The sequence below is a fragment of the Lithobates pipiens genome, unplaced genomic scaffold (assembly GCF_037356315.1).
Source record: "Lithobates pipiens isolate NorthernLeopardFrog02 unplaced genomic scaffold, aLitPip1_a1.2 Scaffold_16, whole genome shotgun sequence".
Classification (NCBI taxonomy): Eukaryota; Metazoa; Chordata; class Amphibia; order Anura; family Ranidae; genus Lithobates; species Lithobates pipiens.
Window position 1 is genome coordinate 209187227 of NW_027507748.1, and position 124391 is coordinate 209311617.

Sequence of the window (124391 nt, forward strand, 5' to 3'; positions counted from 1 at the left end):
CGGCGTGCGGCGGTCGGCAACTGGTTAAGGAGAAAGGAAAGAATATGAAAGTGAAAGTTTTCTTGCAAGGTGACAATAATGAGGATGATGGGGAGGAATATGCTGTTGATGCCGCGCCCGAGAACAGGGGGAGAGGCAGGGGCAGGTATAGAGGAAGAGGTAGGAATGAAGGGAACAGAGAAGGCTGACATACAGTGGAATGAAGAAAGTGAGACAGCTTTTACTGAATTAAAAAGAACATTAACAAGCACCTCAGTGCTGGGACTACCCAACTATGAGAAACTGTTTAAGCAAACTGTAGATTCAAGAGATGGACACATGACATCAGTACTGACACAGACACATGGGGGTAAACAAAGACCAATCGCATATTACTACACTAAACTTGATAATGTGACAAGAGCACTTCCCCCATGTGTGCAGGCAGTGGTCGCAGCAGCAGAAGCAAATAAGTCTTCAGCCTCCATTGTACTGTATCACCCGCTCATATTAAAGGTCCCACATGCTGTATCAGTAATATTACTACAACAGAAAATTTCACACCTTAGCCCAACAAGACACTTATCCTGTATGACTGTGCTTTTGACACAACCGCATATAACCATCCAAAGGTGCACTACTTTAAACCCATCCACACTTCTGCCAATACCAACAGATGGTGAAAAACATGATTGTACGGCCGCTATTGCTGAGAAGGTATTACCTAGGAGTGACCTTAAAGACACCCCATTACCACATTCTGACATGACACTTTTTGTTGACGGATCAAGCAGAAAGAATCCTGATGGCACGAATGCTACTGGATATGCAGTCGTCACACAAACAGAGGTACTGGAAGCTGAAATGTTACCTAGTCATTACTCAGCACAAGTAGCAGAATTAATCGCTCTTACAAGAGCATGTACCCTAGCTGAAGGGAAAAGGGCCACCATCTATACAGACAGCCAGTACGCATTTTCTACAGTGCATGTATTTGCCCAGCAATGGAAAAACAGGGGAATGGTCACTTCTGGGGGCAAACCCATTTCACATACTGATTTCATTTTAGGATTACTCAATGCTATCCAGCTTCCAATGGAGCTGCCGATATGTAAATGTCAGGCCCATACAAAAGGCAAAGACCCAATATGTGAGGGGAATAAAAAAAGCAGACAAAGCTGCTAAACAAGCAGCTAATCAATCTACACAAATCTTAGTACAACAGGAAGATATACAATTAGATCACACAATTTTGAAGGATATGCAAAGTTGTGCACCCCCATCTGAAAAACAACTTTGGGTCACAAAAGGATGCACCCTCCAGGAGGACATATATATCTCTCCAGAGAACAAACCAGTCCCGCCAAAGATTTTATTTAAGTATGCAGCATTCTTGACCCATGGAGTAACACATGTGTCAAACAGGGGGATGAGTGAGATACTAAATAAAGTGGGAGCAGCCTATGGCTTTACAAACTACTCAAATACTTTTTGTTCTCAATGCATTATATGTGCAAGACACAATGCTCAGAGAGGCATAAGACCACGGAAAGGGACGTTCCCCACACCTCAATATCCATTCCAACACATTTGCATGGATTTTATTGAATTAGACAAATGTGAAAGGAATAAATATTGTTTGGTAATCATTGATGCATTGATCAAATGTGTAGAGATATTCCCCACAGGAAGTGCTGATACCTTAACCACTTGCCGCCCGCCCTATTACAAATTGACGGTGGCAAAGTGGTTTCATAATCCTGATCGGACGTCATATGACGTGATCAGGATTATGAGCCGCTGCGCGCCCCCAGGGGCTCGCATCGCGGCGATCGTTGTTGCGGGGTGTCAGTCTGACACCCTGCAACTACGATCTCGGTAAAGAGTCTCCGACGGAGACTCTTTTTTTTTTTTTTGAAACAGCACAAGTTTATTGAACAACTCAGTTATAACAAGATATTACAGTAGGTACAAACATTAGCCTCTTCATAGGTGACGGACAGAAATACATCGTACATTAAGAAAAATTCCTGACAATGATAATATATACTCCAATATAGCTCACTCCACACACGTATGCAGATTTTCCACCCACCTATCCCATATTTTGTGGTATTTGGCTGGACACCCACGATTTCTATACACCAGTTTAATCAAGGGTAGCTTATTATTAATGCCCATTACCCATTCCCGCATAGTAGGCATGGTTGGACGCATCCAGTATTTAGCCACAAGCTTTCGTGCGGTAAACAGCGTAGAGTGCAAAAATGTAGCCAAGTATTGATCAACAGAGGTATCAGGAAATATACTAAGTAGGCAACTCTTAGGGTCAAGTTGAAGGGGTGAACCCATGTGGTCATGTAGAAACCTGACAATCTGCCCCCAATACTCCTGGACCAATGGGCATTGCCAGAGAAGATGGTAGAAAGTACCAGTCATACAAGAGCAACAGGGACACTTCGGGTTATAGTCAGGATGATACTTAGCTATCCGGATAGGGGTGAGATAGGACCTGTGTATCACATAGTACTGCGAAGTCTGTTTAACGTTCTCAAGGGCATCCTCCCATTCCTCCCCATCAAAGGGACCTATGTCCTCTTCCCATCTCAACCTGGCCCGTTCAGTGGTTTGCGCCACCAAGCGGGCCCGGAGTAGGCCGTATAGAGTCGAGATCAATTTAGCCGGTTCGTCTCCCATAATTACATCTGTCAAAGCTAGCGTCTGTACATTCGGGAAGTCCTGAGCAAATTGCGCGCGGAGCGCGTGTCGCAATTGCAAGTAGCGAAAGTGCATATGAGGGGGTATGTTAAATTCCACTTGTAGGGAGGGAAAATCCCTTACGCCCATAGGAGTCACCACCTGATACAGAAAAAGTATCCCTCTAGAAGCCCACAAGTCTACATCTGGTAAGCCAGACAACTCACGAAGCAGGGGGTTGCGCCATAGCGGTGTATGTGAGTGGTAATAGTCAGCTCCCAGTAATCTAAGGGCTAGTTTCCAAATACTCCGGTGGTGTGGCAGGATCTGGGACTGGGCATCCCTAACCCCACCACCCTGAAAAATCATCTGAAGGGGAGTATCAACAAGGGATTCAGCCCTCCCGCCCACCAAGGCCTGAGATCTGTGACTATCCGCTCTATGGAGGTGATAAAAATGGGAGATCTGGGCTGCTATGTAGTATGTGTGGAAATCAGGGAGAGCCAGTCCCCCCATAGACGTCTGGTTTTTAAGTGTGTTCCATGCCAACTTATGTCTAGATGGGCCCCAGATAAAGGTGTTTAAGACACCGTCTAATGTTTTAAAGAACGCCACAGGGACCATGACAGGGGAATGCCAAAGTACATAAAGGAGTTTCGGCAGGAGGATCATTTTAGTAATATTGATCCATCCCATAACCCCAATGGGGAGACGGGACCATGCCTTAGTCTTCTCCCGCACATACAGAAGCAGTGGTTCAAGATTAAGATGAATATACTCCCCAGGTTCCCTCGTAAACCTGCACTCCCAAATACTGAATGGAGGATACCCTGGAGAGCGGGAGAGAAGCTGCATCCCGGTCCGGGGAGAACAAGTCAATGGGTAGAACCTGCGACTTGGTCCAATTAATACGCAGACCGGAATGACCACCAAACTCCTCTATGACCCCCAGAGCAGCCTCCAACGACCGACCCGAGTCCTCTAAATACAGTAAGGTATCATCCGCATACATACTTACCGATTCCACCAGAGAACCGCGTCGGAGGCCTACTACAGCCGGGTGTGCCCGAAGTGCAGCAGCCAACGGTTCTGCCGCCAAAGCATATAACATAGGAGAGAGCGGACAACCCTGACGTGTGCCATGGCCCAACTGAAAGGGGTCCGACACCCATCCGTTAACCGCTACTCTAGCCATTGGGCGATAGTATAGGAGAGTAATCCATTTAACAAAATTGGGGCCAAACCCAAATTTACCCAAGCATTCCCAAAGATAATTCCACTCAATGGAATCAAACGCCTTAGCGGCATCCAGTGACACCACCACCCTCGAACCCACTCTGTCATGCTCAGCCTGGATATTCATATATAACCGGCGGATATTAATGGCCGTGTTTTTCCCGGGCATAAATCCCGTTTGATCCGGGTGAACAAGTGATAGGATGACTCCACTCAGACGGGTGGCAAGTACTTTAGCCAAAATTTTAATATCTGCTTGGAGCAGCGAGATGGGGCGATAGGAATCCGGGGAGTGGGGATCCTTTCCTGGCTTGGGTATCACTATAATAACTGCCTGCCGTAGAGTATCAGGTAGGGACCTGGAGTCAAATATGTGTGTATATAATCTCAACAATTCTGGCACTAGTGTCTCAGAGTAGTTGGCATAGAAATCCAGAGGAATACCATCCAGTCCAGGGGCCTTAGCCGTTGCAAGGGATGCCACCGCTAGCCTAATCTGATCTGCCGATATCGGGGCCTCAAGAGACTCAACCTGAGCCTCAGACAGGTGGGGAAGAGAGATATCTCAGAGGTACGCCCCCGTCTCAGTTCTCGGCCTATGTACCTGCGACTCATAAAGGGCAGCATAGTAAGCACGAAACATGGTGGCCACTGTTGGTGGATCAGTCACCTCCTCACCCCATTGTCAGTCAACGAAACCACCACCGGGGGCTTGGAGTCCCGATGCGCCAAGTAGGCCAGCAACTTTCCCGCCCTCTCTCCTTGTTCAAACACCCGTTGCTTAACAAAAAACAACTTTTGCTTAGCCTGTTCAATGTGGAGGTGATCTACTAGCCTTGTGTGGTGACGTAATACCTGGGCCTTAGCAGGTGTGGGGTCAGTAGTGAAGTCAGTGGTCACCGAGTCCAGCTCCCGTAGGGCATTCGATAGCAAAGTCTTGGAGGTACGCTTCAACCGGTTAATCCGGTGTGTTAAAGTGGAGCGTACGTGCAGTTTAAAAGCCTCCCAGGTTCAGTCAACCGGAGCCGTCCCCTGATTAGTAGTAAAGAAAAACCCCCATTCGTCCCCTAAGTCTTCACTGTCACTCAAGGCGGTTAACCAGAAGGGGTGAAGCCGCCATGGTTTCGGTCCAGTAGGTCGGGTCAAGGAAAAAGTTGCCCAGCAAGGAGCGTGGTCTGACAATGATCTAGCATAATAGCCCGTGTCTACTAGCCTGGGTAACAACTAGGCGGACACAGCAATATAATCTATACGTGACATGGTGGAGTGAGTTGCAGAGAAACAGGAGTAAACACGTTTAGCCTGATATTTAAATCGCCACAGATCTGTAAGAGAGAATTCCTGAAACGTGCGACCTAGGCCAGTATCTCCCGGTAAATGATCCCCTCGGGTAGAGCTCATTCTATCCACCCCCGGATTCAAAACCATATTAAAATCACCCAGCCAAATTGCTGGGACATTAGGGTGTTGAGCCATAAAAGATAATCCCTCTGTAATTAGTCTATGATCGTAAGGCGGGGGTACATAATAGGCGAGAATAATGTACTGTTCGCCATGCAATAAGCAGTGTATAAATATATATCTGCCCTGCGGGTCTGTCTGCAAAGAAACCAAGGAAAACTGTGCCGTTTTAGATATCAATACAGACACCCCGCGAGAATAGGGCGTATGGGTGGCGTGGTAGGCCCATCCAATCCACGGGCGACGCAAAGCTATTTGCAATCTCCCAGTTACATGCGTCTCCACCAGAACTGTGATATCCACTCTATAAGTTTTGAGACACCCAAACACTACCGCCCTCTTAATTTTATCCCGAATCCCCCTGACATTCCACGTCAGCAACTTCAGGGTACCCATTGCGTGGTCTCAGCCAATATCACAAGGAGAAAAATAGTATCCAAACCACCCATCAAAACAGTATCCGTTCCCATATTCATCAGAGTATACATGAAAAAGAGACATTTGTCTGTTCCATAACCAAATAAAGCTTGTGCCATAAACTAAGCATAAAACATAACATACTATAACATAATAACTACAGCCCATCCCCACCCTCCCTGCTCTCAGCCACCCCAACTTGGCTGGAGCTCCCTTCCCAAAACAAACCATAGAACACTAGGCAATGTCAATAACAATAAGCCACGGGGGTGGACTTTGCCAGATATGGACTCAGTGACAAGACCAAGTCTTCTCCCGTCATAACCCGGCTTGTAGGCCGGAGCCGGACCATGCGTCCATTTCCCACCCCACTCCCATTGGTGCGGTGCCCAGTTCAGCAGCGGGACATAACAGTCCAAGAAAGGGCATGTATCAGGAGAAAGTCAAAGTTCTGCAGTCCCATGCAACAAGTCCAGATGACCCGCGTCCCCCCCACCCCCCCAGGGAAAGGGCCCAATAGAGCCCGCCAAGCAGGTCCCCCAAACTAAGAGGGAGGGGGAAGGGGTATTGTGTAGCGAACCAGGGGGATGCCCGCAGAGCGTGGCCATAGGCAGCAGTATATGTTCAGTCAACAAGAGCATCGGCCATCCATGTTAGAGAGGGGGAACAGAAGCATCAATTCAGGGACTGAGGATAGTGAACCACGCATAGGCAGTCCAACAGCAATCTGCTTGCACACGGGCAAATATAGAGAGGGGGGAGCAGATAGAGTACTCACAAATCTTCCAATGATTTTAGTCTCGAGGTGGCCGATTTCGAGCCGCGTCCCTCTGGTCCAACCAGGAAACCGCCATCTTAGGATCCTCAAAAAAGTAGGCCCTATCTTCCCCCACTACGCAAAGTCTGGCCGGGTACAACATGGCGTACTTGAGGTGATGTGCCCTGAGGCGCCTCTTGACTTCCACGAATCGGGAACGACGTTTTTGAACTTCTGCGGAGAAGTCAGGAAACACTGAGATATGTCCGTTCTGAAACGGGATGTTGCCTTTTTCACGAGTAAGGCAAAGGATGGCATCCCTATCCCGGTAATTTAACAGCTTAGCAATGCACGTGCGAGGAGGTGCCCCCTCCGACGGCGGGCGGGCAGGCATTCTGTGGGCCCTTTCAATAATAAATGAGGTAGAGAACGCTTCCCTACCGTAGGCCTTAATCAGAAGAGATTCCAAAAATGTCGCCGGGTCAGCCCCCTCGGAGCCCTCCGGCAGGCCGATAAAGCGGAGGTTAGATCTGCGGGCCCTATTCTCAAGGTCGTCCTGTTTCTGCGCCAGCTGCTGGAGCTGCCTTTGCACATCCTCTTGGGCATGCTGCAGAGGGAACAGGACATCTTCGCCTTGACTGATCCGGCTTTCAGTTTCCTTCACTCTGTCACGCAGTTTAGCCATGTCCTGTCGGATAAGTGAGACATCCACCTTAAGCTCCTCAAGTTTAGTTGTCAGTGTGGTCTGGCAGGTAGAAATTCGCCTCAAGCACCTTCGCCGTGTCTGAGGTAGCAGGTTCTGCAGCCGGGGGGTGGACTGTCCGCCATGTTGCCCCTCATGGTCCCGCCGGAACTTTTCAAGAGATGTCGCCGCTGCAGATTGCTTCTTCGTCGGAGACATCGTCCCAATGTATACACAAGAAGGTAGCGGGTATTACACCGGTAAAATCATAGGTAAAACAGTCAGTGGGCACCCAGGATCACTACAGGAGATCGCGGTAGGAGCGGAGCTCAGGTCACAAGCGTCCTACTCCATTGCTGTCCAGGCCCCGACGGAGACTCTTTACCACGTGATCAGCCGTGTCCAATCACGGCTGATCACAGTGTAAATAGGAAGAGCCGGTGATCGGCTTTTCCTCACTCGCGTCTGTCAGACGCGAGTAGAGAAGAGCCGATCGGCTGCTCCTCTGACAGGGGGGGCCTGTGCTGATCAATTATCAGCACAGCCCACCCGAGGATGCCCACATTGGACCACCAGGGACGCCACCAGACCCAGGATAAGGTATGCCACCCTAGACCACCAGGGATTCCAGTCAGTGCCACAATGGATGCCAATCAGTGCCCATAATGGATGCCAATCAGTGCCCACAATGGGCATCACTGATTGGCATGCATTATTGTTTGGCACTGATTGGCATCCATTAGTACAGTATATTATTATACAATGCCGCCTATCAGTTCCCATCCGTGCCGCCTATCAGTGCCCATCCATGCCATCTATCAGTGCCCATCCATGCCCACCTGTGCCGCCTACCCATGCCCAGCTGTGCTGCCTACCCATGCCCACCTGTGCCGACTACCCATACCCACCTGTGCCGCTTATCCATGCCCATCCATGCCGCCCATCCATGCCCACCCATGCCAGCTATCAGTGCCAATTTGTGCCACCTATCAGTGCCCATCCGTGTCGCCCATCAGTGCCACCCATCAGTGCCGCCTATCAGTGCCCATCAGTGCCGCCTATCAGTGCCACATATCAGTGTCCATCAATGCCACCTCATCAGTGCCACTTCATTGGTGCCACCTCATCGGTGCCCATCAGTGCCGCCTTATCATTGCCCATCAGTGTATCCCCATCAGTGCCCATCAGTGAAGGAGAAAATTTACTTATTTACAAAGTTTTGAAACTGAAACAAAAAAAACATTTTTTTTTTTTTTAAATTTTCGGTATTTTTTTATTTGTTTAGCAAAAAATAAAAACCGCAGAGGTGATCAAATACCACCAAAAGAAAGCTCTATTTGTGGGAAAAAAATGATAAAAATTTCATTTGGGTACAGTGTAGCATGACCGCGCAATTGTCATTCAAAGTGCGACAGCGCTGAAAGCTCAAAATTGGTCTGGGCAGGAAGGTGTTTAAGTGCCCGGTATTGAAGTGGTTAACAGTATCCAAAGCCTTACTAAAAGATATCATTCCACAATTTGGGATACCAGAGAAGATTTATAGTGATAATGGTCCACATTTTGTAAATCAGACCATAAAACACTTGACAGAAGTGATGGGTATAGAAGTAAAGAATCACTGTGCATATCACCCTCAGTCAGCAGGGCTCATAGAAAGACATAATGGGATATTAAAGAGCAAGCTAAAAAAGGCTATGGCAGAGACAGGGAAAAATTGGATGTACTGTCTCCCACTAGCTATTTTAAGCATGCACATCACCACAACTAAGGAGGGGCTGAGTCCATTTGAAATGATGTATGGTAGACCTCATAAAATACCTTTATTACCAAATCAAACCCACACAGAGGAAGTGGAGAGAACCTCAGCAGAATACATACTAAGATCATTAAAATAGTAATAAATTAACCAAGTGTGTTCCATTCCAGAAGGAGAGCCCATAGGAGAAGATAAAGTACAAATCAGAGACTGGGTCCTCATCAAGGTGATCAAAAAGAAGCACTGGCACTCGCCTAAGTGGGATGGTCCATATCAAGTACTCCTTACTACTCCCACCGCAGTAAGAATTGCTGAAAGGACTACCTGGATTCACCAATCCCACTGTAAAAAGGTAAACCTAGGCAGAATAGGGACAGAAAGACTGAAGGAGGGGGAAAGTCCAACTACAAAGGGAGGCAGATAAAAGGTCTGCTTGTCTCAACCTTGGCGAAGAAAAGGCCCTATTTAGGCCCCTCTCACTTCAGATATGATGGTAGGGATTTTGTTCCTCGTGGCAGCATTGGTGACTCTAGGAGAGGTCTCTATACGGGGAGGTAGGAGACACGGGAGGATAGTGGAACCAATCAATTGGGAAGAGACAGGAAGAGCATTGAACCTCACCTTTGTTGAGGGAACCACCAGTACTATACAGGTGGATTTCTGCCAGATGACATATTGTGGAGATAAGGTAGCGGATAAGCTGACCTGGGCAGACAAATACGTGTGCTACTTGACTGGAACTACCGGGTGTACTACTTGGGATTCAGTCATGTGGACAACTGCAGCCCAGGATTGGGGATATGAGATCCCAGCAGCAGGAGATTTAAAGAATAGATTAACCATAACTAAAGCGGCCCAATCTCCCTGTACAGAACCAAAGAATTGCAATATATTATTGATTTCCCTGAAGGACCCCAAACTAGAAGATCAGAGGTTATACCTTATAGGAGCTTGGATATCAGGAACTGAACCTTTGGGAAAATTCTTCCTTGAAGTCAAACTAAAGAATGAGACAAACAAGAAGAAAGATTTAGCTAATGAGGACCAACTTACAGTAGAGGTATTAGGACCCACAGTGAGATTCACCAATCTCACAGTGGAAGAAACTATAACATTAGAAACAGGATACCAGGATAAGAATGAATGGCTTGAATGGTTAATATATACTGCTAATACCCTTAAAAATAGAACTGCTTGGTCTGTGCAGGGGCCAGACCCCAGCTAGCTACAGTGCCTTTTCCCTTAAATAATAATACAGATCCAGATGGCTTAGGGTGTATGCTAAAGCTGTATCAAAAAACATACAAGCCTGACACCAACACTTCCTGTCACACATTAAGTTTGTTGTTTCCACAGGTTCAGAGACCTCAGATATCCCCAGCTGTCATGGCATACCCTGGCAACTTTACTTGTTTTGCACTTCCAGGGAATGAGAGTGGCACAGATTTGGGGTCTTTACTGGATTACTACTGCATGGAGAGGATTAACAAAATTATAAAGGGAGAGGGTGACGACTGGGTTGAGCACGACACCCAGAGGGCGGACGTCTGGTGCTTATGCGGAGATAAGAGGCCCAGAGCGAGAATCCCAGCCAATTCCCGAGGGGATTGTGCCCTGGTACAGCTGGCAATGCCTCTGCGCTTACTGTCAGAGTCCCCTTGGAAGAAAGGTCAACAGAGGAGCAGAGACCTCTCCTGCAGGGTCTTTTGACCCCCAGATCTACATGGATGAGATTGGGGTTCCACGTGGAGTGTCGAGCGAGTTTAAGGCTAGGAATCAAGTGGCAGCTGGATTTGAGTCTCTTCTTTGGTGGGTGACAGTAAACAAGAATGTTGACTGGATTAACTATACAGTGGTGTGAAAAAGTGTTTGCCCCCTTCCTCATTTCCTGTTCCTTTGCATGTTTGTCACACTTAAGTGTTTCGGAACATCAAACCAATTTAAACAATAGTCAAGGACAACACAAGTAAACACAAAATGCAATTTGTAAATGAAGGTGTTTATTATTAAAGGTGAAAAAAAATCCAAACCATCATGGCCCTGTGTGAAAAAGTGATTGCCCCACTTGTTAAAACATACTATAACTGTGGTTGTCCACACCTGAGTTCAATTTCTCTAGCCACACCCAGGCCTGATTATTGCCACACCTGTTCACAATCAAGGCATCACTTAAATAGGAGCTGCTTGACACTGTAAGGTCCACCAGAAGATCCTTAAAAGCTACACATCATGCCGAGACCCAAAGAAATTCAGGAACAATTGAGAAAGAAAGTAATTGAGATCTATCAGTCTGGAAAGGGTTATAAAGCCATTTCCAAAGCTTTGGGAATCCAGCGAACCACAGTGAGAGCCATTATCCACAAACGGCGAAGACATGGAACAGTGGTGAACCTTCCCAGGAGTGGCCGGCCGCCCAAAATTACCCCAAGAGCGCAGCGACGACTCATCCAAGAGGTCACAAAAGACCCCACAACAACGTCCAAGGAACTGCAGGCCTCACTTGCCTCAGTTAAGGTCAGCGTTCATGCCTCCACCATCAGGAAAAGACTGGGCAAAAATGGCCTGCATGGCAGAGTTCCAAGGAGAAAACCACTGCTGAGCAAAAAGAACATCAAAGCTCGTCTCAATTTCTCCACAACACATCTTGATGATCCCCAAGACTTTTGGGACAACATTCTGTGGACCGATGAGACAAAAGTGGAACTCTTTGGAAGGTGTGTGTCCAAGTATATCTGGCGTAGAAGGAACACTGCATTTCATAAAAAGAACATTATACCAACAGTAAAATATGGTGGTGGTAGTGTGATGGTCTGGGGCTGTTTTGCTGCTTCAGGACCTGGAAGACTTGCCGTGATAAAAGGAACTATGAATTCTGCTGTCTACCAAGAGATCCTGAAGGAGAATGTCCGACCATCTGTTCGTGTACTCAAGCTGAAACCAACTTGGGTTCTGCAGCAGGACAATGATCCTAAACACACCAGCAAGTCCACCACCGAATGGCTGAAGAAAAACAAAATGAAGACTTTGGAGTGGCCTAGCCAAAGTCCTGACCTGAATCCTATTGAGATGTTGTGGTATGACCTTAAAAAGGCCGTTCATGCTCGAAAACCCTCTAATGTAACTGAATTAGGACAATTCTGCAAAGATGAGTGGGCCAAAATTCCTCCAGGACGCTGTAAAAGCCTCATTGCACGTTATCGCAAACGCTTGGTTGCAGTTGTTGCTGCTAAGGGTGGCCCAACCAGTCATTAGGTTTAGGGGGCAATCACTTTTTCACACAGGGCCATGATGGTTTGGATTTTTTTTCACCTTTAATAATAAACACCTTCATTTACAAATTGCATTTTGTGTTTACTTGTGTTGTCCTTGACTATTGTTTAAATTGGTTTGATGTTCCGAAACACTTAAGTGTGACAAACATGCAAAGGAACAGGAAATGAGGAAGGGGGCAAACACTTTTTCACACCACTGTATATACACTATAGAGAAAAAAAAGAGAACTGCGCTAACCTCAAATGCCCAAAGTGAATGGGGTATGTGTATGTGCCAAACCCACGATGTGAGTCTTAGTGTCTTATTGTCTCTAAGACCACCTCAAAAATATAATGCATACTATTATATGTACAGATAAATGAAATTAAATACAAAAATGGGACACAAATACGTGTCAATAATGTGAATTACCCAAACGCAATACAGATTGTGTGAATCTCTGTGCATATACCTCTAAAGTGAAAAAATTATTTTGTTTTCAATTTTTATACATGAAATAAATTATCAAAAAATATGTATTCTGAGACACTCTATATAATGTCCATATAGTTGTGAACCAAAATATTATAAAATGTCCATATGGTAAATAACACCGGTGAAGAAAAACTTCATGTAAGAGCTGGATTAGAAGTACACAAATTAGAAATCTTCTCCAGAAATATAATGTGCTTTTCCCATCACCGAATGAATGAATTGGCTCCTTACCAGATCCAAGCGACCCCCCGTTACAGAGGGTCACCACAGGCAAAAACAATCAAAGGATGTCTGGGTAACGGTTCCCCCTCAGGCGATCCCGAATGTACGGGGGGCACAAGGTATCAAGAAAGGTTTTTCCTTTTCATTTAAAATGCCCCTCCGATGACCTCCTTCCACAATCCTACCCAGTTCCTTCTTGTACTTATCCACTGGGTCCCGATTAAGGACAGTGTATGTTTCACTATCCTCCAAAATGCGATACATCTCTTTCATGTAGTCGCATCGGTCTAGTACCACAATCCCCCCCCCTTTATCGGCCGGTCTGATGACAAGGACTTATTATTACACAAAGTATCTAAGCCCATCTCCAAGTCTCTACGCATTTTGACTTTCTTAACCCTGATATCCTCCAGGTCACGTAGTACCACATCCCTAAATGTGGTTTACCTTTTACAGTGCCCTTGTGGCCTCCAATATATAGGGCGGACCAAGAGGGCTCTTCGCGTCAGGCTGAATGAACACATAGGCAACATCAGACGTGGGTTTGACAAACACCCTGTGTCCAGGCATTATGACCAAACACATAAGAGAGATCCATCAGGTACCCTATTTGTCGGTTTAGACAAATATAGGCCCCACTGGAGGGGTGGGTCCTTGGTTAGGGAAATATCCAAGCTCGAAATGGCCTGGATCCACAAATTAAAGACATATGCTCCGTTTGGCCTCAATGTGGACACCGATGTAAATGCCTTTATTAATAATTCTTGAGGGGACCTTTTCTGATGCAATGTATGTTTACTGCAGTTTCTGTACCAGTTATTGTAAAATACTATTCTACTGTGTTTCTATTCTGTTGTTTTTTTGGTACATGTTATTGTAGAATTTATTCTTGTTTTTCTCCACTCTCTTTGGCCTCTATTGGTTGGTAGGCCTAGCTTTGGGTTAGGCGGCCCTCTGGATGCGGGGATTCACTTTTAGTTGTATTCCCCAACATTTGTTTGGGATGCCCAAGGCTAATTTCTGGGGCATATGTGGGGTAGTAAGGAATTGGAAATACATGTTTATGTTGCTCTATCTCTCAACTGAATTTGATGGACATGTGAATACACCAAGAAATACAAATTTTTTTTGGTGTATCTCTATACCAATTTGGGATACTTCACCCCATTTTATTCTTATTCTTATTATTCTTATTTTTTATTTTTATTCGATTATTATTTTATTGTATTCATTTCATTTTTATATTTTTTATTTTGGTTTATGCCCTATTTGGGACCTATACTCTGCCTTGTCTTTGTACACAGGAAAAATAAGAGTAACTTGCTATGTCTCTCTTCCAATATGGCCATCACCTGGAAGTGAGACTTGGTTCATAACCATATGACGTTCATTTGGGAACGAGGCTTGGTCCATAATTATAGGACGTTCGTTGGGAATATATATACACACATGACGTTCGTGGATCGAGAGTGAGGCTTGGCCCATGGTCATTGATTTCTAACGCTTACGTGACATCTAAGATGGCCGCTGACCCAAAGCGAGGCTTGGTTATGTTGTTGGTTATAAAAGGGGTGACGTCGCCCGCCGCCCGTGCCCCTGGACGACGTAAATTATTACGAAACGCGTAGGGCGGTGCGAACGTGTCGACGTCACCCCAGTCGTGTTCGTTCTTTTCAGACCAGGAAGGACGGGTTGGTCTCTGCGTTGGCGTGTGTCCGGCCGGTGCACGCCTCTGTTTTGAACCTGTTTTTAAAGTCTTTTATGTAAGTGTATACGTTCGTTTTTTGCAAATTAAAATCATTGGTTTTACACTATCTGGAGCCTATGTTTTTCCCTATGTGATACTACGTTGAATTGGGAGTGACATTTGGAGCAACAGCCACAGCCCTATTGCGTGAGGGATTCGGGATCGCCTGAGGGGGAACCGTTACCCAGACATCCTTTGATTGTTTTTGCCTGTGGTGACCCTCTGTAACGGGGGGTCGCTTGGATCTGGTAAGGAGCCAATTCATTAATTCGGTGATGGGAAAAGCACATTATATTTCTGGAGAAGATTTCTAATTTGTGTACTTCTAATCCAGCTCTTACATGAAGTTTTTCTTCACCGGTGTTATTTACCATATGGACATTTTATAATATTTTGGTTCACAACTATATGGACATTATATAGAGTGTCTCAGAATACATATTTTTTGATAATTTATTTCATGTATAAAAATTGAAAACAAAATAATTTTTTCACTTTAGGGGTATATGCACAGAGATTCACACAATCTGTATTGCGTTTGGGTAATTCACATTATTGACACGTATTTGTGTCCCATTTTTGTATTTAATTTCATTTATCTGTACATATAATAGTATGCATTATATTTTTGAGGTGGTCTTAGAGACAATAAGACACTAAGACTCACATCGTGGGTTTGGCACATACACATACCCCATTCACTTTAGGCATTTGAGGTTAGCGCAGTTCTCTTTTTTTCTCTTTTTGTTCAGTGTATTTTTGGTATACATTTGAATTGCTGCTTCCGACCAATATTATTCTTATTCCGTAGCGCAGTTTCTTCCTCTTTGCTTTTTTCTATATATACACTATAACCAACAAAGGTTTGTAAACTACACCAGGGATGCAGTTAAAGGATTAGCAGAGCAATTAGCCCCTACCTCTCTGATGGCATGGCAGAATAAGATGGCATTAGATATGATCCTAGCAGAAAGAGGAGGGGTCTGTAAAATGTTTGGCGGTATGTGTTGCACCTTTATTCCTAACAATACAGCTCCTGGAGGAACCGTGACTAGAGTCCTCGAAGGATTGACAGCTTTATCGAATGAATTCGCAGAAAACTCGGGTATTAATGATCCATTCACAAATTGGCTTAAAGGTTGGTTTGGGAAATGGACTGGACTTGTCACCTCATGTTTCATCTCTATCGCTGTGGTTTTACCCATCTTAGTCATTTGTAGATGTTGTATTCCCTGTATTCGAGGACTCTCTCAAAGATTAATTGAGACAGCCATGACCAGGACAATGTACCACACAGTTCCCCAAGGAGAAGATATCTATGATGATGAGAGTACTCCTCTGAATGAAGTAAGGTCTGAAAACCCAGTTGTGGAACGGACCTGCACTGAAATAATAAATTGAGGCAAATATAGATATCAGAGGAGGGAATAATAAGAAATATGCAAAGAATTACAGGTGATATCGATATTTGCCTTGTTCCTTATATGTACTTTGTGTAGCTAAAAAGGGCGCTGGCTTAATGTTTATGCAACTTTCTTAAGTCCTGACCAAGGCCTGGGGCAATACTTAAGAAACTAGCAGATGTTACATAATAGGAAACCTTGTAAAGACACTCTGGATTTGGCAATAAAGCTGATAATGCACCATGAGTCACCAGTTTGCCTTAGCCAATGGTAGGTTGCCAAATATTACTTTAAAGTAGTTGCTTACAGGTTTATATGTGTGATTTTGCTGTGGACCTTCTGCTGGAAGGGTCCCTCATCCGTTTGTACTGTACATCTGTAATAAATCTGTCTTCTAATCAACATTACCGGAGTTGACTGATCAGTAAGAGAATGGAATTTTACTGACACAAGCCTTAACGTAGTCTTTAACATCCGAGCGGAGATTAGGCCACCAGTAGTGACGACTGATGAGCAAGAAGGATCGGAGGAACCCAGCATGACCTGCCACCTTGGAATCATGTCCCCAACGAAGGATCTTAGCTCTTAACTTCGTGGGAACAAAGGTCTTGCCAGGAGGAATTTTTGATTCCAGGGTGGTAGAATGGGCAACAATGCATGAGGTAGGAATGATTGGCTCAGTATCAGGGGTGGACTCCTCGTCCAAAGTGTCAAATTACCTAGAGAGCGCATCAGCTCGACCTTTGCAGGAACCAGGTTTGTACGTAATAGTGAATTTAAAACGGGAAAAGAAGAGACTCCACCTGGCCTGTCTGGGGTTCAGAGTGAGTGAGGGGAACCTTCCAAGAGATGACGCCACTCCTCCAATGCCAATTTAATAGAAGTGAGAAGTTCCCGATCACCAATGGCATAATTTCTCTCTGCCTGCAAATTTTTTTTGGAGAAGAACACACATGGTTGATGTTTCTTCTGCAAGAACTGAAGAAGCACAGCTCCCCCCCCCCCCCCATCGAGGAAGCGTCTACTTCAATAAAAAATGGGTCCCCAGGATTTGGTCTCCTCAAGAGAGGTCGAGAGACAAAGGCCTGTTTCACATCATGAAACGCAGAGACAGACTCAGGAGGCCAGTCTTTGGCATTCACACCCTTCTTGGTCAAAGCGATAATAGGCATGGCAATGGAAGAGTAATTCCTTATGAACTGCCTATAATAATTTGTGAAGCCAAGAAAGCACTGTGTGGCCTTGAGGCTAGCGGGAAGGGGCCAGTTGGTAATGGCTGAGACCTTTCTGGGATCCATGCGAAGACCCGCACTAGAAACAAAACATTCCAGAAACAGGACCTCAGAACATTCAAAGGAACATTTCTCCATCTTGGCATAGAGATTGTTCTCTCAAAGGCGCTGAAGTACGGTGCGTACATGGTTTCTGTGAGCAGGCAGATTTTCGGAAAAGATGAGAATATCATCCATATAGATGACAACAAACTGGTACAGTAGATCCCTGAATATTTCATTGACAAAGTTCTGGAACACAGCTGGAGCATTGCACAAACCAAAAGGCATTCGTAATGCCCGTCCCTAGTGTTAAACGCAGTCTTCCATTCGTCACCTTCCCGTATTCGAATGAGATTGTATGCACCTCTGAAATCCAACTTAGTGAAAATGGAAGCCCCCTTCAACCTGTCGAATAGCTCAGATATTAGAGGTAAGGGGTATCGGTTTTTAATAGTCACTGCGTTTAAACCTCTATAGTCGATGCAGGGTCTGAGGGTACCATCCTTTTTGGCAACAAAAAAAGTTAGGATGAGGACACAATACTACCTTATCCTTGTCAATAATCAAATATGGCTCTTTAAAAGAAAGAGCAGCCAACTCTGATACCTTTCTTACAGAAGATATGGCTACCAGAAAATTAGTTTCCTTGTCAAAGGACCAAGGGAATATGCTGTATCGGTTCAAAAAGGCTGTTTCAGCAATGCTGACAGAACTAAATTCAAGTCCCAAGGGTTCAGGGGTGACTTAACTGGAGGATTAAGCCGTTACCCCCTGAATAAGCTATGAACCAAAGAATGCGAAGCAAGTGGTTGTTGAAATAATACGAAAAAGGCTGAAACCTGGCCTTTGATAGTACACAAGGCCAGCTTCATTTCTAACCCCATCTACAGAAGTCAAGAATTCTACCTATGGCATACCTCATGGGGTGACAATCCCTGGATTCACACCAGGAGACATATGCTTTCCAGACTCTATAAGCTATGATTCTGGAAGCCAGCTTCTCTGCATTAACCAAGGTAAATACCACTGGACCTGACAGCCCACGCTTCTTCAGAATGTGGGTCTCAATAGCCAAACCATTAAATTTAGCGTTTGTAAGGTAGGATGGAATACCGGACCTTGCGAGATGAGGTCTGGACGTGGTGGTAGGGTCCATGAGTCCCCTACCGCCATCTTTAGGATCTCTGCATACCAAGATCTTCTGGGCCACAAGAATCACCGATTTCCCTTCCTGCTTGATCCTGTGAAGCAGTTGTGGAAGCAGCAGAATAGGAGGAAATGCATAAATCAGTGAGAATTGATTTCCCGGGAATACTAAGGCATCTGTTCCGCATGCTAGTGGATCCCTTGTTCTTGACACAAAGTTGTTGATTTTCATGCTGAATCTGGATGCAAACAGATCTACATCTGGGATCCCCCATCTTTGGTGCATTGCCAGGAAGATATCGGGGTGAAGGGAACATTCTCCCGGGAACAACTGCTGGCAACTCAAGTAGTCCGTCTGCCAATTTTTTATTCCCAGAATGAAGAGGACAATTCCGTAACCTGAATGTCCAGGCCCTCAGGGCCAAGCGTGCTGCCTGGATCTCTAGAACGTTGATTAGCAAGGTCACTGTAACCGCTAGGAAGGATTTTCCCTTCTGCAGATTCTTGGTTATCAACCACCAACTGAGGCTTCAGCGCACTCTGGAGACAGATACATTGGGAAATCTAGAGCTTGGATCTTCTTGTTCCAGGCCGATAAGGTACTGTTTTTCAGCAGCCTCATATGAAACTGATCATAAGGAATGGCCTCGAATGAAGCCAACATCTTTCCCAACAACCTCATCCAAAGTAAAATAGAAGGATTCTTGTTTGCCTAGACCACCTGAATCAGTTCCTTTATGGCCCTGATCTTCGCTTGGGGCAAGAATGCCCTTTTTTGGGCTGTATCAATAATCAGACCCAGGTATTTTAATCTCCTTGATAGTTTCTTTAAGGAGGATTTCTCTAGGTTGAATATCCAACCTAGGTTATCCAGGTAGTTGACTGTGGATCATACTTTGGTCTAAGCAGGCTACTGACTGGTCTATCAAGAGTAGATTGTCTAGGTAAGCTATAATCGTTATACCTTGGGCCCTTAATCCGGCTACAGGAGGGGCTGGGACCTTTGTAAATACTCGAGGTGCAGTAGCAAGACCGAAAGGCAGAGCTACAAATTGAAAATGAAGATTTTCTACCTCGAAACTTAGATATTTCTGGTGAATGAGAAATATAGGTACATTGAGGTATGCCTCCCTGATGTCTATTGACCCCAGAAGTTCCCCACCTTGTAGGATGGAGACCACTGATCAGATCGACTCCATGTGAAAACAGCAGATATTCAGAAACCAATTTAGATCTTTGAGATCTAGAATGGGTCTAACATAACCATTTGGTTTTGGTACCATGAAAAGGTTTAAATAAAACCCCAATCCCTGCTCTTGCATGGGAACCACTAAGATCAATTTTTTGAGACAAACGATGGTCCAATGCTTGAAAAGAGAGACTTCTCTGGAATTTGAGAAAATGAGGAGACGGGCACTTTCGTAATTCAAGTTTTTACCCTAGGGTTATTGAGGAAGTCACCCATCTGCAGCCTACAGCACCTGGTATCCCCAGGTGGTCCCCCATCCAGGTACTGCCCAGGCCCAACCCTGCTTAGCCTGTGAGATCAGACAAGATTGGGTGCTTTCAGGGTGATGTGGCCGTAGGCAACCAACACACTTCCTACCAGACCCGTGAGAACTGCAGAAGTCTCCCCCCCTCTCGAGTGAGCGGGGGCACCCCCTCATAAGGAGGCTCCAGTTCCCCTCTTGAACTTGATGGCGGAGGCCATCGTGACTGCCTGGAGGGAGATGTTCCTGGCACTGGAGAAGGAGCTTGTTTAAATGAAATAAGATTACTCCTCTTCCTAACTAGCAAAAGGGTACTTTTTCCACTAGAAATTTTTTGGATGTATTTATCCAAATCGTCCCCAAACACCTGATCACCGAAAAGGAAAACCAGCCTGGAGCTTTGCGTGAGGCTTCGACTGCACCAATTGCTGCTAGCACAGTTTGAGTCATCAGAGAAAAAGTTTTTTTTTATAATAGGAATTCCAACTTCTTATCCGTTAGATCTGTCAGAAACCATGAACCAGACCGAGACAGAAGAACAATGAAATCACACTTGTTTATTAATAAAAAAATAAAACGGTAAATAGAATAAGCGTAGTCAAAGCATAGCCAGAGTCCAGTAACCGGATCGAGTAGTCAGCCAGGCCAGAGTTCAATAACCAGGTCAGGTAATCAGCCAGGCCAGATGTCAGGGATCCAAGTGGAGGAACAGCAAGCAGGATAAGGAGCCAGCAGGGATGTCAGCAAGCCAATCTTTAAACAGGAATGCAGGAAATGGTTTCTTGTGATGTGACCAAGGCGAAGGCAGAGATGAAGTGAGCTGGACAGCTTTAAGTAGGCAGGTCAGACGAGCAGGATCGGGAACAGCTGGGTAACTGTGGAGAGAGATGAGAACTGCCAATTAGCTGACAGCTCAGCAGCCAGCCCAGAGAAGGAAGGGCTAAGCCAGCCCTGACAGGATCTCTAAGCAAAAACTTATGGCTGAAAAAACCAAAAGCACTGGATCCCAGGGTCCAGTTCTCTAGAAAGAAAAGCGTTATGGGCTAAAACTCGTTTCTTCCACCACGAGGCCTGGATATCATACAATTTGGCCTAAAAAGACACTTTGAACGGATCTGGCTGCATAGCTAGCTCCTGTAAGGCTTGCTCCAGTGGAGCTCAGCACAGCACATCTTTACTTGTGACCAACACCTTAGACACTGGCGAAAAAACTACTGGGGTATTCCCAGTAGTGCCAGGGGTTATATAGGGAGTGGATTTCCTGTCTTAGGGTGTGCCAGTGTCTATCACCTGAAGGTGGCCTATAACCCACATACTATTTACTATAGCTCTGTGTCCCGTGATGTATGATTAAGAATGCTTTAAATCATTTTAGTTGGTTACCTACATCTCTTACTGCTGGGCCCTGTGTACACAGAAGCTGCTGACTGATATGCACTTATCTAAGCTCTCATGAAATTAAGGCAGGCAAATCATTATTAATGTGCAGAAGTTTAGTTGGACTGTAACTTCTTGGCCTAGTTACTGTTGGAAGAGCAACAGCAAGTAGCTTTCCATACTGTGAATTATATACTGTATGCATTATATCCATCTATCCAGCAGGTGGCAATGCAGTGTTATAGTGTGTTATCTATGGTAATGTAATGAGAGGAAGTGTTTGCTTTACTCACTGTTCTCTTGTATGCTTCTTGTTCCTGTTCCTGTCACCATGCTGAAAAGATATTTTATGATATTTTTCCATTTTAACAAATTAAAGCTATTGCTGCAAAACGAGAAACTTCCAGCGCATTATTTTAATACTCTACACCAGTGGTCCCCAACCTTTTTGGCCCCGGGGACCGGATGCGTGGAAGAAAATTGTGCCAAGGCCCGGCGAGGGACTGGGGGTGATGTACGCACACACGTGGGGGGGGTAAGCAAATTTTGCCGGCAATTTATCGGGCAATAGCTGGTGTTCGGCTGTTGGTACTTCAGTCATCCTGGCACCATGGTTGGTATGGTATGGTGTCAGAATGATTGAAGCGCATTATTTCTTATATTACATTGTAATATAAATGAAATAGTTCAACTCACCATAATGCAGAATCAGTGGGAGCCCTGAGTGTGTCACTTTCCAAGTCGCCTGCCACCAGATGAGAAATGCCACTTGTCACGCTGCCTGCCACCAGTTGAGGAATGCCACTTGCCATGCTGCCTGCCACCAGTTGAGGAATGCCATTTGCCACATCACCTGCCTGTGCGACCAGATGAGGAATGCCACTTGCCACGTCACCTGCCTGTGCCACCAGATGATGAATGCCACTTGCCGTGCTGCCTGCCACCAGTTGAGGAATGCCACTTGCCACGCTGCCTGCCACCAGTTGAGGAATGCCACTTGCCACTCTGCCTGCCACCAGTTGAGGAATGCCACTTGCCACGCTGCCTGCCACCAGTTGAGGAATGCCACTTGCCACATCACCTGCCTGTCACCAGTTGAGGAATGCCACTTGCCACATCACCCGCCAGTGCCACCAGATGAGGATTGTCACTGCATTGGTGACACTGGTTCAGTGGTCTTTGTTATATGAGGGCAGGAGAGCAGAGATGCGGGGAGAGCAGTGAGAGATGATGTCATCTCTCTGCTCCCCGCCGCACCTCCGACATTCTGTATGCTGTGAGGGCGGAAGACCGGTGATGCTAGGCGGGCAGGGAGAGATGATGTCATCTCTCTGCTCCCCGCCGCACCGCCGTCATTCCACACGTTGTGAGGGCGGAAGAGCTGAGAGCGGGGATGCTAGGCGGGCGGAGAGAGATGTCATCTCTGCTCGCCAGCCCGCTGCTCTTATTCACCCGCCCGCTTTCCTCTCAATCCACCGGTGTCTTAGAGTCTGCCGCGGCCCAGCTGCAAAGACGCTACGGCCCGGTAGTGGGCCGCGGACCGGGGGTTGATGACCCCTACTCTACACAACAGTTACACTTTTCATATAATTTATACCCTTTACATCATAACCAGGAGCCAGAGAAGCCAGCTTTTGTATTTAACACCCTGAACAGAACCCAGTTTTAATGAGGAAAAACTGCAGTGTCTGCATCCCTTTAGAAAAGCATAGGCCTTAAGAGGTATCTCAGCAAACTCAATATTGAATGGAAGCAACAATTTCTAGTTTCAGAAATTTACAGAAATTGTAGATTGCTTTTTAATAATATTACATTACAAAATTGCTTATTACATTTTGACATCCATTAAAAGGATAATGCAAATAGGGGACTTTTGTGAATGGAAGCCATTTATATACTTTGGAATACTAAATAAATTACATCCTACCTTCAGACCAAACTTAAATATTCGGTCCCTCCCTTACCACCGATGATGTTCAAGATATCCTATAAAAACAGGGACATGGTTAAAGGTTATTTTTTTTTCAATTCTATATAATCTTTTAATGGATCCACATCACAAGCTTTGGCATCACATTAGACTCGCAGGATATACTGTAGCCAATGACATAACCAAACTATCTACAGTATTAATATAATCCTAATTGAATCCAATTGCAAAACAGTACTACGATGGTATCTAGTACACATTCCCAGATTACCAGGAATTACTCTTTTCCAGAAACTGGATACTGACCTTTCTAAAAGGGCTAAAAGATTAATCTCTCACATAGTACTGGCAGTAGAAATCGCAATATTTTGGAACCAGCCAAAGGTGGTATTCGATTATGTTAAACGAAAATTGAATTGGATTATGATCAATGACAAACTCATATACACCCTCCAACATAATCAGACCAGGTTCGATAGGACATGGGATCCTTGAATCTAATACATGTTGGTGAACTAAATTAAAAAGGGGGGGTGTGTGCGCGAACTTTTAAAACCAAAAAACAGAAGAAATAACAAACAATGTCCTAAATAGCAGCCAAGTGTAAATATATGTAGAATATGTGGACCAACACAGGCAATTAAAAAATAAATAAATAAGTGGACATATACGTAGAATATGTGAACCAACACAGGCAATTAAAAATAAAAAGTGACTAAGTGCAAAATTTAGATGAAAATTGCTGCATACATGAAAAACGCATAAATCATGTGTATAAAATATTCAAATAAAATCAAATAGGTGAATTATAGCAGCAAACAGTGGAATATAATGTGATACGGACCATATACGTGAAATACAGTGATATCAGTGCATCAGACTAAAGTGTCCCAAATAGGATGCAAACATGCAACTCAAAAAATCGCAGCAGAGAAAATAACAGCAGAAAAAATAAATAAATTTAAAGTGCAATGTGCCAAAAGAGGGACGATCCTCCGGTGGTGATCCGTGCTAGCGCTAGGTAATTACCTCCCCGCTGCAAGATAAGCAGCGAAAAATCACACAGGGCAACCAGGTAACAGAGGATGATCCAGGGGATGGCTGTACAGCAGAGTCTTGGGAATAACACAAATGTCTCCAATTTCCTCGTTAGTGGTATATGGTCACCAGGCTCAGAAGGATAAACCAAAAAATACTGCCATAGTGTAGTAGTTTAAAACACAATTTTATTATAAGTAAAATATCTACTCACAAGGAAATGTAAACACTAGCACAGCAGACCGCCGAGCGTCTTGCCCGGATGTAGACGTCACTTCCGGTTCCTGAGTGAGTAGATATTTTACTTATAATAAAATTGTGTTTTAAACTACTACACTATGGCGGTATTTTTTGGTTTATCCTTCTTTTTAATTGCCTGTGTTGGTTCACATATTCTACGTATATCTACACTTGGCTGCTATTTAGGACATTGTTTGTTATTTCTTCTGATTTTTGGTTTTAAAAGTTAGCGCACACACCCCCCCTTTTTAATTTAGTCTATACATTGAGAGTTCACTCATACAGTGATTGCTGCTGCTTTTGATTTACCTTTCCCAATTTTTCATAGAGCGCGGAAGCTCACAGATATACATGTTGGTGAACTAGCAATGTTTAGAGAGCACCCTCTACAGATTTGGTAAATTTCTCCTTTTGCTAAATTTTTTTTGTTAACTCATTTGTTTTCCCTCTTATTTCTTCTTTATCTTAATTTTTGTGAAGGATTTACCATTTCTGGGCCATTACATTATCACAGAGATCAAATATCTCCTATACTGATTAGACTAGCCATCTAAAGCGATACACACTTGTTCAGAGCCCAAGTTTGTCTTTTGGTCAGATTTGGGGGTAGATCTGACCATTGTTGCCTCTTGAGGGACTTAATCGAGTCATGTAAAAAGCCCACACAGCTGGACAGGTCATTAGATTCCGGAAGTTGTGAGATTTGAGTTTAAATTTCCTGCAGTTCTCTCCAAGGAAAAGAGGATTATCTGCAGTGGCACCACCTCATACAAAAGCATAAGGTCATGAAGGACTAAATTCCTACATTGAGAAGTGTTTAGTTCTTTTTGTTTTTTGTGTAGTAAAATCTATATACAGCTCACTGCAGAAGTTATTTTTCTTCATTCTGTAGCCCAGTGGTTTAAAACCTTTTTTAACTAACTGCCGTCCATAGGGTGCCATTTGATTTCTGTGAGTTGAAGCAGTTACAGTGGCGAAAATGATTGTAAATAGTAAATAGATGGTGTTGCGCTCCACATAAAATAAATTAAGTCTAATAACACAATTAATAAATAATCTCATAAAATCTTGAAAACGCACTCATGTGATTAAAATTAAAATCACTAAATAATCGCATAAAATCTTGAAAATGTGCTCATGCGATTAAAAATTCCATTAATTCTAAAATAAATACCAAGTGAATAATACAGTGCTTGAAATAAAGCTATTTCCTACTAATATTCATAAAATGAAGAAGCTAAAATAATCTATATACTGGTGATAAAGTGACAAGAAAAAAATCGCAAATCTTAAAATTATCAAAAGAATCGTGACATCAAACAAATCTGTGTCAGTCCATGAAAGTGCATACAAGTGCCAACATATGTGCAAAAAAAAGAGTATATATAAAAATATACAATAAAAAATATAAAAACCGGTGTATGAAAAAAATTATTATCACAAAATACAAGAGATAATAGTCCAGCAAACGTGATAAAAAATGTCTCTAAATAAGTGTACAAAGGCTAAATCATAAAGTTCATGCAGAAGATGAAATGAATCCACGCTGTGCTATGTGAAGAAATGAATCCTATGAACAACCCCGGGATGATTCCACCAGTGATTTTGCAGCTCCTTAAACGTGGGTGCTCACACACTGAGTGCAGTGGGTACCTTACCTCACTGCTGTCAGTAAGACAGCAAAATACTCCAGTGCAGCAGTTGTATCCTCAAATGGGGTGTATATCCTCAATAGGTGTAGGGGAACTTCAACACTTTGCGGTGTATATCCTAAATGTAGTATGGGCGCCCCCAAAAACTTTTTCCTCCAGATATTCCGCAAGGGATCGCAAATCAGACCCAAGAAAGAAAGAGGGGGGCTCCAATAGTGAAGTACGTTCACACAAATACTTTATTATAAAAAGGAACTAAGTCCTGGGTCATATAACATCTTGCCTGTTACTGTACTCTACAATGATATACTGAAAGGGGTGTGTTTGGAACTCTGGACTTCATTTCCGGTATCCATCCCCCAAATCGCATATATATGCGTCCTTTTGATATCTTGATCATCGCTTAAAGTGTCGGGAGCATTTTTAATTTTATTTTATCTTAATATGAAAAATATCATGTCACACTATTCTAGATATTTTGCTTACTAACCAGTACCAATATTTTAATAATTTATAGGAAAGATTTAGAGTCAATATGTTTTTTACCAATTAAAGAATATCTAATAATTCACACATTACCCTCCATCTCAAGCCATTTTTTATAATTTTATAATAATTATTTATGAATTTTCTATTTTCTTATTACAATACTAGTTCAATTTTAAATTTAATTTTAAACCAGCTCACGAACGAACTGCGGTCCCGTCGTTCCAATAGCAAGTGAATGTGTTTACATTGCCACTGACATTAAGAATGCTATTAGGGAGATCCCGGGTTATTGTTTGAATAAACATAACCACCAAATGTCCCAATTAGGCTTGAAGCCAGGTAAGCGGACACAGATCTACCTAATACACGAATAGACTATTTCTGTATTTATAGAAAATACGACCGTGAAGCGCACAGAACCGGTCGAGAAGGTAGTCTATCACAAAATGGCCGTCTAACTAGAGTCGTGCCTGCGAATAGTATTAAATAGGATTGACTACAGGAAAATGGCTGCCCATTACAAAGACTATTTAAACGTTCGTCCACCTCCTATGCATTAGTCCCTGATGAAGTCACGTGATCAATGACGATACGCTTAGGATTGGCCTAGGAGGATACCGGAAGTGACGTCCGGGGTACGAACGAGGAAGCCGTTCGTTGTTTGTTAGTGAAAAAACCGCTTGATTTTTACTGTATAAGTGTGAGTACCCAGGACTTAGTTCCTTTTTATAATAAAGTATTTGTGTGAACGTACTTCACTATTGGAGCCCCCCTCTTTCTTTCTTGGGTCTGATTTGCGATCCCTTGCGGAATATCTGGAGGAAAAAGTTTTTGGGGGCGCCCATACTACATTTAGGATATACACCGCAAAGTGTTGAAGTTCCCCTACACCTATTGAGGATATACACCCCATTTGAGGATACAACTGCTGCACTGGAGTATTTTGCTGTCTTACTGACAGCAGTGAGGTAAGGTACCCACTGCACTCAGTGTGTGAGCACCCACGTTTAAGGAGCTGCAAAATCACTGGTGGAATCATCCCGGGGTTGTTCATAGGATTCATTTCTTCACATAGCACAGCGTGGATTCATTTCATCTTCTGCATGAACTTTATGATTTAGCCTTTGTACACTTATTTAGAGACATTTTTTATCACGTTTGCTGGACTATTATCTCTTGTATTTTGTGATAATAATTTTTTTCATACACCGGTTTTTATATTTTTTATTGTATATTTTTATATATACTCTTTTTTTTGCACATATGTTGGCACTTGTATGCACTTTCATGGACTGACACAGATTTGTTTGATGTCACGATTCTTTTGATAATTTTAAGATTTGCGATTTTTTTCTTGTCACTTTATCACCAGTATATAGATTATTTTAGCTTCTTCATTTTATGAATATTAGTAGGAAATAGCTTTATTTCAAGCACTGTATTATTCACTTGGTATTTATTTTAGAATTAATGGAATTTTTAATCGCATGAGCACATTTTCAAGATTTTATGCGATTATTTAGTGATTTTAATTTTAATCACATGAGTGCGTTTTCAAGATTTTATGAGATTATTTATTAATTGTGTTATTAGACTTAATTTATTTTATGTGGAGCGCAACACCATCTATTTACTATTTACTGTCACTTTGAGGGGAGGGTTTGCACCTCTGTCGGTGTTTTTTGCTGCAACCACACCAACCTGCTCTAACTTTACCACTATAGCGCGAGGATAACCTACCATTACTACTGGCGAAAATGATTGTTTGATCCCCTGCAGATTTTGTACCTTTTCCCACTTGCAAAGGAATGAATGGTCTATTTTTAAAATGTCGATCCATTGTCAATCACCATGCCTGCCGCACCAATGAACTGAAGAAGAAGAAAAAGGGCTGGGTAATGTCACAAGGGGGCGGTGCAACCAGGTGATTTCGCCAGGTGGCCCCATCCTTACCTATATAAAAATTGTCAAACGGCAAGCCAGCTATTTGTTCGTTTTTCTTTTTTTGGGTCAGCGGTGCAGCGGGCGTCGTGATTGATGGATCTACATTGGGGGACACGGTTTTTTAATAAATCGTTTTTATTTATTTTGACACTTGTTTGGTGAATGGGTAGGGGTACCCCATACTCATTCACATGGGGGAGGGGCAGGATGTGGTCAGATTCTGATAAGCCCTCCGCCCTAGACTCCCACAACTACAGCACAGGGTTATAGGGAAGAGACCATTGTCCCCATCAACACGGGGACAAAGCACCCCCTTTATAGAGAGTGTGTGTACTGGTATGGTTCAGGCGGAGGGGGGGCAATCGCTTGTCCCCCCCTTTCCTAGCCCCTTTTCCTTTCCTATTTTTACCGGCAAATATTTTTTTTCTTGTTTATTCATCTGTTAGTGGGGAAGCCCATTGCTAGCTGATGACTCATCCATTGTTAAGGACGCCGCGGCCAGAACAAAAAGTACAAAGGGAGATACTGGAGTCAAAGAGGGAGAGGACGAAAGCAGTACAAGGAAAGATTAGAAATAAAGAGACACTCCACCACAGCTATGAGGTACAGTAGTTGTGACTGATTCGCCTTCGGCCCAAGAGATAAAGTCCGTGGAGTAACGAAACATGGACCATGACGTATAGGTGATAGTGAACTGCTCCTCTTTTCTGTTTTTCCTGGGCCAACAGACATTCCAGATCTCTGATACGATCCATTTCTATAGCCCAATCCCCAAAGAGAAGGAACGTCAATCAATCTCCAGTGACGGGGAATCACCACCCTAGCCGTGGCTAGAAAATGTTGCAGTATATCTTTTTTTATCGACTTGAGGGGGCCCGGAATCATAGACTACCTCTTGTGAGGATTTGATAGAGGTCGCCATCAGCTTGCAGTACAGGTCGAAGATAGCTTGCCAGAATTTTCTTATAGGAGGGCAATCCCACCAAATGTGGAGCATGGTGCCTCTAGAGGATAGGCATTGCAAACAGGTGCCCAGACGAAGATGGGCTAAAATGTTGTATAGGTGAAGGGCATCTGTACCATCTAGTCACCAACTTGAACCCCTTTTCTTTGGTCTTAGTTGCTATAGAAATTTGTGTGTCAGAATGCAGTATTTTTGCCAGTCCATAGGTGAATTAGAGTGCCGCAGCTCTGATTCCCAGGTCTGTGTGTATGATGGGAGGTCAGGAGAAGAGGCATTGAGCAACAAGGAGTAAAGTTGGGAAACCACATGTGTCAGGGGATCAGCTTGTAGAAGCATATCTTCAAATCGCCACTGTTCAGATAGGATATCTGACAAAGAGGAGAAGTTACGAATGTAGGAAATGACTTGGCATCTCTGAAGCCACATGGTGGAGTTTCTGGAGGCTGACCAGAAAGGAGTGCCTGTCCTTTAGGACGGGTCTGCATGAAGGACCTCAGCCAGATGCCTATGATCCTCCCTCTTCAAATGACAAAATCTCATCCCATGAACAGCCGGCAGAAAGGCTGTGGTCCCTAAACAGAGAGTCATAGGTCCCTGCGGTTTAGATATAGTACTAGATGAGATCAGGCGGTCCCATATTCGAATTGTCTGATGAGTAATATCAGTATAAAAGAGGTATCCCTACGGTGAGCCCTAAGGCTGGGTTCACACCACTGCGGGTGGGAGACCCGGATGTGATTCGCACCGCACTGCAGTGCAAATCACATCCGATCTCTGTAGCGATGCGAGTTCAGCCATACAGATAGTATGGCTGAATTCGCATCGCACCCACCGCAAACTCGCACAGGACCCTTTTTTTGGTCCGCAGCAGAATCGGATCGCATGGGTGTTCACACCATGCGATCCGATTCCTGTTCGAGTGTGCAGATCGCACTGCGATATGCGGACGGATCTGGGGGTGTCATTAAGATTTCATTGACACTCCCAGCAGTCCGCATAGGGCAGTGTGAACTGCCGGCGGGAGGCATGCGATGCGGGAAAACGCCGCTGATTCGCGGCGTTCCCGCATCGCTACGGTGTGAACCTAGCCTCAGGGTCCATGATAGAGCATAGAGATCAGTCTAATTCAAGTGGCTTTCCAGTTGGACCCAGAGTTTGGATGAAGGATGCTGAAACCAATATATGATACGAGTGAGTACATAAGACAAGTTAAGGCGCAAATCAAAATGATAATATTATATCCCCACAAGGAGAAAAAGAGTCTATGAAAGTACATACAATAATAAGTGTAGAATAATTCTGCACTACTTAATCAAGTCCGGGGGAGTGATTGAATAGTCTTAGTTCATTTGTGGGGAGGATCCGCATGCAGGGCTGCCACCTTAAGAGAGCTGAAACCAAGCTCCTGGATTGCTAAAGATATGAAAAGAAGAAAGAGAGGGGCGCCTCTGGGTGCAGATTTTTTCCAAAACTTTATATACAGTGTTACAGTAGTAAAATTTGCACTCACATTTTGAAGGTTAAAAGTAGGCATGTAGCACAAGAGGGGTCATCTGATGTATCTGATGGGGTTCGTCAGCCAGTGATCCGGTCCACATCTATCGTCCTTCCTGTTCCTCCCAGCGTTGTCCACTACTCAGGTGTTAAAGAGATGCCGGCTTGTGGTGGACGCAGGGTATGTGTACTCAAAACGAGGCTTGGGAAGCAAAGACGAGCAGGGCGCGGGGCTGTGACGTCATGAATGTGTGACGCGTTTCTTGAGCGTGCGGGTCGAGATGCCAAGACGACCGCGCTCTTTCTCAGGGGAATAAAGGGCAGCCCTGTTGCGTTTCATTATGAATATTAAACATAGGGGATAACGAGTCATTTATTCTGATCCTGGCAGATGGAGAAGAATAAAGGGACATTTTTCTTGAGATCAGGACAGGTGGCAACTAGGCTTTGGGATAAGAGAGATATGATCTTTAAGTGTTTGTGGAGGGATTACTGAGCCTTCTGAAAGGGAGTTAAACACTTTAGTTAAGAAGGGAATAAAGTGGAGGGCAAATGGTTTGTAGAATTGAGGAGTCAAGGGCCAGGCTCTTGCCAGATGGGGTAGCAGCTATGGCTCTAGCAACTTCATCTTCCGAAATGAATGTTTCAAGATCCTTAAAAGTCGTCATCCAAAGTAGGTTATGCGGTTTGTGCAATATAAGATGCTTTGTCTTTTTCCAAGGTGAAGGGTTTGCAGCCGGTATATTATACAGAGATTGATACAAATCCTTGAAAGTTTGAGCTATTTTAGAAGGTGAGGAGATCGATTCCCCAGATTTGTCCTGGATGTGAGATATAAACGTGGAGGATTGTTTAGTGTGTAAGGAGCGGGCTGGTGCTTTGCCACAGCAATACCCTAAGCTGTGACCGGTCAGCGGAAACATCTTATGATGCGTACACACAATCGTAATTCCGGCCAGAAAAAGCCTGATGAGAGCTTTTCATCGGAAAATTTGACCGTGTGTATGCTCCATCGGAATTTAGTTGTCCGAATTCCTGCCAGCCAAAAATTGATAGCATGTTCTCAATTTTCCCAACAGAAAAACTTTCTATCAGTAATTCCGATCGTGTGTATGCAATTCTGAAACGCATGCTCAGATTCAACTACGAGACAGAAGCTATTGGCTACTGGCTATTAAACTTCCTTTTTCTAGTCACGTCGTACGTATTATACATCACCGCGTTATAAACGATCTGAATTTGGTGTGACCGTAAGTAAGCAAGACAGCTTGAGCCGAATTCCATAGGAATTCCGTCGGGAAAACCATCAGAGCTTTTTCCCGAAGAGAATTCCGATCGTGTGTACACGGCATTAGTGTTTCTACCGTTGGAGCACATTTGCAGGATCCTAAGCTTTTGAACCGCGGCTACTATGATAGCTGAGCGTTTTTTCTGCAATTGTGTTATTTCTGCGCTGATAAACAATCAGCCGATCAGCTCTTCTCTACTCCCGTAGTGGGCCAGATACCCCGTGTTACACAATTCCCTTTTCGACCTCCACCCTCCCCCGCCTTTTTTATTTTGCTTTCTTCTCCTCTTTCTCTTATCTGGAAGGCATAAGCCAAGGAAGGGGCTGAGAGCAGAATTTTTGTGCATAGAGCATGGAAACCCCCTTACTCACCTAAGCATACAATGCAATAAATCCTACTGCCATGACCACTAATACAGACGGGATGGGGGTTTTTGTTCACTGCCACGACCACTAATGCGGGAAGTGGTTAACTTTCTTTGCCATTCTCTGACTAATGGCTATTATAGCATTCACTGACACCAATGTTGAGGGTTATTATTGCATGCACTGGCAAAGATGTTGGGGGTTATATTGGATCCACTGAGACCAGTGTTAAGGGCTAGTATTGCATCTATTGATACCACTGCTGGAGGTTATTTTTTCACTTACTGACACAAATGCTGGGGGGTTATTTAATGTGCATTGTGTGATACGCTGAAAAAGAAATACAGTAGTATACGTTTTTGGGCATGGAGCTGCAAAAATGCGCTGTTGTTATATAGCCCATTGGAAGCATTAAGGGCCACACTCAAAGCCATCTATTATTTTCAAGTTCACCACCACTGCTCCACATAGATGGTTTTCATGGGATCCAAAGCCCACTTTTTTTTTTTTTTCTTTACAAAGTGCTTAAATGAGTGACCTTCTCAGGGTTCTTCCAGTCTCCATAGGAGGACGACAGGAACAATACGGGCACTGGAAAAGTCTTGTCAGGCTTAGGGCCCCAGAAAATTTCTAATTTTAAAGTGGCTCGAACTGGAAACCTATATTACGTCAACAATTAAAACTATTTTTACATAAGGACTGGGGGAATTCATTGGACATGCTTTTAAGATATCAATCTGGGTAAAATAAAGATTTCTACCCTATACAGTTTCTACCAACAGCCCCTGGACTACATCTCCGCAATGGTTGGTGAGAGGCACGCAGCAACTTATATAGGGACATCACCGGATGATGTCCCCGCCCATTATAATGTCACAGTCCCAGCATCCTCTGGGACTGTGACATCATAATGAGCGGGGACATCATCCAGTGATGTCCCTATACAAGTCGCTGCACGCCTGTCATTGTGACCGGAGACAGCGACGAGGCAACATCTCCAGAAGAGAAGAACAGAAGACGGCAACAGAAGACAGGGCCGCCACTTGCAAAAGAGCTAGAAGAAGGCGCAGTAGCCCGGCAAGAAGAAACAAAGAGGGGAACAAGATCCCTGAAGTCGGAAGAAAAGGGCGGCGAAGAAGAAAGCCGGGCTCCTCCACTAGTGAAAGAGCTAGCAAAAGAGCAGAAGATAGCGGAGGAGTCCGGCGAGAAGACCCCCAGGGCTGTGCAATATACTATTTTAACCCTTGTGTGTTGTGTTTTATTTTTACTTTTTTTCCACAGGTGCATGGGTAGGGGTACACTGTACCCCATACTCATTCACATAGGGTGGGGGGCTGGGATCCGGGGGCCCCCTTATTAAAGGGGGCTCACGGATTCCGATAAGCCCCCCGCCTGCAGACTCCGTCAACCAACGGCCAGGGTTGTCGGGAAGAGGCCCTTGTCCTCATCAACATGGGGACAAGGTACCCCCCCCCCCCCATGTTGAGGGCACACGGATTGGTAAGGCTCAGAAAGGGGGCGCTTGCTCATCCCCACCTCCTTTCCTGGCCGGCCCGGTAGCGTGCTCGGATAAGGGTCTGATATGGACCTGGGGGGGACCCCCACGCCGATTTTTCGGCATAGGGATTCCCCTTTAAGTCCATACCAGGTGACGGGGCCAGTGACGCCTCCTTCGCTGGCCCCAGGCTACCTGGAGACGCGCTCAAAATGAGCGCACTTTCCTCCGTGTGTGTGTGGGCGAGTCCGTTCTTTTTAAAAGTACAGCGGACTTAGTACGCCGCAAAAGTACCATGTGTGGGCAGGTAGCTCATTCGGAAAGTCCGCCGGATAGTCTGCTACGTGTGTATGGGGCTTTTCAGTTTCTGACTCATTGTCATAACTTATAGCACAGAAAACATCCTACAGTCAATGCCAAAAATATTGGCACACCTGCATTTCTGTCAGATAATGCACCATTTCACCCAGAAAATTGTTGCAATCACAAATGTTTGGCACTTATTTTTGTATTAGGATGACACAAAAAAATAAGCATAAGAATGCTTCCACTCCCAGGATTAGCGACTTCTGAACCTTCAGCCTTCAATACTCTGTTAGATGCTGGGCCTCTTTAGTCCCTAAAAGGATAACACCACACCTGAGGAATTTATTCTTAATTAGAGAATGCGACAAATGCGAATGTAACAAAAAAATAAAAAAAAAAAAAAAAAAAAGGAAGAGTGGCCGCAACATTTGGCCTGCGAGGCAAAATAAAAGTGGCATAGCAGTACTTGGTCTAAAAGTGGTCATTAAAAAGCAGTTGCATGGTTGGTGGCTGGATTTTCAAATGGTGCCCAGCACAAAAATAGCTCCTGGTGCTCAGCCCACATGGCCCCTTCAAAGTGAGTCTTTGGCAATAAGGTCACACCTCAAAAAACTTTGCCACTGCTCTGGATCCAGAAAGTACTTTGTGGCAAATTAGCACAGTTTGGTCAGGTCTAAACAGTGCCACAATGCAGGGCCCAGTGCTCAAAGGTCTCATTCAAGGCTAACCCCACACACATCCAAATCCAAGTCTTGCCACAATGCTCAAAGCTAGTGGGGGAGGAGCTGCCAATATCGATAGCTGCTTATAAAGACTAGTTCGGCAGCTTGCAGAGAAATTTTGATTGAAAAAAAAATAAAATGCTAGCTTAAAAAAATAAAAATAAAAATTTGCTTGTGTTGATGTTTTTATTCTCTTTTCTCCCTTTGGAAAATGCTTGGATGCCTTGACTAATACGTTTGTATAAATATCTAAAAAAAAAAAAATATACTAAAGGCATGCTGGTAGTAGGAAGGTAGACCAGGCTGTTTTTTTTTCCCCCCGCCAGTTTGTTTGACAGTGATCAAATCCTGTTGGAGGTAGTAGTATAAACCAACAGTCTTAATTCCTGTATCCAACAATGGATTTTAAGACAAAAACAAAAATAGCATTTAGCATACAGCCAGTAACATGTCAGGGCATCTAACATTCACCTACTCATTCCAGGTCAGCAAATAACCAAGGGGGTGAAAGTACAACTCAACAGTCTGAATTTGCATCTAGAAATCCTATCTACAGAATATTTGCATGGTTGAAAATGTATCATTGCCCTATCCAAAACAAAAAAAAAATATATAATATATTGCAGCTTACCAATCATTAGATGCAAGTGTTCTTTTTAGGCTTTATTCCCCTGTTTTGACCTGGCTATCTGGCCAGTAATAGACCTTCTGTATTAGAGTGTTCCCACTCTGGATGAAGGAGCACAGGGGAACCTTTGGACAGCAGCATTGTTAATCTGGAGGGGGGAGGGGAGAGGGGAGAGTTTAGATACACTAACAAAGTGAATTCAAACTCCAGGACAGCTTGTTCTGTTGTTTTTCAACAGACTTACTAGCTGGATAACCAGGTGAAAATAAAATAAAGCGGGAGGTTTTCCAGCTGTCAGAATACAATGTTGGCTGCGGCAGCTATAGCTGCTGGTAGTGATTGTATTGAAGTGGATCGATAGACTTTTATGCATGAAGGAAAACAAAAAACACACCCTTACCTGAGCCCCATCTTGATCCAGCAATGTGCGTGAGAGCCTCAGCTTTCACGTCTCTCCCTCCTCATTGGCTGAGACAGCAGCAGTAGCCAGTGGCTCCCACTACAGTCGATCACAGCCAGTTAGTGAATGAGGAGAGAACAAGGGGAAGCTTGTTGCTTACTATGGGGGGCAATAGGCAAGTAGGTGGAGGGGCCTGGAGCGCAGGGGAGAAGAGGAGAACTAAAGCTACTCTGCGCAAAACCATTGCCCAGTAGTATAACAACTAAGTTCATTCATTGCGCTGCGCTCCTCCCACTGCTGTAAACATGATATTCAGGGATCAGACTTTTGTACATGAGCCATGGTGATATTTAATTGCAAAGTTGTAGCTGGCTGTGTCCTATGTTGCAGAGTCCCACCACTGAATGTGCTCCTGTTTACTGACTTGCTGGCCCCCAAGTGTGAACTTGTCTGCAGTGAACACTATAAACTCACTCATGAGAAAAAATTCCGTGGTGGAATACTTTGCAACACAGGACCCAGTTGGCTGTGGATCGTGTACAAAAGTCTAGGACGCCTTTATATCACGTTTTCAGCATAGTTTTTAAATTTGAATAATTTTTTTACATTTCTTCTGATTTATTTACAACTAAAGCTCAAAGTACGTAGCATAGTGATCAACTGTCAATAGAAAAAAAGTATATAAAGACACACCATATCAGTTCACATAACTGTATTAAAAACTTTTCATACAAAATAAAAAAAAAAATTAAAAAGTTGGATACCTATGTGAACACTATTAACATTGGCTGACCCCAAGAAATGACATAGCATAGTACCCAGCAACTGGGCATATCTATTTACATGGGGATGATGACTTATAGATGGCTCAAAAAGAATCATGATGCCTTAGTTTCTACTAAGATCAGAGTGTTCCAAGTACAAAATGATAAGCAAATATATGAAGACAAATAAGAACAAACAATGAACACACACTCTTTTAAAACAGTCCTCTGGGTCAGTTTATACAAAGGGAACAGTACGCTAATGGATCTGTGAATTGCTGCTTGATCATTGGATTTCTCCCATATATAGTCTTTTATCACTGGAAGCAGATAAAACTGTAAAGTAAAAGAAAAAAAAAAAAAAAAGTCAAACAATTGTGCAATGTTAATTAAAGCTGGTCTTCATAACAGTACACAGTCATAGAAGGAAAAATAAATCACAGCCCAACCCTCCCCTTAAACTACCAACTTGAACCTAATGAGTTTTTTTTTTTTGTAATGCCTGACAAAGGAACTTTTGAATAGCTTGGCTATTTAGTGAGAACAATTGATATCTGGGCTTCAACAATAAGCTAGTGTCCTTTATCATTATGTCCTATATTTTCTGCTAGATAGGGTGACAGGACAAAATTCACACAACATTCTGGGGAATCGCTAGACAATAGGATGGGTGTAATTTTCTTAAAAACCTTAGAGAGTTATCAGCATTTTTTCACATTATTAAAGTTACCAGATGGGACAAAAATGTACATACATACATATATATCTATGTCTATATCTCTCTCTCTCTCTCTCTCTCACACACACACACACACACACAATATTTCAATTCTTTAAAGTGGTGTTCTCATCTAAAAAAAAAAAAAAAAAAAATAATGAAGTCAGCAGCTACAAATACTGCAGCTGCTGACTTTTAATAATCAGACACTTACCTGTCCCAGGGACCAGCGATGCGAGGATCAAATCGCCGCTCGTCAGCCACTCCGTTCGGCACCCACTGTGCATGTGCGAGTGGTGCCGTGATTGGCCGAGCAATCATCTGGGACCTGTCACATGCCCCAGATGATTGACAAGGGGGGGGGGGTGTAGAGGCAGACTACAAGGGACCCCCTAGCAACAGCCATTGGGGGAGGTGAGAATTTATAATTTATATATATTATACACACACACACCTTTAAGGCTGAAAAGTCCTATAAGCATTTCACTATTGTGTGTTGTCCAAAACTTCATGCTGAGACATTTCACCTTTCCTGGAAAAGCACTGGTTTTCTAAACCAATTTTTGTTTGAAAATTTTGTGGATATGTGCATGTGGAGCCATTTTTTTTTTTTAAGGTTGCACATTGTATATATAAACACTTTTCAGCCATTACAAAGTAAAAAAGGGGAAAAGGCTTAATGAACTCATAATTGATAAAAAAAAAAAAAAAAAATATAAAGCCCACTTTTCCTCCCTTCGTAATCTCTTGGTTTCAATAATTTAAGTAGTATTACTAGTGATACAAGCAACACTTTTCTGTACCTACCAAAAACAAAACAGTAAATAATGTTAATCTAATAGCTGGTGTGGTTAGATAGTCCTTCCCTTTTGCTGACTTTGCATGCATGGTCAGGGAGAAACAACTAGACTATGTTTCCTAGCCATGCTTGTACAGTGAGTGGGCCGCCCTATTTTTTTTTTTAGTGCACAGCAGTGTTGTATGTCCTCTTATACAGTATGTGCCTATGCAGGTATAACACTGTGCCTCCCCAGTACTCCGTAGGAGTATGGGCTGTGAGATAATCATTTACCATTTTTTGAATCATAAGATGGTTAAAATGTGGAAGGCAAACAATGCTGTGGACAGCTTTAAAAGCTCCAACAAGAGTTAGCAAAGACAATATTAACATGTTCAAATATTATGGTAGTTGGGTAGAAAGTTCACATGTGTGTATTTCAGCCAAATTGTTCCCACCAAAACTTTTAATTTGGTGTCCATTTACTGACTGTTGGGTAAAAAAGTAAAAATAAAAAATAAAATAATAAAACCCACACACAAAACTTACCAATGGACTCTTCAGGATGGAACGCAATTTCGTTGATAGAGCCTGCATGGCCTGGAAGCTTATATATAATCCTGCGGGATGTGGTGTCCCAAACATACACAAACCTTCACAAAAGCAAAAAAGGAAAGGGTGATTGGTACCAAGGAGAGCAAAGTCATTAAAGACAAAAGCAGTGGTACACAAGTCCTTTACCTGTCTGCTGATCCAGCTGCTATTTTGCTGCCATCTGAAGACCAGGAACAACGCAACAGATTCTAATTAAAAAAAATAAAAGTCAGTCATACATTTGTCACACCACAGAAGGGTAAATGAAGCAATGAAAGTCACTAACCTTTTCAAAATTATGCACATTTCCTTGAAAAATTTTTACACATCTTTCTTTTGGGGCGAATGGGCGAACATCCCATATGCGAACTAAAAAAAAAAAAAAAAAAAAAAAAAAAAAAAAAAATTATTTATAAATAATATACACAAAAGTTCACTTTCAAGTCACATGTGTGTCCTATGCACTCTTCAAGGAGTCTAACTAGCCTTCCTAAATTCTCTAGCTCCAATTGTACTCCAAAACATCCCCCCCCCCCCCCCCATGTTGTGGAGAGGAGGTGACAGTGAGAAACTTAATAGCAAAAGACAACTGGGCAGGTCTCACCACTTTTCTGTCACTGACCACCAGAACATAAAATCTCTGCATTTTACTTTTTTCAGCAAAAGCCTAGTAGGAAACAAAAATATTCTGACTGTGCAGGTAATTTTTCAAGTTTATTAAAATAAAATAGCAAATACAGTTCGAACTTTGAGAATCCAGTGTATTTCAGCTAAGTAATGGTGATGATAGATATGACCGATGCATGCCGATTTTTATTTATTTATTTTTTTAAGTAAAAAAAAAAAAAAAAAAAGTGGGGGGGGGGGGACATGCCTTTGTCAGATGCTACTAATGCATGTTGAATAAGAGCACTAGTTTTAGTGGGCACTTTTGACCCCACTAGTGGCCGAGGAAAGGGTTAAACCCGCCTGCAAAGTGTCCCGGCTGAAGTGATTTGGCAGCGCTGCCCACTGATGTCAATGGCAGGGGCGGTTTATACAGAGCTCCTGCACCACCCCAAAGACGCTGCTCGCAGGAATTTTTTCTCCCCCTGGTCCTGCAAGCACACCGCCCCAGTGTGAAACTTGACAGGCGCTTTACAGGTGCTATTTTTAGTGCTTAAACAGCTGAAAAGCGCCTTCAGTGTGAAAAGGGTCCAAGACTACCAGGCAGTGGCGATGGCAGCTCCTATTGTTGCTAAACTAGATACTGGAAGTGTGCATTTTGACTACTCCATTTTAATAAATCTGTAAATGATCTGCATAATCATGCTTTTGGAACATTAGCTCAGGATTTGATGCTCTGGTGAGGGGAGAGACCTGGAACATCATTCATTTTTCTCTACAATTGCTGTAATAAGAAGTAGATATAGTTGACAAAATTGAAGTGGTGGGCACGGAGATCTGGAAACCTTGAGTGGCTTACGATAGGTGTATATAGATCTCTTTATTTGGAGGTCAGACTATCCCTTAAGTTCCTGAATTTACTTCAGAGAGAGTGTGGTACAACTGGACTACTTTAAAGAGGAAGTAAACCCCTTCAAACCACTTTGACCTACAGGTAAGCCTAGATTAAGGCTTACCTGTAGGTCCAAGCAATATCTCCTAAACCTATATGGTTTAGGAGATATTTGGCCGAAAATGGGCACCAATGTCTACGGCGCATGCGCCGTAGACAGCGGCGCGCAGGCGCACTAAATGCGGCAAGTCCAAGAATGGATTTGCCTAATTTGTCGACTCCCGTGCGCATGCGCGGGAGTGACGTCATCGCGGCTTCGCCGAATGGCAGCGGCGGAGCTGCGAGACGCGACTCCCGTGCGCATGCGCAGGAGTGACGTCATCGCGGCTTCGCCGCTGTCATTGGTCAGAGCTGCGAGACGCCACCAGCAAGATGGATGCGGCGGACTACAGGGATCAGTTGCGACTTCGCTGGCTCCTGTGTCAGGTAAGTGACACATAATGAGCTACTATGCGATGCATAGTAGTCCATTATGCTTTACCTTTGCAGGGAAAAAAAGAGGAAGTAAACCCATCAGGGTTTACTTCCTCTTTAAGAAGCTTCTCTTATTTTGGCTACACTCACTGGCTACTTTATTAGTTACACCTCGCTAGTACCAGGTTAGACCCCCTTTTGCCCTCAGAGCTACCTTAATTTGTGGTATAGATTCAACAAGGTGTTGAAAACATTCCTCAGAGATTTTGGTCCATATTGACATGATAGCATCATGCAGTTGCTGCAGATTTGTCAGCTGCACATCCATAATTCAAACCTCCCATTTCACCACATCCTAAAGTCGCTCTATTGGATTGAGATCTGGTGACTGTGGAGTCCATTGGGAGTACAGTGCACTCACTGTCATGTTCAAGAAACCAGTTTGAGATGATTTGAGCTTTGTGACATTACCCTGCTAAAGTATCCATCAGAAGATGGGTACACTGTAGCCATAAAGGGATGGACGTGGTTAGCAATAATACTCAGGTAGGCCACGGCATTAAAAATGCCAATTGGTACTAAGGGGCCCAAAGTGTGCCAATAAAATATTCCCCACACAATTACACCACCAGCCTGAACCATTGATACAAGGCATGCCTTCATGTTGTTTAGACCAAATTCCGACCCTGCCCTCGAAATGTTGCAGCTGAAAGCGACACTCAGACCAGGCAACGTTTCTCCAATCTATTGTCCAGTTTTCCTGTGCAAATTGTAGCCTCAGTTTCCTGTTCTTAGCTGACAGGAGTGGCACCCGCTGTGGTCTGCTGCTGTAGCCCATCTGTTTCAAGGTTCGACGTGTTGTGCATTCAGAGATAGCATACTTTGGCTGTAACGAGTGGTTATTTGGGAGGTACTGTTCCCTTTCTATCATCTCAAACCGGTCATTCGCCTCTGAAAATCAACAAGGCATTTCGTTCACACATCTGCTGCTCACTGGATATTTTCTTTTTTGGACCTTTCTCTGTAAACCCCAGAGATAGTTGTGTGTGAAAATCCCAGTAGATCAGCAATTTTTGAAATACTCAGACCAGCCCATCCGGCACCAACAACCATGCCACGTTCAAAGTCACTTAAATCCCTTCTTTGCCATTTTGAGACTTGGTTTACACTTCAGCAAGTAGTCTTCACCGTGTCTAGATGCCTAATTGCATTGAGTTGCTGCCATGCGATTGGCTGATTAGCAATTAGTGTTACCAAGCAATTGAACAGGTGTACCAAATAAAGTGGCCGGTGAGTGGCTGTTGCTTGTATAAAAGATTTCTTTTGGCTACACATAAATGCTGCCAATACTGAAACATTACCTTAACCACTTGGTGCCCACACTACGTCTATTGACGTCATGGGCTTTCAGTGGTTATATCTAAATAATGCCTGAGGCCACAGACTTCAGATATTGCCGTTTTTCAGCCGGCGATTCCCTGCACCATAAGAACGATCATAGCGGACGCCCCCCCCCCCCCCTCCTGCCGCCCTCCGGTGCTTCTACCGACTCACCGTTTCCATCGGTGAGTCGGTCACAGGATCCGCCGGCCCCAGCAAGTTACCATAGAGATTTCCGGCGGACTAGATCGTCCCCGGAGTTTCTATGACCGTTCGGAGGCCGGGCGCGATGTTAAGACGTCACGCCCGGCCTCTGTATTCAAATTAATTTTTTTTTTTTTTTTTATTTTTATTCTTCCCAGCCTAGAGGTGAGATATGGGGTTTTATTGACCCCATATCTCACTGTAAATATGTCCGATCATGCCATATTCGTATTACAAGGGATGTTTACATTCCTTGTAATAGGAATAAAAGTAAATTTTTTTAAGTGTAAAACTAAAAAAAAAATTAAAACAAAAAATTAAAAATCGCCCCTGTCCCCGTGAGCTCGCACACAGAAGCGAACGCATACGTGAGTCCCGCCCACATATGAAAACGGTGTTCAAACCACACATGTGAGGTATCGCCGCGAACGTTAGAGCGAGAGCAATAATTCTAGCCCTAGACCTCCTCTGTAACCCAAAATATGTAACCAGTAAAAAAAATTTTAAGCGTCGCCTATGGGGATTTTTGAATTTTGAAGCATGACATGTTGGGTATCTATTTACTTGGCATATCCTCCTCTTTCACATTATGCAAAAAAATTGGGCTAACTTTACTGTTTTTTTTTTAATAAGCATGAAACATTCGAAAAATTGCTGCGCAAATACCGTGCAAGATAAAAAGTTGTAACGAGCGCCATTGTATTCTCTAGGGCCTTTGCTAAAAAACACATATATAATGTTTGGGGGTTCTATGTAATTTACTAGCAAAAAAGTTAGGAATTTTACATGTAGGAGAGAAATGTCAGAATTGGCCTGGATGCGAGTGGTTAAGTGAGAAAAATATGACCAAGCCTCCTCATTACTACCAAGTAAAAGCAAATATTGCTTGTAGCTTATGTTGTAAGCTGCCTAAGAAGCAATTAAATGGTGCCCTGATTAATTCTAGATTTATATCAGCAATAGGAGGAGGGTGTCTGCCCTTTCCTGATGATTTTCCTATATTGAATAAACCAAACTGGAAAGCAATCGGACTTGCTTATCAGTTGCTCTCCAAAGAAGTCTCACTGGTAGATTTAAAAGTATACGGCTTATACCACACATTAATTATCCAGCATTGCCCTTGTCAACATCCCTCCATATTTTAAAGTTTGTAATACCTGTATTATCCATTGCATTTGAGAGCAAGTAAGAACCTTCAGAACTAAGACTTAGGCCTGTCACAGAATCACCATGACCTCTCATTGTATACATCAGCTTGTTCTGTCTTAGATCCCAAACCTAGAAAAAAAATTTGAAAATAAATAAATCAACCAACCATCTTACAGCATGGAAGGTTGTTCAATTAAATATGTCCCTTAGCACACCAAACTAAAATCAGATGTGTGAAGCGTTAACTCTCATATAAAATCAGCTACACAGGTGGCATGGTGTGGCAGCATATTGGAAAAGTATTTGTGGCAGCAACTCTAAATATTCCTTCTCAATGGCTGATCTCAGAAAAGACAGAAGACTTTACAAAGTCTTTGGCTCTGCTGTAAAATTAGCCAGCTCTGCACTATAGCTCATAGAATAATAATAAAAAAATTTAATTAAAAAATAAATTACTTGCTGGAGATTACCACCATTATTTGAGTAACCGATAGAATGATCCTTACCTTTATGTCATTATCTATGCCTCCTGAGATAATCTGGTCACTTGTGTCATTGAAAGTAACAGCTAATACTTGATATGTATTTTGGAAAGTCTGCACTGCTGCCTTTTTCCTGAAGTCCCAAAGCTGTAATAAAGAACATTAAACCATGAAAACAAAACAAAAAAAAAACAAGATAAATCTGAAAAATTATTTATATTTTAGAGTTCTTTCTCCCATCCTAAACGCAAGGATGTCATTTTCTATTGACAAACATCCAGGCCTTAGGTTCACAACTTTATTTGGTTACCTTATGCTGCGTAAACACGACCAGACTTTCCGGCAGACTAGGTTCGGTGGACTTCTGATGGACTTTCCGAACGAACGGACTTGGACACACACACAATCACGCCAAAGTCCAACGGATTCGACCATGATGCCGTACGACCGGACTAGAATAAGGAAGTTCATAGCCAATAGCTGCCCTAGCGTCGGTTTTCGTCCGTCGGCCTAGCATACAGACGAACTGAATTTTCGACTGGACGCGAGTCAGTTGGAAAAATTTGAAACTTGTTCTAAATCTAAAGTCCATCCGATTTTGAGACAGCAAAGGTCCGATGAAGCCCACACACGGTCGAATTATCCGACGGATTTTTTCCATCGGACCTTTGCTGTCGAAAAGTCCAGCCGTGTTTACACGGCACAAGACTTCTATCCACCTGTTACATTTGTCCAGTATTTTGCCTTCACTGATTTAAGTTCACACAGGCCTTTGTTCCATTTGTATTTATTAACCACTTTTTGGTTACAAGTTTAAAATCAGTATTTTCTGCTAGAAGAAAAAAACAAAAAAAAACACCCACACTCGTGAATGGTGACAAACTATACTTAAAAATCTTTACAGTTTACCTGTTTAGAGTTACAGAGGAGGTTTAGTGCTAGAATTATTGCTCTTGCTCTAACGCTCACAGCGATATCCCACATGTGTGATGCGAACACAGTTTACATATGCAGGTGCAACTAACGTATGTGTCCGCTTCTGCACAGGAGCATGGAGGGATGGGGGGTGCTTTCATTTTATTTTTACAATGTCCCTAATTTTTGATCAATTTTATTCCCATTACAAAAGGAAGGTAAACATCCCTTGTAATATTAATAAGGGTGACAGGTCCTCTTTATGGAGAGAGCTGGAGTCAAAAAGACCCCCAAATCTGTCCTTTACCTATAAAAGCTAAACAGGGGGGGGGGGGGGGGGGAACGGACAGACATTCAGGCCGACATCTCTCCAGTCCTCCAAGGCCAATCAGAGAGGATCTCCTTTTTGATCGCCTACGGGAGCAGCTGGCCACATCGCCCGAGAAACACCAGCAAGTGACAGGATGGGATGGGGGACATCCCCTACCGCTGCATCTGAAAGCATTCCAGCAGCTCAAGAGACGATACTGATATCCTAAGCCATAATACCGGTAAGCCACTTGCAACCTGCAATGTATATACATATTGCGGTCAGCAAGTGGTAATGTAAACCTTGTACTGATAATTAGGAGTTGGTGATTTCAGACCCCTCTTTAAAAATGCTAGTTGCTTTGTTGTCATGCCTTTTAGAGGCACTGCCTTGGTAGAAGCAGAATAAAAAGAAATGTGCAGCCATAAACATAAGGATTGGTCACACAAATAAAAAAAAAAAAAAAAAAAAAGGAAAGGAATGCAAACACAAAGAACACTAAATATAGTAAACTACAGCCTACAAACAAACTTGCATCTTCTGAAAAGAAAAAAAAAAAAAAAAAAAAAAAAAAAAAAAAAAAAAAAAAAAAAAAAAAAAAATAGATAAAATAAACCCCCCCCCCCCCCCCACACACACACACACACACACACACACACACACACACACACTTTCAGGGGTTCCGACTTCATGCTGACTCTCTCATCCATGCACTTGTTCAAGGACAGCGACACAAATGAATACAGCAAAAGACAGCCAGGTAAGTAGTATTCTTAGGAGGTTAGTAAAAGGTGCACCTAGGGGTTCTAACTATACCAAGGTCAAAACGTGTTTGGTGAAGACTCTCTGCATTATACAGTTAGACATTGAGGTGTTTAATAACAGGTTCCAACATGCAGAATACATGTTTAGAACACACAAGAATAAAAAAAAATAAAAAAAATAATATATTTATATATATATATTTTACAATGACTTTGGCCCTAGCAATAAAAGTTGTGTGCAGCTGCATTCACCTTCACTGTCCCATCATCACTGCCCGTACAAATGAGCTGTGGACCTCTCCTGGCAGGATAACAGGAATTCACAAATGACGTGTGTCCTTTTAGCCTTTTCACTCGCTCTCCCGTTTCACAGTCCCAAATTGCAACGGTTTTGTCAGTTGATGCAGAGAACAGCAAGCTGTGCAGAGAAACAGAAAAAAATAATCAATAGATAAAATATTGGTTAAAATGATTCTGTTCAGAGAGAAAAGTGATGATATAACCGACTATTCATGCATTAGGTGCATGCAAGGGCTTTTCGGTCCTTCCTTTTCCACCATCTGAAGGAGGCCATTTTATACTGTGAACTTACAAAACATCCAACTTTATATCAAGACAGGGAAATGGAACCGTTACATCAGGGGTAGTGAATTAAAATTCATAGGGATCCGGTCAGAATATTTTTCTTTTAGCAGAGGTCCAAGTGTCATATTGGTGCTATGACTCCACATGATATCCTCCACATTAGAGCCTCCCGTGCACATCACAGGCCCCTCATCTCAGGAACCCCCTCCCCCAAATCATAGATTGCCCCCTCCCTCGATAGTAGATTCTTGTCCTGCACAGAACGCCCCCCTCCCCACAGAGCCCTACCTTATTCATACAAGACAAAAAGCATGGCAGCCCTGAACAGACAGGACTTTTCACATTTAAAAGGTGAGCGATTGCTGCATAGCAACTAATCACCCACTTAACTTAAAAAGTCCTGCCCGTTGTCCAGAGCGGCAGCGCTTCTCATCTTGTGTAAATTAGACAGGCAGTGTGAGGAGGGGGCAGTGAAGTGATCCTATTGAAGGGTCAGATCCGTGCATGCCTGCCATGCTGTAAACATAGCAGCAGCAGCCGGCGGCAGGGATGCAACTATTTGGTGAGGCAGCGGTCCGGGTAGTATGGCTAATAGGGCCAGAACCGGACCACGATTTAGTGATGCCTGTAGAACATTCTTGCTTTTGAGGGTGCAGCTTTTGTGGTTACCCTCGTTTACCTTTTGCCAAATCACTGATCAAGAAAAAGGTATGTGCATATGACTCCAGATTAGACTGGGCAAGTAATGAACAAAGGATATGAATGGACAGACTTGGAACATGGGCATTCAAAAACAAATTGGCACCTTCATCAATCAACTAACTGTCATTGCCAGTCACATAGATAAAAAAATAAAAAAGGGAAATCCCTTGTGTCTCCTACCCTAGCTCTGTTCAAGAGATGCGGTCTCTGTCGGACTCTTCAGCATTCAGCACTTCTAGGAATGTCAGAAGCCTGTGTTCTGCAACACATGCTGTGGTTCCATTCTCTGGCCCCTACGTCGGAATTCATCATAACATTGGGGTCAGAGAAAGGAACCACAGTGTATGGCTGCATACAGCCTCATCACAGCCAGATGGACATCATATCCTCTGTTACAATTAAGGAACATGGTGTCATCTCTCCAACCCCAGCCTGCTGCTTGGCCAGTAAAAGCAGCATGGTGACAAGGCTATGTCTCTTACTCTGCTTTCTCATCCCGTCAAGATATTCGTTGTCTGCATATTTGCAAACATCTCACTTGATGGTCTTCCAGTACTGTCCCTCTTGCTCCTAGTGAGAGAGTGTTGCTTTACAGGCAGATTGCAAGAGACTACAAAGTCAAATTCAGGTACATACATTAGAGGTTTATAAAGAAATACATTATTTTTTTTTTTTTTTTATATAGAATATATAATAATATTTGAGCTGCACGATTCTGGCTAAAATGAAAATCAATCTTTTTTGCTTAGAAGATAGATCACGATTCTGCCGCATAACATCATCTTTCACAAAAAAAAAAAAAAAAAAAAAAAAAAAAAAAAAAAAAAAAAAAATAGGGCTAACTACTTTTTTTTTTTTTTTTTTTATTTTAACTGAAGTGTATTTTCCCTCGCAAAAAAATGCGTTTGAAAGACTGCTGGGCAAATAGTGTGACATAAAATATTGCAGCAATTGCCATTTTATTCCCTAGGGTCTCTGCTAGCTAAATTATATATATACATTTTTTTATGTTTGGGGGTTCCAAGTAATTTTCGAGCAAAAACAAAAATGATTTTAACTTAAGAAAGAAGTGTCAGAAAAAGATTTAGAATTTAACAGAGGGAGGCCACCTTAATATAAAAATAAAAAAATAATACTAAAAACCAGCAGCTACAAATACTGCAGCTGCTGGCTTTTAATCGCTCGGCTCTCGGCTGCTGCTCCCGCCCCGCCATCCGAGGTGAGGGAATCAGAAGCGAATGGGTGCGACTCCTGTGGGAGTCTATTCCCGGAAGTGGGTGCAGATAGATACCTGTATTATACAGGTATCTACACCCCCATCCCCCTGAAAAGGTTCCAATTGTGGCACCGGGGGGGGGGGGGGGGGGGGGGGGGGGGAACGGGAGGAATCAGATGAGTAGAAGTTGTGGTTAAACTTCCTGCATTTACATGTTGAAAACTTGCCAGACTGCCTGGATTTTTCTCTTCATACAGAAGTGTACCCCCCTTGATCTAAGAAGCAAGAGCTAATTAGTTACAATGTTTCATATTAAAAACTTGGCAGACTGCCTGATGTTTTCTTTTCACAACTGAGTGAGCAGATAAGTTTCTCCACTTGTTAAATGAAAGAATTGGCAAATTCTCTGCAATAGAGATCATATGGGGGGGGGGGGGGGGGGGGTTGAATCGAGATCACAATTTTTTTAATGATTAATTGTGCAGCTCTAAATATATATATTATATTGCATTCATTTGTGTTCTGTATATCTACCTGAAGTTCAGCATTAACAAAAGTTACAATTATAATGAAATCAGGGAACTATTCCATATCGGCTTACTCTTCCACAGAGAATATAGAACACCACTACTTTCGGTATTGTAAATTCAAACTACCAAGCATAAAGCAAACTTGATTCAAGATGGTCTGAACTCAATGATGATTTACAGAAGAGAGGAGGAGGAGAGGTTGAAGACTGAAGAACAGAAATAGACCTTCTGTATAGAGTCCAACACTTTCACCATTTTTCTTTGAGACGATGTGGATTGTCAAGATAGATCTTCTACAAGCCAGCAAATTATCTCGTTACTTTAGCAGTTTACCTATAGCTTCTGTACACCCAGCAATGGAGTTTAAAATGAAACTTTATTTATGCACCAAAGTAGCTAAGAACAGCAACAGCTGCTTTTCTAAAATTTCCAATAATAATAATATATATATATATATATAATTGCAAGGCTATGTTGGTTGTCTAAAATAAACGATACAGCAACTGAAAATAAAAAACATTGATACCAATCTCTGCCATAGCATTCCTTATAGCAAAACATTATGAGTGATGCGAGTATAGCTGACTTACCTGCCATCTGTATTGTAATGCAATTCCATCACAGCTCCACTATGACCTTTAGTGTTGCATAATTGTCACATTCGCCATACACATTCCACAGAACTGCAAGAAAATTAAACATTTTTCAAAATGTCTTTTTTCTGGTTGGCTCAAACAATTATCACTTAAGCATTGCAGTCGTTTCTGGAGGCAACCGTATGTCATGTCAACATCCCTATATAGTAAACGCTTTCAGTAATCAGCCTGTAAGATTTCCAATCCTCCCATCGCAACTTCAGCAGCTTGCTTTTCTACAATAATGTTGGCTCTTTCTACAGTATGTAATTTCTAAAAAACTTTTTTTTTTTTTTTTTTTAGTTACTCTCTGACCCCATTATGCTACTGTCCATTTAATATATAAAAATTTGTAATAGTTAAAAAAAAAAAAAAAAAAAAAAAAAAAAAAACGCTTTAGGTTTTGGAAAAAAGAACAGTCACTATTTTTGCTTACGGATTAATCGGTCGAATCCTGCCGAAGCCAGTGTGAGCCCATTGGGATGAAATTTGCAGCAATAAACTTCCCCTTCGTGTCCTGACAACAGCATAATAGGTGCTTGGAGACTGGATGATCTTGGTGGTCCCTGAAAAAAAAAAGGGAGTTGGAAATGGGCACTTAATTGACAAAAATGGAAATGGTTTCTTATACTTAATGTAAAGTTCCTTTCCTGGTGCCAATCCATGGCAGCATACTAACCACATGTATGCTGCTATGTTGGCGCCAGGAAAACAGAAAATGCTATCAAATATTTTACGCAATTTTTCTTTCCTAGCACCAATCCATGGCATGGTATCCTGCCATGTTGGCACCAGGAAAAGTTTAACTTACCTTTGCCAAAAATAAATAATTAGGATGGCTTTTCTGAAGAGGTTAGTTGCCAGAATGTCAAGCCGTCCCCACTGTGAGAAGACAATGATTATCGCTAGCGTTGGTATAGCCGCTAGCTATAATGGCAATTAAAATCAAGCGGGCTGGTTGTGCCCAAGTTGATCGATCAACTTGGTACATCCAGCTTGCTCATACATGGTTTGATTCGAACTGTGTATGGCCTGCCTTAAACTGGTTGTAAATCCTTTTTTGGGACTTCTACCTATAGGTAAGCCTTATTCTAGGCTTACCTATAGGTAGTGGAAACGTCGCACGTTTAGGAGATTTCACTTGTAGTCCGCCGATAAAGTGAACAGCACATGCGTGGGCAAGAAACGAAACTCTGCGCCGTTTCTTCCCTAGCGTGCACAGTTACTGTGCGCATGCGTGGGAGTGATGTCACGCGGCTCCGTCGAATCACAGAGCTGGAGGCCGTGGCCCAGAAGGAAATATGTGATGCGTACTAGCCCATTATGCTAGTAATTTGCAGGCTATACGGGGAGCAAAAAGAGGACGTAAAACCCATCAGGGTTTACTTCCTCTTTAAGAACTTGACTCCCAGGCCAGTTCTGTCATACATGTAAAAATCGTTTTTCTTGCTAAAAGAAAAATGACTTACATTATATATGTTTTAAGCAGAGGCCCTAGAGAATAAAATGGTGAGCGTTGCAATTTTTTTTGTCACACTGTATTTGTGCAGCGTTTTTTCAACACAAATTGTTTGGAGAGAGTTTTAGTGCACACAATACAATACACATTGGTTTGGTTAATAATAAAAGATGACACCAGAACATTTCAGACATTTGAACCCTTCACCAGTCTCCTAAAAATGTGGTTTGTCTCTGTCACTCTTGCCCCGAGAGAAAACGTTGGGGTAGCTAACCCACACGGCCAAGACAATCTTGACATAGGCTATAATCCTTCTCCTTTCTGTTTAAAAAAAAGGGGTTAAAGTATAAGCAAGGTTTTGTTCACACGGGACATACTAAAGCGTACACCTGTGGAGGGCCAAATTTTCCTGCGCAGGGATACACACATGTAGTGGCCTCCACCCTTGCTAGGCGGCCTTGATTTGTTGGGCTTACCAGATACCTTCTCTCAGCCTGCTCTTCCACATCTAGGGGTTCCCAGGGTTGATACCCAACCACTTGAACACTGACACAGATGAAGTCTTTTAACAAAGGTTTTATTTTGCAGTAATAACATCCAATAACACAGTGTCTTGTGGGAACAAAGGGCACAGGTGAAGAACTCAGGCACCTTGAACTGCAGGTCTAGAAAAGTCTCCAATTCCACCCAGAGAGTAGCCACTTGCAGCTGGGTACCTCAAGGCTGAACAGATCTCTAGCCAGAGATCATGGCAGTCAACGATTGACTCAAAACTTGAGACAGTCCTGTGAACGTGGACGAGTTGTAGCTAAAGGTGAACAGGAACCTTTTCCTCAGTACCTGGAACGTTTCTCGTCTCCTCAATGGTACTGGAAAATTGTGAATTCCTCAATGTCCTTCCCAACTCAGTAACCAGGCACTTCCCAGGATGCCACTTGCCAGCCCTCCTACGAAGAGTCCTCCCCCGGTCACTTCCACAAGCTGTGGTGCCTCTCCAAGCCAAAAGCACACCCAGACACCTTGAATCCTCCCTCAGTTACTGCTCCTCGGACCAGCCGGGTCTGAGACTCAGGAACAGACGGATCCCTACCCCAGACCAGGTAGGTCTATCAGGGGCCACTAACAGGAACATGTTGCAGGGTGTCGAACACCCATGACCGGGACCCCTCACGGGGCTACCCCGGTCCTGGAACCAGAACAAACCACACGTGTCTCTCGAACTCCTCCCCCCTAAACATGTGACCCACACCTCTTGGGTACCCCTTCCCAGACTCCTCAGCGGGCCCCGGCACTCCCACTGATTGGTTCTGAGAAGGCTGAAACCTAAACATCCAACCAGGCCTGGTTCTGGCCTGTCATGTGCACCTCACCATTCACATGACCAGGCAGAATACAGCCTGGCCAGACTGATGTTAAGGCCAACCTATGTAATCAACCCTCAGAACCCCTACTGTTCTGAGGCAAAAACTACATTTACATGCGTATGACATTTTGTCCAAAATGTCATCCGCTACACACAGTTTGCATTCAGGGCCGTTCAACCGCATGGATGTCAGATTGGGGATATGCAGCCGCTGTGTTCCAAATGACATGAATGGGACTGCCTGCATGGGGATGCACAAAACACTTGTGTATCCCTGTGTGGAAAAAACACGGCCCTCTGTGGGCATATGTTATACACCCTGCGTGAGAGAAGGAGACAGATTAGACCCACTGTTGGATTTTTATTGCTGTCTGTGCTCTTGTCAGGGAGATTAACTCTACCCATCTGTCCTAGGTGACCATTATTGCAGAGAGTGAAAGAAAATCTCAAATTCTGATTTGTTCCCAGAACAAGACTAGGAGTGGAAATCCTCCAGTGGGGATAATAGTTCCTTAACTACTTGTCGACCATGCTATAGCTGAAAGACATCCTGCTGTGGCGCACATCAGCACACTCTGTGACCACTGTGGCCTTCAGACACAGCTGATCACAGATCGGGGTAAAGGGCCAATCTTAGCGGCCCTTTACCATGTGATCAGCTGTGTCCAATCACATGTAAACAGACTTGCCGGTTATCTGCATTTCTTTCCTCCCACGCTGTGCCTTCAGGCGGAAAGAAAAGTCGTTAATCAGCAATCCTGTCAAGACACTGTTTTCACAGATAATCCCCCCCACCGATTATCAGCACCTACTAATCAGTGCAGGCCCATCAGATAAGAGTGTAGTTTGGGTACACTGTTGCATGACTAATTGTCATTAAAAGTGACAGTGTTGAAAGCTCAAAATTGACCTGGGTAGGAAGGGGGCAAAAGTGTCTGGTAGGCAAGTGGTTAAATTCCCTCACTTTGAAGGGATTTACTTTCACTTCTTGCTTTGGTTACTTCACAGGAAGTGAGAGGAAATTTACCCCAATGGGGACACAGGTGGCAAAAAAAAAAAACCCTGTAGAGCTTCTAACCCTTCCTTTCGCTATTCAAAGTGAAAACAGTTTTGCCTCTAGTTCTACCTTAATGATCTGCAGCCTCGCTCACCAACACCATAAAGGTTCTCTATAGAGAGCTCGCCATTCATCCCGCTCACCAACTCACCGATACCACCAGCTCAGTCCTCGGCTTTTTTAGCCGCCGCAACGACCAGCTCCATCCCTTTCCTCTTGTTCTGTTCGATCATTTTCCCGTCTGTCTCACAATACACCGGTGGATAAACAAATGAAGGAAAAACCACAGGTGCTCTACATACAACCGAAGCACACTTTTCCGGCGCCTAGTTTTTACGTCATCAAACTCCGACTGCTGTGTTCCTGCCACTGCTGTAACGTGGTACGCGAACCTGAGAACACATGGGAGGTGAGAGCGGGGTGTGTTTGTTATTGGTGGTGAACCCGGAAATGGGCGGGGTTATAACTCTCCGGTGGCTGGTTGTGAGTGTGGCAAGGGCTTGTAGCTGGTGGGAGGAGACGGGCATGGCGGCGTGTACAAGGTAAGGAAGTTATGGAAAGATTATTGGTTTTCGCAGTGGAGTGCAGGGAGGTTTACTACTGGTATCGGGTCCTAGCATTAGAATGTATTGTGCATGTAAACACAGCCACCATGCGGTATAACCCTGAAGCTGATTACATATAGATGTGCCTTTATTTTTTTTGTACACGGACAGCCATGCATGTGCAGCTCAGTGTACTCCCAGCATTCTAGAGAAGTTGTGATTGTAAGTGCCATGCATTGTGACACTACGAGCAGTGCTAGTTGTGTTATTCTTGCCAGTGAAGATGGCTGAATACACTTCAGCTCTACAAGATTTACCCCCCCCCCCCTCCCCCCGACCAGGCCATTTATTGCGATACAGTGCTGTGTTACTGTAACTGACAATTGTGCGGTCCTGCGGCACTGTATGCAAATCAAATTGTTCCCTTTTCCACAAATAGAACTTTTTTTTGGTGCTATTTGATCACCTCTGTGGGTTTTCTTTTGTGCTGTAAACAAAAAAAAGCTGACAGTTTTGAAAAGGAACCCCAATTTTTTATTTTTATTTATTTTTTTTATTTTATTTTTTTACTTCTGTAAAACCTATCCAATAAAAAAAAATCGAATTGCTTCATCTATTTAGGCCAATATGTATTCTGCTACATATTTTGGGTAGAAAACAAACCCCAATAAGCATATATTGATTGGTTTGTGCAAAAGTTATAGCGTCTACAAACTATATGATAATTATGGCAAAATATACACACACACCACCCCCCCCCCCCCCCCCCCCCCCCCACACACATTTTTCTAAATATTTTCTTCTATCCATTCATTTGACTACTACTACTGATTACTGTATTGCCGCAGATTCCGAAAAAAAAGTGTCAGGTGTCTGATTTGTTTGCTGCATTATCGCAGTCCTGCAATAATTTGCTGATTGCCACCATTACTAAAAAAAAAAATTTTTTTTTTTCCAAAGAATTAAAGTAAATTTACAGTATCTCACAAGAGTACACCCATCACATTTTTGTAAAAATATTATATATTTTCATGTGACAACACTGAAGAAATGACACTTTGCTACAATGTAAAGTAGTGAGTGTACAGCTTGTATAACAGTGTAAATTTGCTGTCCCCTCAAAATAACTCAACACACAGCCATTAATGTCTAAACTGCTGGCAACAAAAGTGAGTACACCCCTAAGTGAAATTGTCCAAATTGGGCCCAATTAGCCATTTTACCTGTCCGGTGTCATGTGACTCGTTAGTGGTACAAGTTCTCAGGTGTGAATGGGGAAAAGGTGTGTTTAAATTTGGTGTTAATGCTCTCACTCTCTCATACTGGTCACTGGAAATTCAACATGACCCCTCATGGCAAAGAAATCTCTGAAGATATGAAAAAAATAATTAATTGTTGCTCTACATAAAGAAGGCCTAGGCCAGTGATGGCGAACCTTGGCACCCCAGATGTTTTGAAACTACATTTCCCATGATGCTCATGCACTATGCAGTGTGGTTGAGCATCATGGGAAATGTAGTTCCAAAACATCTGGAGTGCCGAGGTTCACCATCACTGGCCTAGGCTATAAGAAGATTGACAAGACCCTGAAACTGAGGGGTAGCATGGTGGCCGAGGTCATACAGCGGTTTAACAGAACAGGTTCCACTCAGAACAGGCCTCGCCATGGTTGACCAAAGAAGTTGAGTGCACGTAATCGGCATCATATCCAGAGGTTGTCTTTGGGAAATAGATGCATGAGTGCTGCCGGCATTGGTGCAGAGGTTGAAGGGGTGGGGGGTCAGCTTGTCAGTGCTCAAACCATACGCTGCATCAAATTTGTTCTGCATGGCTGTCGTCCCAAAAGGAATCCTCTTCAAAAGATGATGCACAAGAAAGCCTGCAAATAGTTTGAAGAGAAGCAGAGTAAGGACATGGATTACTGGAACTATGTCCTGTGGTCTGAGACCAAGATAACACCTTCAGCAGTTGATTTACAGTGCCTTGCGAAAGTATTCGGCCCCCTTGAACTTTTCAACCTTTTGCCACATTCCAGGCTTCAAACATAAAGATATAAAATTTTAATTTTTTGTGAAGAATCACCAACAAGTGGGACACAATTGTGAAGTGGAACGAAATCTATTGGATAATTTTAAACTTTTTTAGCAAATAAAAAACTGAAAAGTGGTGCGTGCAAAATTATTCTGCCCCTTTACTTTCAGTGCAGCAAACTCACTCCAGAAGTTCAGCGAGGATCTCTGAATGATCCAATGTTGTCCTAAATGACTGATGGTGATAAATAGAATCCACCTGTGTGTAATCAAGTCTCTGTATAAATGCACCTGCTCTGTGATAGTCTCAGGGTTCTGTTGAAAGCGCAGAGAGCATCATGAAGACCAAGGAACACACCAGGCAGGTCCGTAATACTGTTGTGGAGAAGTTTAAAGTCGGATTTGGATACAAAAAGATTTGCCAAGCTTTAAACATCCCAAGGAGCACTGTGCATTTTGAAATGGAAGGAGTATCAGACCACTGCAAATCTACCAAGACCTGGCCGTCCCTCTAAACTTTCAGCTCAGACAAGGAGAAGACTGATCAGAGATGCAGCCAAGAGGCCCATGATCACTCTGGATGAACTGCAGAGAACTACAGCTGAGGTGGGAGAGTCTGTCCATAGGACAACAATCAGTCGTACACTGCACAAATCTGGCCTTTATGGAAGAGTGGCAAGAAGAAATCCATTTCTCAAAGATATCCATAAAAAGTCTCCTCTAAAGTTTGCCACAAGCCACCTGGGAGACACACCAAACATGCGGAAGAAGGTGCTCTGGTCAGATGAAACCAAAATCAAACTTTTTGCCCACAATGCAAAACGATATGTTTGGCGTAAAAGCAACACAGCTCATCACCCTCAACACACCATCCCCACTGTCAAACATGGTGGTGGCAGCATCATGGTTTGGGCCTGCTTTTCTTCAGCAGGGACAGGGAAGATGGTTAAAATTGAGGGGAAGATGGATGCAGCCAAATACAGGACCATTCTGGATGAAAACCTGTTGGACTCTGCAAAAGACCTGAAACTGGGACGGAGATTTATCTTCCAACAAGACAATGATCTCAAACATACAGCAAAATCTACAAAGGAATGGTTCACAAATAAACGTATCCAGGTGTTAGAATGGCCAAGTCAAAGTCCAGACCTGAATCCAATCGAGAATCTGTGGAAAGAGCTGAAAACTGCTGTTCACAAACGCTCTCCATCCAACTTCACTGAGCTCGAGCTGTTTTGCAAGGAAGAATGGTCAAGAATTTCAGTCTCTCGATGTGCAAAACTGATAGAGACATACCCCAAGCGACTTGCAGCTGTAATCGCAGCAAAAGGTGACTCTACAAAGTATTAACACAAGGGGGCCGAATAATTTTCAAAAATCCAATAGATTTCGTTCCACTTCACAATTGTGTCCCACTTGTTGGTGATTCTTCACACAAAATAAAATTTTTATATCTTTATGTTTGAAGCCTGAAATGTGGCAAAAGGTTGAAAAGTTCAAGGGGGCCAAATACTTTCGCAAGGCACTGTATTTACTAAAGCTGGATGTACATTGTAAAGTTTTTGCTCAATTTCCTTTTAGATTTACTTTTTTAAGTTATGTAGTGCAAGAGCCTGATTGCAATTCACTAACTGGTTATCCCTTGCCTCAACTACTGCACTGCAACTCCTCTCTTCATTGGATTACCTTTACATAGACTATCCCCCCCCCCGCTTCAGTCCATGATTGCTGCTGCCAGACTCATCCACCTTACCAACTGTTCAGTGTTCTTCACACCTCTCTCCCAATCCCTCTATTGTCTTCCACTCGCCCAATGAATAAAACTCAAAGTACTAACAGCTTACAAAGCAACTCTACCCCCAGCTACATCACTAACCTAGTCTCAAAATGCCAACCAAGCCGCTCTCTTCGGTCCTCCCAAGACCTCCTGCTCTCTAGCTCCCTTGTCACCTCCTCCCATGCTTGTTTCCCAGGATTTCTCCAGAGCTTCTCCCATCCTTTGGAACTCCCTACCCCAACCTGTCTGACTATCTCCTAATCTATCCATTTTTAGACGATCCCTGAAAACCCTTCTCATTAAAGAAGTCTATCCTGCTTCTAATTATAGTGGTTGTATAAAGGCAGGAGGTTTTCTATCTCGCATTGAAAAGACACATATAAGAGAGGTATTGAGACTGCACACCCTGGAACAAGCAATATAGGAAAGTTCCCCCCAAGGGGCTTTACAGCAGCAGTATAGGCGGATTCAAAAGGGATTGTATTAAAATACTTTAAGAAAATAGAGTCAACAACATGTTGAAGTTAAAATATAAGCCCCGGTTAGGGCATAACAAGAACATTCCATGATACAAGAAATGCAGCATCATATGTTGTGATAATTCCCGACGCGTTTTGACTCACGTGGTCTTCTTCAGGGTTTGGTTTGCGCTAGAGAGATATATTTAACATCTCAAATGTCAAAAAGTGTGTATAATATTTATTATTATTAATAATAATATTTACCACTAGAAGGGGAAATGGGATCTCCTGGCCAGAATTTTTTATAAAACCGATGGATGATCCCGGAGGTTCCATACCTACTCGTGTCCCAAGGGTGGAAAGAGTTCGAACCAATAAGGCTTGCAAGGAGTCATGCTTAGGACACCCTCAGAGGGTAAAGGAGGCAAACGCCTGCAGAAAATTCCCAATGATATCATTATATCAGGAGAGCATTCTAATTTTAGTCCTCACATATTACAAGATATGGGATGGATTTCAAATGTTTCTCAATGTGTATCTACGTTTATAGTAGTATCCGCAAATGTTTGTCATTGGTACCAATTAGGTTCCAAATGTTTAATGTTTTATTAAAAATACCATGCTGCGTGAGGATCCAAGATATGATCCCATGCATCTCTGAGCTAATGGTTACCTTATACAAATGGTCTATGCAAGTACTGTACACAATTATAACACCGCTGTTACCTTTTTTATCAATTGACCCTCCCTCTGAGATTTGTAATTTAGTGGACAGGCCCCCTGATTCCTCTTGTACCAAATTGTATTGTAACTGTATGTCTGTCTTCATTTTGTAAAGCGCTGCACCAACTGTTGGTGCTATATAAATCCTGTATAATAACAATACAATTTGGTTAGGTTTGCAGTAATTATTTTTATTTTTTTATGTCACAAGGTATTTGTGCAGTACACAGTTTTTTTGGAAAAAATAAAACATTTTTGAATTGTAATGCAAAAATACACAAGCCTAACCCAGTTCGTGAATAAAATATAATAGATAACGTTAGGCTGAGTAAATAGATACCAAACTTGTAACGCTTTAAAATTGCACATGCTCGTGCAATGGCAACAAATTGCGTAATTTTACTATTATTTCTATTTTTTTTTTACACTGTTGCTTGTGGGGTGTGTTTTTTTTTTTTTTTTTGAAAATGGCGTGAATGTCCCCTCCCGCTGCTTGTAAAAGCAATCCAGCAGCTAGTTGGCCACTAGAAATGCTTATACAAGAGAGCACCAACCATCAACTCTTAAAAAGTAAAAACGGTACCAGAATGGTATACAGGTATGTCGCTGGTTGGCAATGGTTAAATCAGAAGGATGCATTAAGGTGAAATAAATCTTTTTGACTTTGTTAATTTTTGAATTAGATTCCAATCAAGGGCTACAGTACATTAAAACCATCTGTCTCTGTCTCTCTCTGTCTCTCTCTCGTGCACCTGTCAGTAAATTGAGAATGATTTCAGATGTGACAAACTGTTTAATTTTTTTATCTTGCAGATGATTACACCATCATTCTTTTAAACCATTTGGAGCCATCAGTTTTGTACACCACTCAAAAAAGCAATGGATAATGTGCCAGAGTTATATGAAATCTTCAAAGGAGAGGTAAGCATATTAAAGTTGCCAAGATAATTTAAAGTGATTTTTTTTTATATATAACATGTCCTAGGCCAGTGATGGCGAACCTCGGCATTCCAGATGTTTTGGAACTACATTTCCCATGATGCTCAACCACACTGCAAAATGCGATCATTTTGTTTTGTGATTCGCTATATTGGTATGCGGTCTTTAACTCTAACGAGTCACAAGTGGTTAATACAGGCTACACATGATGCTACAGGGGGATTTAGTAAAACTGGTGCACACAGAATCTGGTATGGCTGTGTGTGATAACCAATCCGCTTCTTCATTCAATTGTCAATCTTAATTGAACAAGCTGAGGTAAAAGCTGGTTACTATGCACAGTGGCACCAGATTCTGTGTGTACTTGTTTTAGAAAATCTCCCCATATGGGTTTTCTAACTAGAGCACAAGTTTTAGAGACTCTGCCTTTTATTGAAACACTGGCCATAGCTAATGGGAGTGTGATGGAATGATACGCACCATTACCCTGACTCCATCCCATATGTTTGTGTAACTTCAGCTTGAGCTGTTGAGGTCTATAAGCAAACTTATTTTTATTTTTTTAAGCAGGGGATTGGCAAAACTGTAAAACATGTAAATGGGATATATATATATATATATATATATATATTCTATGCAATATTTCATAATTATTCTATGTTGATAGTTTTAATGTAGTTAAACCAATCTCTTCTCTGTAGGTTGCAAATGTCACAGATTATGGAGCGTTTATTAAAATTCCAGGTTGCACAAAGCAAGGTGAGGCCCACTGCTGAGAGAGCATTTTTAAAGCATAAATATGTACAAATAAACAATTTTATTTATTTTTTTGCTCGCTTACCAGGGCTTGTCCACAGGACACACATGTCATCTTCTCATGTTGACCGTCCTTCAGAAGTAGTAGACGTTGGTGAGAAAGTGTGGGTGAAGGTTATTGGTAACGAGGTACTACATTTACATTTTTTGCATTCTCTGTTACTATAAATATTCATGGTCTCACAAAATTAATAATAAACAAGCATATAGTTTACCATAATGACAGGACAGGCTGATGGCCTCCTAAAATGTTTGCCATCCTAGGCTGAACTTTTAAACCTTCAGATCTGACTACAGGAAATATTATCCATTTATTTTTTTTTATTTTTGTTTGGTAGCTTACATTTGAACATAGAGTGCATCTGTGTGTTCTAACTGCAATAAATTTAGATCAGTCTCTCTATGAAATTTACCTTTTGCCATTTTTAGCAAAGTGACTAAGTGAGAATCTCTCAATATGACCCTGGGAGGTTGATTTAGCTTCACCTTTGGCACAATTATGTTGCTTGGCAGTTGAGAACATACAGGTGGTTAGACCCATTAAGGTTTCAGGAATGCCCGTAGGACCACATCTGATTTTTAACAAATTTGAAGAGTATCTTAACAGGGGCCTCACAGTAAATGGTCCTGAGGATCTATCCATGTAACCAACTCATCCATGACTATGCCCAATGGATTCTTTTTTTTTTTAAATCAACAACAGGTTTTATTTTGTTTACAGTGCATACATGCTACAGTTTACATTTTCAGATAATGGTACATATCATACATAGCTTCAAATAACAGTTGTGTCTACATCTCAGATCTTTATCATCACATCATGACATATCCATGAAATACATGGAATAAATACGTACATGGTTTTAGTATTTTGTGACTTGCTTTGTTACCCATGGGCTTGGTGATCCACATGCCATCAACTTTCCCGTGCGTAGTGCAAAGGTCAGGTTATGAGCAAGTGTCGGACTCCTGCAGCCACCTGTCCAAATTTTATAGTATTTCTCAGGACATCCTCTATTGGTGTATATACATTTTTTATACGCTCTCTGTCTTGTCTATGTGATACAGTTGGGATAATTGGGATGCAATATAAGTCGAAATCAGTCAACGCCATACCTCCCAGGTCAGTAGGGTTTTTAAGTGCCTGCCACACCAGTTTGTGTCTCTTAGGACCCCATACAAACGGTTTAAGGAGGGCTTCTAGAGTCTTAAAATATTTCAAAGGTAGGTATGTTGGGGAGTGCCATATCGCATATAAAATTTTGGAAAGTAGGATCATCTTAATTAAGTTTATTTGCCCCCATACCCCCAGTGGCAGACGAGCCCAAATCCTGAGCTTAGTTTGCACATAGGATATAAGGGGTTCAATAATTAGATGTATATAGTCTGTTGATATTCTGGACACCTGCACCCCAAGGTATTTAATGGTACTAACTCTTTGGAGAGGTAACATGGCTTGTGACTCGGTTGGTGTGAAACTGTCTTGGTGGGATCTGAGATTTTTCCCAATTAATTTTTAAACCAGAAAAGGTCCCAAATTGTTCAATTGTGTGTAGTGCCACACGCAGGGAAGGACCTGGGTCGGGTAGGTACAACAAGGTGTCATCCGCGTACATACTGATTTTCTCAATCGGATTACCGGAGCCTCGTCCCTTAATTTCTGGATTATCCCGGGTGGATATGGCCAACGGCTCAGCTTCCAGGGCATACAACAACGGCGAAAGGGGCCAAACTGCTCAGAGGGCCATCCGTTCGCCATCCCCCTGGCTGTGGGTCACTGGTATAGAAGTTGCAACCATTTAATACATTTAGGGCCAAAGCCATACCACTCGAGACATTTCCATAAGTACCCCCATTCCACGGAGTCAAAGGCTTTTGCGGTGTCTAAGGTTACTACTACACGAGATACTGCCTGCGACTTGCAGGTTAATAAACAACTTGCGTAAGTTGAAGGATGTATTACGACCCGGCATAAATCCCGCCTGGTCGACATTTATTAGAGAGAGGATAATTTTGTTCAATCTCAGTGACAGTAACTTAGCAAGGATTTTAATGCCTGCTTGGAGTAGGTATATGGGGCGATATGATTCCGGATATCCCGGATCCTTCCCTTGTTTGGGAATGAGTACTATTACTGCCTCTCTCATGGACAGTGGCAAGGAAAAGGTCTCAAAGATGGTTATATAGCATGAGTAACTTTGGAGTAAGAAATTCACTGAACTGGGAGTAAAACCCGTCCGAGCCAGTGGATTTGGATCTGGCAAAACTGGCAATAGCTGCGGCTATTTCATCTTTGGTGAGGGGAGCCTCAAGAAGGTCAAACTGGTCAGTTGGGGAATAGTAATACTATGAAGGAAGGTCGTTCTCTGGTCAGTGGGGTCTGTTGTAGTTGTTTTGTACAGATCTGCAAAGAAGTCTCTAAATCTAGCTGTTACACTACGCAGATCCGTGATCTGTTGTCCCCACCCCCCCCCCCCCGGTCCATGCAGGGTGATGACCACTGGGGGTCTCTCTTCACTGTGGACCAGATATGCCAGCAGCTTACTCGCCTTTTCACCATGCTCAAAAAATGTTTGCTTTGTGAAAAACAGCTTTTGCCTGGCCTTTGTAAACTGAAGTTGGGTTGCTACTCTGGATTGCAATTTGAGTCGGGCTGCTATCTCTGGGGTAGGGTTAGTGGCATATTCCCTTTCTGTGGAGGTTAGTTCCGCTACCGCCCTATCAAAGACATCTGCGGATTTCGTCTTAATTGCATTTATGTGAGAGGCGAGGGTCATGCGTGCGTATATTTTGCAAAAGTCCCAAACCACTGAAATAGAGGCAGTTTGTTTGTTTTTCTGCAAAGTATAGCTTCCGTAGGTTCAGGAGCTCATCATCGTCCGGCAATAGGGACAGTCAGAATGGGTTCAAGCGCCAAGGCTTTGGGGGCTTACCGATGGGAATACTCAATGATATCCAATATGGGCTGTGATCAGATAACAGTCTTGGGCAAAAGGCCATTTCTTATATCCGCGGCGTTAGGGTTCTGGATACAAGAATAAAATCAATGCGGGACATGGAGTTGTGGGAAGGCGAAAAGCAGGAGTAAGTCTTTGTAAGGGGGAATTTGTAGCACCAAGTGTCTATTAAGTGGAGAGTGGAGATTAGCTTAGAAAATGTTGTCTCCCTGGTATCCGTGTCTGTCCCCTGTGAAATCTGTAATCTATCTAATGCTGGCCGCAGGGTGGTGTTAAAGTCTCCCATCCAGATCGCTGGTATTGTGGGGTGGCGGGTCATAAGGGCTAGTCCCTCTATAATCATGGTCATACTAAATGGGGGAGGTATGTAAAAAGCCAGGAGGAGAAACTGTTCACCATATAGTTTGGCATGGAGAAACACATCTGCCCTGTGGGTCGGTAATTACTTCACATAACTCGAAGTGTACCGATCTGGCTATTAAAAGTGAAACACCTCTGGCGTGAGTAGTATGAGTGGAATGATATGCCCACTCCACCCAAGGGTGGCGGAGGGCCATCTGAAGCCTCCCTTCTGTATGCGTCTCTACCAATGCCACTACATCTGCTCTCTGCCTCTTTAGGAATGAAAGGGCTGCCGAGCGTTTAATTTTCTCACACAGGCCCCTCACATTCCACGTTAGGAATTTTATAGATGTCATTGTAGAGCATATGAAAAATAACCCCTCGCTAGGATGTCCCCTTTAGGATCACCCGCTAGAGATTCATGTAGTACCAATAACATAAGTAGTATTAGAACCTGCCATAGAGCTAGCCATGTATAAGTTAACCAATTAAGACATGTACCTGTTACAATCTCCTCTTGTAATAACACTCGTGCACTTAAATTTTGAGAAAATACCTGTAAAACATTCCCCACCTCCCACCCCAACCTGTGCGGGCATTATCCTTCAACAGTTGTGAACTACCACCCCAGAGTCCTATCTCTTGAAAACATGTGAAAAAAAAGAGCAACAAAAAGGGGGTAAAATAGAAAGGATAAAAAAGAGGAAGAAGCTGCAAAAATGCAGCCCCTGTGTACAGCTAAGGCCTCTGGTCATGCGTATACATGCTAAGTGGTCAATAGTCGCATGGCTGTGAAAGTTGTTAGGAGGAGCCAGTGCCAGGTCCCAGTTCCTTCTGTAGCTGTGGCAAGGCCTAGCTCCAAGGATTAGAGCTGAGGTACGTTAAACACATTGTGAGGCACCTACTTCAGCCAATGCACATTTTACCATAGTCTGTTCCGAGGACACAATATGCACAATGAAAAATTGCAACAACAACTGTTGAACAACCCCCCTCCCCGCCTTACACCCACCTCAACTTGTGCAGGCATAATCCCTTAACAACTCTGAACTTCCATCTGGGAAAAAAGGAAGCTGCATGTATAAGGAATGAGGAACAGTTTTAGCCACTGGGTCATATAGTGGTTCCGAGCCAGCCGTGGCGTAAGATAATGAGAATGGGGTCTAGCTGAGCACCCCTGCGTGTTGGTATGAAAAATAGGCAGCACAACCCAATTCCTGTTCGTCTTTACAGTAGTGGTTCGCAGTGGTTGGTGGGGCGTAAATTCGCCGCACTATGCATGTAGCTTGTAGGACCAGCACACTTCCACAGCTACATGTGACGGATAAATGTAGGAGTAGTAAAAAAAAAAAAAGGGCTCCCATAAGGGGAGCAATGATATAAATGAAGTCCACTCCAAGTATCCAAACGAATGAAGAGAAGAGAATTTGCGGCAGTGGGGTCAGTAGAGGTGTAGGGTTACACCTGTCTCTCCAGACCGATGGGATATACGGAAGTGAAGTCGCCAATGTGTGATACAGGTCAAGGTGGTAATGTGGCAGAAGTAGTTAGGACAGGCCGAGTAATGGCAGAAAAATTAAGCAAGAGGATCTCGCCACGTGGCTCACCCAGAGTGCGGCCAGTTGCCCCTGCCATGAGCAGGCCCACGCTCCAGCCAGGAGATGACCTCGCGAGGGTCCTCAAAAAACAACACCCGGCCATCATGTTCCACCCTCAGACGTGCAGGGAAGAGCATGGAGTACTTCAGGTAACGGTCACGAAGTCTGCGCTTGGCCTCCATAAAGCTCTGTCGATGTTTCTGTATTTCGGCCAAGAAGTCAGGAAATATTGCCACTTTGATGTTTCCTACTGGGATGTTACCCCTCTCTCTCTCGCCAGCCTCAGCACATCATCTGTCTCTGTAGTTTAAAAGTTTTGCGATTAAGGTACGGGGGGGGCCCTGAGGAGGAGGTCTAGCGGGCATCCTATGAGCCATCTCCACTGCCAACATGGGGGAGAAGGCCTCCCAACCGTACATGGTTACCAGTAGTTGTTCCAGGAATACCGTTGGGGTCCTTAACCTCCGCTCCCTCTGGGAGACCGATGAAACGGAGGTTACACCTCCTCAGTATGTGTGTATGTATGTATGTGTGTGTGTGTGTGTGTGTGTATATGTGTATATATATATATATATATATATATATATATATATATGTGTGTATAATATAAATATATATACACACATATATATATAAATATATATAAATATATAAATATATAGCAGCTGGTTAATCTGCCTCTGCATGTGTTCAGATCCAGTCTGTAATGGCACCGTACTGATGCGGGTTTCCGTCTCTGTGACCTGTTCGAATTTTCTGGAAGTCCTGTCTAATCAGAGACATATCCATCTTGACCCCCTCAATCTGAGCAGTGAGGGATGTCCTGCAAAGTGTGATCACTTCCAACAGTTTATCCGTGTCTCCCTGTCCACGCTCCCCTCCTGTCCGCTCAGCACCGCCATCCTCCCCCGCCTCCTCTACCCCAGTCCGGCAGAATTGTGCCAGCTTTGCCGTGTGGATTTTTGGCTCTTTGGGGGGGGGGGGGGGGGGCATGATAGTAGGCACAGGTTCAGCACTTGGAGCCCGTCAGGGTAAATCAGGAAGGATGTGGAGGAAATCAAAGGGACAGGGCCTGCTGCTGGCCTGAGGGTCGGGTGTACCAAGATGGCCGCTGACCTCCATGTACAGGCCGGAGCCACGGACTTTCCTGAGGGCAATTTCTCATAAAAGGCTCACCTTTCTGCTCAGCCAGTGGGTGGATGAAGCCCAGAAGGGATAGGAGGAAGACTGTCCACAGGGCCCATCGCTAACTCCGAGGGAGGGTGTCCAAAGATGGTCGCGGACCTCCGCAAGTAGGCTGAAGCCGGGTATTTGCCTAAATGCAGCCACCGCGCAGCCCGATCGGACAACAGAGACCAGGAAGCAGGAGAGGCGTGAAGAGGGTCCCCAGAGGAGCTGGCCACCCGTGCAGTATGCCTATTGGAGTGGAGGATTAGCTTGTAAAAGGATTAATGGGCGGAGCTCTGGGCATGCAGGACCTACTCCATGCTCCGTCAAGCCACGCCCTATGCCCGATGGATTCTTAGGTGAAACTGAGAAGTGAGAGTATTGAGTATTGGGGTTAGGGGTTAAAGAAGGAACTGAGATTAGTGAAGAGGGGGGAGAAAAAGGGAGAGGTAGGTCCTCGTGGTGGGGCGCAAGAGCGCATTAAATCCTAAGAAGGGTGGTGTCAAATCTAGTGGGTTTAGTATACTCGACCCATGGTCGCCATACCCTTAAGAACTTATCGTGAGTGTCCGAAAGGACAGCTGTCAGCTTTTCTTTAACCATTATCTCGTCCGTGCGTTTTTTTTAACCACCTCAAAACTTAGTACTGGTGTCTTCCATGCCCTTGCTATCGTTGGTTTGTTTGCAGTAAAGAGGTGCAGAGCCAGTTGGCGCTCAGGGCGAAGCAGTTCTGTGATTGCTTTGCACAGAAGTGCTTCATATGGGTCTTTTTTGAGGTCAGCATGAAGTATGTTTCGGAGGAGGGAGTAAACTCTGATCCATAACCTGAAAACCCACCAGATGTGCGTCATAGTGACTTGCACGATTTCATTCTTGCACTCTGTGTGAACCTAGGCTAAATGTTTGTTATAAATTAAACCGACAGATTGGCATGCTAGTTATCCATATACTGGTCTAATTTGTTATATACTAATTTGACAGAATCCAAAAAAGGAATCTCAGATTTAAACATTATTTCGGGAAGTTGCTCATGGACACCTATATGATTATTTATTCATTTAGACTGTTGCTAACTGTTTCCAGGCAATTTTTGGGTTAGAATTACTTGATTTTTAATGGTTGTAGTTGACGGCTGGATAAATCTTACTGTTCTTATTTCAGGTAAAAGATGGAAAGCAGAAAATCTCCTTATCCATGAAGGTTGTCAACCAGGGAACAGGGAACGATATAGATCCAAACAATGTGGTGTTGGAGTAAGTGAGTGAATTGTTCAACAGAAATTGATTTACTGAAATGGAAGGCATTTGCTACATTCTTCTGTTTCTGTTAGACAGGACGCACGAAAGAAACGAGAGTTTAAGGACTACAGCAAGCAGAAAATAACGCTGGAGGCTGTACTGAACACCGTGTGTAAAAAGTGTGGCTGTAAAGGTTGGTTGTTTCAAGCTCTCATTATCTACTATAAATTTATATATATATATATATATATATATATAGATAGATAGATAGATACTTTTTTTTTTTTTATATATATATAACGAGCTTCATCCATGTGGGCAAATGCATTTTTCAGCTTAAAAGCGGTGGTGGGCCATCCTAGCGCCGGACGCATGACTTCCAATGGGGATTATTTATTTAAACTTTTTTCGAAGCACATGATTACAGCAAGAGGCTCTAAATTGGCTTTAAAAAGTGGTTACAACTAGAGGTTTTTGCTTACCTGGTAGACCTAGCCTGCTCCCAAACTTCTGTGTGATTTTGGTAATATTAAGAGGCATTGAAATCTCAATAGCCTTTTTCTCACATATGTGTTTATTCTCAAGAACATGGACACTGAAAATCTACATTGGCAAACCTAAGTATGTTTGTTTTTCTTGCTTTTTACACAACTTAATTTAAATATTTCAATTTGCGTTAAATTCAATACTTCTGCTTCATGTGCCAAACCCCTTTTTAATATTTCAGTATAGTAATATATATATTATTTCACCTATTTGCTCACCAACTAAAAATGTTCAAGCTCCTTCAAAAAAGTGGCAGTGAAGTTGAAATGTGAAGCTGCAGAGCTTGGTAAAAAGAAGGGGTATGTTGGAAACGCTACTCCATGTTACTAAACAAAGTTCAGAATGGCTGGGAAAAAAAAACAGAACTGCAAATAGTAAATCTAAAAAAAAAAAATAAAAAAAAAAATTCATATGCAAGATTTCATATTTGTCTGGTATAATTAAACCTATTTTAAAGAGGAAGTAAACTTCCTCTGCAAACTTTTACCTATAGGTAAGCCTTATCTCCTAAACCTGTACAGTTTAGGAGATATTTCCACTGCATGCAACCGGTGACATCACTGCCGCATGCACTCTGAAGGAACGGCCCACATGTGCCGTTCCTTTCAAACCTGTGCCGTGAACGGTGGCTCCCCCACGTATGCGCGTGAGTGATGTCTTTGCGGCTCTGGCCAATCGTAGAGCTGGAGCCGCAAACCCGAATGAAGCTCCGGGAAAGATGTCCGCGGGGACTGCTGCAACAGCTTTGTTATAAGGTAAATATTCTATAATGATCTAGTATGGGAAGCATACTAGCTCTATTATGGGGTGCATACTTATGCCTTTTGTCTTGCAAGTGTGTGGTGTGGGTTGTTTTTATTTATTTATTGTGCAATCCCTGTAAAATTACTTATTCACAGTGGGGAGGAGGGCAGTGACTGGATGAGGATTTTAGTGGTGGGCCGTAGCTGGAGATAATCAGAGGCTGATAGCTGATTACTCGTCTGAGGGTGGTAAACAGTAAAGCAGTGGCTCCCTGGCATGGAAAAGGGAGGAAGTTTGGGAGTTTGACGATCCGGGGGAATCGAGAGAAATACAGCAGTCATGGCACTTTAGCATGGAGAGATGCTGAGACACTGTATCCTGCACTCCTCTGATCATACTAACTCCTCTCCGGCAGGCAGTGTCTCTTCCATCTCTTACGTGATAGCAATAGTCACAGCTGTGACAGTTACAAACCAGGGTACTAACCTGTTCTGTCCTGCTGCTTTGCCTCCTGGGCTCCTGGTCTCTGCTGCAGTCTAGTTTGTCCTGTGTTGCCTGCTGGCTATAAGCAGACTATTAGCTGATCATCAACTGCAGGCAGACTACTAGTTCCTGCTGTTGCTTACTGCTGTGGAGCAAATATATTCCTTTCTATGTTCTTCTTTGGTGAACAAACAGCTGAAGATCCAGACTTGGTGGGGTACACAGCAGTGTGAGCAGTGGCTGTCTTGCTGCACCCAGAGGCATGCCTATGCACTTTTTTAATATTAATATTTGATTTACTGGAGTATTGGAAAATATCAGCTATGGAAGAGTTTCTGAACTATTGTGTGTGTGTGTGTGTGTGTGTGTGTTTGTTTTTGTTTTTGTCCCCCCCCCCCCCCCCCCCTCTTTTGGATTAGGATTTTGCAATTAAAGATACAATTGATAATAGGTATTTGTGCTGTGCTGTGGCCTCTGACTTAGGCTTGCTACACCCATTTGATTATATAACTCGTACTGTTAGAGACAGACTGTTAAAAGGGAAAAGGAATGCAAATGCTTGGATGTGGATTTCTCCCATCTCCTTTACTTTTAGCTAACCTCAGTTAACTTTAACTATATACCAAATACTGATTATATACCCTGGGAGAATAAATAGGGTCTCTTTTGGCTGGAGATGGATGTCTCAGCCTCAGACTCATTCATCGACATTAAACAAGTTAGTGACATCAAGCTTCAGTTTGTGCCTCTGCGTCAGCGATTTTTTTTATTTTTTTTCCCCCCCCTAATCGTCTTTCAGGACAGCCACCTGAGACCTTGGCTCCTCCCCTCTGTAGGAAACACCTGCGCCAGCTTTCTATAAATTTCCTCCTCCCCTGCTACTCCTCAGTTATTTGTGTTCCCTACAGGAGGGGAATCACCAAGGAAACCAAGCCAGGAGAGTCGGGAGGCTCAGGCAAATGTCCCTTGAAAGTAGCAGAGGCTGCTTGGGCAAACTAAAAAAAAACGGACTGACCTGTAATGCCGCCCCCGCATCCCTGAGTGCAGATGGAGGTCAGAGGGGCTCCTGTTCAGCTCAGAGTGCGGAGCAAGGAGGTGCATGGCCGGCCGTCTCATACCCCCAGCAGCATATGGCACTCAACAGTGCAAACCATGCTGGGTATTGGGATCGGTGGCGGGTGACGTCCGGCGAAGGGGGCGTGCACTTCTGGGTTAGCGGCTTCCAGTTTCCATCAGCGAAACATGAAGAGGAGTCGGGCATGAGCTCGAGAGGAGCCGCATATGCTGTAGAGACAGCGGAGGCTCCGGTGGTGACACCAGTATGTCACAAGCCCTCTCACAACTCAAAAAGGAGGTGTCCTTCTTGTAAAAATAAACTTAAAGATTCCTTGGGGAAAGCATTGTGTAAGGAATGTATTAACAAACTAATGCAAGAACATTCCACTGAGCAGGGCAGTGATTTAGTGCCACCTGTTAAGGAACTATCCAGTACCTTTGAGTCATTCAAAACCTTTTTTGAAGGATTTCAGATCCCTACAGACTGCTCCTCCTTCAGTACAATCGGCACTACCAAAGACTCAAGCACTACCCTCCACTAGTGCAAATCCTTCAGTAGGCCCTAGAGAGGAGGCAGAGGATGAGCCTGACAGCGCAGCGTCTGGCTCCCAAGAATCAGAAGGTGAGGCACTGGAAGGGGATTCCAGACAACCCTCCTGATAAAAGCTCTCATTAGAGGTAGATCAGCTTTTGGGAGCCATTCATACCACATTGGGTATACAAACTGAAAATAAACCTTTATCCCTACATGATCAAATGTATGAGGGTTTAGGAGAACAGGAAAATAAGAATTTTCCTGTTCATGAGGTCCTAATAGAGGCAATTAAAAAAGAATGGTTGGAACCAGAAAGAGAGAAACTTTTTTTTTTTTTTTTTAATTTTTTTTATTTATTTTTTTCTAAGGCCTCAAAGAGACGGTTTCCATTTACAAATGATGAATCATCAGTATGGAACAAAACTCCAAAGCTAGATGCAGTCTACTCGCAAGTTTCCCAGCACACAGATTTAGCTTTTGAGGATATGGGGGTCTTATCGGAAGCAATGGATAAGAGAATGGACTCTATTAAAGAAGTCATGGGACTCCACAGTGGGGAACCTAAAGCCAGCAATGGCAGTCATGGTGGTGGTCAGAAATGTAGGGTTTTGGTTAAACCGTATTCAGGCACATATCGAGGAAGGAACTGCAAAGGAACAGATTTTATCCTCCTTTTTTTTTTTTTTTTTCCCCCACTCTTCTTCGCGGCATCGCATATATCGCAGATGCATCGGCAGAGCTGGTACGCATTGCAGCCAGATCTTCGGCACTAGCCAATTCTACCAGACGGGCCCTATGGCTAAAGACATGACAGGTGGACTGTGCGCAGGGGCAGACTGACCAGTCGGTCACTCGGGCACCGCCCGAGGACATTAGGGGCCCGGACTCGGCCACATGAGAGGCCACTTGCAGCGGCTGAATTACATGCCGCAATGCCGATAATAACACTAACTGTGCACTGCTCCCCGCCGGCCCCTCCTTCCCTCCCGTCCGTCCCAGGTGCTTGTACTGTATGTGTCGTGACATCACCTGGGATGGACGAGAAGAGTGGAGGGGCTGTCGGGGAGCAGCGCACTGTTAGAAGTACTATTAGCGGCATCCAGTGACTCGTGAGTGAAGCCGAGACACCAGGGCCGCTACACGTGATGGGGGGGGGGGGGGGGGAGTGTACAGATGTAAGGGCCCCCGGGTCCCCCCCACCCCACAGTGTCGTCCTGGCTGTGTGTGTGTGTCCCTAATTGCATGTCCTCCTGTGCTGTGTGTGTGTGTGCGCGCGTTTTCCCTCCAGTGTCCCCCTGTGTGTGTGTGTGTGTGTGCGCGTTTTCCCTCCAGTGTGTGTGTGCGTGCGCGCGCGCGTTCTCCCTCCAGTGTCCCTCTGTGCAGGTGTAGCTTGAGTGTTGGGATCAAGAGGGCCCCATGATCTTCTATTGCCCGGTAGCCCCATGAGTTGTCAGTCTGCCCCTGACGGTGCGGGATCCCGTTTACAGGGGACCTGCTGTTCGGGCCAGGATTAGAGAAGGTGCTGGACCGTAAAGCGTTTTTTTTTAATTTTTTTTATTTTTTTCCCTCCTTCGTCATGAGCAAACCCATAATAAACAATGAAGTAGTCTCAGTGGGAGGAAGACTGGGAAAACATCTCACAATGTGAAAAATATCCTCCAATCAGTTTATTTTAAGGACAATAAGAGAAGGGTATTTTCTAGAGTTCTCAAAATCACCCCTAAACAGACTTTATACCACCAAACTGCTAAAAAACAGAGAAAAAGCCAAAGGGTGGATGAGGTCCATAAAGGATCTCAGGAAACAAGGTTTAATCATCAAGGTACCAAAAGAAGAAAGAGGACAAGGCTTCTACTCCCACATAATTGGAGTACAGAAACCGTCAGGAAAGGTCAGGCCAATCCTCAACCTCAAACCCTTAAATCTATCCATAACTTACAAACGATTCAGAAGGGATTCCATATATTCAGTAAAGGCTCTGTTAGCCCCAAACTGTTATGGCTTTACTAGATTTTAAAGGATGCGTACCTACACATACCGATACATCAAAGTTGTCGGAAGTTTCTAAGGTTAGCAATAGAAACAGGAAAGGAGACCATACACCTTAAATTCCAGGCTCTACCCTTCCGCCTATCATCTTTGCCCAGAATTTTTACAAAGATTCTAGCGGAAGCTCTGGCACCATTGCGACTAAAGGGCATATCCATCATTGTCTATTTAGACGACCTTCTCCTTTTTGCAAAAACTCCCAGGAGGTTATTAGAAAACCTCAAATACACACAGACATTGTTAGAAAGTCTAGGTTGGTTGGTAAATGTAGAAAAATCAAACCTACAACCCACGCAACAAATAAACTATTTGGGATATATAATAGACTCAGTCCAGCAAAGTTTTTTTACCCAAGGAAAAAATAGGAAAAATTCAAAAAGAAATAAGAGCAATGCAGGCCAATCTACCATGTCCAATAAGAAAAATAATGTCAACACTGGGTTTGCGAACATCTGCAATCCCAGCGGTACAATGGGCAAGTCTACATTTTTTGGCCACTACAGATGTTCTTATTAAAAATATGGGATCACAGGCAGGAGTCACTGGATACGCAGGTGTTAGTACCAGCAAAGGTAAAAAAAGACCCTATGGTGGTGGAAAAGGGCAGAAAACCTAATATGGATTCTACCCATTTCCCGAATTCTAACCACAGATGCAAGTGGCAGCACAGGCTGGGGAGCACATTTATACTCCCAAATAACACAAGGGATTTTGGGGGGGGGGGGGAGCGCACAAAGTCGTCCAACTGGAAGGAGTTGAGGGCAGTATGGTTTGCACTTCAGTCCTTCCAGAAAGAGTTGAGAGGACATCATGTACAGATCAGATCAGATAACTCGTCGGTAGTAGCCTTTATAAGCAAACAAGGGGGAACCAGAAGTGGAGCTCTGTGGTCTTTAGAAGAAGAAATCTTAAAATGGGGACAGAAGAACATACTCTCTTTTTAAGCAGTCCACTTAAAAGGGGATTTAAACAAGTGGCAGATTTCCTCAGCAGGAAGAAAGTAAGCGAAGCAGATTGGGTACTAAAACAGGAGGTATTCAACCAGATTACAAAAAAATTGGGAATACCTCAGGTAGACTTATTTGCTTCAAAGGAAAGCAAGAAAGTTTGAGCATTCTTCTCCCTGAGAAGAGAGGAAGGAGCGCTCAGAATAGATGCATTAGCACAGGCATTCAGCAGATGTTATGCCTTTCCCCCACCAGTGCTACTACCAGCAGTAATAAGAAAATTACGTACAGAAAACGCATCATTAATTCTCATAGCACCTCACTGGCCCAGCAGACCGTGGTTCTCTATGCTCAAAGAACTCGCCATAGAGCCCCCTTGGTTGCTACCAGTCCAGGAGGACCTACTATCCCAGGGTCCAGTGTACTGTCAGGTGGAAAGGTGGAAATTAGCCGCCTGGTATCTGGGGAGCAGCTGCTAAAAGCAAAAGGGTTCTCAAGCCGTTTGATAGAAACACTGCTGAAAAGCAGGAAGGTTGAGACACGTAATATCTACCAGAAAGTATGGAAATGTTTTAGCAGATGGTGCACAGAGAACAACTTCAAAACACAGAGCTCAGTAGCAGTCTTAGAATTTCTACAGAGTGGTGTAGACAAAGGTCTAAGCCTAAATACGTTAGAGTCAAGTGTGAGCACTATCGGTTTACCAGGAAAGAAGTTTAGCTTCAAATCCATGGATAATCAGACTCTTTAAATCAGTAAGCAGACAGAGGCCGATAAAAGGTACAGCCTTTCCAAAGTGGGACCTGTCATTAATGTTGCAAACTATGACAGCAGACCCCTTTGATCCACTAAAGGATTGCAGCCTGAAGATTCTGACCCTTCTTGGTTGCAATTACTACAGCCAAAAGGGTCTGCGAGATAGAAGCACTATCAATCAGACCCCCCCCCTTTTGCCAGATTTTCACGGACCGCATAGTCTTTAAAATGGACACAGGATTTCTGCCTAAAGTGGCCTCAAGATTTCATAGAGGCCAAGAAATTGTGTTACCATCATTTTGTCCAAATCCTTCTCAGGAAAAAAGTAAAATTCCATAATTTAGATGTCGGAGATGCATCTTACATTATTTAGAAACAACAAAGACAATTAGAAAGACGGAGTCTTTATTTTATTTTCTGGAGCTAGGCAAGGGCACAAAGCTTCAAAAAGCACAGTAGCCATGATGGCTAAGAGAAGCCATAGAACAGGCTTGCAAGATAGGAGGTATGCAGATTCCAGAGGGAATCGGGGCATACTCCACAAGGGACAATGGCAGCGTCAGAGACGGAAAGAGCGGAAGCAACGCCGGAACAGATTTGTAACGCGGCAACATGGTCCAGCTTTACCACTTTTGTAAAACACTATAGAGTGGACTTATGGTCAGCTAAAGATCAGACCTTTGAACACAAGGTCTTGCAATCTCTGGTCCCGCCCTAAGGGTAAGTGCTCTGCTATCCTCTCAGGTGGCTGTTCTGAAAGACGATTAAGGGAACAACGAAGTTGCTTACCGGTAACGTTCTTTCCCGGAGTCTTTCAGGACAGCCAGGTACCCACCCAGATGTATATCAAGACATAAAGATTTCCTTACAGGAAATGTGATCTAATTGATTATGTGTATCCTATGTTCTTGTGTCTCCCCAGCAAACTGGAGGTGCTCTTTAAAGAACTGAGGAGCAGCAAGGTAGGAGGAAATGTATAGAAAGCTGGCGCAGGTGTTTCCTACAGAGGGGAGGAGCCAATGTCTCTCAGGTGGCTGTCCTGAAAGACTCCGGGAAAGAACATTACTGATAAGTAACTTTGTTTTTTTTTTCCCTAAGAAGAAAACAAAGACCACAAAAGCAAGAATGACTGCTATTTGTTAACCACCTCCTTGCAGGATTCCTCTTCAGCTGCCGCCATTTTGGAAGCTATTATGGAGTGCAAAGGGATCTTATAGCCTCAGATGTTTCTCGGATCCACCAGGACCTAGATGGGTTCAAAACCAGGGTCTCTGAGGTAGAAAGTAGGGTCTCTGCTTTGGAAGACTCTACACCATCGGATTCTAAAGATCTTCGGGCTCTGCAGTTACAGGTCAGACTGTTGCAGGAAAGGGCTATTGATACTGAAAAACGTCTTTGATGGAATAATGTCGCATCCTGGGTCTACCGGAAAGGGCTTAGGGGACTAAACTAACAGCATTTGCTGAGCAATTATTTATTCGAGTTTTGGGCTTGGGTAGTGTGCCCACCCATCTTTTGTGGTGGAGTGGACACATAGGTTTCCACCAATACCACCTAAACCTGGGCCCCCCCTAGGCCTTTCCTGCTACAGTTATTGAGATAGAGTTCTGGCAGCTGCCTGGGCCAAACCAAAACAATAAAAATGATTTGAGCAGGGAGATCGCAATGGTCGCTTTTTGGACATAATGGCTAAACAAATTAGTATTCCGATTTCGGAAATGCGCACCTTCTCTGTTGATATGGCCTTTTACAAAGCCTAAAATTCTGGAGACTTTCCAGCAATTTTATCAGACATTGTATACATATCATTTGCCTTCTGATTTTCCAGCCAACTGAATTGGTGGCTTGGCTGGATTCAGTTGCACTGGCTTGGTTACGGATGGTATGAGGGAGACGCTAGTGCGTCCTATAACTTCGGAGGAAGTACTTTCAGCCATCGGTTCTTTTCCATTGGGTAAGTCACCAGGGTCGGATGGCCTTCCTATTGACTTTTATAGGGCTCATGGAGAGCTTTTAGCTCCTGTATTGGCTTACTCTGTCTGAAAGAGGGAGCTTTGCTGGACTCAATGAGTCGTGTTCATATAGTTTTAATTCATAAGCACCCAAAAGATCCATCCTTTTGTGCCTCATACAGGCCTATTGCTCTTTTGAATGTAGCCTTTAAAATTTTGACCAAGTTCAGCTACAACCTACAACCTATGATGCCTAATATTGATTCAGATCAGACGGGGTTCATGCCTGGTAGACTACTGATGTGAATTTGAGGTGATTATATACTAATATTTTATACTTCACATCTTAATATAGAATTTAGGGTCATTGCTTCCCTAGATATTGAAGGCTTTTGTTACCTTGAAGGGGCCCTTTCTGTGGGAGGTACTCCGCAGAATGGGCTTTCCAGTGGTATTTATAAAATGGCTACAGGTCTTGTATAGAAATCCCACAGCTGCAATGAAAATGGGGGGGGGGGGGGGGGGGGGTGTCATCTCTTTTGTTATTCTGTGGAACTCGGCAGAGCTGCCCTCTCTCTCTGACCCACTTTGCTATTGCTATGGAGCTGTGGCGGAGGCTTTGCGCACTTCCCCCAATATTAAGGGATTGCGGAATGGTTGGTTAGAGGAGAGGGTAACCTCGTATGCAGATGGCCTTTTAATATTTTTTTAATGATGCTGGACCCTCACTCCAAGGGGCCTTAGAGATGCTGGATTATTTTTCAATTGTTACAGGGTTGAAGGGAAATTGGACTAAGTTCCTGTTGTTCCCAATTGATGTGGAAGCCTATAGTATGGCTTCAAATGATATTCCATTGCAGTGGGTAGAGAATTTCAAGTATTTAGGAGCTGTGATTTCCAGCCAAGCTTCTGAATTTATTTCCCTGAATTTGACTCCGATTCAAGGAGACATCGTATGCCAATATGTATACCAAACAAACCACCAATGTGGCTCCTAACCTATAGGTAGCAGATTTAAGCTCTTCAAGATCAGAACATGCTTCTGCAGGAAAATGAGTCCCTAGATTGCATGTGGGAGGATGATCTGGACAGTGAGGAAAATTAGGAGGAGATGAATGACAATCGGTCAAGAAATTTAAGAGGAAATCACAGATTTCCTCCTTTTAAATCAAAATCCAGCTATAGTGCTGTTCGTAAGACCACTTACTAAGGGGATGGAGGCATTGACAAATTATACCACCAGCCAAAATCCAGAGTCCTGAACATCAACAGGCACTCAGATCCTTAAAAAATAACGCCAATATAACCATTAAGGCATCAGATAAGGGGGCCAATATTGTCCTAATGGACAATGAAAAATATGAAAATGTTTCAAAATTCTAAACAATACTAAATGTTATTGCAAAATCTCTTCATGTTTGTTTGATTGATTCAATCAGGAATTGTGTTCTCTCATGGATGAAGCTCTTAATGAGGGATTTATCATGAGAGAGATATGTGGGAATTTATTCAAACTAAACATCCCAATTTACCCACACTATATGCACTACCCAAAGTGCGTAAGGATATACATAATCCACCCGGTAATGGATGTATCTCAGAGGCAAGCAGCCAGATCATAGACCAACATCTTAGGCCACGTGATGGGATTGCCATCTCACACCAAAGATACCATTCACTTATTGCAGATCCTATAAAATTTGGAGATCCCTAATTCAGCCATATTGGTAACAATTAATGTTGAATCATTATACAACAGCATTCCACATGATTTGGGTGTTGCAGCTATTGGACGAATACTTTGACAGAGGGAAACGCAGGAATGGAAGTTCAACCAGTTTGTTCTACAAATGTTGGACTTCATCCTGAGACAAAATGTCTTCCCTTTTTTTTTTTTTTTTTTTCCCCCTCAAAGGCTCCCACTACTTCCAAGTAGGACTGCAACTAACGATTATTTTCATAATCGATTAGTTGGCCGATTTATTGTTTCGGTTAATAACCTTAAAAAAGTGTGTGTATAATTTAGTTAATATGTAAAGTTTAAAAAAAAAAGGCAATTTTATTCTTAAATATTTCTATGCTGGGGTAAATATAAATAACCAACTATATGGTTAGGGAGCAAAATATCTAACCCACTCTGAGAATAACAGACAGAAGAGATATACTGTATTTATTAAAGGTAATATATACTGTATAGACTATTAGAGGCGATATACTTTATATACCGGTACTATTAGAAGAGATATACTGTATATACTATTAGAGGCTATATACTATTAGAGGAAAGATATACTGCATATACTATTAGAGGAGAGATATACTGCATATACTATTAGTATATACAGTATATCTCTCCTCTAATAGTATATACAGTACATCTCTCCTCTAATAGTATATACAGTATATCTCTCCTCTAATAGTATATGCAGTATATCTTGCCTCTAATAGTATATACAGTGTATCTCCTCTAATAGTATATACAGTGTATCTCCTCTAATAGTATATACAGTGTATCTCCTCTAATAGTATATACAGTGTATCTCCTCTAATAGTATATACAGTGTATCTCCTCTAATAGTATATACAGTGTATCTCCTCTAATAGTATATACAGTATATCTCTCCTCTAATAGTATATACAGTGTATCTCCTCTAATAGTATATACAGTATATCTCTCCTCTAATAGTATATGCAGTATATATCCCCTCTAATAGTATATACAGTATATATCTCCTATTAGAGGGGATATATACTGCATATACTATTTGAGGAATGATATCGTGTATATACTATTAGAGGAGAGATATATACTATTAAAGGGTCAATCTGGTAAATATCATCAGACTCATTAACTTTAACCCCATTTTGTTACTGGCCGATTAATCGATTATGAAAATAGTAATCAATTAATTTCATAATCGATTAGTTGTCGATTAATAGATTAGTTGTTTCAGCCCTACTTCCAAGTACAGGTTGTGCCCCCTCATATGCCAATCTGTACATGGAAGAAAGACTACCTGTCGTTAAAACAATCGTCTATGTTCATTTGCTGTATTTTAATGTGCCAGAGGTACATAGACGATATATATGGTGTGTGTTTTTTTTTTTTTGTTTTTTTTGGTATGGTCCAGAAAATGGGCTGAGAGATTGCCTTAATTTGTTGAACCAGAACAATTTCAACTTGTTCTGTACAAGGATTTATAATTCATGTAGAGTCGACTTTTTGGATATCAGTATCCTCAAGAATCAAAGTGTCGTTTTTTTAGAAAGGAAACTGCAGGCAATACATTATTGCAAGTAGATAGTTTTCATCCTGAACCTCTGAAAAAATTGTTACCGTTGAGTCAATTTCCATGTATAAAACACAAAATTGTACTACAGCTGAAGATTTTCAAAGGGAATCTGATGAGCTCACCACTAAATTGACAAGAGGGTACACCAAGTCTGCTCTAAAAAAAAAAAAAAAAAAAAAAAAAAAAAAAAGCATTTAATCGTTTTAACCACTTCAGCCCCGGACCAATAAACACCTTAAGGACCAGAGGTCTTTTTGCAATTTCGCACTGCGCTGCTTTAACTGGTAATTGCGCGGTCATGCAATATTGCACCCAAACGAAATTTGCGTCCTTTTCTTCCCACAAATAGAGCTTTCTTTTGATGGTATTTGATTGCCTCTGCGATTTTTTTTTTTTTTTTGCGATATAAATGGAAAAAGAGCGAAAATTTTGAAAAAAAAAAAGATATTTTCTTCTTTTTGTTATAAGAAAAATCGAATAAACTAAATTTTAGTCATACATTGAGGGCAAAATTTATTCAGCCACATGTCTTTAGTAAAAAAAATGTCAATAAGCGTATATTTTTTGGTTTGCGCAAAAGTTATAGCGTCTACAAACTAGAGTACATTTTCTGGAATTTACACAGCTTTTAATTTATGACTGCCGATCTCATTTCTTGAGGTGCTAAAATGGCAGGGCAGTACAAATCCCCCCCAAATGACCCCATTTTGGAAAGTAGACACCCCAAGGAAATTGCTGATGGGTATGTTGAGCCCATTGAATATTTATTTTTTTTGTCCTAAGGGATTGAATAATGACAAAAAAAAAAAAAAAAAAATTTTTTTACAAAAAGTTGTCACTAAATGATATATTGCTCACACATGCCATAGTTATATGTGGAATTGCACCCCAAAATATATTCCGCTACTTCTCCCGAGTATGGGGATACCACATGTGTGGGACTTTTTGGGAGTCTAGTCGCGCACGGCACCCCGAAAACCAATCACCACCTTCAGGATTTCTAAGGGTGCAAATTTTTGATTTAACTCCTCACTACCTATCACAGTTTCGAAGGCCATAAAATGCCAAAATAGCACAAAACCCCCCAAAATGACCCCATTTTGGAAAGTAGACACCCCAAGCTATTTACTGAGAGGCATGTTGAGTCCATGGAATATTTTATATTTTGCCACAAGTTGCGGGAATATTACAAACTTTTTTTTTTTTGCACAAATTTGTCACTAAATGATATATTGCTCACACATGCTATGGGCAGAAGTCAAATTACACCCCAAAATAAATTCTGCTGCTTCTCCCGAGTACAGGGATACCACATGTGGGGGACTTTTTGGGAGCCTAGCCACGTACGGGACCCCGAAAACCAAGCACTGCCTTCCGGATTTAAATATAAAATGCTACCAAAAAACCTGTTAGCGATGGCAGGGATCAGGCCTGACTCTGCGATCGCTGCAGTTATGTGTTTAGTGTTTTGTAAGTGACAGTGATCGATCGATACTGCACTTGGGTGGGCTGGGCAGAGGGGCAAAACGCAGGTGCTAGCAGGTATCTGGGCTGATCCCGCTAACAATGCGTTTTTTTGGAACCCTAAACTGCTGGGGACGCTAGTATAGATCTGATCAGATCAGATATTGATCTGTTCAGATTCTATAGCACTACGGGAGGTGTATGCTTTGCGTGTGGGTGTTAGCGGTACTGGCACTAACCTAGCGCTGCCTGGGGCGACGCAGACCCTGACCCTAAAACCTAATTGATATCACCCGCTGGGTGATCAGGGGGTTAAACCTTTATTGGGTAATAAATGGTGGGTGCCCTCATGCTATAAAAAACAAACTAACCAGAGTCACCCGTAACACTTATACGGTGATCAGTGGTGAAAGGGTTAACTAGGGGCAATCAGGGGGTTCAAATTTTTATTCGGTAGTATATGGGGGTCCCTGGCGCTATATAAAAACCTGACGGGGAACCTAAATAACTAACTGGCTAACCAGCGTCACCAGTGACACTTATACTGTGATCGCTGGTGAAAGGGGGTGAAAGGGTTAACTAGCAGCAATCAAGGGGTTAAAACCATTATTGGGTAGTATATCGGGGTACCTAGCGCTATAACAACCTGGCGGTGAACCTAAAAAAATAACTAGCTACCTAGCGACACTAGCGACACTGATGCAGTGATCAGAAAAATGATCGCTTGGTGACACTGGCAAAAGGGGGTGAAAGGGTTAACTAGCGGCAATCAGGGGGTTAAAACCATTATTGGGTAGTATATCGGGGTACCTAGCGCTATAAAAACCTGGCGGTGAACCTAAAAAAATAACTAGCTACCTAGCGACACATGCAGCGATCAGAAAAATGATCGCTTAGTGACACTGGCAAAAGGGGGTGAAAGGGTTAACTCTAGGGGCAATCAGGGGGTTAAATCTTTATTGGGGGGTGATAGGGGGCTACCCTGGACCTAACACTAACTGTCCTGACAGTTTTTACTGTCACAACTGACACTGAATGCATTGATCAGTAAAGAAATGATCAATGCAATCAGTGACACTGTGACTGGGGCGATCGGGGGGGGTTTGTGTGCCTGTGTGTACCTACATGTCAGTGTAGTGTTGGTGCACACTTACTTTTACTCTTCTCCTCGTAGTCCGGTCAAAAAGACCGCCCCGAGGAGAATGACATCACTTCCTCCTTCCTGTGTAAACAATACACAGTGGGAGGAAGCTTCTCATTGGCCAGGAGCGATCCAGAGGGGGTGGCCGAAAACGAACGGCCATCCCCTCATCACGGAGCGCTCCTGGAGGGAACCGGACCGTCGTATCCAACGGGAGGGGGTCCGATTGGACCCCCCACCTGCTGGAAGGCAATCACGTACATCTACGTGATTGTGCCTGCCTGTGCCATTGTGCTGACGTACATTGGCAATACGGCGGTCCTGAAGTGGTTAAGGACACCAAAAGACAGGATCTCATCTTTCAATCCAAAGGCAAGAAAAAGAAGGAGAATACTACTATTATTCTTTTGAGATATTCCAATGAATATAATCAAGGGAGGAAAATCCTCACAAAATATTGGTCTATTTTGACTGAAGATCCAATACTGGGAAATTTAGTGACTAAAATTCCACAAGTAACATAGAATGCTAACACAAAGTGAAGATAAAGGTAACTCAAGGATGGACCCCTGCAAAACTTTGGGTACTTATCCTTGCAGATCCTGTTCGTAATGTGCAGTTATTGGCAAGAGGACCTCATTTACACTGCCTAATGGGGAACGTTTCTGCCTTAAACATTTTGCGAATTGCAAAACACAGGGTGTGATTTACCTTATGCAGTGTCAATGTGGTGTCTTCTATGTGGGTAAGACACAGCAGGAATTGGGCAAAAGCATTGACAAACACATGCACAGTATGCAAATAGGCAATCTGTACTTGCCTCTGGGCAGACACATTGCCAGGAGACATAATTACTGACTGCCTAATGTTAATTTTGCGGTTTTGGACAATACGTATTCCTACCAGAGGAGGTGACTGGAACAAGATTCTGTTCCAGTGCGAAATGCGGTGAATCAGATATCTTAAGGCTACAACTCCTCCAGGCCTCAATGAGGCAGAGAGCTTTAGGCCCTTTCTGGATGGATCATGTTCCCCCACACATATCTAAATATATTTTAGTTCCCAAGTGAGGGGTGTTGTTCACAAATAGGTGGTCCCTTCACTTTTTCAATTCTAATCTAAGTCCATTCTTCCCCATGGATTGGATTTCTGTAGATAATATTTGGAGGTGGCTTATCTTCCTCCTAGCTCCGTAGTGGGATTTCCTCGCCCTTATACTTTGAGAGCTGAAATATTGATGGTTTTTACCTTTTTTGGGTTTCTTTTCTTTTTTGAACACCCCCCCCCCCCTTTATTTTATTTTTCTTCTTCTTATCACACCTGTACCCGGAGCATGCAGGCCCTTATATTCTATATCGGGCCATTAATTCCAATCATCACCAGAGGATGCTTTTGTGTCGGCTGCGTTTTGTCTCCAATATGGTCACCAATGCGGTCTCTGGATGTTCTCATCCGACAGAACAGATGGGACGCGGCGGTGTGCTTGTGACATTATTGCGGCGTGCCTGCGCAGTATACGAAGACCCCAGGGACTGCAACTGGCGCCATTCCTCTCCTCCTAGATGATATCTGTAGGAGTCAAAACCGGTGGAGCTGCGCCAATACAGGAAACACTCTGGAAACCTTGGATTTCATAAGCAAACTGTCCCTAAGAATAAGTACCACCCTCTTAAGTTTAGGGTTTGCTAACCTGCTCCCCTGAGAGATGTTTTTACACCCAAATAGATGGAACTGTAGTGTGGGTAATGTATGTATATACATATCGCCCATTTGGACTTTTCTCCTTATTGGTCTTGAAATATCCTACGGTGTCCCTCTCTGCTTTAAGTGCCATATTTTTGGATCACAACCAGCAGTCCTGTACAAGGTGAATGGCCAGCCTTAAATGATCTAGCAGGACTTGATCTTTTCACTAAAGTTCCACTTTAAATACATGTTTGACCCCTTTAACAGCCACTGGGATTTTAAAGGTCTGAATGTTGCAGATTTCTCCTGCAGCACCCCAGGTAGTGAAATGTAGGTTTAACTCTTGTCAGAAATATTAACATTTACTTCAAGGTTGTAGAACTCCAATTCACAAGCTGCATAATCATTCCATGGTACAGAAGCACCTATAGCAGTTGGTTCCAGTCTGTGGCCCGGGGCCAGATGCAGCTCCTTGCTTGCCTTTATCTGGCCCTTGGGCACCATTCCTTCTCCTGACGCCAATGATGGGCACCATTCTTTCCCCTGATATCAACAATGTGCACTATTCTTTTCCTCCTAATACAATTGCCTATTCCCCAGATTGACATCAACAGTGCAGCACCATTCTTCCCACTTAAACCAATGATAGGGCATTGATCCCTCCCCCTGATAACAACCATTGGTATATTTCTCATACTAATACCAATGATGAAGCATTGTATACTATTGACGCCAAAGTATTTTCTACTCACTCTGGCCACATTCCGGCCCACAGAGTCTGAACGACAGTAAACTGGCCCTTCGTTTAGAAAGTTTGGAGACCCCTGACCTGTAGCATCAGACTGTGATGCATCCAAAAACGCGGGCGTTAGTTTGATGACAGATGTGGATTTATATACTTCCCGTAATTTTTCTTTTTTTTTTTTTTTTTTTTTTTTTAAATGGCTGATTTTATATACCTGCAATTGAATCATTTAAAAATAATGGTGTGCTTTCTATTTTAGGGCACTTTGCAAATGACTGCTTCATGCAACCGGGTGGAACAAAATACAGTTTAGTACCAGAAGAGGATGAAGATAAAACAAAATCTGAGAAGACTGCCAAGAAGAAAAAGAAGGTAGATGTTCAAAATTGGTACTGAACTTTTAAGAAGACTAACCTCTAAAATAAATTCATAATGTAAGGGTTCTTTCACAGACTTTACAGGTCTGGCTAACCTTATTGTAGGCGGACCTGATCTTAAGCTCCATGCAAGTCTATAGGAGGTGGGTGTGAACAGATGTGTATTCGTTTACATCCAGCTGCCTCAGCGTTCATTCAGGTCCATGCAAGTCTATAGGCAGGTGGGTGTGAACAGATGTGTATTCGTTTACATCCAGCTACCTCAGAGTTCATTCAGGTTCAGCAAAACAGGATGGATTTTAGATGGCTTGATGTAAAGAGACATAAGTTAATTTATATCTGGCAGCCCATAACTCCAAATAAGACAAACAACCGCTGTCTAAATTCAGACCAAAAACCGAAAGGGCATGGCTGGCTCTAGAGGAGAGAAGGGACAGCCAACAACTAATGCTCCATAGCAAGCCTATGGGTGATGTCATTGCACAGGCATTTCAGCTGTTGTCAGCAATCCCCTCTTTCCCTAAAGCCAGCCACTGGAGATCACATGACTGGAATAGGTAAGTTACACGTGTTCCTTTCACAGGGTAGTTAGAATAGGAGTTATAATGCATGTGGGAACAGGTTTAAGTCTTAGCGCTGACCATACGCACGTGCGTTCTTGGCTTTAAGGGGCAGTCGGCTCTTCAGGGGTAACAACTGATGTGGCTAAAAGCCACTTGGCTTTTATCCCGAAGGAGCGAGAGGGGATGTCCTTGGCTTCTGATGCTTTTCCCGTCCCACCGGGAGACCCTATCCGACACTTCTGCTGTCTAGAGCGAGACTTTGAAGGAATCCGGAAACTGCTTTGTTTCAGTCGTCTTTCTGTAAACACAGAAGCAAAATCGCTTCCAGTTTACGCGGCTGCCAATGGCACGTTTAAAAGTATTCAGAATCGCTGTTTTTGAATATTTTGAAGTGCAAAGGAGGGATTTGGAGTCTTTTAGACCCCTGATCCCTCCATAAAGAGTACCTGTCGCAACCTATTACTGTCATAAGGGATGTTTACACTCCTTGTGACAACAATAAAGGTGATCAATTATTTATTTATTTTTTTAAGTGACAATGTAAACTAAAAATAAGAAAAAACTTTTTTTTTTAAAGCACCCCGTCCATGCGAGCTCACGCTTCAAACGCACATGTAAGTCGTGCCTGCATATGTAAACGTGTTCAAATCACACGTGAGGCATCGCCACAATCGTCATAGCGAGAGCAATAATTCTAGCACTAGACCTCCTCTGTAACGCCGCCTATGGAGATTTTTTAGGTACCGTAGTTTGTCGCCATTCCACGAGTATGCGCACTTTAAAAGTATGACATGTTTGATATCTATTTACTCGGCGTAACATCATCTTTCATAAAATTATACAAAATTGGGCTATTGTTACTGATATATATATATATATATATATATATATATATATCTCTATCTCTATCTATCTATCTCTCTCTCTTCTAAGCCACAAATGTCAGAAAGAGGCTTGGGCATGAAAAGGGTTAAGTATAGTTCAGAAAAGCCTGGACTTTACATTAAGGGGTAGAAGCTGTTTTCCATTTTGATGCTATTGCTTCCAGCTACTACAATGCTGATTTCAATACTAGACACTTCTTCCACTTACAAAGCAGCCTCATATGTGGAGTTAAAAAGCTCAGGTTATTTTGTTTCCAAAGTCCTGTACAAAGGTAATAATGTTTCATAGTCTCTATAGTTCACAATGTTTCTCTATTAGGCCTCGTTCATATCATGTGTAGAGATGTGAGTTGTTCTGCACGTGTTCTGCACGTGTTCTGCACGTGTTCTGCACGGGTACAAAGAAAACCATTGTGCAAATTTGTGGAAATCTGCAACGTGCATGCAGTTTTCAGCACAAAAAAAGATGTGACATCAACATTATGGTGTGAGCAGGACACATGGAGAACATTTTTTGTTTTGTGCCATAAAAATTTACATTTCTGCTGCTTTTATTTTTAAGATATTGGCAATTTTGTTTTTTCCAGACTATGACATCACCTAGCCGCCCTACAACAGCCAAATGGCACGAAACTGGTCTCGTTGGTTAGTGCTACGTTTGTGCTGCTAAAATTTCCATTCTATCTTTTATCGTTTTTGCGCTATTTAATGATTTATTAAAGGTCACCAAAGGTCATTCAGCCCTCCTACAATGCCCAAATGACCCGAAACTGGTCTCGTTGGTTAGTGCTACATTTGTGCTGGTTTGTGCTACTAAAATTTTTATTTGCGCTGTTATGGTTCTTTAGTTATAACGGTTTTTTCTCAAACCACACTTACTTTGCCCACCCTACAATCAGCACAAATAAAAACTCAAATGTGTTTCTTTAGTGCTACGTTTGTGCTGTTTTAAATTTCCTTTCTGACTTTTATCATTTTTGTGTTATTAATTATTTATTTATTAAAGGTCACCAAAGATTACTCAGCCCCCCTACAACACCCAAATGACACAAAACTAGTCTCGTTGCTTAGTGCTACGTTTAAGCTGTGTGAAGTTGGCACCCCATGTTTGTAAAACCTGAATAAAAACATACCATTCATTTGTGCTGCAAAAATGAACGTTTGTGTCGGTTCGGTTTCTGAGATATTAAACATTCAATTTAACGTAAGTCACTTTGCACACCATGTTGCTGAATTTTAAAATCAAACACGCCATTCATTTGTGCTGGTTTGTGCTGCAAAAATAAAGTTTTGTGACACTTTGGTTATACTATAATGTATAGATATTGTGTTTTATAGTTGCTGAAACTAGAGGTCGACCGATATATCGGCCGGCCGATATTTGCTGTTTTTTAAATAATCGGCATCGGCCGATTTGTGCTGATAAAAAGCCGATTTAGAACTACAGCGGGACTTTGAAATGACTTCTGTATAGAAGTCAGTCTAAGTTGACTGAGTCGTCATAGCAACCCTTTCCTCCTCTCTGGGCAGGCTGCCAAGAAAAGAACAGAAAGATACAATGTTTACACTTGAATGAATGAAGTCATCTCTGTGTGTAGAAGTTCTCAGTTTAACCATTTAAAGACTAAATCTTTTCTGACACTTGTTGCTTACAAGTAAAAATCCTGTATTTTCTGCCAGAAAATCACTTAGACCCCCCAAAAATGATATATATTTTTTTTAGCAGAGATCCTAGGGAATAAAATAGCGGTTGTTGCAATATTTTATGTCACACGGCATTTGCACAGAGGTCTTTCAAATGCATTTTTTTGGGAAAAAAATACACCATTTAAAAAATAAAAATAAAATAAAAATGGTAAAGTTAGCCCTTTTTTTTTTTTTTGTCCAAAAGTTTTGACTACCTGTTTTTATTTTTTTTATATATATATATATATATATATATATATATATATATATATATATATATATATATATATATATATATATATATATTATTATTTTTTTTTTTTATCTAAATCATACATACAAGTAAACTGATTGGAGGTTTGTTTTGTTTAATAAATGTTTAAGTGTAAGAAATTTTCTGTATCACTTATGAAGGCCGCTTTCACACTGGAGCGGGCAGGCGTTGATGGTAAAACGCAAGTTTTAGCGGCTCTTTACCATCATTTTAGCGGTGCTATTTGGCTGCTAGTGGGGCACATATAACCCAGCTAGCGGCCAAGGAAGAGGTTAAATGCGCCCATGAAGCACCGCTGCCAAATCGCATTGCATGCGCTTCGGCAGTGGTGCCCATTCATATCAATGGGCAGGAGTGGTGGAGGAGCGGTATACACCACTCCAAACGTGCTGCTTGCAGGACTTTTTTTTTAAGATCCTGCCAGCGCATCGCCTCAGTGTGAAAGCACTCTGTCTTTCACACAGACTGCAGGGGAGCCATTTTACAGGCGCTATTTTTAGCCCAAAAGCGCCTTAAAACGCCCCAGTGGGAAAGGTGTGTTAGATCAAGGGGGATTAAAAATAAATAAATAAAATAAAATCGGCCTAACATATCGGCCCAAAAAAATCGGCATCATATATCGGCTATCGGCCGCCATGATTTCTAAATATCGGCATCGGCCAGAGAAAAACCCATATCGGTCGACCTCTAGCTGAAACCCAGCGTCCAGAGGATCTCACAGCGCAGGTAGCAACTTGGATCCCCTCGCGGTTGCTGGATGAGATGGCAGACAGACTGCTTTCCCAGCTCAGGGTGGAGAGGAGTGGAGTGGCTGCAGGAGCAGCTCTCATCTGTCCTGCGAGATCGAGCCTCCGGGTCAGGGACAGGGGAGCAGGAGTCTGTACGAGCTCTGCCCCTGGATCGCTTCTCTCCAGTCTCCTCCCCCAGAGCTCGGTGCCACATTGGGAGTCCCATGTGGGCCCCTTCAGGACTACCTGCAAAGCGATCGGCTGCGCCCACGGGTGGTGCTCCTGGAAGGAGTCCCCTTCATCGTCAGGGGCAGGGCTTCCGGGGGTGTCTGTGTCTCTCCCTGGCCCGCCCGGCATCAGGATCAGGAACAGTCGGGCTCCTCGCCCGGCGATGAGTCAGCAGGGGCAGAGCCTCGGTGGGGAAATCGTGCTGATATGGCCCCCAGGCCCTTTACCTCCGTGGCCGGTGGCTCTCCCAGGACCAACCAGCACCAGGTGATGTCAGAGGTGCGGTGGTGTGAGACCAGCGGTAAGGTGACCCAGAAATCGGGTGGAGCCACTGCAAGTAGGCGGGACCAGCAGCTGCATGGATCCTCAGCATCCAGGGCCACTACTCCTGGGTTGCTGCCAGAGAGAGGAGATGTGGAGATAGTTGAGAGATCAGAGGGCAAGTTGTCCACTTCAGAGGGGGAGGAGTTGCACAGACGCCCTGCATTGATGGAGTTGGGACCTACGGCTGGTGGGATCCTTCCTAGGCAGCCTGGTAAAGTCTACTAACATGTCTGTTTTCTGCTGTTGCTGATAATGTGTGTCTGGGGGGGGGGGCCCTGTCCTGCACAGAGTTGGCGGCTCTGATTTGCCTACACTTTCTGCCCCTCCTAGTGCGGGCCGTGGTCATGCCACATCTAGGTCAGATGAGGTGTTGCAGGGGTTCCTTTTGGGTATGAGGGAGCCAGCCATTTGAACCAGCTAGTGCCCAGGCCATGCCATCATTGGTGTGGATCCCGCCGGTGAGTCAGAGGTAACAAGGCTGGCTTTGTTGTCCAGGGTTGATCCCCCTGTGGCGCCAAGCCAGTTTGTGGCGGGGCACAAGTTGGTGTTGAGGGACATGGCTGAGTCATCGGGGGAGGCTGTTGCCAAACAGGATTCAGTCTAGAGGTCGACCGATATTTGGCGTTTTTAATTAATCGGCATCGGCTGATTGTGCTGTTAAAAAAGTCAGATTATATATTCAGCACAACTTGCAAATGACTTCAGTAATAGAAGTCAGTGTAAGTTGCCTAGAGACTTGAGTGAAGCAACTTGTTTCCTCTCTGGGCAGTCTGCCAAGAAAAGATCAAAAAGATACAATGTTTACACTTGAATGAATGAACTCATCTCAGTGTGTAGAGTTCTCAGTTTAACCATTTAAAGACTAAATCTTTTTTGACACTTGATGCTTACAAATAAAAATCCTGTATTTTCTGCTAGAAATTCACTTAGAACCCCCAAAACATATATATATATATATATAGAATAATATGATAACCAGGGTAATTGGCGCTACCTATAAGTAAAACTCCTTATATGTATGTATATCAGTATATAATTCCGAATATATCATATATTCATCTAGAAGAATATATATATAATAGAAGGAGGCATAACCCCAAAGGACTATCAATCTGCGATTTAAGATTTACAAACTACTCAAAAGTCCCAAAAAACAACAAAGTTCCTACTAGAGATTAGTTCCTAGGATTAACAAATAATTCCAATGAGCAAAAGAAAAGGAAAGAACGAAAATCAAACAACAAACTAGAAACCAAAAGAATTTTTTGTGTCTGTATCGCTAAGAGACAGTATTCCCTAAAATCGCATTAATGCCAAAGTGTGGTTTGAGTAGGCAAATTCCCAGTAAGAGGCGTATGTAAATGTGCTAGTGAACTTATTAACCCAAATATATAAACTGTAAGTGTAAAACGCTAATATAGATACATATGAAAGAATTTTTTGCCTAAAGTCGCATAATCGCCAAGATGTGCAAAGAAACAAGTAGAAGGTGTATGTAAATGTGCTTAATGAGATTAAAAATCAAAATGCAAAAATTCAAATTATACAACCTATACACGCAATGTGCTAATATAAGCATATATATATGAAAAAACAAAAATATTAATAATAATATATAGAAATTATGTCAAAAATATATATCAAAAAAGTGCAGGTGAAAAAAACAAAGGACAAAAAAATGTGTACAAAAAAGAAAAAAGGATGTATATATAAAAAATATATATATATAAAAAAGCAAAGGGTCTCTTAAATAAACAAAATAACAAAAAATACAAAAATAGTGTCCAAATTTCCAAAAAATCTCTTCAACAGTGCAATTACAGAAAGTTCAAAAAATGTGACTAAAGTGCTTCTCGTGCAATCTCCAACGTGACTTCTGTGTTCCCCCACAAGGTCCCCCACTCACCAGAAGAATACACCCCTGCAGGGGTAATTCGCCTTGGAAACAAAGTCTACCGGTAACCAGCTCTTCATTCGCATCCAGAGAGAGTTTTTTCAGTCCCTGCTGATGTCCAGCTCCTCAATCGCAACCAAGGGGGAGATTTCCTCATAGGAAAAAAATTGTAGTCTCCATAGTGTGATTTGTATAAAAAATCAATTTATTGCCACAAAAATATAAACAAATAAAAACATAAAAAATAATAAAACGGAAAAAACAATTCTCATATGTTGAGACAAGATGTGGGACCACAGTCCATTAAAAAAACCTTTCAGCCTCCATATATAAATGATAACGTTCCAGGAAAAAAGAAAAAAATCCTAGAACAGGGCTAAAAGAAAGGTAATAACCATACGCTAATGGCACTTTATCCCAGATAACACAAAGGACTAGACACCAAAAAAATAATAATGGTAATGTCCCAGGATATAACCTGTTTGTCTGGAGTCACTCCAGTGTTTGTAAGTCCCCCAGGGATAGAGCCCTTCTAGCGCGGAAAAAATATAATAATCCGAACGTGGAAACCGCCCGGTGGACACGCAGCTACGGCTTGCACTCCAACTGCGCTCCAACGAACGGAACTGACGTAATAGGCGTAACTCCGTAGTTTGTTTTTTCATATATATATGCTTATATTAGCACATTGCGTGTATAGGTTGTATAATTTGAATTTTTGCATTTTGATTTTTAATCTCATTAAGCACATTTACATACACCTTCTACTTGTTTCTTTGCACATCTTGGCGATAATGCGACTTTAGGCAAAAAATTCTTTCATATGTATCTATATTAGCGTTTTACACTTACAGTTTATATATTTGGGTTAATAAGTTCACTAGCACATTTACATACGCCTCTTACTGGGAGTTTGCCTACTCAAACCACACTTTGGCATTAATGCGATTTTAGGGAATACTGTCTCTTAGCGATACAGACACAAAAAATTCTTTTGGTTTCTAGTTTGTTGTTTGATTTTCGTTCTTTCCTTTTCTTTTGCTCATTGGAATTATTTGTTAATCCTAGGAACTAATCTCTAGTAGGAACTTTGTTGTTTTTTGGGACTTTTGAGTAGTTTGTAAATCTTAAATCGCAGATTGATAGTCCTTTGGGGTTATGCCTCCTTCTATTATATATATATATTCTTCTAGATGAATATATGATATATTCGGAATTATATACTGATATACATACATATAAGGAGTTTTACTTATAGGTAGCGCCAATTACCCTGGTTATCATATTATTCTATTTCTTGGAGGAAACACCTTTTGGAGTTTCTTTCTTTTGTGGGTGGCAGCAACCTAATGATATAATTAGTATTTAGCCGTAACTACTGTTATTACTATCCTCTCTTACTTCCCACCATTGTCGAGCGCGGTTTTTCCCTTTATTTTTATATATATATATATATATATATATATATATATATATATATATATATATATATATATATATATATATTCTATTATATTTTTAGCAGAGATCCTAGGGAATAAAATAGCGGTTGTTGCAATATTTTATGTCACACGGTATTTGCACAGCGGTCTTTCAAACTCAATTTTTTTTTGGAAAAAATACCCAGATTTAAAAAAAAAAAACGGTAAAGTTAGCCCATTTTTTTCAGCCAAAAGTTTATATTACCTGTTGTTTTTGTGTAAAATATATGTGTGTGTGTGTGTGTGTGTGTGTATATATGTATATTTAACATTTTTCATTCTAAATTATACATACAAGTGAACTGTTTGGATGTTTGTTTTGTTTAATAAATGTAAGAAATTTTCTGTATCACTTAAGGCTGCTTTCACACTGGAGCGAGCAGGCGTTGACGGTAAAACGCTGCCGGTTTTAGCGGTGCTTTACCGTCATTTTAGCGGGGCACTTATAATCCAGCTAGCAGCCCAGGAAGGGGTTCAATGTGCCCGTGAAGCGCCGCTGCCAAATCGCATTGCGGGTGCTTCGGCAGTGGTGCCCATTCATTTCAATGGGCAGGAGTGGTGGAGGAGCGGTATACACCACTCGAAAGATGCTGCTTGCAGGACTTTTTTTTTTTAACGTCCTGGCAGCGCATCTCCCCAGTGTGAAAGCACTCGGGGCTTCCACACAGACTGCAGGGGAGCCGTTTTGCAGGCACTTTACAGGCGCTATTTTAAAGCGCCTGAAAAACGCCCCAGTGTCTGTTAATTTTTTCCCCTTCATCTCATAAAATCTATCGGCCCAAAAAAATCGGCATCATATATCGGCCATGGCGATTTCTAAATATGGGCATCGGCCAGAGAAAAACCCATATCGGTCGACCTCTAATTCAGTCAGATTGGCTGTCTCTGTGAAATGTGAGGTTTATGTTTGTTTGGAGGGGCCTCTGGGTACGCACCGAAATTCCGCAAACAAATTTGGAAGGGTGAGTATGTGGGGATATTCTCTCTGCTACCCCTGGAAAAATCTGGATAGGGTCAAGCCAGAGGAGAGCAAAAAGGAGGATGAAGAAAAACTGCTGTACAGGCTGATCCCATGGACTTTACCTAATTGGCTGCAGGCTTTTGCCATTATGGCAAGTGTAGTTGGGGAGAAGAATCCGGAACACTGTTCAGCGCTCTTCTGTTATCTTGACGCCATCAGGGAGGCCTACAGGGTCTATGGGGTATCCGCATGGTTGAGGTAAGACTAGCAGTTCTGGCAGCAGACCTCCTCTCTGTCCATCCTTGCAGTGGGACCACAAAGAAATTAGTTTGACTTATGACCTCAGCGCAGGCCCCTAATCAGTTTTTTCCAGGGCAGGCCGGTGGCCCCCGGACAACCAGCTGCAAAGAAAAGAGGTGTCTGCTGGCAGTATAATGAGGGCTCCTGCAAGTTTGGGGGGCTTGCCGTTGCCAGCACAAGTGCTCCGGCTGCGGAGGTTTGCATCCCTTGTCCCGCTGCTTCAAGCAGGGGAAGGGCCGTGCTGGCGAGCCTATTAACAAAAGGGATGATGTTGGTGAGGGTGGAAAGGATGCGGATCCAGATTAGAAGGCCTCTCGGTTTTTAGGGGTGGGTTTTTCTGAAGGCTTTTGCATACCTTGTTCCCTGGCCTCTCTTCCAACAGTGTCCCAGAACTCGCGTTCGGCCTTGCAACATCCTGTAATGGTTTCTGAGAAATTGTGGAAGGAACTTGCGTTGGGCAGCATGGGTGGCCCTTTTCCCTCGCAGCCTTTAGCGGATTCGGTGCATGTCACCCCTGAGGCTCGTGCCTAAAGAAGGATCTTAAAGTGTGTTTTCATGGTGACAGTCTTGGGGTGGTACAGGTCATCAACCGTGTCACAGCCTCGTCGCTACCCGTGATCCGACTTATTCAGCACCTAGTGTTACGTTGTCTGCAGTTAAATGTTTTTCTTTATGCTGTTTACCTCCCAGGAGTTGAGAACGGCTTAGCTGATGCATTGTCTCGCTTCAGTGGGGCAGGTTCCAAGAGATGGCAGTGGAGCAACGCAGGGTCCCTTGTCCCAAATGATTGTGGAGGATTGCCTTGGGGTCGTCTCCGGATGGATCAGATGGTCCTTGTGTAACATGACGTGGGCAGCCTATAATAAATTATGGCAAGAGAGGTTGACTTTGCTGCAGCAGGCTGAGGTGGAGCAAGAGGGCCCAGAGGTGAGGTTGCTGGTCCTTTACTTTGTTTCATGGAACCTTGAGGAGGGGGTGTTGGTGTCAGTCGTGAAGCGGAAATTGGCAGGATTAGCATTTTTCTTGAAATTGCAGGGCTGTCGTGATTTCACAAAAGAGTTTTGGGTCCGACAGGGTCTAAAGGGGTATTATAGGTCTCAGAAGTGCAGGGATTCCAGGCGCCCTGTTTCATTTGATATTCTGCAAAATGTTTTAGCCCAGTTGGTTTCCCTGTGTTCCTCAGCCTACAAGGTCTCTTTGTTTAAATTGACCTCCTCTCTGACTTTTTTGTAGCTTTTCGGATTGGCGAACTAGTGGGCCCTTCCAAGAGGGTCCATGGGGGTATGTTGGATCGGGAGGTCATCTGTGTGGAGGACAGGGTATCCCTGCTTTTGCGATGGTCCAAAACGGATCAGGCTGGTAGGGGCAGAAGGGTTCCGATTTTTGCTGTGCCGGCTTTGCCCTTGTGTCTGGTGCTGTCAGAGAGTTTTTCACAGTGCACCCGGATTTGGCTGGGCCCTTTTTGTTACATGCAGATGGGTCTCCCTTGTCCAGATTTCAATTCATATCTATTTTCCGTAAATGTTTAAGGGCATTGGGTTTGGAGGAGGAAGAATTCATTTCGCACTCATTCCAAATTGGGGCAGCCAACAGAAGCCGCCAGGTGTGGGTTGGATGATGAAGTGGCCAAGTGTATTGGTAGGTGGGGATTGAAGAGGTTCCAGCTATATGTTCACCCTCATCTGTTGTCTGATTAGGGGGGGCTAGTTCATTTTGTGCGTGTTCTGTGTTGGTAAGCCTGTGCTTGCGTGCTGGTTTGGTGTAATTTGTTGTGTTTCTTCTTTCAGGTGGCGTGATGGGCCTTGTCTGGATACTGGGCCACTCCTATGTGTTTTGGGTGGCCAGGCGAGCAGACGTTAGGCACAATGGTAGGCAACCAGGCATTTCTAGGCAGGAAACTTGTGTCCGCTCGTTGGGGGTACCGGGCATGCTGTGGAGCAGAGTGGTGCCGGAAGTGCATTGCTTCGCACGAGTGGATAGACCGCCGAATGTTCTTGTGTTACATGTCGGCGGCAATGATTTAGGACTGAGGTCCATGTTGGACATCATTTGTGATGTCAAGTTTAATTTCCTCTGGTGCCTCATGGCCTTCCCGGATATGCTCATCATGTGCTCAGACGACTTGGCATTTGGCTAAGTTGGTGGAGCGGCTCAATAAGGCCCACAGGAAGGTCAACAGGGAGGTAGGCAGATTTGTACTTAGGAATGGGGGTCTGGTTATTTGGTAGTTTGAACTAGAAACGGATACTTGGGGATACCTTTTGGGGTGATGGGGTACACCTCCAATGTAGTGGGAATCAATTTGTGGGCCCTGGGGTTGCAGAATGGTATTCAGGTGTCCTTTTATGAAGCAGTGAAATCTATTCACTGCTTCATTCTCCGGCATTCACAGAGGAGATCTTTCTCCTCTGTATGCCACTTTATGAAGCGGAGTAGATCGCTTCACCCTTGGAGGAATGAAGCGATCTACAAACGCTTCTAACACTGGAGAACGGCCCCTAATACTGCAATCTCGTGAGACTTTAGGAGATTACAGTACTAGAAATTCACCGATACACAGAGATGTCAATTTATTAAGCAGTGATAAATTATCACAGCTCAATACACTGACACACGGTGTGATTAATGTTAGTGAAATAAAGATATATACATATATATAATGTATATGTATACACATAAATATGACAGGGGGACATGGTTACAGTGTTGGGGGGTCTGAACGAGGCATAAGGAAGTTAATCATCTTCCTCTTTCCTCCTCAGATCCCCCCAGATTCTTTCTTCACTCCCCGGTTCTCCACCTCTGAGCTGGTGAATCGGGGAGTGTGAATTCTGACACAGATCACCAGTGAAGCGCTGAGATCGCAGCTTCATAAAGTGACCCTTACTGTGTCATTCTATGAGGATTCTCAGTGTGTGGAGATAATCGGCGGGAGAACAAGTTCAAACACTTCTCCCCTGATTATCTCTGGTTTATAAACTGTTTATGGGCTGTGATCAGCGGCGATCCTCTGGATCTCCACTGATCACTGCTTCATAAACGGACACCTCAGAGAGCTTTGAGGGTGTGGAGGGGCACGCAAGGGTAAGGTCTTCCCCTTGTGCGCTGTGGCAGAGGTTGGTCTTTGCTGGCGAATGAAGAAACCTCGGATAAGGAAGAATTCGGGACCCATCGGTGGTATAAGTCCCTCTGGTGTATTCCAGGTAATGTGGTTTAGCTGGAATTGGTTAATGGGTACACTGCGGTTAGTGTGTTATCTCAAAGCCAGTATGTCAGCTGGAGGCCTAGTATAGTAAAAGGTACCGCAGTTCATTCTTGAACATACGATAGTTTGGGGTTCCTGCAAAGACCAACGATTAGTGACTGATGGGTTTTTGGTTTAATAAATGTTTTTTTACAGTTCATGTTCATTTACGTTTATTTGTTAATAAAGAGGCTCCTACAGCCAATGTTTTACTCCATTTATGGTGTGGTCTCCATTAATGGGATTTAATGGTATAGATGGGATGGAGTATGGGGTTGGTCTGGCAGTTATTGGCTAAGGATGAAACGTCTGTTCTACAATGGTCATGCCTTTTCCAAGTTATAGTATGAAGTGCAGTGCCGTTACAGTGGGAGGAGCATTACATTAAGGAAACCCAAGCTGAGTATAGGTTATGTAAGTTCTGTATGCAAGATTTAATAACGAGGTGTAAAATCAGTGTGGTTTGGCAACATATAATGCACAATATCTCTGAAACCAAAGCAGCACAAAAGTTTATTTTTATGGCACAAATGAATGACGTGTTTGTTTTTAAAATTCAGCAACATGGGGTGCAAAGTGGGTGGTGTTTCGGCAACTATAACACGCAATGGGGGTTATTTACGAAAGGCAAATCTACTTTGCACTACAGGTGCACTTGGAAGTGCAGTCGCTGTAAATCTAAGGGGTAGATCTGAAATGAGTGGAAGTTCTGCTGATTTTATCATTCAATCATGTGCAAGCTAAAATGCTGTTTTATTTTCCTTGCATGTCCCCCTCGGATCTACAGCGACTGCCCAAGTGCACTTGTAGTGCAAAGTAGATTTGCCTTTAGTAAATAAACCCCAATATCTCTAAAACCAAAACGGCACAAACTTTTATTTTTGCGGCACAAACCAGCACAAATGCGGCACAAACGAATGGCATGTTTGTTTCTAAAATTCAGCAACATGTGGTGCAAAGTGGGCGGGGCTTACATTAAATTGAATATCTAATATCTCAGAAACCAAACCGGCATAAATGCTAATTTTTGCGGAACAAATCAGCACAAACGAATAGTATTCAGGTTTTACAAACATGGGGTGCCAACTTCACACAGTGCCAGCTCACCTGCCACCAGCCGGTTCTGCTGCCACATCCACCTCCTGACTGCTGCCACCACGCAGTCTACTGGACTGATCACAGGCACTCATACCTTGCTGTGCTCCCATGGCTGCTGTCTAACCAGGAGCTCACTAACCAGGCACGTGACAGGAGGACGGGGTGATGTCATCGTCTGGGGAAAAAAACAAAATTGCTATCATCTTAAAAATAAAAGCAGCACAATTTTTTTTTTTTTTTTTTTTTTATGACACACAAAAGCACAAACGTAGCACTAACAAATAGTATGTTTGTTTTTAAGATTTAATAACATGGGGTGCAAAGTGGGTGGGGTGTTATCAAATATTAACAAGCTGTTAACTAAAAAACCATAACAGCACAAATAAAAATTTTAGCAGCAAAAATGAGGCACTAACCAACCATCCCAATTTTGTGTCTTTTGGGTGTTTTAGGGGGGCTCAGTGACCTTTGGTGACCTTTAATAAATTATTAACGCAAAAACGATAAAAGATAGAACAAAACTTTAAATGGCACAAACGTAGCACTAACCAACCAGACCAGTTTTGTGTAATTTGGGGGGCTGAGTGACCTTTAATAAATCATTAATAACGCAAAAACGATAAGAGATGGAACAGAAATTTTAGCAGCACAAATGTAGCACTAATCAACAAGACCAGTTTCGTGCCATTTGGCTGTTGTAGGGGGGCTAGGTGATGTCATAATCTAAGGAAAAAAAACAATTGCTAATATCTTAAAAATAAAAGCAGCACAAATGTAAATTTTTTATGGCACAAAACAGCACAAACGTAGCACTAAAGAAACACTTGAGTTTTTATTTGTGCTGATTGTAGGGGGGGCAGCTTCACTGAGCTCATCCGCATGCCTGTCAAATTAGGACCTGTGGCTGTGTTCATACAGTTGCTGTGTCCACATAGCGTACGTGTCTATAAATGGCGGCTTGCTATGGGGGGGGGGGGGGGGGCACAAAGATTTTAAAGGCGAAGTTCACATTTAGTAGCATGCTACATGTTGCACCCATGTTTAGTTGCCATCCCCTGTGGGGACATCGGGCCAGGGATCTTGGAATCTTCTCCGCAACCCTAGCCCCATTTAAAAAAAAAAAAAAGGCCATGCGGGGCTCCGCCCACCTGACCACATCCTTCATTCAAAGTTCTGTGAATGGGAGAACTAAGACTACTGTCAGCCTTTGTGGCTGATGACTTGTAGTTCTCAATTAACCACCAGGGTGCTGATCAGCACTCTGGGTAAATCTTTGCTTCCTGTCATTCAGTAACTGCCTGTTACACTGACAGTCTGTAGGAGCCTGAGATTGCACATGCAACTTGTTGATAATTCACAATTTTATACCGGGGGGGGGGGGGGATATTTTATTTTAATTCTTTTAACATTCCCTTTTTACAATCTCACTTTTTAAAAAGTGCATTATTTTGCAACATAAAACATCCAGTATAAAATCTTTTTCAGCTTAGGCAACAGTCTCCCTCAATTATACATTATCCTAAATTGTCATATTATTATAAAAGTGTCAGTTGTGTTCTTCTGTAGCTCTCTCCCTTGTTATAGCCCAGCTAGTGGTCTCTGTTCTGCTGACATTAGTTCCAGGTTGTTGGGTCGCTCCCCATTCCTGTGTTTATTGATGCTGTGAGCCATTCCTTCACTAACAAACATTCCACAGCATAAGCAGCATCTCCCAGGCTCTGTTATAGGAGCAGAGCCCTGAGAGAGATGTGTCCTCCTTTTATGTAGTACATGTTAAAATCACACAGACCGTTTTATTAAAATTGCAAAATATATATAAATATAATATACACACACACACACACACACTATTGCCAAAAGTATTGTGATGCCTGCCTTTACAATGATGTATTAATGATGTATTGGTCTGTAGGGTTCAATATTGAGTTGGCTCCACCTTTGCAGCTATAACCACTTCAACTCTTATGAGAAGGCTGCACACAAGGGTTAGGAGTAGGTCTATGGGATTGGTTGACCATTCTTCCAGAAGTGCATTTGGTGTATTTGTGAGGTCAGGCACTGATGTTGGACGAAAAGGCCCGACTTGCAGTCTCTGCTCTAATTCATTGCAAAGGTGTTCTATTGGGTTGAGGTCAGAAGTCTGTGCAAGCCAGTCGAGCTCCTCTACCCAAAACTTGCTCATCCATGTCTTTATGGTCCTTGCTTTTTGCACTGGTGCGCAGTCATGTTGGAACAGGAAGGAAAAGTTAGGAGCATGAAATTGTCCAAAATATCTTGGTATGCTGACTCCTTAAGAGTTCCCTTCACTAAAAAAACCAACACCATAATCTGAACCCTCCTCCAAATGATTTGGGCCAGTGCCACACTCCCAATCCTTGTGGACAGCCTTCCCAGAAGAGTTGAAGCTGTTATAGCTGCAAAGGGTGGGCCAACTCACTATTGAACCCTATGGACGGAGACTGGGATGCCATTAAGGTTCATGTGGCATGTGTAAAGGCACGTGTCCCAATACTTTTGACAATATAGTGTATGTGTTAAGTGGTAATAGACCTCCTTGGCCCTAGATGGCCAACCTTGCAAGATAAAAACGGTCTATGGTTATTTCCAGGTAACAAATTTGAGAGTAAAACGCAGGTTAATTTTACTAAAACTGGAGAGTGCAAAATCTGGTGCATGAAAACCAATCAGTATCCAGATTTTATTTATTTATTTATTTATTTTGACAGCTTAATTGAACAAACTGAAGGTAGAAGCTGGTTGGCTACCGTGCAGAGCTGCACCAGACTTTGAACTCTCTAGTTTTAGTAAATCAACCCACAGGGTCTTCTCTATAGCCTCCCAGCAGCAGATGATTGAGAGACTGCTCTGCTTGAAGGGGCCATCTGCTAGGGTGGAGACTGCAGGTCTTTGGCATTATGGTCTAGAGAAAATGACAGGGGGAAAATGCCAATATTCTATTAGTGTAGAGAAAAAAAGCTGAAGGATATGGTGTTGGGTTTTTAAAATGTTCAGGTATGTGTTTCCTGTATGGGGGTCATCAGGTTACTGTCCTAGATACGTATTCTACCTAATTTTCACATTTCCAGTACCTGTCTGGGATTGAGGATTTGAATGTATGGAATTGTCCTGGTGTGCACTTTGAAGACTTTGTACTGGTTTTATTTTGATTCACAGAAACATCTGAGACTGATGTATTTGACACATGAACTATCCCTCTGTTTTGTTTCATGGCAGGAAAAGAAGAGAAAGAAGCACAGCAGGGACAGGGAAACCTCCTCACAATCTGAGAGCTCATCTACTTCCAGCTCTGATAGCGACTCTGAGCCTGCCAAAAAGAAAAAACGACACGCAGAGAAGACCAAAAAAAGCTCAAAGAAAAAGAAGCATAAAAAACACAAACAAAGATCTTGAATAAGAGGTCACTGTTTATTTACATTAATTTTGTCCTGTTGTGTGGCAACATATATTATGTAAAGCTACAAGAATATATTTCTCACACAAGCTGGATGTAGACATGAAATTCCATCTTTTCCTATAGTGGTGATGCAAGGTCAAATTCTAAATAAAATTAACTTCCATTTTTTTTTATTACCAGCTGTTATTGTGATTTATGTTTCTTATTATCAACAAACCTTGATTTACACTTTATTTTTTTTTATTTTTTTTTCATGAAAGATGAACACAAGTAGATTGAAAAGAAAGAAGTTTTTGCTTTTCTGTAATTATTAACCAATCCTTGCATGTTTTTTTTTTTTAAGTGAAAAGCAGTGAACGTATCTTAATTTGACTTGGTATAGGCCTCTTGCAGTTCCTAGGTAGCAGAACTCAGAAAGAAGGAAGGAGAAGCAGCACAATGAGCCTATTGGTTATGCAGATGGCAGGAGAGCAGAGTGACTGATGCTCTTCTGACTTTTGCGTCTCCTATTTATTGTCCAGTCTTAGGGTGGGAGTGGGAAGGAGACCTGAACGTATAGCTACAGCATTGTGTGTGTGTGTGTGTTTATCACTCTATTTCGATTATAGATCTGCATCTTGCACAGGGTAAAATAAGTATTTGAACACGTCATCGTTTTTTCTAGGTAAATATATTTCTAAAGGTGCTATTGACATTACATTTTTACCACATAGAAACTAAAACCAAGAAGCTCAGAAATGATGTGCAATAAAATGGAATGACTCCGGGAAAAAGTACTGCACACATGAAGAAAGGGAGGAGAAAAAAAAATTGATCAAAAAGTGCAAATTAATATCAGCTGGTTCAGTGTCAACTAATGGCTATAAAAAGGGGTCTCATTCCCAAGGCGTCACACAAGAAACCTCATGATAGGTAAAAGCAAAAGAACTCTCTTGACCTTCCCAACCTTATTGTTGCAAAACATACGGATTGCATTGGTTACAGAAGCATTTCTAAACGTCTGAATGTTCCGGTGAGCACTGTTGAGGCCATAATCAGGAAATGGAAAGAATTTCTGACAGACGAGTGAAAAGAATTGAGACTAGTTGTCCAAGAGCAAACAACCAGTTGTGGAGTGCTTCAGAAAAACCTGTTATTAGAAGGTACATTTGTTTCAAAGAAAACCATAAGTATTGCACTCATCTGCCATGGCCTGTATGCATGCTCCCAAAGCAAGACTCCATTGCTGAAGAAAAATCATTGACACTTGTTTAAAGTTTACTGCAAAACATTTAGACATGCCTGGCAAATACTGGGAGAATCAAGCCTGCTCAAGTGAGACCAAAATTAAACTCTTTGGATGCCATAATGCACACCATATTTGGAGGCCAAATGGCATTGCATGTCACCCCAAAAATGCCCCCATAGCAACAGTGAAGTTTGGAGGTGGGACCATCATGGTGTGGGGCTGTTTTTCAGCATACGGTACTGGCAAACTTCATATCCCTTGAAGGAAGAATGAATGGAAAAAATGTACCAAGACATTCTTGATAAAAATCTCCTGCCATTTACCAGGATGAAACGTGGGAGGACCTTTAAGCAAACACAAAGCCAAGGAAGCTCTCAGTTGGTTTCAAAGAAAGAAGGAAAAAAAACCTGCTAGAACGGCCCAGCCAATCACCTGACTTGAATCCAATAGAAAATCTATGGAAAGAACTAAAGATCAGAGTTCACAGAAAAGGTCCACAGCACCTTCAAGATTTAAAGACTGTTTATCCAAATGGGTCAAAATCACACCTGAGTAATGCATCTAGTTTCTCCATAGAGCAGGCGTAGAGAAGCTGTTATTACCAACAAAGGATTTTGTATGAAGTATTCAATAAATTTCAGTTTGCGTGTTCAATACTTTTTTCCCTGTGACATTCCATTTTATTACACAACTTAATTTCTGAACTTGTTTGTTTTAGTTTCTTTGTAGGTATGGATTACATGGGTTGTTACTGACATGGTGAAAATTTTAATGTCCATAGCACCTTTACAAATATATTTACCTAGAAAATGATGACCTATTTAATATTTATTTTGCCCACTGTATATGTGCACTGCTCAGCATAAATAAGTACACCCCTTCTGAAAAGTATATCTCAATGATTAGAACGATTTCCAAAATGTTGACAAAAGTGAGTTTTATAGAACATTTGTTTAGCCCATTACATAAAAGTAAGGTTAATAATATAACTTGGATGGCAAAATCTTCAGTTTTACTCAAATTAGTTGATGCAAAAATGAATACACCTCAGAACATAAACAACTACATCTAGTATTTTTTTGTACGACCTCCAAGATTTGTAAGTAGAGTGCCAAGTCTTCTAGGCATCGAATGAACAACTTGGTGACTATTGCAACATCTATCTTTTTCCTTTTCTTCAAGAACGACCTCTTTTAGAGCCTGGCTACTGGATTAAGAGTGATACTCAGCTTGTCCCTTCAGAATTCTCAAAGTGTTTGGGTTCAGATCAGGAGCACTTTTACCCCGTTCTTCAGAAATGTAAAATTTGGCTTAGATGTGTGTTTTGGATCATTTTCCTGTTGGAAAAGTGCACGATGACCAAGGGCACAGAGTGATGGTAGCATCTTTTCTTTCAATATAGAGCAGTACATCTGTGAATTCATCATACCATCAATGAAATGCAGCTCCCCGACAACAGCAGCACTCGGCCCCACAGATGGATACTACTACCATCATGTTTCACTGTAGACACCATGCGTTTTTCTTTGTACTCTTCACCTTTTGTGACGCCAAAAACATTTCATCTTGGTCTTATCACTCTTTTTTTTTTTTCCCCCAAATCAAATTAGTTTTTATTGAATTTTTTTCATTATACAACAAAAAACACATTAACCACTTGACAACTGGGCACTTAAACCCCCCTCTTGACCAGACCAATTTTCAGCTTTCAGTGCTCTCCCACTTTGAATGACAATTACTCATGCAATACTGTACCCAAATTAATTTTTCTTCCTTTTTTCATACAAATGGAGCTTTCTTTTGGTGGTAGTTGATCACCTCTGGGGGGTTTTTGTGCTATAAATGAAAAAAGACCGAAAATTTTGAAAAAATAAACGCATTTTTCTTAGTTTGTGTGATAAAATTTAGCAAATTATAAATTTTTATTCATAAATTTTGGCCACAGTTTATACTGCTACATATCTTTGGTAAAAATAACCCAAATTAGTGGATATTATTTGGTCTGCGTGAAAGTTAGAGAGTCTAAAAGTTGTGGTGCAAATCTTAAAAGACTGATTTACACCAGTACTGGTGGCCTATTTCATTTCTTGCAACCCAAACAAGCCAGGGATGTACAAATACCCCACTAATGACCCCTTTTTTGAAAGTAGACACTCCAAGGTATTTAGTAAGATGTGTGGTGAGGCGTTTGATGTTGTAATTTTTTTTCCCCACAATTCTTTGCAAAATGAAGATTTTACAAAATACGTTCTGCTACTCCTGAGTATGGCGATACCACATGTATGAGACTTTTATACAGCCTGGCCACATACAGAGGCCCAACATTGAAATAACATTTTCAAGGGTATTAGGAGCATCAATTACACATCTCATTTCTGAACCACCTATTACACTTTTGAAGGCCTTGGAGCACCAGGACAATGGAAATGCCCACAAAATTACCCCATTTTGGAAAGCTAACACCCCAACGCATAATCTGAGGCATAATGAGTCTTTTGAATGTTTCATTTTTTTCCAGAAGTTTTTGGAAAATGTGGGAAAAAATTAAACCGCTTTGTGTAAAAAAAAAAAAAAAAGTGGTCCATTTATGAGATATTTCCAACACATAGCATGTACATAGCAAAAATGTCTTTCGGCTTTAGCACGGATGCCTAGTGGTTAAACATTTCCCTCACATAGCTCCAACCAACGGTAAAGCACAAGGAATTTAAAGCATCAAATACACACTCCCAGTAGCGATACAGTTTGGGACATCGTCACAACTTATGTGTAAGGCCTCCTGTACACTGCTGCTGGTAAACGGACGTTTAGGAGCAGTTGGGTTTTTGTTTTTCAACTGCTTCTGAACTCTCCTCTGTTATCTTATGAGTACATTTCCACAGGGTCATTTAGAGACTTTTTTTGGAAACCAAAAAAATGCATTCAGAAGCTGTGTTTAGAGGCATTTCAAGCGCCAACCGCAGCTACCCGTGTTTAGGTGCCTTTTGGTCTAGAGGCGTTTTTAAAGGGAAACATTTTATTTATTACTTTTGAGCCTGAATGCTAAAAACACACCAAAAACTCAATTATCACTGCCTGCAAACTTTATATACCATGTGATATTCCCCTTATCAGCCAATTATGCTGTACAATACATGACTTGCACTTATGCTTAAGTTGAGTCACCAACGGACATTCTGCTGGTGGCACGCTTTTCCTCACGTTGGTGTCCATGCAAACTAGATGGGATCTAACCTTTTCCAAGAGAATGTCAAAGGTGGCAATTGACATATGTGTAAAATTAAAAGATTTCTCTAGGTAATTACGGAGCTGAACATACATATTAGAAAAGTATCCTGTAGACATGCGTTGAGCCATCAATGGATGTGTCCAGTAGCTATGAACTCTGGTTCTCTCAAGCAATTTTCTACGTCTTTGGAGCCTCAGCAAAAGCAACATCAGGAGCATTTCCTCACACATGCTCATCGTGGAATCCATATTAACAAACCAACCAAAAAATAAAAGCTAGCTACAAGCACACTACTTTCTCAGCTGCTACTCACACTTCTCTCACAGAATGGCTTAAATAGTTAATAAATACTTGTTTTTAGTGCTTTCTAATCATTTGGCAGGGTCTCCTGAGGTTATCTTTAGTAAATGCTTCTAAAAGCAAATGCAGTTTGTAAACGCTCCTAAAAACGTGGATTACTAGCTGTAATGTCCCAGCGTTCAGGAGAAGTTGAGAAACGTCCTGTGTACAGAAAGCCTGTACCAGTAATACATCTTGGACAATTTGATGTTGCTTTCCCCCAGGAGTACAGTTTTAAAGGGGTATAATGGGCTCTATGAATGATAAATAACTGAGTCAAGCGCTGTGAGGGAGGATAAGCATACTTTAACCTCTTAGGCCTGATTCACACCTATGCAGTTTTAGTGCTTTTTGCAGATTTGCACTACAGTCCATTTAACATGGTTTCCTATGGAACATGTCCTGTAGTGCAAATCTGCAAAATGCAAAAAGCACTAAAAATGCATAGGTGTGAATCGGGCCTTAAAGACCAGCCACCAGTTATACTGCGACAGGTTGGCCCTCCTGGGCGAATTGCCGTTCCTGTACGTTGGCCACTTTAAAAGCTGTAGGGGGAACACATGCACCCACAGCATGACACCAATGCACTTGCCCGGCGGGCTTGGTGCCTGGCAGCCAGGGGCGGACTGACCATTAGGGCAGTCGGGCGCCGACCGAGGGCCCGGTGTCCAGCAGGGGGCCCCACGGTGTTTGCAACCGCAGAGTTAACCCCTTTTTGGAGCTGCCCATTAAAATCCATTATGGGCATTGGTGCCCGTAAAAAAGATGGCCGCGAGCCAACCATGGAACAGCGCATGCGCCGTTCCGAAGCCGGGCAGGCTCGGAAAAGTTCGTACGCGCTCGGCCGGGCGGCACATGCACAGTAACGTAATGGCCCCTCCCGGCGCCATTTTCAAATAGACGATCGGGACACTGGCAGAAGAGCCGAGCAGGGGTGAGGACTGAGGAGGGAAGAGGAGAGTAAAACTGTGAGTAAACTCTGAGTGAGAGCGGAGAAAATCGCTGGGAGCCCGGAGGCGGCAGAGGGTGAAGCTGTGGCATGCAGGGGAGGGACAGAGACTGATGTGTTCTGTCATCTATCATATTACTTCTCCACATCATCAGTGCTGTGTCCTCCTCCTGTGCCCCTTTCTCCTCTCTACAGGCCAGGGAAGCACTGTGCTGCCCTGACCTGTGGAGAGGAGAAAGAGGCACAGGAGGAGGACACAGCACACTGATAATGTGGAGAAGTAATATGATGGAGAGGAGGAGGCTAAGGTGAGGAGGACACTATCATGTCCACAACCTCTGTCCCCCTCTTGTGGTATGTCTGCAACCTCTGTGTCCCTCCTGTAGTATATCCGCAACCTTTGTCCCCCTCCTGTAGTATGTCCGCAACCTCTGTCCCCCTCCTGTAGTATGTCCGCAACCTCTGTCCCCCTCCTGTAGTATGTCCGCAACCTCTGTCCCCCTCCTGTAGTATTTCCGCAACCTCTGTCCCCCTCCTGTAGTATGTCCGCAACCTCTGCCCTCCTCCTGTAGTATGTCCGCAACCTCTGCCCCCTCCTGTAGTATGTCCGCAACCTCTGCCCCCTCCTCTAGTATATCCGCAACCTCTCTCCCCCTCTTGTAGTATATCCGCAACCTCTCTCCCCCTCCTGTAGTATGTCCGCAACCTCTGTCCACCTCTTGTAATATGTCCGCAACCTCTGTCCACCTCTTGTAATATGTCCGCAACCTCTGTCCACTTCCTGCGGTATGTCCGCAACCTCTGTCCACCTCCTGCGGTATGTCCGCAGCCTCTGTCCACCTCCTGCAGTATGTCCGCAGCCTCTGTCCACCTCCTGTATCATGTCCGCAGCCTCTGTCCACCTCCTGTATCATGTCCGCAGCCTCTGTCCACCTCCTGTATCATGTCCGCAGCCTCTGTCCACCTCCTGTATCATGTCCGCAGCCTCTATCCACCTCCTGTATCATGTCCGCAGCCTCTGTTCACCTCCTGTATCATGTCCGCCGCCTCTGTCCACCTCCTGTATCATGTCCGCCGCCTCTGTCCACCTCCTGTATCATGTCCGCCACCTCTGTCCACCTCCTGTATCATGTCCGCAGCCTCTGTCCACCTCCTGTATCATGTCCGCAGCATCTGACCATCTCTTGTCTTTTATCATGTCTGCAGTTCTTTGCCCCATCCCAGGGATTCCCCTCTGCCCCCATCCCAGGGGCCCCTTTCTGCCCCCATCCCAGGAATCCCTCTCTGCTTCCATCCTAGGGGTCCAGGAGTGTACACATGTTGCAGCCTCAGCAGAAATTATACACCCTGTCACGCTTGTCATGGGGCTTGCTCTGCAAAGATTGTGCAACCTTATCCAGTACAGCGACTAAGTGGCTAAAGCAGGCTATAAGGAGGCGTTGTATTGCCTCATCACATAACTTGCTTTATCCCCTTGGATCCCACACTAGCATGATGCTACTGCGTACATTACACATTCTTGCAGGGTGTTTGCAGAGTGGCCCTATTCACTTGATTGGGTCATGATCATCCACCAAAAGCAACAGGGGGTATAATTCCTGCCGCAGCATGTGTACATCCTCAGCTGCTGCCTCTGCAGCTAAAGGGGGTAGAGACCAATGTATGTAATGTGGGCAGTGTGGCTGGGACACAGGGGGGGCCCATGAGTTGTCAGTCCGCCCCTGCCGGCAGCCACCCACGATCGCTCCTGACAGTGACAGAACAGAAACCTGTCAATGTAAACAGACAGATCTCCGTTCTGTCAGAGGAGGAGAGACAGATCTGCTGCTCCTAAAGATTAGGAACAGCAATCCGTCTCCTCCAGGCAGTCCCATCCCCCCACCGTTGAAACACCGTTAACCCCTAGATTGCCCCCCTAGTGTTAACCACTTCCCTGCCTGTGATGTTTATTCAGTAATCAGTGGCTATTTTGTTTTAGCTCTGATCGCTGTATAAATATCAGTGGTCCCCAAAAAGTGTTGATTTGTCTGCCGTAATGTCACAGTCCCGCTAAAAATTGCTGCTCACCGCCATTACTTGTATAAAATAATGTTTTAATAAAAATGCCATAAATCTATCCCCTAATTTGTAGACACAATAACGTTTGTGCAAATCAATCGATATACGTTTATTGCGATTTTGGTAAAAAAAAAAAAAATATGTAGTAGAATACATATTGGCCTAAAGTGATGAAGACATTTTTATTTTTATTTTGGGATATTTATTATAGCAAAAAGTAAAAAATATGATTTTTTTTTCAAAATTTACGCTCTTTTTTTTGTTTATAGCACAAAAAATAAAAAAGCAGAGGTGATCAAATACCACCAAAAGAAAGCACTATTTGTGAGAAAAAAAAAGGACGTCAGTTTTGTTTGGGTACAGGGTCTCACGACCGCACAATTTTCAGTTAAAGCAACACAGTACAGTATCGCAAAAATCATTAAGGGGCAAATCCTTCCGGCCCTTAACCACTTTACGACCAGCACACGCTGATGTACGTCCATTTTTTGAAGAGGGATATCTCAGTAACGGCAGCAGCTGCTGCCACAACCGAGATATCCATCTCTTCAGGCGCCAGTCGTGTGTACGATAATAGTGGTCTCTGCGGCGGGTTTGACGCGAGATCACCGTTATCGGCAACGGGAGAGGTGCCACCCCCCTCCCGCTGCTCTCCCGCGCCCTCCGCCGCTTACCAGAGCTTCATGGCGGAGGCGATCAGGACCTGCCTTGTCTGTGGTATGGAGACGAGTGAGGCTAAGATGGCCCCCACCCGTCTCTATACCATAACAGGCCCATACCTCTTAAAGGCGCATTTTTTCAATGTAATTTTTTTCAAATGAAATTTATTTTTTTATTGCATTTAAGTCCAAATATGAGATCTGAGGAGTTTTTGACCCCAGATCTCATATTTAAGAGGACCTGACATGCTTTTTTCTATTACAAGGGATGTTTACATTCCTTGTAATAGGAATAAAAGTGATCCAATTTTTTTTAAGACAGTGTAAAAATAAATAAAATCAAGTAAAATAAATAAGAAATTTTTATTTATTTTTTTAAACACCCCATCCGGACGAGGTCATGCACAAAAGCGAACGCATATGTGAGTAGCGCCCGCATATGAAAACGGTAGTCAAACCACACATGTTAGGTATTGCCCCGATCAGTAGAGCGAGAGCAATAATTCTAGCCCTAGACCTCTGTAACGCAAAACCTGCAACCTGTAGAATTTTTTAAATGTCGGTTATGGAGATTTTTGAGGGTAAAAGCTTGACGCCATTCCACGAGCGGCCGCAATTTTGAAGCGTGACATGTTGGGTATCAAGTTACTCTGCATAACATTATCTTTCACCATATAAAAAAAATTGGCTAATTTTACTGTTGTCTTACTTTTTTATTCAAAAAAGTGATTTTTTTTTTTAATAAAAAGTGCACTTGTAAGACCGCTGCGCAAATACGGTGTGAAAAGAAGTATTGCAATGACCGCCATTTTATTCTCTAGGGTGTTAGAAAAAAGCAATATATAATGTTTGGGGTTGTAAGTAATTTTCTAGCAAAAAAAACTGTTTTAAACATGTAAACACCGAATCTGAAAAAGAGGCTTGGTCCTTAACCGCATGCCGACCAGCCGCCGCAGTTCGCCATTGTGTTACGTCGGCAACATAAACGGCCACTAGGGGGCGCGTGTGCCCCCGCTCGCTCCCCGAGCTGATGAGAGTGCCCGGCGGTATGGATCGCCGCCGAGCTCCCGCGATCGCTCGGGGCACACGGAGAACCAGTAGCTAAGTGTGTAAACACACAGTTGCCAGTTCTCTGAGCAGGGAACAGTCAGATCGTCTGTCCATACACATTAACCCCTCCCCTGCCCCCTAGTGTTAACCCCTTCACTGCCAGTGACATTTTTACAGTAATCAATGCCATTTTAATCGCATTGATCGCTGTATTAATGCCAATGGCAAAAATCGCTGATCGCCGTCATTACTAGTAAAAAAAAAAAAACTATTAAAAATGCCATAAATCTATCCCCTATTTTGTAGACGCTATAACTTTTGCGCAAACCAATCAATAAACGCTTATTGTGATTTATTTTTACCTAAAACATGTAGAAGAATACGTATCGGCCTAAACTGAGGCAAAAAAATGTTTTTTTAATATATATTTTTACCACCAAAGGAAAGCTCTATTTGTGGGGAAAAAAGGACGTCAATTTTGTTTGGGAGCCACGTTGCACGACCATGCAATGGTCAGTTAAAGTAATGCAGTGCCGAGTTGCAAAAAGTGGTCTGGTCTTTGGCCAGCCAAATGGTCTGGGGGTTAAGTGGTTAGCAAAATACATTTTCACCCACTCCTCATCACTAAGTGTCTCTAAATTTTTACACCACTGTACAAAAAAAAAAAAAAAAAAAAAAAGAGTACAGAGTCCCAGTAGTCTTCTTCTTTTTCAGCATAGGCCCTGGAAAATTCTAGGTGGGCTTTTTTGTGCATGGGCTTTAGGAGAGCCTTCCTTCGGGTGACACCCATGCATGCCATTCCTCTGCAGTGTATGCCATATTGTGTCACGGGAAACAATCATCCTAGTTTGGCTTTCTACTTCTTTAGCTAATGGCATTGAACTTGCATGGGGATTTTCTTCAACCCTTCTCATCGGAAGACACTCCTGTTGAGGCGTTAACTGGACGGCCTGGATATCTCTGTGAGACGGTTGCACTTCCATCTTTGTTAAATTTTTGTATCACTTTTGCTACAGGATTCTGACTGATAAGTAAAGCTTTGCTGATCTTCTTGTAGCCTACACCTTTCTAGTGTAAAGAAATCATTTTTTTCTCAGGCCTTGTGAAATTTCTCTTCCATGTGGTGCCATTGCTGACAGCATGAAATGGAAAGGGGTTTTCTTTGTTAACTACTCGCTAACTGGTGACATTGATAGGTGGCGTTGGTGGGCACTGTTGTGCACTGGTGGGCACAAATGAGGCGGAGGCTGCTCTCCTTGATCGGGACTGATATCTCTCTGACAGCCGCCAGTGATCGGCTATCAGCGTGAGGAGGAAATAATAGCCGATTACCGGCTCTGTTTACATCACGTGATCAGCTGTCATTGGCTGACAGCTGATCACCTGGTAAGGTTTATATATATATATATATATATATATATATATATATATATATATATATATTGGATATGTATTATAGCAGAAAGTAAAAAATATTGTTTTTTTTTTCAAAATTCTGTCTTTATTTTATTATATTGTTTATAGCGCAAACAAAAAAAACGCAGAGGTGATCAAATGTGGGGGGAAAAAAAATTTGTTTGGGAACAACGTCGCACGGCGCGCAATTGTCAGTTAAAGCGACACAGTGCAGTATTGCAAAAAATGGTCTAGTTTTGTGTGCGTTACAGCCAGTTTAACGCCTTTTTTCTTCTGTGTGAGTTACTGCCAGTTTTACGCCATATCGTTTTGGGTGCTTTACTGGCAGTTTAACGCCATATCGTTTTGTGCGCGTTACTGCCAGTTTAACACCATATTGTTTTGTGCACGTTACTGCCAGTTTAACTCCATATAGCTCTGTACGTTTGGCGCATTATATTGCAGTATATTATAGTGTATCCGTGGAGTGTGTCTGTGTAGCTTGAGTACTCAAATTAAAGTGCACCAAACACCACTTTACATTGATTAAAGTGCATCTACGTACAGATTTCAACTTCTTCTTTACATTTGCTTATAAGCACCGCCCCCTCCATCCCAATAATGTTTGGGAGGACAACAAGGAGAGACAAAAGTTTCCTTGGCACTGTAAGGGGACCAGCAACAAATGTGTCCACAGGCAAAGGTTGACGTGGAGGTCACTCCTCAGCCAGGGCATAATTTCCTCTGTTTAGTGAACTTGCCTGTGCTATTCAACCACAGCATGCAGAGGAGGTGGTGGACTGGCTTACTAAACCTTCCTCATCCTCCTCATCCTCTGTCACGCAAGCAGAGACAAGTGTGCAGTCCCCTGCAGTTGCCAGAGTGGATAAACCTGCCTCCCTATCCACATCTTTTCCTGCCATCGCCCCAACATTAGGAATTGAGGAGTCAGCTGAATTATTTGATCACAGTGTCAGCCACTTGCACCTTGATGATGCCCAGCCATTACTGGATTCAGATGTTGGTTCTTAGGTTGAGAATGACAGGAACTTTGTTATAAGCTTATACCCATTTTCCTGCATTTGTACGTTAAGTGAGCCCTTGTGAATGGATAGGTACATGTGGTCCCAGTCATTGTGCCTAGCTCATTTTCCCAGCAGCTATGTTCCAAGCGCAAGGAAGCGTAGGGTTTCTCAAACATTAAAGCATAGAGCACTGAAATCAAGTGACTCTGGGGAAAGGAGCTAGAACACTGTGATTCCAGGGCCGTTAGGACTTTTGTAAAGCTTTCCTTGTTCCCTGGACGTAAGCCCAGAAAGGGAAAGACTTAGTATTTGAGATTGCTGCAAGTTCTTCCTGCCGGAGAAATCTTCCCCTTGAGAAGAAATGCTTGGTTTGCGTGTCTGAGAATGGCCTTTCCGCTGCTAAATAAGCTTTCTCCATACCCGGGGGGGGAAATCAGGGTTATTTTTGATAGGTGTGATCGCGCAAGTTATCGCTGAAAGAGCGTGAATCTTGCATGCCCTGTCAAAGGCGTTCAAAGTCGCTCCGATAAGTGGGTGAGATTGAATGGGTGTTGGTATATGTGTTTTCGCAAGCCAGGGGGTTAGACAAAGTTCTGTCCTTGAGATCAGCTGCTCTAGTAACACCCAGCCCTTGCATCTTCTATGAAGCCTCCAGTCCACTACTCGGGTCAGGTGTACCGCCCAATAGTACCTCTGCAAGTCTGGAAGGCCGATTCCACCTTTAGTTTTTGGCAAGACTAACTTTGACCACCCGACTGTCTTGTTACCCCAGAGAAAAGCTCTACACATCCTCTTTTAGGCTGCGAAAAAAGAGGATGGTAAGTGAATGGGTATAGTTTGCAGTTTATACAGAAAGCGAGGAAGTATAGTCATCTTGAAAATCGAGGCTCGACCAAACCATGAGATTGTGGGGGGGACCCATCTATTGAGATCCTGCTGTATAATTCTCAGTTCTGATAGTAAATTTTTTTCATACGAGTGTTTAAGTTTGCTAGGGAGATGTATGCCTAGGTATGTGAGGCCAGCGGAATGGCAAGTTAGTCTGACAGAGTTGAACTGTTGTAGGGTGAAGAGATACATTTCATGCAAAGGATTTTGAGTAGTTAATCTTCAGGTTCAAGATAGTTTTAAATTGTTCCAGGACCGGCATTAGATTGGGTAAAGATGTTAACGGGGATGAGAAAAAAAGCAGAATATCATCGGCGAAGGTGGTTTTTTTTGTACTCCCGTTGGTGTACTGTTATGCCTTTGATGTTCGCTCGGATACACCGAAGGAGGGGTTCTAAGGTAAGAATGTGCAATAAGGGAGAGAGAGGGCAACGCTGTCTGGTCCCGTTTTGGATGGGGAAGGCATCCGACAGGTGGCCATTGACTCAGACTCTAGCCCTGGGATCGGCATAGAGTGCCTTGATATAGGCCCGCATACAGCTTCCCAATCCCAGGGCCTTCAGGACCACGTCTATGTAGTACCAGGCCACGTGATCGAATGTCTTCTCGGCATCCATGGCTAGAAAGCAGACCTCTCGCTGGGTGGAGGTGAGCCAGTGATGTATGTTGAGGGCCTTAATGGTGTAGTCCCTAACTTCCCTTCCTGGGATAAAGCCAACCTGGTCTAGACCTACCCATGCAGGCACATGGTAGGACAGTCAAATGGCCAATATTTTGGCAAACAATTTCACTTCCACATTCAAAAGGGAGATGGGTCAATAGCTGGCTACATCTGTGGCATCTTTGTTCTCTTTGGGGATAATCAAAATATATGCCTCTAATAGGCTTCTTTAGTTGCAGGGAGTGTGGGAGAGGGTATTGAAAGCCCAGAGGAAGCCCGGCGCTAAGAGTTCTGCAAAGCTTTTGTGGTATTGCGCTGGGAAACCGTCTGGTCCTGGGCTTTTGCCAGGTTTCATGGCCTTCAAGGCCTCCCCCCACTCCTCCGCTGACAGCAGGGCTTCCAAGGCCTGCCAATCCTCACCCGAAAGCGCCTGGGGGCTATATGTGCCCAGGAATTCCCGTATGAGGTTTGCACGCGTGTTTTCATCTACCAACCTGTGTTCGTGTGATTGAACATAACCAATATTTAATTTATTACATCAGGGGACACAGAGCCATAGTACTTACTATGTGGTTATAGGGCCACTGATAGGTGATGGACACTGGCACGCCCTAAGGCAATAATTGTACTCCCTATACAACCCCTCCTACTACTGGGAGTCCTCAGTTTTTTCGCCAGTGTCTAAGGTGTTGGTCACGAGTAAAGATGTGCTGTGCTGAGCTCCACTGGAAGCTTCCCTGCTGGGGCTAGCCATGCTGACCGGATCCGTTCTGATGTCCTTTCATGGGCTAAATGGATGGTACCCAGGCTTTGTGTCCGAAGAAACGAGGCTTTGCTTGCAAACACTTCTTTTTAGAGAGCTGGACCCTGGGATCCAGCACTTTTTGGTAGTAAGGCCAAAAAGTTTTTACTGGCAGGGTGCTGCCTCAGGTGCAGAATTGTGGGTAACAGGAGGTTCCCCTGTTCCTGAAGGTTTCCTAAAGGTCTCAGAGCCCACCGTGAAGGGTGAATTTTTAGTTTTTATCTCAGATAACCCTGCTGCAAGGACAGGGTAAGGGAGATTGCTCACGTGAGAAAACACTTTCCTTTGAAAGGAAAAGAGGGGGGCGTAATTCGTGCGGGGGGCGTGGCTAACGGCGTCAGACGCCAGCCACACATGGAGAAAGTGGTAAAGCGCTGTGTATGTGTAGCTGCTGCTGGCTGTGGAGGGACACATGAGGATAATGGCTTGTTCAGGTTAGCGACACAGGCATTTCCCTTTGACACATTATACTTTACCAGGCTAGGATTAATAGCAGCTAATGGCACTGGACTATAGCCTAGCAGTTTACATTCTTTTTCTGGTAGTGCCTCTGCTTTATGCTCCAGGCTATGAGTGGTAATGGGACCAGGAACTTCCTCTAAGGGTTCTAAAGGGGTCAATGGTTTTCACTATAAACTAAATCCATTTCCACTTTAGCCTATGGAAGAGGATTTCTATGAAAGAAAATGGGGGGTTCCAGCAATTGATGCTGCAATCGCCTCAGTGAGCAAGAATCTCACATGTCCGGTGGATAATGCACTGATGTTAAAGGATCCAACAGATAAAAAGTTGGAACTTCTTTCTAAAAACAATATGTCTTTAGCAAGTTCAGTAGCGCAGCCAGTTCTTGCTGCAATTGGTGTATCTCAGTCCATTAAGGAATAGTTTGTGGAGATACTTAAAATTCTGCCTGATCAGTAGGCCCAGCAATGGGCTGGTGTATCAGACGCACTATGTTTCACAGTAGATGCTATGAAAGACTATCATTTAAGCCTCATGGCTTATGCTTGGACTAATGCATTTTCGCAGAGTTCTGTGGCTGAAAAATTGGTCACCTCTTTTATCCACACCTGGTCTGGCTATTTTCATGTGGTTGTCTGGACAACAACTTTCTTACCCGCTATGGCTACGATTAAGATAGTGTCTCATAACATAGGTGGTCTTTGCTCTCCCAACAAACGGAACCGATTATGGTTGTTATGGTTGGAGCTGAAGCAGCTAGGGCTGAAGCGCAGGTACTGTTCTTGCGGGAGTCACATTTCACCCACACCTTTTCCCACCTGTATCTTAATAATTCCTTGAAGACAAAGTCCCACAGCACAGCTATTGCTGTTCACAAAAAGCTGGCTGTTTCAACCCACGGACCAACACTCTTGCCTTTGGGGCTGCTAGGTCTTTCTGAAGGGCTCTATTATGGGCCAGACCTACACAATTGCGACATTATATGCGCTTAACTCTCAACAGCTGTCGGTGCTGGGCACCTATTTACCAGAAACTCTTTCTTTCAGTGCACAGAGGCTACTGAACTGTTGGTTAATTACCAGCCATTCATTGTTTCCACAGCGATTCACCTGGTTACCATTACCTGTCTCATTAGTCCAGCCTACAGCTAGTCCCTTTTACCTATTTAAACAGCTTTGCTCATTCCCTCCGTGCCCTCGTTTGGTCAACATCTCCAGTGTGTTCCTGTGTATGACTTCTCTTCTGATTCATACTCCTGATTTTTGGCTCCTGACAATGCTGACATCTGGTTCCCTGATCCTGGCTAGTCTGATTAACCACTTAAGGACCGCCTCACGCCGATATACGTCAGCAGAATGGCACGGCTGGGCACAATCACGTACCTGTACGTGGCTCTTTAAGTGCCCAGCTGTGGGTTGGGAGCGAGCCGCCAGCGGCACGCTCCCGACCCGGTCCTGAGCTCGTCGCTGGTGTCCTGCGATCGGGTTACAGAGCTGAAGAATGAGGAGAGGTCTGTGTAAACAAACCTCTCCCCGTGCTTCCTAGTGTGGTTGTCACCGATTGTCTGTTCCCTTTTATAGGGAAGGACGATCAATGACATCACATGCCAGGCCATGCCCCACTACAAAAAAAAAAACACATAACGTCCCAAAATGAGGCTTGGTCCTTTGGCTGCAAATTGGTCCGGGGCTTAACTGTTTAACCACTCTGGCTTCTGTTTTTGAATACTTTCCTGAACTGTTATTTTTTCTATTACATGAAAGGTGTGATTTGAAGTGAATTTTTTGTCTCTGCTTACTCTATGATTCCTAACGGCTCGACTTGTATGATGTTTAGCTGATTTCAAAGAGGGTAGGCTGGTCCTAGGAGGGGATTTTAATGTGAATCCAGATTCTTCCCTAGATACTTATGCAAATCGCCTTATACATTCTATGCTTTTCTGAAGCATTTTCGTAAATCTCTCCAAAGTCATGCCTTTGTGGGTGGCTGGAGGGTCCAACATGCTTCTGAGAGGGAGTACAGCCACTAATCAAAGGCTCATGACCCATATACCAGAATACCACTATTGAGCAGATTACCATCTCTGACCACGCTCTGATCATGACTTCACTGTTATTGCCCCATGCTGCAGCTGGAGCCTGGTCATGGGGTTTAATGAAAATTTTCTGAACAACGTAGCTGTAGTGGCGGGAGGTCAACGATGGTACTCTTTGGGAGGGTCATAAGGATTTTGTGAATGGTACTTTTATTGCCTGGGGAACTGAGCTTAGGAAGGAGAGGCAGACAGATTTCCAGCGCTCCTTTCAGTTTGCAGCAAGCGGAGCTGCAACACAGACAGCGGGCTGACCCTGAAGCTCAGCGCCGCCTGGTGGAACTGCATGCACTTTTTCTAAACGTTTAGACCAACGTATCTGCCAATGGGTTGTGATATGCTGCGCACAAGTATTATGAGCATGGCAATAAGTGCTCAGGATGCTCACCAGGGCTCTCGGCAAACACTGCACATCCACACATGTTCATACTGTGAGCTGCACTCCCCTTCCGGGGCGATGGTGCAGGATACCTCTAAAATTGCTTTGCTGTCCGGTGAATATTATGCAGCTTTATACAACCTGGATTCTGCCTTCAACCCACAGACATTGCGCAAAAACGGTCTCGCATTGAGGCTTATCTTTCCTCTTCTGGCCTCCCCCCTTATTCTCTGAACAGTAGGCTGACCTGGGACTATTTCCCCGGCGGAGTTATTTGCTGCCTCAAAGTCCCTACCGAATGGGAAAAGCCAAGGGTCTGATGGCTTTATGAAGGCTTACTATTTGAAGTTTTTTTTACCCAGCTTCAGACCCATGTGTACGTACTTTAACTTCCTCACTTCTTTTTTTTTTTTTTTTTTTTCGGAAAAACCAACTTTATTGATAAATGTATGCATGGTACATAAATCGATACAGACCAACATGGCCAAAACAATAGCACATACATGAACACATCGAAGTATCTGTGTAGCATAAAGCAAAATACCCAGTAGAGTTGAAGCCATCAGACAGTATATATATATATATATATATATATATATATATATATATATATATATAAAGGGGGGGGGAGAAAAGAAGGAAAATGAGAAACAAAAAAGGGAGGGGAAGGGGGAGATGAGGGGTAAGCATATCAAGTACACGTTTCACCATCCGCTAACCGTCTACTCCGGACCTTTTCGTATTTATGCAAACACCCTCTGTGCACATAGATCATCTTCTTATATGGAAGAGTGTCATTTACCTCTTTTTTCCAGCACTGGATTTTGGGGGGCAGGGCCTGCATTCACCTTCAAGCCATGCTTTCCTTGCCAGGAATAGGGTCTCATGCAAAAAGGTACAAAGAGGTTTATCAGCTTCTAAGCTAGGTAGCAGACCGAGCAGGCACATTTTTGGGTCTGGGGTAGCAGGAGAGCCCATCTGATCATGCAGGAAACGTATCACTTGCATCCAGTATGCTTGGATAGTTGGACAGGCCCATATAAGGTGGTAGAAGGAGCCCGGGGTATGATCATATCGACGGCATCCTGGATTGTACATGGGTTTGAAACGTGTTATCTTCTGGGGAGTTAGATATGTCCTGTGTATAATATACATTTGCGTGAGGTGGTCTGATAGTTTGGGGGATACATTTTTCACATCCTCCAAGATCTCATCCCAATCCTCATCCTCAATGAGCTCAATGTCCACCTCCCACCTGGTCTTAGCAGCATAGGCCAGGGCCGTAAACACTAGGGAGACGGATGGCCGAGTATAGGGTGGAGATTAGTTTAGCTGGCTCAGTACCTGTAACTGTGTCTACTATAGAGGGGACTGCCAAGGATGGGCTGCAGCCAATGAATTGGGTTTGTATAGCATGGCAGAGTTGCAGGTATCTAAAGAGGACACAGTTAGGGAGGGAAAATTTGTCCTTTAGCATTTGAAATGTTTTAAGTCCCATATTGGTCATTCCCTAATTACTAGTATCAGGATAGGGGATCCATTAATGGTGGCATGTATAAACACATATATGCCCTGCTGGTCCGTCTGGAGTAACACTAAATTAAATGGAACCCTTTTTGCAACCAGGATCGATACCCCTCTGAAATATGAGGTGTGGGTGGCATGATAGGCCCAGCCTATCCAAGGCTTTTTTAAAGAGGATTGTAAGTGGCCCATAACATGAGTCTCAACCAGCACGATGACATCAGCATGCTGAGATTTGAGGAATGTCAGGACTGCGGCGCACTTAATCTTATTGCGCAAGCCCCTAGCATTCCACTTCAGGAACTTCAGGGAGCTCATGGCGGATATAGGGCATGTATAATAGACCGCAGTTGGACTAGGACCAGCTCAGCAGACACAGACACATCTGATAGCATAAACCTCATTAACAACCAATATCGATAGTGCATATATGACAATAACATAGTACCTTTAGCATTAGCAAACATTTGTAAATATGTTGGTATAGAAAAACGAATACCCACAACATTTCCCATCCCTCCCAGTTCACTGCCTCCCCAACGCGGCATGGACATAGTATCCCATAACCAGGTATCAACAGGGGACATCCAACGGGTGAGGCACATTAAAGGGAAGGGACTTAATTTCAAGGAAGCATAGATACCCAAGACAAAAAGAAAAAAACAGGGGAATAAAAAACAGTCCGGTAAATGGGGGGTGAGAAAATTCAAAAAGATCCTAGGGGGGCGACTTCTTCTCTGAGAAGCACATGGGGTGCAGGAGCCACATAAGTGCAGCACCATTATAGCCATGTAGGGAGGGGTCACGCTTGCCAGAGGAGCAATAATTAAGGTGAATCAGGAATTCTCAGCATCGTTCAGTATGCTATCCTCAGCCAGTCTCTCTCAGACGTGGGGGAGACGGCTACCATGAGTCAATAAAGTCACCCGAATGTGGCCGGCATGTTGTGAGATCCGGTGTGGTATGAAAAAGAATTACCATGTCTGTCCCCCCGCTCCTCCAGAAGACATGCATATGCAATGCACTCATTAAGGGGATAAACCTTAGGATGAAGTCGAACAGCATTGCGGGTATAGGAGAGAAGCGGAAGGGGGGGAAGTTTAAAGTACTCACAGCAAGTATACAGTATGGCACGTTCAGGCCCGGCAATCCCTCTGATCGATCCAAGTGGATGCCAGTTCGGGGTCCTCAAAGAAATGGGTTCGGCCATCACACTCCACTCGACCGTTGTCGCTGCACCTCATTGGAGAAGTCTGGGAAGATGGCCACATGAACGTTGGCATTGGGGATATTTCCCTTCTCTCTGGTCAGGCGGAGGATCTTGTCGTGATCTCTGAAATTAAAAAATGTTGCTATCAGGGTATGCTATCAGGGAGTTTACATCTACGGAGGCGATTCTCCATGTCGTCCTGTTTCCCACTGATCTGTTGTAACCGACGACGCACCTTGTCAGTAGTATGTTGCAGAGGGTCAAAAATATCTTCCGCTCTACTTATACAGGTCTCCGTCTCCGCCACTCGGTTCCGCAGAGCGGAGAGATCCTGTCTGATAAGAGATACATCAATTTTGACCCCCTCGATTTTGGTGGTAAGCGAGCTCTGGCACAAAGCAATAGCATCAAGGACCTTGTTGGTGGCCGCCTCAGAGTGCTCCATATCTGAGGATACGCCTGCGCCATCTTTAGCCTGTTGATCTTCTCAAGCCTGCGGTACCTGGCAAGTTTATCAGCAGCCTCAGAGGTCTTTTTCGGCGGGGACATACTTCAGGAGAGCAAGAGAATCCCCGGGTGTACCAAGATGGCTGCCTTTACCAGGGTGGGTCCTTAATATCCTCCTCCCGTCGCAATCTGGGAGTGTCCCAAAGGAGGTTGTGGGTGCCAGTTAATGTCAAGGTTCAATGGCTGTAAGGAGAGAGAACCTGGCTTTAAAAATGTTTGGAGATACCTGTAATTGCTTACCAGGGCATCTACAGGGTGGAGCAAGATGGCCGCCGGGAGCTAGGCTGACAGACTGTCCCCCAGGCCATGACCAGCAAAAAAAGCACCACAAAGGAAGCCCCAGACCGTCCGGTGGAAGTATCAGGCAGGGATCAGGCTCAGGGCATCCAGGGAAGGCAGTTGGAGCTACTGGAGCGGCCACCGGGTGGAGCAAGATGGCCGCCACTACGGGAGTCAGGCCAAATCCCCGGTCTGTCCTGCTGGCTGAAGAAGTGGAGCTGCGGCGGCCATGGGTGGCGCTTTAGAGCGCTGTAAAGCTCTGATGGCTGCACTGGGAGCAGGGC

General features: G+C 43.3%; 2 protein-coding genes and 1 pseudogene across 3 annotated transcripts; 1 reads left to right on the forward strand and 2 right to left on the reverse strand.

Moving 5' to 3' along the window:
- Positions 1-19993: 19993 nt before the first annotated feature.
- LOC143985262 (5S ribosomal RNA) lies at positions 19994-20112 on the reverse strand (annotated as a pseudogene).
- A 16932-nt stretch (positions 20113-37044) lies between these two features.
- On the reverse strand, positions 37045-54293 carry LOC143982331 (U5 small nuclear ribonucleoprotein 40 kDa protein-like). The gene is given in 12 exon segments (XM_077480961.1): positions 37045-37447; positions 39157-39260; positions 39349-39410; positions 39488-39570; positions 43915-44035; positions 44413-44535; positions 46630-46795; positions 50001-50052; positions 50055-50093; positions 50482-50611; positions 54076-54105; positions 54107-54293. Coding segments are annotated over 12 exon segments (1011 nt in total). The 5' UTR covers positions 54158-54293; the 3' UTR covers positions 37045-37397.
- Positions 54294-54346: 53 nt separating this feature from the next.
- On the forward strand, positions 54347-103547 carry ZCCHC17 (zinc finger CCHC-type containing 17). Of its 2 annotated transcripts, none has more exons than XM_077480962.1 (8): positions 54347-54466; positions 60274-60381; positions 61101-61158; positions 61244-61344; positions 68441-68532; positions 68610-68710; positions 86174-86286; positions 103191-103547. In XM_077480962.1, the coding sequence occupies exons 2-8, from the start codon at positions 60340-60342 to the stop codon at positions 103365-103367; spliced, it is 684 nt and encodes a 227-aa protein (XP_077337088.1). In that variant the 5' UTR covers positions 54347-54466; positions 60274-60339; the 3' UTR covers positions 103368-103547. The 2 variants fall into 2 exon arrangements, with proteins under 2 accessions (XP_077337088.1, XP_077337089.1); XM_077480963.1 differs by lacking the exon at positions 54347-54466 and adding an exon at positions 59950-60058.
- Positions 103548-124391: the final 20844 nt, after the last annotated feature.

What these genes read in the sequence shown, in the direction of transcription:
- ZCCHC17 (XM_077480962.1), top strand. Translation starts at nt 60,340, where the DNA reads ATGGATAATGTGCCAGAGTTATATGAAATCTTCAAAGGAGAG. An exon ending in TGAAGGTTATTGGTAACGAG is followed by an intron (nt 61,345 to 68,440) that starts GTACTACATTTA and finishes TTCTTATTTCAG; the next exon opens with GTAAAAGATGGAAAGCAGAA. An exon ending in CTGCCAAGAAGAAAAAGAAG is followed by an intron (nt 86,287 to 103,190) that starts GTAGATGTTCAA and finishes GTTTCATGGCAG; the next exon opens with GAAAAGAAGAGAAAGAAGCA.